The sequence below is a fragment of the Panicum hallii genome, chromosome 9 (genome assembly GCF_002211085.1).
Source record: "Panicum hallii strain FIL2 chromosome 9, PHallii_v3.1, whole genome shotgun sequence".
Classification (NCBI taxonomy): Eukaryota; Viridiplantae; Streptophyta; class Magnoliopsida; order Poales; family Poaceae; genus Panicum; species Panicum hallii.
The window spans coordinates 16,130,097-16,267,515 of record NC_038050.1 but is presented as its reverse complement, the minus strand read 5'-3'; the positions used below and the strand labels follow the sequence as shown (position 1 = coordinate 16,267,515).

General features: G+C 45.7%; 17 protein-coding genes and 2 long non-coding RNA genes across 25 annotated transcripts in view; 13 read left to right on the top strand and 6 right to left on the bottom strand.

Moving 5' to 3' along the window:
• LOC112874244 (cationic amino acid transporter 3, mitochondrial-like) overlaps positions 1–1,055 on the bottom strand; it is a 6,005-nt gene extending 4,950 nt beyond the window's left edge. Inside the window, exon 1 of one of the 2 annotated variants that reach the window (XM_025937466.1) lies at positions 929–1,055. In XM_025937466.1, the coding sequence (XP_025793251.1) occupies positions 929–950 (22 nt within the window). In that variant the 5' untranslated portion in view covers positions 951–1,055. Of the gene's footprint in view, positions 455–928 lie in introns of those variants that run through there. The other variant, XM_025937465.1, reaches the window with a different exon arrangement.
• Positions 850–7,806, bottom strand: LOC112874243 (protein RRP6-like 2). Of its 2 annotated transcripts, none has more exons than XM_025937463.1 (14): positions 6,947–7,806; positions 6,070–6,225; positions 5,013–5,171; positions 4,847–4,930; positions 4,632–4,711; positions 4,484–4,534; positions 4,259–4,370; positions 3,715–3,797; positions 3,586–3,631; positions 3,157–3,244; positions 2,911–3,074; positions 2,531–2,809; positions 2,346–2,459; positions 850–1,746 (listed from the first exon to the last, which is right to left on the bottom strand). In XM_025937463.1, exons 1-14 carry the CDS (start codon positions 7,634–7,636, stop codon positions 1,147–1,149), a joined length of 2,706 nt encoding a protein of 901 aa, XP_025793248.1. In that variant the 5' UTR covers positions 7,637–7,806; the 3' UTR covers positions 850–1,146. The 2 variants fall into 2 exon arrangements, with proteins under 2 accessions (XP_025793248.1, XP_025793249.1); XM_025937464.1 differs by having other exon boundaries at positions 4,259–4,358.
• A 1,362-nt stretch (positions 7,807–9,168) lies between these two features.
• LOC112877929 (universal stress protein YxiE-like) lies at positions 9,169–10,520 on the top strand. The gene is made up of 4 exons (XM_025942306.1): positions 9,169–9,652; positions 9,775–9,884; positions 9,984–10,102; positions 10,191–10,520. Exons 1-4 carry the CDS (start codon positions 9,469–9,471, stop codon positions 10,297–10,299), a joined length of 522 nt encoding a protein of 173 aa, XP_025798091.1. The 5' UTR covers positions 9,169–9,468; the 3' UTR covers positions 10,300–10,520.
• A 4,927-nt stretch (positions 10,521–15,447) lies between these two features.
• On the top strand, positions 15,448–24,662 carry LOC112876308 (soluble starch synthase 2-1, chloroplastic/amyloplastic-like). Of its 2 annotated transcripts, none has more exons than XM_025940390.1 (9): positions 15,448–15,807; positions 16,130–16,354; positions 17,025–17,532; positions 19,565–19,629; positions 20,528–20,605; positions 20,696–20,806; positions 20,934–20,978; positions 21,283–21,456; positions 23,243–24,662. In XM_025940390.1, exons 1-9 carry the CDS (start codon positions 15,631–15,633, stop codon positions 24,197–24,199), a joined length of 2,340 nt encoding a protein of 779 aa, XP_025796175.1. In that variant the 5' UTR covers positions 15,448–15,630; the 3' UTR covers positions 24,200–24,662. The 2 variants fall into 2 exon arrangements, with proteins under 2 accessions (XP_025796175.1, XP_025796174.1); XM_025940389.1 differs by having other exon boundaries at positions 16,953–17,532.
• Positions 24,663–24,670: 8 nt separating this feature from the next.
• LOC112876309 (inactive protein RESTRICTED TEV MOVEMENT 2-like) lies at positions 24,671–26,300 on the top strand. Its single transcript, XM_025940391.1, has 2 exons — positions 24,671–25,382; positions 25,491–26,300. The coding sequence occupies exons 1-2, from the start codon at positions 25,283–25,285 to the stop codon at positions 26,099–26,101; spliced, it is 711 nt and encodes a 236-aa protein (XP_025796176.1). The 5' UTR covers positions 24,671–25,282; the 3' UTR covers positions 26,102–26,300.
• Positions 26,301–28,628: 2,328 nt separating this feature from the next.
• On the top strand, positions 28,629–29,687 carry LOC112877572 (23.2 kDa heat shock protein-like). The gene is made up of 2 exons (XM_025941914.1): positions 28,629–28,763; positions 28,867–29,687. Exons 1-2 carry the CDS (start codon positions 28,661–28,663, stop codon positions 29,334–29,336), a joined length of 573 nt encoding a protein of 190 aa, XP_025797699.1. The 5' UTR covers positions 28,629–28,660; the 3' UTR covers positions 29,337–29,687.
• A 2,964-nt stretch (positions 29,688–32,651) lies between these two features.
• On the top strand, positions 32,652–33,850 carry LOC112876144 (SKP1-like protein 13). Its single transcript, XM_025940193.1, has 2 exons — positions 32,652–33,238; positions 33,344–33,850. Exons 1-2 carry the CDS (start codon positions 32,729–32,731, stop codon positions 33,518–33,520), a joined length of 687 nt encoding a protein of 228 aa, XP_025795978.1. The 5' UTR covers positions 32,652–32,728; the 3' UTR covers positions 33,521–33,850.
• A 122-nt stretch (positions 33,851–33,972) lies between these two features.
• On the bottom strand, positions 33,973–36,722 carry LOC112876143. Its single transcript, XM_025940192.1, has 3 exons — positions 36,368–36,722; positions 35,098–35,565; positions 33,973–35,000 (listed from the first exon to the last, which is right to left on the bottom strand). The coding sequence occupies exons 1-3, from the start codon at positions 36,635–36,637 to the stop codon at positions 34,242–34,244; spliced, it is 1,497 nt and encodes a 498-aa protein (XP_025795977.1). The 5' UTR covers positions 36,638–36,722; the 3' UTR covers positions 33,973–34,241.
• A 15,879-nt stretch (positions 36,723–52,601) lies between these two features.
• Positions 52,602–56,318, top strand: LOC112875764 (F-box protein At4g35930). Its single transcript, XM_025939734.1, has 5 exons — positions 52,602–53,195; positions 54,525–54,943; positions 55,035–55,109; positions 55,605–55,714; positions 55,799–56,318. Exons 2-5 carry the CDS (start codon positions 54,602–54,604, stop codon positions 56,067–56,069), a joined length of 798 nt encoding a protein of 265 aa, XP_025795519.1. The 5' UTR covers positions 52,602–53,195; positions 54,525–54,601; the 3' UTR covers positions 56,070–56,318.
• Positions 56,319–56,649: 331 nt separating this feature from the next.
• On the bottom strand, positions 56,650–58,214 carry LOC112875763 (GDSL esterase/lipase EXL3-like). Its single transcript, XM_025939732.1, has 4 exons — positions 57,916–58,214; positions 57,713–57,843; positions 57,129–57,621; positions 56,650–57,048 (listed from the first exon to the last, which is right to left on the bottom strand). Exons 1-4 carry the CDS (start codon positions 58,193–58,195, stop codon positions 56,864–56,866), a joined length of 1,089 nt encoding a protein of 362 aa, XP_025795517.1. The 5' UTR covers positions 58,196–58,214; the 3' UTR covers positions 56,650–56,863.
• Positions 58,215–64,048: 5,834 nt separating this feature from the next.
• Positions 64,049–77,083, top strand: LOC112877534. The gene is made up of 3 exons (XR_003225510.1): positions 64,049–64,182; positions 76,822–76,874; positions 76,960–77,083. It is a non-coding gene; the product is annotated as an uncharacterized LOC112877534 (long non-coding RNA).
• A 9,080-nt stretch (positions 77,084–86,163) lies between these two features.
• Positions 86,164–88,039, bottom strand: LOC112878303 (flavonoid 3'-monooxygenase CYP75B3-like). Its single transcript, XM_025942751.1, has 2 exons — positions 87,060–88,039; positions 86,164–86,970 (listed from the first exon to the last, which is right to left on the bottom strand). Exons 1-2 carry the CDS (start codon positions 87,975–87,977, stop codon positions 86,326–86,328), a joined length of 1,563 nt encoding a protein of 520 aa, XP_025798536.1. The 5' UTR covers positions 87,978–88,039; the 3' UTR covers positions 86,164–86,325.
• A 1,827-nt stretch (positions 88,040–89,866) lies between these two features.
• On the top strand, positions 89,867–92,300 carry LOC112876066 (UPF0434 protein Mmar10_2939). Its single transcript, XM_025940105.1, has 3 exons — positions 89,867–90,034; positions 90,163–90,217; positions 92,046–92,300. Exons 1-3 carry the CDS (start codon positions 89,925–89,927, stop codon positions 92,148–92,150), a joined length of 270 nt encoding a protein of 89 aa, XP_025795890.1. The 5' UTR covers positions 89,867–89,924; the 3' UTR covers positions 92,151–92,300.
• Positions 92,301–95,401: 3,101 nt separating this feature from the next.
• LOC112872863 (agglutinin isolectin 3-like) lies at positions 95,402–96,078 on the top strand. Its single transcript, XM_025935897.1, is given in 3 exon segments — positions 95,402–95,530; positions 95,532–95,720; positions 95,722–96,078. Coding segments are annotated over 3 exon segments (675 nt in total).
• Positions 96,079–99,700: 3,622 nt separating this feature from the next.
• Positions 99,701–101,626, top strand: LOC112877501 (protein preY, mitochondrial-like). 4 transcript variants are annotated; one of them, XM_025941818.1, is made up of 4 exons: positions 99,723–99,832; positions 99,954–100,008; positions 100,704–100,865; positions 101,601–101,626. In XM_025941818.1, the coding sequence occupies exons 1-3, from the start codon at positions 99,723–99,725 to the stop codon at positions 100,818–100,820; spliced, it is 282 nt and encodes a 93-aa protein (XP_025797603.1). In that variant the 3' UTR covers positions 100,821–100,865; positions 101,601–101,626. The 4 variants fall into 4 exon arrangements, 2 of the variants coding, with proteins under 2 accessions (XP_025797603.1, XP_025797602.1); XR_003225502.1 differs by lacking the exon at positions 101,601–101,626 and adding an exon at positions 100,454–100,514 and having other exon boundaries at positions 99,701–100,008; positions 100,704–100,734; XM_025941817.1 differs by lacking the exon at positions 101,601–101,626 and having other exon boundaries at positions 100,704–101,420.
• An 806-nt stretch (positions 101,627–102,432) lies between these two features.
• Positions 102,433–103,194, top strand: LOC112877725 (E3 ubiquitin-protein ligase RHA2A-like). The gene has a single exon (XM_025942080.1). The coding sequence runs from the start codon at positions 102,597–102,599 to the stop codon at positions 102,993–102,995; it is 399 nt and encodes a 132-aa protein (XP_025797865.1). The 5' UTR covers positions 102,433–102,596; the 3' UTR covers positions 102,996–103,194.
• Positions 103,195–109,979: 6,785 nt separating this feature from the next.
• On the top strand, positions 109,980–110,372 carry LOC112872862 (putative ripening-related protein 6). Its single transcript, XM_025935895.1, has one exon. The coding sequence runs from the start codon at positions 109,980–109,982 to the stop codon at positions 110,370–110,372; it is 393 nt and encodes a 130-aa protein (XP_025791680.1).
• Positions 110,373–111,059: 687 nt separating this feature from the next.
• LOC112872861 (la-related protein 1A-like) lies at positions 111,060–112,858 on the bottom strand. The gene is made up of 6 exons (XM_025935894.1): positions 112,580–112,858; positions 111,910–112,462; positions 111,583–111,829; positions 111,403–111,493; positions 111,215–111,286; positions 111,060–111,128 (listed from the first exon to the last, which is right to left on the bottom strand). Exons 1-6 carry the CDS (start codon positions 112,856–112,858, stop codon positions 111,060–111,062), a joined length of 1,311 nt encoding a protein of 436 aa, XP_025791679.1.
• Positions 112,859–119,135: 6,277 nt separating this feature from the next.
• LOC112876499 lies at positions 119,136–121,727 on the top strand. Its single transcript, XR_003225333.1, has 3 exons — positions 119,136–119,288; positions 120,822–120,952; positions 121,329–121,727. It is a non-coding gene; the product is annotated as an uncharacterized LOC112876499 (long non-coding RNA).
• Positions 121,728–137,419: the final 15,692 nt, after the last annotated feature.

Here is a 137,419-nt window from a genome sequence, read left to right as displayed (position 1 = left end):
GCGAGGCGCTGTCCGCCGCCCCCGTCGGCAGCCTCGGCGCGGCCGGCGGAGCTCGCGGCCGCCGGCTTCCGCCGCACCAGGCACTGCAAGTCCGGCCAGGAGGGGCCTCCCATGCCTTGATCATCCAAGGCCCCAGGAGAACGGGTGCGGCGGGGAGAAGAGCAGATCAAGAACTCGAGGGATTGTCAGGTTGAAGTCCTAATGAGATCGCGCTAGCGTCAAGAGCAAGGTTCTTGACCTGCTCCCCATGTGGAACTACGGGCATTGACTTCCTCGGTTTCACCTCCCCGCGGCCGGCTACTTCTCTCTTTACGGCTAGTTTTCTTTTTCCAATTCCAACGAGAGAAACGAACGGGAGAGGCGGGGAGCTGCACGCCAGCACCCAACACACACGCACCCAGCTTCCTAGCATGCGATTACTTATTTCAGCTACAGACGTGTACCAATATAGCCAGGCACAAATGAATACACACGGAAAATCAAACATGTTTACAAATTTAGACATCTTTGCAGAGGAGTTTAGGATCCAAATACTTACTACTCCCTCCATCTCTCTTGACAGTCCTATTTCATCTGGGTACAATGACCAAGAAGAAGAACTTTGCTTTATCATCTCATTAATTATAACTCCTCAATTTTGATGTTATATATACATGCACCAATTAGAAGTCACTCTGTACGGGAATCGAACAACCATCCAAGATGTCGTCCATCTCTATTATTTCCAAGATGTCAACTCAAATAGGACTATCCAAAGAGAACAATTCAGTTTTGGAAATAGGATTATCAAAAGAAAAGGGAGTATAATTTATAATCCAATTGAAATATGCCATTGCAAAAACACGGCAATAATTCTGCAGGAAACAACGTAATTCCCACTAAAGACACTGGTGAATTCGCATGTTCCAAACATTAAATTCCGCATTACCTAACAATTGTCTCAAAGTCATCCATCAAGTTCAGGTTAGCAACACCAGGACACTACAACGCAGGAGCAGCCTCTTCTCGTGAATGCACAATTTCAAGGACTTGTCTCTACTCTCTACCCACAGAATATTCCCGCATACAACATGTGTTCCCCTTTAGTCGTACTCTTTTACCTATAATCTTGGAACATCACAATTCGTCAGTTATACATCTCAACTATTAGTGATACGTAAAATTTCTATTGCCAGAAGGCGGGAAAACCTGCCGCCTTCGTGGATGCTGGAAATTCCCATCGTTCTCTCCAACGCCTGGTTTGCTTGAAGTTAGCTTCTTATCTCCGGAATCCGTATTTATGGGCCTGGCAACAGCATCGTCTTTTTTCCTCTCAGCTTTAGGCTCGCCAGACACAAGATTCTTTCTAGCTTCAGCGTAGTCAAAAGGCACCAGTGGGAATCTAAATTCAGGTTCTTGAGGTGTCCTCTGATTCTGCTGAACATTTCTCTCTTCGTTGAGTGACCGGAACCGTTGCTCGGTATCAGAGGGAACATCTGAAGGGGACTTGGACATTTCCATGTCTTTGGGTTCCTGATGTTCATCATCATCATTATGACTTTCTGGTGGTTGCAGATCATCTGTTTCAGTGTCCAACTGTATCACGTCTTCCATCTGACAGGCTGGATCACTGTGTTGGATGCTTTCTGGTTCAGAATGCACCTGTTCTTTCAGTGGAAGGCTGCCTGATGGAGGTTTCACACTGCCAGAGAAATTATGGAAAGGAAGTACCACAGAAGACGTTATCTTGTCCACCTTACTCTTACCCTGCAATTGTCATACATACAACACTGAGTCAGGATGGCTCTGTGGCCACTAAGAATTCGTATCAAAAGCTGTTAGGAAAAGTCACCTTCGATTAGAGAACAAGGCAGGATATAAATTTCATAAAGCCAATGTATCACTGATTGTGCAGATGCATGATCATCAGAGAATTGAACATACTAAGCATGTCAAAACTAAACTCTAGCAATGCACTTTAAATACTCCCTCCGATTCATCATAGTTGTCATTCTAGCTTTGTCCCAAGTCAAATCTTTCTATCTTTGACCATTAAGTTCTTAAAAATTGTATACTTTAACATTATAAGATTTATGTTTTTTGATTCACCACGACATATACTTTCATAATATATTTACATGTTAAACTATATGAATTTGTAGGAATTCATTGTCAAAGATAGAAATGTTTAACTTAAGCAAAAGTTAAGCACAACTATTATTATGAAAAGAGGGAGTAATGTTTGAGTAGTATTTCAATGGCAGGCAGTAAACTGATCTTGAAACTGCATCTCCCTATATACAAGACTTCAATATTGAAACAATTCAATTCGACAGTCCAGATAGAGAAAAGATGCAATAAATTACCTGGTCATTTGAAAAACCTTGAAAAGGATTGGGCCTTCTAACAGCAGCTGGTTTTCCAAACAGAGCACCAAAAGCTGTAGTCCTCTTCGATACTTGAACAGTGGCCTTCGCTACCTGGACAATGCAGATGTTTAAATACAAGGCCAGAAATACTGCAGGCGCATATGTAAAATGGTTTTCCTTACTTGCTGCTGGCCATTGCTCAATATTTCCTTATCTGCCTGTCCAGTAAACCCTGATGAAGTCCCCGAGTTCTTATTTTTGGGCATGAAGTCCTCTAAATGCATATTATCGAAAGAAGCTCCGCTTGTAACAGTTCCCCCACAGGGAGAAGCGGTACCAACATTTGTGATCACTGTGGAAACTACAGCAGATTCATCAATGGCATCTTCATTGTAATCAACAGCAACAGCAGGGATCATTTCAGCGTCTTCACTGCTTTTCGTCGCATTTGCCACCGTTAACTGCAGAAAACCGTATGTTCACTTCAGTTGATGTCCAGAAGACTGAACTGACTCTCATAGTGAAGTGGAAGATGAGTTGAAATAAAATCAGTATAACAAACCTCTTCCAGTTTCCCCTGCTTTAGTTGTTCCGCTATACTCTCAAAAGCACCAGAAGCTGATATGGCATCCCTTATAGTGTTAATGACAGTGTTGAGATGGCGCTCAAAATTTTTTGATTTAACAATTCTTTTTAACTTTCCACTTGTCACAGGCATCTCCTTTGCTTTAAATCCAAAAATCAAGGAATGAAGTTAGCCAAGGCATCCAAAGCCATACACCTAAGTAGGATGAGATTAGAAATAAACCTATCTCAAGTAGACTCTTATTTGGTAATATATAGCCAGTGCTCTCATCCTCAGCACGGGCGATGCCATCTCTCCATCGATATAGACTCTGCATGGAAAAATGAAAAGAAATTAAATGAGGAGCAATAGAATTATTTTATTAACTTCTGTTACAAGTAAACTGTTTAAACTGGAATTCCTGCGCTCTGGTTATTATAGAAGAAACTATGGAATTGCTTTAAGAAAAAAACTCAGATTATGACCTTTTTCTTTCAGCTAGCATATCTAAGATCTATAAAAACTAGGCATAGACTCAAACAGTGGGGTATCAATAAGAAATCATCCACCAGGACAGCTAGGAATTCATTTCTAACAAACCGCCATACTGCAAATTATTAAGGAGTCGAAAAACACCAGTATAATGCCCTCAAAGAGGAATTATGTACTTACAGAAAGAACTGACAGCTGCCTTGCATCCAGCTCGATTTCTTTCAACCTGTTATTGAAAGAACTGAGATTATGAAAGGTAGAATAGAATTTTGTTGAATAATGCTGCATTAAAGCACGCATAATACAAACCCATGTATATGTAGATACGATGAATCAGTCAGCTGCTCCTTCTCATATAGTTGCAAGCAAATTTCATTGCTGCGCTTGCAAACCTGCAGTGATGAAAGGAACATCAGTTTAGTTGCTCCAGATAGTATGTTGTATTATCACACATAGTTCAGGAAAGTAAGTGAATTTGTAAGCAATAGGAGTGGAACCAGAGAATATGCATGTGCTCCAGTGTTTCAAATCAGTTAAAAAGATAAAAACAAACATTCAGCTATTCAAATACCTGGATGGCAACCAGGTAAATAAGACATGAATCTTAACTTAACAGACCCTCAATGGAGGGCCTACTACACTTGTCTCAGAAATTATTAAACAGTGAAATTTACATAAGAACAGAAGAAAATTGGAATACCCTACTAATATCAGGAAAGGACTGCAAAGCTGCATGCTCTACTAATATTAATCTAGGGGGGAAGGCCAGGGAAGAGAATACTGAACAGTGTAGTCGAGTTAAATTGAACATTATCTAGGGAAGAAGGGAGAATGCATTAAAGAAAAGATTTACCTCTAAAAGCATATCACTGTCACCTGATGACTCCTTCACTAGTCTCAATCTCATCAGGTCATATATATATAGCAGATAGTGTGTATCTTCTCTAGCATATCTACAGCAACAGCTATGAGATAAACTTGGTGGAAACTATGCTCTGGAGTGGTAAAAAAATAATAAAAAGAAATATTGAAATAAAACATGATGATCAAAGGATAAAGGAGCATAAAGGCACGGTACTTGATCATTTCATCAGGAAGGGGCCTCAACCTCCAATCTGCAGCCTGGTAACTGTTGCAAGAAAATGAATGTCTTAGTCACGCTTTACAGTTCCCATACATGGAACCTGTAAACTAGAAGCATGAAGGAGGTAAACAAAATCACACACTCTTTATTCGCGATCACTCCACAGAAATGGTGCAAAAGATGTTCCAGGCTGTTCCGGTCCATCTGTAAGACCCTTGAAGCCTGTTTTTAAGATAGGGGGAGAAATCAAGCTTCAGTTAACAAAACGTTAAAACAACAAGTACAATAGTAAATGTAAAGAAAAAGAAACAGAAGCGAGACATGAATATGCAGATAATCATGATATGTGCACTATACCTGGCCTGTGTCAAAAAGGTTGCACACATATATGCTGAAGTCTCGTTGAAGCCATATTATATCACGACCTGCGCCATGCATTACCTATTTGTCATAAGAGCAATGAGAAACTACAATTTCAGATATATTATAAAATGCAAACGTACAGAAAGAGAGCATACTATACCTTTCTCTTGGTTGGATCTCTGAAAAATTCTCTTAAGTAATCACCAAGATATTTGCGAAGCTTAAGAGTGTCCACAATAAAGTCCTCTGTTCTAGTTGAAATCTGCATCAAGCATGTCAGACCCTGAAATGACCTATAATGGTTGTGTTCCAAATCAACCTGAAATGGGAGGAGCAAAGGGTCAAAATGCTTCAGTTAACAAATGATGCACAATAAGTCAAAGAAACCATTGTAAAAAAAAAAGTCAAAGAATCAATTTGTACAACAATGCAACACAGAGAAATATGGAGCGCAGATAATTTCCAACCATTAAGTTTAACATAGAGAGTGGAAATCATTTATAGGACACGTGATGCATCAATATATGGAGAAATCTATCCAAAGTATCTTGGGTGATAAGAAGGTAGAACTAACTCAGACAACCAAGGAATCTACTCCCTCCGTCCCAAATTACAATTCGTTTTGGCATTTTTAGATACATAATTTTTGCTATGTATCTAGATATAGCGTACATCTAGATCCATAGCAAAATATATGTATCTAGAAAAGCCAAAGCGAATTGTAATTTAGGACGGAGGTAGTAGCATGGAAACATATATAACAGAAAGTTAACCACTTTGTGAACATTAAAAAAAGTAAGGCCTGAATTTGGCAGCAAATATGACATAACTATACCAGGATCCACCATATTGACCACAAAGGCCTGATGATTAAGGAAAATAGTTTGAATTTGATGGCTGATATGATGGACATATTGAACATAACATAACTCGCACGTTACATTTGCAGTGCCCCATATACTTAATGTACACGATAGCACCAGTAGAGAAATTAATGCTCAATAGCCAGAACTTATAAGTATGTTGACACGATACTAATCTTCAAATTCCTAATCTCAGTTGATATGTGTTACAATCAAAGTAAGAAGACTCCTGAATACTCCTCATAAACAGCACAAACTCAAGCATACTGACAGTATGTACTGAATCCTCCTGAATATCATGTTATCACAGTCACTGATGTATTTGTGGCATCAACAAGAAAGAAGCACACTTACAGCAAATTCAGTTGCACTCTTCAGCTTTGTGGCTAGCACCTCCAAGGTTTTCAGATCTTCAACAAATGTAAAAGGGGTATCATCTAACGCAGGTGGCTTTACAGGCTCACTGTCAGGAACATTTCTGTCAATTAGTTGTTCAATGGGGAGTTTTTCCTGCAAATACAGAATACACATGCAAATCAATTGTTTTTTTACATTTGACAATACAAATGCAGAACATGGACAGCAGCATATTTCCCTAAAGCTGACGCTAAACTTTTACACCATACTGAAGAGGCTTTCTGCTCTTCTTATTTTCTGCATGCATGATGATTTCCTCGTTTCATCCACTGATTTTGCATCCCATTAAGTCTCCAGGAGTGAGTTGAGTGATTTTCCACCAACAATATGTTGTAATTCATTAAGTCCCCATCTATGAATCACCGTTACTTCACTAACCCAGCCGTACCCGTATCCAATACTTTGATGCTTCGATATTCCAATACTTTCTCTATACCACCACCTTGTCATTTTTCAAAGTCATGTATTGCCATACCCGTATCGCGTATCAGTGATACATAGGACCCCATAAAACCAAAGCATAGTCAATTCAGAATAATGTTGCTTTGCTTCTAAATATGCATGTTGTGCCCTTTCGCGTAATCCATCATCAGCTGCATAGAAAACCTGCTGATCCTACATTGCACACGCTGCCAAACAAAAAAACTGGTTCTCTACATCTTTGCTGTGTCTTCAAATTAGCCATACAAATTGCAATTTACAGGCAGTAAGGCGCCGGTAATCATTGTGATTCGGTGGTGAGATTGGAAATTAAGGAAGTAGACCTGCTTTGACGTGAGATTCACAAAAAAAAAATATGTAGAAAAACACTAACCAATGGGTGCACGACACGGGTGCCATCCTCGCTCCGCTCAAGCAAAACATGCTCAAACGGCTTGCTGGAGTTGTCCACCACAATGGTGTACACTTTCTGTGGCCGTGGGATGGTGGGGATGTGGAAGGGCACCTTCGCCTTCGTCCCCGGCGCAGGCGCCTTGTCCTTGGCCACCTTCACGGAGCTGGAGGCCCCGAAGGCCTCAGCTCTTCCAACGCCTTCCTCCCCATCGCCCACCTTCTTCTTCTTCTTCCCGTACACCACTTGGAACCCGTCCCCGGCCTCCAGGGCCGCCCTCCGCCCGGACGCCTCCTCCTTCTCCCTCAGCGCCTTGAACTCGTCCATGGAGGCGCCGAACCGCTCGAGCAGGTCGTCGTTGAGGGCGACGAGCCAGTCGTGCGCGTCGTCGAGGTCGGCGCCCCCCGGGAACGGCTGCTGCCGCTTCGGGAGGAGCGGGGCCCCGCCCAGCACGCCGAGGGAGGCGTCGGCCTTGGCGGCCGCGGCGCCGACGGGGGATTTGAAGGCCGGGAAGTTGTTGTAGAAGTGGAAGTCGCGGGAAGAGGGGAGCGCCCGGGAGCGGGCGGAGAGGCGGGCGGCCGCGGCGGCGAGCGGGCCCGACGACGCCTCCATGGCCGCGGCCGACTTGTTCTGCGGCCACGGCGGCGGCGGCGAGGCCCCGTCCGCTTCCATGGCGAAATTGGGTGGGGAATGAGGTGGTTTAGGGTTTATGAGAAGGCAGCCGCCGCCGGCTTGGACCGCGTGCGGCGTGCGAATCGTGTGTGAGTTGAGCGATCTCTCTCTCTCTCTCTCTCTCTTCCCCTTGCTGCTACCCTATCTGGGTGTTTTCCTTCTGTGTCTGCCCACGCTTTTGGAAGTTTGGATCCTTTTTTCAAGGCGAAGCTTGTGCAAGGTGGAAATGTGGATCACGAACAGTGCGTTCAAATTCAACGGAGTGGTGGGATTAATTGCAATGATTATTTTAGGCTCGGGAGATCTTATTATCAATTACAGCAATAATAACGCATGCCTACTATACTGGTCCGTTATCTAGAAAACAACTATAGTGGTCAAACTCAGGCGCTAGCTACTTTCATCTCTATTTCATCTTGGCAACTTGAATATTTTGAGGGCGAGGGGATTCTTTAAAATCTTGGAAACTTAGAGCATGTTTGGAGCCCTACCTGAGCCACCACCGCCTAACCCTAGACGTGCCACGCAATGTTAGGCGTGTGTTTGGATCCTGTACTAACGTTAGCGCGTCACACAATCTGAGGCGCGCCACAGCTCGCTCGCCACGCAAAAGAACGCCACACCTGCGGCGCTCGATTTGGCCGCCACAACCTTCGCGCCGCAGCTCGGTCTCCTCCCTCCTCCATCCGCGCCGCCCAGGTACTGTCCTCCCGCCGCTGGAGCCGCCCGCCCCCCACCCCCGGTCCGCCGCCTCCTGCTGGCCCCCCAGAGCGCTGCCCCCCAGCGCTCTGGAACAGATCGGCGCCCCCCTCCCCCGGAAGCTCCGCCGCCTCCTGCCCGCGGAAGCTTCCCCGCCGCCGACCCCAGTCCCCCCCCCCCCCGCGGAAGCTCTGCCGCGTGCTCTGCCCGGTCCCTGACGTCGTCGGCCTGCGCGAGCCCCCCGTCGTGCCGGACTTCCTCGCGGGGCTCGAGGCGGCCGGTTGGGTGGCCGAGGTGGAGGGGCTGCTCAAGGGGCTGGACGCCGCGGGATGGAGCTGGGCGCGGCTGAGGGCGCGCTGGCCCGGCGTGGTCGTGGCCGCGCACGGGCCGGTCACCGCCGACGGCGCCAGGAGGCTCGGCATCGAGGTGGACGTCGTGAGCGCCAGGTTCAGCAGTTTCCATGGAGTTGTTGATGCTCTTGTCACAGCGTTTTCTCCCCAGAAGATAGTGTAATTGAATTTACCTTGGCCGCAACATCGACTGGAATTCTGGAAACAGGCACATTTCGTTTGATTGATGAATCATGAAAGTTCATAACTAGCTGAAAGGATCACCTAAGCGTCTTGATCATGCCATGCTTTGTGCCTAACATTAGGCGTGGCAGGACATCAAACAGTTACCATACTTTTCTTCAGCATGCCTAAACTTAGGCGCGGCAGTACACCAAACACATGCCTAAGCATGGCTGCTTAGGCACGCCGCACCTGTGGCGGTTGCCTAACCTTAGACGGTGGCGGCTTAGGCAACTCTCCAAAAAGGCCCATACTGTGTGCATTGATTAGATATTTTACAATTTAAACAGCTGATTCAAGCTTGCCTAGGTGCTCGACCACTTCGGCCCTGCATGGCAGCCACGCGCGCACATGGCCCGCTCCGTTCTCATCCTGACACCCTGCCTGCCACGCACGGCTCCGTCCATCGCGCCAGCCAGCCCAGGCCAGGCGCCCACCGCTCGCACAGGTATATATCACCATGGCGACGGCGACGCCGCTCGGCAAGCTCACGAGCCAGCCGAGCAAAAGCCATCGGGGTGAAAGAGAGAGACAGAGAGGAGGAGCAGGACAGCAGGAGCGATGAAGGTGCTGATGGCGGTGGACGACAGCGACTTCAGCTGGCACGCGCTGGCCTGGGTGCTCGACCACCTCTTCTTCCCGTCCCCGGCCGCCGACCAGCCGGCGGCGGCGGAGCATCGTCCCGAGCTGGTGCTCGTCCACGCCCTGGAGCCGCTCCGGCACGTCATGTACCCCGTCGGGCCAGGTGCTGCCCGCCGCTCTCTAGAACTAGAATAGTCGCTTGCTGGCCAGCCACCGGCACGTGCACGTGCACGTCCGACGTCGTACGTGTAAGCCTTCCTTCCTTACTTGCCACCGCGCGCGCAGGGTCGGCGGTGTACGGCGCGCCGTCGATGATGGAATCGGTGCGGGCGGCGCAGGCGGAGAACGCTCGCAGCCTGCTCGACAGGGCCAACCGGATCTGCCACCAGCGAGGGGTAGAGTAAACTTTTTTTCTTTCTTCTTTATCGTATCAGTACAAGTGCAAAGCGTTGGCGGCCGTGGCTGCATTCTCGGCGTCGTCGTCTGCCCTGCAGGTGAGCGCGGAGGCGGTGGTGGTGGAAGGGGAGCCAAGGGAGGCGCTGTGCCGCGCCGCCGCCGACATGGGCGCCGGCCTGCTCGTCGTCGGCAGCCGCGGCCTCGGCGCCATCAAGAGGTAAACTAACGTGGGCCCGTGGTCAGCAACACGCGGTCCGGATGGTGCGTGCGCGGCTGCTTATTGATCGATCTGTCTCTGCACGCAGGGCGTTCCTGGGGAGCGTGAGCGACTACTGCGCGCACCACGTGAGCTGCCCGATCATGGTCGTCAAGCCACCTCGCGACGACGACAGCGCCCGCCGGACGGCGAGCTGATCGCCGGCCGGAGCAAAGAAAATCTTGATCGCCCACCAGACGACGACGCCCTGTGTTGCTCTTCTTTCATGTCGACGGATGCAGAGATTCTCCATGCTTAGGGTGTCAAGTGTGAACGATGCCGCGCACACCTTGATCCTTGATATGTTGGGAACCATCTTTGGTTCGACGATGTAAAAAATCATGCGCTTGGGTAAGAAATAAATCTGTGTAAATAGTAATTACCACCGCCTTTTTTTTCACCTGTGAACATCAATCAGTAAGCTGCGTAAGGAGTTTGTTTTTAGGACCACTGACAGAGTTGTTCATTTTGCACCCATTATATTGGCACATACTGTATGCTCCAAGGAACGCAGATTGGGCTGTATTTTGTCCCGGACAGAGCGCGGTCTTCCCGGTTCACACGGCTAAACTAGCTTCACTCGAAAACGAGATCCTTGTGCTTCCTGCTCCATCAGGTCTAGGTCCGCATGAACATACTCGCGTCTCAAATTCGTACTGCGATTGCTGAAATCCGAACTAACAGAGGAGTAGAAAAAAATGCAGAAGCATCGAAGATAAAAGGCATATTAGCAGCAGTGTAGTTAGAGAGCCGCATGCAAACGGCCACGTTTTTATTAGAGAAAAGGGATTCCTCCACTCGTTTCATTCCATCAGGAGCAAACGACTCAGAGTCGTTACGGCAGTCATTAGAGCAGCTTATTCGAAGCGGGCCCGCTTAAAGGTTTAACATGTTCAGCTCAGGGAAAAGGCTGTAAAGAAACGAAGGATTCAGCATCCTCCTCCGCGCCAGAAGTTGATAAACTTCCCGCTCCCGACGCCTCCCAGTTTAGAACCCTCGGAGCAGCCACCGACGTAGACACGCTCTAGGTAATTCTCGCAGGTTGCCTTGCTCGGTCCTCCAGCTGCTTCACTAGATCCTCCATAGAACATGCATCCTTGCACGGAATCATCCATCGTCGCATCATCATTATCGCCTTGAGGACGACCATCTTCACGTCCGACCACACCAAGCCCTGAAAATATATATCATTTCTTATATTCCACAAGCTCCAAAGAATGGCAGAGATACAAATGTTAAGAATAGCATGTTTTTCCTACTAATCCACCATCTTGCCACAGATTCAAAGTTAGAACCAATATGTGTAAGTAAAATTTCAAAGCAAACTTCTCAGACTCTAGTCGCCACACATCATTCGAAGAATAGGTGGGAAATTGATTCCTGTTCAGCACAGAATATGCAAGTGGAGTCATCCAACTTTTTTCTTTTGCCCAGATTATCCCTGGTAAGGAGTTTGTTATGGCTGAGAAGCCAGAAAAACACCTGGACTCTCGTGGGAATACATATCCTCTAAAGGACTGGCGAGTAGACAGGCACAATACCCTTAAAATTGATCACTGCATACAAGGACTGCACAGAGTATAAGCCCGAGGTTAGCGTTATAGAGTCAGCAATAGCACAAACTTCATTACCATCCCGTGCCTCTACGATAATTTTACCTTTTTCATTCATAATGGCATAAAGAGGCCAAAACTGAATTGCTACACTAGAATTACCAAACCACCTATTCTCCCAAAATCTAATAGACCTCTCGTCATTCCCAATTTTCTAGGAATACCCCATTTTTGCTGCTTTACTAGCCCACATAACCCCCCTTCCAAAAGGGTGATATGTTAATTTTAGGGCAGCAGAAGAAGTTGGAGTCATTCAACTTATATTTGTGGTTGACCAGGTTCTTCCAAATAGGCTCATGTCCCATGTGGTACCTAGCTATCCAGAAAGCCAACAGACAAAGATTCAGGTTTTGTAGGTCAGGGGTACCTAGACCCTGAACCTCTTTTTTTTTGCCATCATTGGCCAGTTAGCTAAGTGATACTTTTTCTTTCCCTCATGGTCATTCCAAAAGAAGTGAGCCATCTGGGAATTGATAGTTTCAGTGGCCCATTTAGGGAACTTAATAACTGACATAAGGTAGATTGGAATACTAGCCAGACAAGCCTTAAGTAAGGTGAGTTTACCCCCATAGGAGAGTAGCCTCCCTTTCCAGCCAGCAACTCTTTTTATGATCTTATCCACCACATGTTGAATATCTTCTCTTTTCAACTTTGCATAGTGCAAAGGGACTCCTAAGTATTTAAAAGGAAAATTCCGCACCTTGCAGCAGAAGAGCCTAGTAAAGGTGTTGGAATCCTCATCTGGCATCCCCAAGGTCATCATGTCACTTTATTTGTAATTGATCTTCATACCAGATAGATTCTCAAAATAAGCCAGGATCCATTTGAAAAATTTCTAGCTTTGTCCATATTTCTTTCCAAAAAAAGTAGGGTATCATCCACATACTGCAGACTGATAATTCCCCTGATCTGAGAAGATATTGGGTAGCAGGCCAGTAATCAAGTCATGACTAGCAGCTTTCATAAGCATTCTGGATCGGCTACTAAATTGAAGAGAGCGTGTGTGGGGGGGGGGGGGGGGAAGGGTCACCTTGCCTCAGCCCTTTACCAGTCTTGAAAAAGTGGCTGTCTTGATCATTGATGCGAATGCAAAGTGAACCAGTCTTAACCACCCCATTAATCCAGCTGATCCATTTAGGCCCAAAACCTCTGGATATCAGCATCTCTTCTAGAAACTCCCAGCTCACTCTATCATATGCTTTCTCGTAGTCCAGCTTGAGGATAATGCCACTTTCCTTCTTCCTTATAATCTCATGAATCAGTTAATGAGCTGCTACCACACTCTCAAGAATAAACCTCCCTTTAATGAAGGCGGTGGTCTGGTTAGAGGCAATCAATCTATCACAAATATTAATGAGTCTATTGTTCAGAGCTTTAGAGAAGGTCCTAAAGCTACAATTTAAAAGGCTGATTGGCCTGAACTTTTTAAAGTTCCTAGCATCAGGTTCTTTTGGGATCAGAATGACAGTGACATAATTCAGCCTTGCCATTTTCAGATTCTCATCTTCGAAACCTTTAAATATCTTCAGCAGGTCATATTTTATGCACCCCCAGAACTTCTGATAGAAGAGGGAGTGGAGGCCATCAGGGCCAGATGCACCATCGGCATAGGACTCAAAGATAGCTTCTTTGACTTCTTCTTCATTAAAAAGGGCCTTCATCATATTATTCTCCTCCAAGGAAAATTTCTCATTTTCTTCCCAGAAGTCCTCTCTTAGAGAGATATTCAATCTTATCTGATACCTAAAGAGTTTTTTTTTAAAGTCTACTGCCAGATGTAGCATACTATCGGTATCCTCTACCACACCATTAGGTCCCTCAAGGGAGTTAATGATTTTTTTCTTTTCATTTGATTTGCCACTACCTGGAAATAAGCAGTGTTCTTGTCTCCCTCCTTAATATCTCTCTCCCTAGGGCGTTGCTTAGCTTTGATTTCTTCTAGCCTCCACAACACCTCTAGCTTCCTCAAGGAATCTTTCATCTCTTGACTTTCAGTTTCAGATAACTCTCCTTTCTCATACTTTTCATCTAAGTAATCATACTTGTTGATCAAGTAGATTTTTTCCTTTTTAATTTCAGCATTGATATTAATAGCCCAGCCTTTAAGTTTTTTTTCTAACTAGTCTGGTTTTGAACTGCCAGGCATCCAAGGGATCAAGGAGTGAGTAGGGAGTATTCCATGCTTTGAGAACCACATCCTCAATACCCTCCCTCTCTAGCCACATTTGTTTCTTCTTTTTGAAATGAATCCGATAGGCAACATTTTTTCTTAAAAAGATACAAACCCGTATAGTAGATCTACAAAGTCGAATCAGAGGACGGCCACAAAAGTGTTATTTTGCACCTATACCCGACCGTAATGTGACCTAAGTTAAGAGTATATTACACAATAAAAGAATACCCACACACAAAAGCAAGAAACTAATGTAACATGAAAGTTCGCCTTGGAGAGAATGTCGTTTCAACATGTACCGAATTTTCCAATTATCTTTTATTACTTTTGTTTAAAATGTCAATAACCTAGTAATTAGAAATAAACTCAAAACAGAAAAGCTAGAGATTCGTGTTCCTAGACATGGACCTGCAACTCAACCTTTTTATAGATTGAATCCCGAAATAGGTACTCTAAATTTCTATAAAGCTTGCATGAGGCCTCGAAAAAGTTTAAGGCTCTGTTTGGAATGGAGTATTTCCACAGGAAGTACACGAAACAAAAATAGAAAAATATTTTGAAGCATAGCCTTTCGATCATATGATTCTTCAATTCATTTCTTATGGAATACTGTGGCAGACTTATGATTTCAAAGGAAAATAAACATCCAATATGAGCTCTGGGCTTCTCTTCCTTCGTGAAGCCGAGACAGACAACCGCTCCCGGGCGCTTAGACTGTCATTAACAATCCAGGAATAGGGGTGAAAGAGCTAACGTGGTACACAATCTAGTAACGTGACAGAATCTGCGATTGAATATTGGGATTCAAATTATATCCACCTCTGATGGGATTATTTTTAACATTTCATTTCCAAGATTCGAATAAATAATAATGCACAAATCGTGTCCTGCCTGAAAACTATGTAGTGGGATAGGAGTGTACAATCGCAAACAGGTCTAATTATGGTCACTCAAGGACGTGGAGAGAAATTAATAAAATGAGAGGAGGAGATTGTTTTCTTTTTTTTGACTAGAGAGAATAAAAAAGACCGAAGAAGACATTCTCTTCTCTTAAACAAGGGACCATCTCTACAGTCTAGAGTATGGAAGAAAGCTATCTTGTGCTCCGTTTTTTACCGTGTAATTAATAAAAACTCAAGTACCATTGTGTAAATAGGTAATCCGTTTTACACTAGGCAGCTATCTTTTGTACGTGCCCTACGGAATGAGAACAAAATAGCTCCGAATATTCTTTAACTGAAAAAATAACTAGAAAAGCAAAAATTAAAATTTTGCTTGTGTTCTGGAAAAAAAATACTCCAATTTGCGTGGCGAGGATTCAAAGCGAAAAAGGCCCGAAAAGGATGGACGCAAGCCACACGTTCGCTGTGGCCTCCACCTGGGCCTGCCGGCGCCTCCTCTCGCGGCCGCACGTTGCTGCACAGCTTGCACAAAGCGAAACGGAAGAAAAAGACCGCCCAGAAAAGGCAAATAAACGCAGCAGGAACTTGCAACGGCACGAGCTCGCTGGAGCCGAGGTCTCCTCCGGCCCGCTCCCAGAGAGAGAGAGAGAGAGAGAGAGAGAGAGAGAGAGAGACCACCTTCTCTTCCGCGTCCCCCTCCCACCACACGCGCGGACTTCCGAATCAGTAGAGCACCAGGCTGGTGACGAGCAGCCCAGCTCCACTGCTGGAGCGGAGCCCCCAACCTCGCTGCGAGCTCCAATGGCGAGTTCCACTTTCCTCGTCGCCCCCGCGCTGCTGCGCCCCCGCGGCGCCTCTCCACCCGCGGCCTGCGGCTGCTGCTGCTGCCGCAGTTGCTCCGCTCCGCGCGGGGGGCTCGTCCCGCGCCCGTCGGCTCGCGCCCCAAGCCGCCGCCTCAGCCCGCCATCCCCGCACCCGGTGAGCCTCTCTGTCCTGAGTGTCCTCTCCTTCTTCCCTTCTCCGAATCGACCCTCTTGTTCACCTGAAATGCGAGAGGGTCTAGTAATCTGGTCGCTAGAATCAGCGCGCGGGATCACACTCCTAACGGCGCCCACGCGCCGCGGCCCGGGTCACGCCTGTGTCAATCTGTTTCGCTGTGTCGGGGACTCGGGGCGCCTGGCGTGCTCACAATTTCACAAATCCGTGCTGATTTTTTTGGGTCGGTTGATTCGGTGCGTATGTCTCGTGTTCCGCTGCATGCTGCTGATCCGGTGGTTGCTTGTGCCCACTCTGTTTCTAGGTGAGGTTGTGCGTCAGTGCTGGTGCTGGGTGGCCCGTGGTGCTCAGGGGATCGAGCAACCGGGGGTTTGAGAAGGGTTTAAATGTTGCAGCGACGGATGCTGAAGCTTCTGGTCAAGTTGGTGATGACGACGAGGATATGGTCCGTGTCACCAATGAGGCACTTCGCGCCACCATCCGCAAAAGCAAAGAAGTCTTGGCGAGGCACAAGATTATACTGGAGCAGGTATGATTTACTGGAGCAAGTTTACTTGTACATTCCCATATTATTTGAAGTGTATTAATGCAGATTTTGTTGAGATGTGATTTACAGAAGAATGTTAGACATCCGAGTGGGATTCCTTCTGTCCTTGTAGCAACTGCTAGACCTTGCACTTTTCAATTAGAAACAGTGCTTTTGATTTTTTTTCTTCACAGATTACATTGCACCACTTGGGTTTGCGCATAGTCTAGACGTTTTGAGGAAGAATGTGATGGTATTGGGAATGGTGCTCCCTTTATCAATGAGGCTATGCCTTGCTTTTGCTACCTTCCATACGAGCATACGAGCAAATAAGTACTGCTGATGTATAGAGTTCGCCAAGGAAGGTGTCCTTTTGATATATTCTTACGGGAATCGAATAAGTTTTGTCACACTGCAATCAATTGTTTAGTGTCGTCGTAGTTTTTCTGCCATTTTTGCCCGTAATCAGTACCACCTGCTTCTTTTCAGAACTAGTGTTATGTTTTTTGATATGTTTGCTGGGACAATTTGCAATTATTTTAATTAACTATTTTGTTAGCTAGTTTCTTGCATTAAACCTTAATTCTCTGGAATGATGCAGTGTATGCTTATGTTGTATTGTTTATTGATCTATATGATGGTTTGGATGATGATATGTCGGCAACTTATTCAGATATCAGAAAAGAAGAAGCTCATCTCAGTTCTAGCGGAAAGTTCCATTCATAATGAACAAGAGCCACATAGTGGTCAGAGTGATAGTTCCTTTTCAAACCTGAATGCAGTATCAGAGGGTGAAGAGTTTGACTTTGGCCGTCAAACATACCTTGCTAAGCATGCACAACAATCTGAACTTGACACAACTTATGGAGAATCCATCTATGGTCAGAGTGAATACTATGAAAGTGTAGAAGACGAAGATACTGATTTTAATGGATCATTTGGCGAGGACAACTATGGGAATTATTATCAGTATGACAGTTTTCCTAGAGCTGCTCCCAGTGTATATCAACCAGAAGCTGCTAATGGTATGGATCATCATAATGCAGCACAAATAAGTCAAACAAGTGAAAAAGACCAGTCAGTTAATGAGGGAGCGAATGGCAATCCTGCTGCTTTGAGTGGCGTTGATGTTATGAATGTCATATTGGTAGCCGCAGAGTGTGCTCCTTGGTCAAAAACAGGCAAGAACGAAATGATATAACTATATTTCTTATTTTCTTGTAAGGGTATGGTTTAAACTTAGCATGGACCTTATTTGTCCATTCTGTATGCTGGTGCTGTCAGCCTACCAAATGCTGGAAAGAATAGGTGTCTGTGGTGGGTGGATTGGTGTTTGAGTGTGTGTTTGGGTGGTTAAGGGGTTCTGATTGTTTGCATGTATGATTTAATACACATATCATGACACGGGAAGGTAGTGGTAGCTAAGAAAAGGATGCATGCTCACAAGCTGAAAATATATAACATGGCAAGGAACCTTAGCTGCTCAATAGCTTCGCAAAGGCTTGCAATTAAGGAAAATACCAATATCAAGGAATATCCCATTGCACATGCATCAAAACGGCGCAAATGCCCCTTCCTTCTCTAACTTGGGTTAGGCTAGCTGGGGAGATGAATCCATCTATTATCTTCATGGACCTTGAAATCAGTATGAGGGTGAAAACCGTGATTTCACCGAATAGAGTCATTCTCCAAATTTTCACATGTTTGAGGTGTCATTAGGTAGTCTAGTGTGAAATTGTTGTTATCTCTCTAAATACGACAGAATCGGGTGCTATTAGGCTAACTTGCCAATTTTCATACCCAACTGTCATTTCGACTATGTAGTGGCTACTCTGGAATCCCTGTGCAACTGTGCTGCAATATTTGAGATCAATTTCAGTGGATCACAAAGAATATCTAAACGAATCAATTTCAGTGGATCACAAAGAATATCTAAACGAAATTATGCTACCTTTTGCCTGTTTCTGCTATTTTTCTCAGTAAATTTCCTTCATACTTGGCTTATTGTGCTAGATTGAAGAAAAGCATACATGCTACGGCTTACGCATTTGTCTTTCCGCAACCTAATAACACGTGATGCCTGTTGAGTTGTTTTTTCACACATATATTTGTTGCATGTTGAGTTATTGATCCACAACTTGAGGCATGTACAATAACAACTTCTCGGAGCTGACCCTACCGTATATGATTTTAAATATTTTTTAAATTTAGCACCCACTACCCATTTTGTATGCATCTTAGCACTACATGCAGCATGAATTACGAGACTCTGCAAGATACTTATGGTGAAAACCTAGTAAGTTTGATCGCTATGAGTTTAGAAAGGAATTTGCTACCTGCTCTAATTGTTTGGTATAAGCTGTTTTGAAACGTCTACAGTTCCAATTTCTAGTGCATGCCTTTTACCATTGTTTTTAAGGAACATATGCTGCTAAAACAGATAAAAATGTACATCATGAAAAGTATATTCCAATACAAATCTAATTGCGTTACTTTCATGTGGTCGACCTATAATAATTGTACACATATTAGATGTTTCAAAATTGTGCCACGTGGATCCCATCCAACCTATATTCGATTACACTCCCTAGTATTGCCTCCTTGAATTATGGTTTCATCCTTGGCCATATCTAGGTCATGTACTTCCCTGCTTGAGTGTTTAACTTTATGCATGCTTACTACTGCCATCGTTCAAAATCCAGGAGTGAATCACAACCTAAATTGTTTACATCTTTACCTTTTCATGATCAAATCTGGCATTTAGTGTGTCAAAGTGATTGAACTTTGCATGTTCCACTTCAAAATTTTGGCGATCTGTTTAGTTTTAGAAAGGTGTAATTGCTTGACAGAGGTTTGCATAACTTATGTTCTCACTTTTTTGGGGGTCAAGTACACTTGAACAGGCTGATCTTTTAATATTTATCTAGTTGATGTGCTTGGAACTAAAGGTTTTGCTGATGCTTTAATGTAAATATATACAGGTAAAGAACCATCTTTTTTGGCAAAAAAGGGTGTGGGTTTTAGTGACCTTCCCATATGAATTTGCTACTGATTTTAATGATGTATAGATAGGCAACCATTATCCACCAAATTACAGATATCCTGAGTTAGTCATTATTTTTTACCGTGCGCATTATATCTACCCCAGATACACTTATCATTTTAGTACCTTGCTCACTGAGGGCACAGTAACATTTTACTAATTTCCTGCAGGTGGGCTTGGGGATGTTGCGGGAGCTTTGCCCAAGGCTTTGGCTAGGAGAGGTCATCGTGTCATGGTGTGCTTTCTATTCGCTATCTTATCTCAATGTTTTTGGATAGAGATTTAAATAAGCTCTTAATAGTTGGAAGTGCTAAAGGTAAACATGGGAAATAAATGGTTGGCTGTAAATTTCACAAAATCACCAATTCACCCAGTTGGTGGCTGTAAATTCCTAAGGTTACATAGTTCAAATGAATAGAACTAACCATAGAGTTTTGAGATACCATGACATTTGTGGCCACTATAGAACCCTGAGCGAATGGGCAAATCTTGAGTACCCAGTGGTGATACTTATTTGCTCTATCTCCTACTTACATAAAGTGGGTCTCCACAAAAGACTTATTCTAGTAATATGTTCAGAAGAACTTATATGCTGTTGGTCTGAAATATATCAGCTAAATGCACAGCACAGGAGTCTCTACTAATTCTATTAACTTGTTGCTGCATTGCCCCTGTAAAAAGATCCCTTCGTTGTGTCCAACAGTAGAAATAAATGCTTTTGAAAAACCACTGCAATGCCAATAGGAATCATAGTTTCGTTGTGTCCAACAGTAGAAATAAATGCTTTTGAAAAACCACTGCAATGCCAATAGGAATCATAGTAAATTGTCACAAAAAAAGTAATGTAATGTAATGTAAAATCTTGGTTAGGGCCTGGTATGGAAATAACTCATGTAGTGAATTCCAAAGAAAACCTGTGCCCTTATTTTGAGGAATATCGAGCACTTTTCATTTGAAAATACGTGTGCTATAGCTTAAATTCAGAAATGCATGATACAACATTTCTTAGGTAGCATGGGATGATAGGTCTGTTTCTGAGTCTTTTGCGTGCAATATTAACTAAATTTTCAAAAGCCACATGGGGGGGAAGTACTTGAATATTTAATATGTTGTTGCTTCTTATGGTTTTGTAGGTAGTAGTTCCAAAATATGGTGACTATAAGGAACCACAAGAGATAGGAGAGCCAAGGAGGTATCAAGTCGCAGGGCAGGTATTTTCCTCTGTTATCATGTTATATTAGCTTACATATGGTCATATTGATTAGGGTTCCTCTTGAAAAAAAAATGATTTGTTTGGACAGGATATGGAGGTAAAGTATTACCATGCATACGTAGATGGTGTGGATTTTGTTTTCATCGACAATCCTATCTTCCACCACGTTGAGAGTGAAATTTATGGTGGAAACCGAACTGTAAGTATACCACCATTCATTTGCTGATACCTAAAGCTGAGATGAGATTTATACTATCTAGCAGTCAGTTTCTTGCCTTTTTGGGTTGTCTATTCTTAGCACTAAGCAGATTAACATCTATCTTCAGGACATCTTGAAACGAATGATTTTGTTGTGCAAAGCAGCTGTAGAGGTAATATCTCTTGGTTATTACATTTGTAGTTCAAAATTGACATCTAAGATGTCTAATTACACAGTTAACGATCTGCTTCAATTATTTAGTTTATCTTTTCACTAGTCCTTCAGATGCATCCAGATTTTTATGTCTAAAAAAGAATATACCTTACCTTTATGACTTTACCATTTTCCCTGTCTGAGTGCCCCTTTAATACAGATTTTTCCAGCTCAAATATTGCCTACATGGATGGCCTTTATTTAACCTTTTCATTTCTCTATCATTGTCTTCTGTGATATGCTTATAGCAAACATTATTTTAGGTTCAATGGTACGTTCCATGTGGTGGTTTTTGCTATGGTGATGGAAATCTTGTGTTCATTGCAAACGATTGGCATACTGCATTACTGCCTGTTTATCTGAAGGCATACTACCGCGACAATGGTTTTATGACATATGCCCGTTCTGTTCTTGTGATACACAACATAGCACATCAGGTAAAATTGTTTTTCGTTACTATTACTTTTTGTGTCCTATGTACTGGATTTTATCTGTAGCTGTTATCGGAAATATTGCTATTACTATATTTACTGTTAGTAATGCCTTTTTTACCTTTTTTTGTCCCCATTATTGGTGGATCTTGTTGGGTTTCTCTCTAGCCTTCCCCAACTTGTTTAGGACTAAAGGCTTTTTGTTGTAGTAGTTAATGGAAATTATATGCTCCATTCGAGGCAGTCATGCCAGTACCTGCTAGGAAATTTCGGCCCATGTGCCTGCATGCTATCTGCCATCTGCTATGGGCTTAACTGTGCACATGTAACTTCATCTATGCCTCTTAACTGTGCACATGCCCTTTTGACCGCCAAATGTTATCTTAAAAGAGTGCCCAGACAGAAGGAAGATATTTAAAAATTTTACATTTGCCCACATGACAACTATGATGCAAAGCACCCACTTTAGTCAGTTACATGAGCAGAAGTAGTAAAGATATCAAGAGAAAAGGAGTCCACAATCATATTTAAAAAAGAATCCAAGTTATGAACAAGTCTAAATAATTAAGTACCAGGAAAATTATTCTGAAGCAACAAACAACATAAATCTTGTAACAATGTCCCTATCTGCTGCAATTCCTTGTGATGATACCTCAAAACATTTGAGGCTGGCCTCTCTGATTAGAAAGTTTGTCTAGAAACCATCTTTGAACTGGGGCTTTGCTGAGAGGATTTAAAGTGTGGAAGCTTCTTTGATGTTGGTCTGGAACCCAGGGGGAGGCATTGAAGTGGTTGGAAGACAGCAGGTAAGAGGCAACCAATGAAGGTGCCAAGGCAGGTGAGTGGCTGGAGCCAGGAGAGTGGGGATACACCTTGCCTGTATGTGTGTGTAGTGAGGTGGAGAGAGGAGTGAGGAAAGGTGCCTGAATTATGAATTTTGTTACCTAGAGTAGGGTTTATATGTATTGGGCTGGATTCATATGTCAGGGTAATGCATAGGTGAATGGGTGATGGGCATGGGTGGGGGTGGAACATTCCCATGCTTACCTGTCAGGTGAGACTTTGTGGTCATGAATGCACCTGTGAGAATACAAACAAGAACATACGTGTAAATGGGCAAAACTTGATATCCCTAACTTCAAATTCTATACAATGAATCTAGTAAGGTACACAATTACATGCTGCACCTTTATCCTCAAGGGCACATGCCACGAGTGTTTGAGGTAAGTTAACATACTTCTTGCACTTTATATGAAATATTCAAGTGGACTTTATTTCTACATAGGTGAACCATATGACAATTAGAGCCTTCCGATGCTACTCATGAAAATCATGGTAGACATTAGTACGTACATGTGATTAGCATGGTCTCAGATAGGGATTCTAGGAAATAGGTAGTGCTTTGCATACTTGCAGTTTTGCACCAAGAAATAATGGGATATATATACTATAATGCCTGAACAAAATACAGTTACAACCCCAGCAAAACATGCATAACAAAACTTGTAGTTGTAGAGGTCCAGAAAAATAGTACTTCCAACAGGATTGCGAAAGTATTGAGTGGTTCATGTCGTCACTGTTCAGATACTTTTACAAACAGCTTCTATTTTGCTGTCCTCTATATTTACCATAATCCCATATTCAATTCTGGATCAAAGTTGTACATAGTAGTTGCTATACTCTATTACCTGTTTATGTTAGCACTGATGTTATTACCCTGTAAATATTTTTTCAATTGTAATAATTATCTCACTATGCTATCTGTTCAGTTAATTTCAATTTCTCATTCCAGGGTCGTGGCCCAATAGATGACTTCAGTTACCTGGATTTGCCAGGTCATTATATGGATCAGTTCAAACTCTATGACCCATTTGGAGGTGACCATCTGAACATTTTTGCAGCTGGTATTAAAGCTGCTGACCGTTTGCTTACTGTTAGCCATGGGTATGCATGGGAGCTCAAAACACCTGATGGCGGTTGGGGCCTTCATAGCATCATTGGTGAAAATGATTGGAAATTCCAGGGTATTGTAAATGGTGTTGATACAAACGATTGGAATCCCAGGCATGATGTCCACCTACAATCTGATGGGTACACCAACTATTCTCTAGAAACGGTTCAGACAGGTAAAGCACAATGTAAGGAAGCATTGCAGAAAGAGCTTGGCCTCCCAGTTCGAGGTGATGTTCCTGTCATTGCTTTCATAGGGCGGTTAGACCATCAGAAAGGTGTAGACCTGATAGCAGAAGCAATGCCATGGATTGCTGGCCAAGATGTACAGTTAATTATGCTGGGTACTGGAAGACAAGACCTTGAAGATACATTGAGGCGACTCGAGAGCCAGCATTATGACAGGGTTAGGGGCTGGGTCGGTTTTTCTGTCCGGTTGGCTCATCGTATGACTGCAGGGGCTGATATACTGTTAATGCCATCAAGGTTTGAGCCTTGTGGGCTGAACCAGCTATATGCCATGATGTATGGTACTGTCCCAGTGGTTCATGCGGTTGGAGGTCTCCGAGACACAGTCGAGCATTATAATCCCTATGAGGAGGTTGGAGTGGGTTGGACTTTTGAAAAGGCAGAGGCAAACAGAATGATTGATGCACTAGGGCACTGCCTGAACACGTACAGAAATTACAGGAGCAGTTGGGAAGGCATCCAAAGGAGAGGCATGATGCAAGATCTAAGCTGGGATAATGCTGCTAAACTTTATGAGGAAGTTCTTGTTGCTGCCAAGTATCAGTGGTGAAGTGATGACCGCTGAGCTGTCCAAGAAGCTGTTGATAGTTGAACCCATTCGCAGACCAGAAGGGCATTTTTCACTTTGCAGCCACTGAATGGTTCGATTCTATTGGTGCTTCTGGCAGCTGTCTGCATGCCTCATCCTGAATTTTGCATTGCATCAAAGGCAAATTCTGGGTGTACCTCCTGACGAACGCAGCGAAGGAGGCTTTTCCTGGAATGAGGCAAGTGGAGGAGAGAACAGGTTAAGTGGTGCGCACCATGCATTTTTAAGTGGCTTTCAGTTTTTTTCTGTCTACTGGGATGAGCTCAGTGAGATGCTTTCGTACAGGGGAGAAGCAGAGAGCAGAGAAAATATTGCTTCGTTTCTCAGATAGTTTGTTGTATTTCTAATTAGGGCGCTTTTGTTCAGTTCTTCGTTTTTTCGTGCATATCCTGTAGATGATTTAGTCCGCCCCCCCCCCCCCCCCCCCCCCCAAGATTGTCGGGATGCGATGAAAAAAAAAAGTTACGATAATAAAATTAAAGAGCATCGGAAGTTCCTGAATTTGCTACCGGGATCTGAGAGCTTTCCCAACATGATGAGATACGTTCTCCAAAGGACACTGACGCAGTCGGAAGTTGCAGTTACACAGAAAAAAAAATCATGTATCGAGATTTGTCAAAATGATCACAATTTGGAAAGATTTATTTCCAGTTCAGATAATTTTAACAGTCGGACCATAGCATTCCGGTTCGTGGAGACCGCATGCGCCCATCGTGCTGCGGCGTCCCTGTGGACGGTGGGAGATCGACGCAGGGAGGCATACGTGGCCCTGGGGAAGACGTGGTCCAGGGCAAGGGACAAGGTATCGGCGCCATCATATCCCCCCACCGGAATTTACCCAAAATCCACCTGCAAAATTGCCTCTCCGTCAAGCGATCCCTCCTCCCGGTCGGCACTGCTCGTGATCATCCTCCAGGAATGCAGTGTGTATATATATCTGCTCACCAATCTTCCATGCTTTCAACTCAATCAACCGCACCTCGCCTACTCTACTCATCTCGCCGATCCCTTCGTTCGTCGATCGGTGCACTCGGCTGATCCGCCATGGATTCCAACGGCCGCGTGTTCGAGGACTTCGTGCCTCCGCATAGCATGGTCCGGGAGCCGGCGACGCACACGCTCACCGTCGACCTCACCGCCGCAGGCAAGCACGCCCCGCCCGTCGATCTCTCTCACACCACGCACGCATGGAGCTCGATCTTGGTATTAACCTCGCTCGCTCGCTCCTGAGCTGGGCATGTGGCTGCTGCAGGGTACAAGAAGGAGCACATCCGGGTGCAGATGGTGCACAGCCACCGGCGCCTGCTCGTGCGCGGGGAGCGCCCCGTCGCCGGCAACCGCTGGAGCCGCTTCCGCCTCGAGCTCCGCGTCCCCGACGGCTGCAACGCCAAGGCCATCCACGCCAGGTTCGAGAACGGCGTCGTCCGCGTCACCATGCCCGGCATCGCGCCGGAGCCCGTCCAGGTCGAGACCGGCGCCGCCGGCCATCAGCAGGACCCGTCCCCGCAGGCGAAGACGGCGGCCGCTCCCAGCGCCGCCCAAGACCAGAAAGACGCCGCCGCGCAGCAGCAAGACGGTGATCGTGCCGCGCGAGCGGGAGGAGTAGAGGACGAGGGGGGGAAGAAAGACGAGGCGGCGGCGCAGAAGCAAGAAATGAGGCAGCGCCCCGTGAGCTCCCCGAAAGACGGCGGCCATGACCATGACGACGCCGGTGGGGCAGGGGAGGTGACGGCCGCTTCCCCGCCGCGCCAAGGCTTCGGCTTCCTGTATGACCAGAGGAGGAAGATGGCGACCACCGTGCTCGGCGTGGTGCTCGTCCTGATCAGCCTCGGCATCTATGTCAAGTACAGCCTTTGGCCGTGATGAACGGGTCGAGAAATTTGTTGCGTGCTTTATTTAAAAAATAGAAATTTGCTGTGTGCAGTGCACGGTATTTGCTCCTCCCCAGCGGCCTAGTAATATGAGTGTGAAGCCTGGTATATGATTGCTGGGTATGTGTCGATGAATCTGCCAGTCACAAGTGTGGCAGATTGATGTACTGATGTGTGTGAAATGCTGAGTGAACAAAAGAATTTCTTTGGTGTTCCAAGATGAGCTTGGTAAAAAGGTTGAGATCCTCAGGTGTTCCAAGAACAAAAGTTAACAATTTCACTTGATGTTGAATGCTCAATGAACAAAAGTTAACAATTTAACAAAAGATTTGATCGATGCCTAGACACGTCATGCATCCTATTATGAACCATTTTCTTGGATGGGCATCGATGCATGTACAAGTTGTGATGCTAGCATTTTTCAACTAAGCATCAGTAAACACCGTGTTGAAATCGATGCTTCATCACGAGAAAGAAAAATGAAGCCTTGCCTTTTCACTGCATTGCGGGTGCTTAGGCTAATCACAATGGAGATTTTATAGCGAGTTTCATGGCATTAATTACCATGACATATCAGCATTTTTGATGATATGACACTGATTTAATAAGGGAAGAGAAGGAACCAGTTTCATCCTCACGACACTCTGCTAACTCGTTTCTAAGATGTTGGAAATGGAGTGAAACGACCACTGTGACCGTCGTTGTTTCATGGGGAATCCCGTGCCACCCTAGATCAACTAGCATTTAATTACACTGGTTAGCTTTGGAAATAGTGAAATGAAACTCTCCATTAAGGCATAGTGTTTCATTTATCCCCCAAGCTGATGTGGCATTCTTGGAAACAGGGATATAAAACCCCCCATTGTGATTAGCCTAATGAAGAGTTAGCCTTGGAAACTCTTATTTATGAAACCCCCACTAGATCAACTAGCATTTAATTACACTTGTTAGCCTTGAAAACAGTGAAATGAAACTCTCCATTGAGGCACAATGTTTCATTTATCCCCCAAGCTAATGTGACATTCTTGGAAACAAGGATATGAAACCCCCATTGTGATTAGCCTAATGGAGAGTTTTATTTCACTGTTTTCAAGGCTAACCAGTGTAATTAAATGCTAGTTGATCTAGTGTGTCATGGGATCCCCATGAACAACGACGGTCACAGTGGTCGTTTCACGTCATTTCCAACATCTTGGAAACGAGTTAGCAGAGTGTCGTGGGGATGAAACTGGTTCCTTCTCTTCCCTCATTAAATCAGTGCCATGTCATCAAAAATGCTAATATGTCATGGTAATTAATGCTATGAAACTCGCCATGAAACCTCCATTATGATTAGCCTTAGGCTAATCACAATGGGGGGTTCGTATCCCTGTTTCCAAGAATGCTACAACAGCTTAGGGAATGAATGAAACACTATGCCTCAATGGAGAGTTTCATTTCACTATTTTCAAAACTAACCAGCGTAATTAAATGCTAGTTGATCTATTGGTGCATGGGATCCCCATGAAACAACGGCGGTTACAGTGGTCGTTTCACACCATTTCCAACGTCTTGGAAACGAGTTAGCAGAGTTTCATGGGATGAAACTGGTTCCTTCTCTTCTCTCGTTAAATCAGTGCCACATCATCAAAAATGCTAATGTATTATGGTAATTAATGCCATAAAACTCGCTATAAAACCTCCATTGTGATTAGCCTTATAAACACACGTGGTTTGATGGCTGTCATTGCGCATGGCCACCATCATGACCAACATTGCCCCCTCTCCATCTCCCAAGCAGAGTACGGGCATTGGTGAACTTAAGATTAACCGGTGGACCCCACTTCTTACCTTTGTGGTCATGATGTGCCGTTAGAGAGGGCAATGTCACCCATGACCGGAACATGAGTTGCAACCCTGAGTCCTGAGGTAAATATCGACTGAATTCACCAAATTGCGAGGCAACTAACTGCTGTTCAACAAATCTGTATTGGGGTTTTCTATCTAAATTTCTTAGCATATTATCCACTGCTAATTGGTAGTAAGTATGTCCTACTTTCTGAACAAATACATATGTAAGAAATTTTTGGGCTTCATTGGATTTCAGGATATTCCTGTTCATGGTTGGGCCAACATCAGGCCCTCTTTTGATTTTTACCATCATCTTCCTAGAATCTCTTGCCCCCTACCGCAAACTTTCCTTTCTAGGTGATAGAAAACTGAAATTTATTTCACGAAAGACATGAATATGCATCAACGCATCAGCGTCCAGGTGAAGCAAAATCCGAGTGCACTAGACAGAAGCGATGCATGTGAGACCCCCTATGGCTATAACCCAGCAGCAGGCCCCATCGACGAGCATGCTGCCCGGGTCAGCTATCCTTTGCTTTCCTTCATCTTCTTCCCCTGTAGGCTGGGTGATCTAGCTAGGCAGGCGTGCCTTACATCTCACGCCCCAATTTTTTTACCACCCCAATGCGACCCCCGTCTATATAACCTTGCCTCTGTGCACGGTTCGTCCCTCATTCCGGCGACGAGCCAGCACAGCGAGATCGAGCAAGCAGAGGAGGAAATGGAAGTGGCGGCGCGCCGGCCTCGCGTGCTCGCCGAGATCGACCCGCACAGCGAATGGGTGCGCGGGCCCGAGTTCGACACGCTCGTCGTCGACGTCACAGGTGCGAGCGGCAATCGCTGTCGATTGGGTAGTATTTCTTTTTACTAGGAGGGATGTCAGCTGATGGACGGCGGCATCCATGTCGGTCGTGGTCGTCGATGCAGGGTTCGGCAAGGACCACCTGAAGGTGCAGGTGGAGCCGTCGGGGAGCCTCAAGGTCAGCGGCGAGCGCGCCGTCGATGGGGGCGGCCGGCAGTGGTGCCACTTCACCAAGCGGTTCGACCTCCCCGCCGCCTGCGACGCGGCGGAGATCAAGGTCCAGCTCGACAAGGGCATGCTCTACGTCCAGGTGCCGCGCCCCGGTGGCGCTGGTGGGAGCGGCGAGCTCCATCCGGAGGCGGAGATGTACGAGGACCCGCTGCAAGGAGAAGCCGAGATCGGCGGCGGCGACGGCGGCTGGAACATCGACCGCGCCACCACGCGGCGGGAGGAGCAGCACCCGGTGCTGCGGCTCGCCAGGGGCCTCAGCAGGCACCGGCAGGTGGTCCTGAACGTCGTGCTCGCCGTCGTGCTCTTCTGGCTCGTCGCCTTCGCCAAGAACCAGCCCGCCGGCGGCCAAGCCAGGAGCGACTGAGGCGCGGGATCAGGAACCGTGTTTCTGTACAGTGACAACATGGAAGCGAGCAATAAAACACCTCTGCAAATAAGCAAGATCGGGGTGTGGCTCAGTGTGCATCATCAGCATTAGTCAGTACTTGCAGTCAGTCATCACAAAGATGCATGCCGCCCCACAGGAACCAAAAGCAGTGTATGAGATACTGATGTGTGTGCATACATTCAGATCGTTAATTGCTGTTTACGAAAGGAATCCATGGTTTTACTTTAGGCTGCAATCAATCATGCATACACATCCAAAAGCGTGTCTGACCCCTCCTTGTATCTTCTTTTATGATATGGAAATAAGGGGAACTGAAATATGCAGGATCTGAGGCTTTAAGTTCTAGTTGCAGTTGCAAGCTATTGTGAAGTGATGTTCTCTGTTTTATCTGTGCTAACACACGTCTGAAAAAAGAAATAATCATCTAACAATCTTATAGAAGAAAAAAAATGAGACAGAACTGGCTGCCAAAGCTTTACTGAAACATGAAAGAACTCAATCTTCCTTGCCTCCTCAAGACTAAGCTCCTGGCATGTTGGCACCTGGAATTTTTGCACCCTGAGAATCCTATCAAAGGGGCCAAACATCAACACTGATCCATCATTTGCAGATCGATTTAGAATGAAATGCCATGCATTTGTACAGGATGCATTATGCTGTTACAGTGTTAGAGCACCCCGTAGTGTAGCTGAGGCTTGGAACGTCATTTCACTGACGAGGCTTCAATACATTGTCTGCCACAGCGTGCAGCGCCAATGCCGAAAGGGCCTTGGGGCCAGTGTTGAAATAAAAAAAAAAGAACTCGACGCAACCACCTCTTCCGCCACCGCTTCATTCGCGCGAGAAACATTTCCCCGCGTCCTACTTTTCCTTCCCTGAAGAACCCTAAGAGAGAACTCCCAAATCGATCTCCTGACGTCCAAATGTCTCACAAAATCGATCCCCCTCTCGTAGATCTGAGCTTAGCAAGCACGTATGCTCATGGATCCGGAGGGAATCGGATGGAGTCACATCATTTGGGCTTCGGCAGATAGCAACATCACCAGGCATGCCGGTTGCGGGCGGCGGTGTTGGTGAGTGAGTACCGCAAGCAGGGATTTATGGGAACCCCCGTTTAGAAATTCGGCCAGGGGTTAACACGCGGTAGGATTCCGATCATGTGATGATCGGGAGACAAGGTGGTTTAGACAGGTTCGGACCGCTATGAGCATAACACCCTATGTTCAGTGTGGAGGCGGTGGTAGTATTTAGCTGAATTTGAGTTCGGGTCAATTGGACTCGATCCTTTTCCATATTGCCCATCTATTCTATTTATAGCCCTCCCCGTGGGCTCCGGAAAGAGGCTTACCACCTTAAGTGTGAATGCGGCGCCTGATGAGGGGTGCCGGCCTGCAAGTGATGCCCGCCCGCTAGGCAGGGTCCTGTACCGTGGGCTAGGACTATCGTCACACGGGGTTCTCCTCGAGGGACCCCGGGATGCTCCAAGGTCTCTCCCGGACTCTGTGCATCGCACAGGGTTTTTCCTATGCGTTGCCCAGGGCCATAGGCGCTCCTCTTCATCTTTATCCGATGGGACGGGAGGTGTGAGTGGCGGGGGACCACCCTACCGCCTATTGCCAGATGACGCGACGTGATCCGAGAGGGGAGGCTCCCTCTGTCCCGGTCGCCGCACCGTCTGATAGCACGCCTCCCCCATAATAATGTTGTTTTACGGGAAAGACGCGCCGTCCACGGGCCTCGCCCGGTTGTAGTAGAGCGGGTGTACTAAATGCACCGCCAGACGTCCCTTCTCCACGAAGGAACCGCCCCATCCCAGGGAGGCATTTGGCTTCCCACGGTCTCGGATCATCTAGGAGACGCCTCAATTTGGCCCATTACTGTTAATTGGCGAGGATAACCTTTTAGCCCATTTATTCTTAATTTATCCAGGGCTGGGGGACCCCGTTCCTGTGACGCTGACAGGCGGCATCCGTGGTCCGTGCCTCCCTGTTCCTAACCTCCCTCCCACCCCCCCTACCCCCTCATTCTTGAAATGTCATGCAATTGTACTTTGCGTGAACCTTCTCCATGAGTTGATCTTCAGATTGACCATTGGAATATGTGCTACAGATATCATTGTAGACTCCATTGAACTTGTTAATATAAGGGATAGTCTTGTTCCAATGTTCTTTGCATTGTACAGCTGTTCTTTTTTGCCCTTCACGTGGATGTTTATTGTATTCATCTGCAATGTCCTTCCAATACCGACCTGACTTCTTTCCATTGCCTAAAATTGGATCATTTGAAATTTTTAACCATGAAGTTACAAGGCGTAGGTCATCCTCTTGATTCCAAATTATGCGTCATCCTCTCTTTTCAGCCTCATCTTCACTGGCATCACTCCATTTTTCTACGTCAGTAACAGGATTTGGAGGCAATGGCTGTTCCGAAGTTGGAGAAGATGAAGTGATTGGGCTGATCTCATCACCCCATGAACCGCTGCCTCCTTTGTTTGGAATGAAGGCTATCGATCTAGACTATTGGCTGCAAAACCTCCAAGAACTCCCGGCAAATTCTGCTTAATATTGCTAGGAAAAGGGCCTTCATATAGCTTGTTGCTGTGAAAGACAAGCTCTCGTAGCTTGGACCTAGAAATAGATTGATATTGTGTGGGTAATTACCATAGAAGCTTGGATGAATGTTTAGGGGTGGGTAGTTCATAGGAGAATAGCGTGACTAAAAATTTTGGCTCTGCTGCTATCGTGCGTTTGCATCTTGTGGATTTGAACTAAAGATTGAGGAGTTGAGGATATTTACAAGGCTTCCAGAAGAGGATTTATCCATCTCAATGGCTGGTTTTTTAGTAGGGTTGTGGTCAGTAGTGGTACGTGGAGGTGGCAATGAGTGTATATATGCTGTGGTTTTACGGTCAGCCATAGTGACCGTTGACGATTGAATCTAATGACCATGTAATTGGATAATATTATTTTATTGACCGGATAGAGTAGGCATTGCTGATAGTACTTACCTCGGTGCTTGTATTTTGTAATTATGCATTGGTTGCTGCAGCAGGAAAAATGATGCTCTAATAAGAGAGAAAAACTGGGCATCATTTTGGCACCACAGTGCGGGTGCCCTTATACACACCACCGGCTCTACTGGAACCGGTACCGGTACCGGCTCGAACCGCCGGCGAAGCCCACCAGGCCACCACACCCGAAACCCGACCGGCCGAGGCCGAGTCGGGACCGGACCGTACCGAACAGAGGCTCTCGAACCACGCCGCCCATAAACCCCAACGGTTACTCTTCCTCCCCGAAATTCGCCGTGACGGAACACGAAACCCCCAAATCCCCACGCCGAGAAACAGAAACCCGCGCCCCCAATCCATGGCTCCCCCGGCCGCCGCCGCCGACAAGCGCGAGGGCAAGCGCCCCATGCCCCCGGAAGGGGACCCCGCCGCCGCCGCCGCCGCCGGGGAGACGACGGAGCAGGAGGCGCAGGCGGCGGGAGGCGCCGAGGCCGGCGACGACCTCGTCCTGGTGGCGGACTGCGGCGCGGAGGTGCGCCTCACGCGCTCCGCGGCGCGGATGTCGACGACGATCCTCCACATGATGGACGACTGCGCGGAGGGCCGCGTCCCCGTCGCGGGCGTCCACGCCGGCGTCCTCCGCCTGGTGGCGGCGTACTGCGAGCGGCACGCGCCGCACTACGACCCGGAGGCCTCCGCGGCGAGGCTCCGCGACCCGTTCCCGCCGTTCTCCATCGACTTCAGGCCCACCGCCCACGCCATCAGGCCCGTCACCGACCCCGGACCCGACCCGCACGGCCTCGAGGCGTGGGACGAGAAGTTCATCGCCGACCTCCCCGACAACTCCGCCCTCTTCGCCGTCATCCTCGTGAGTAACCGCACCGATCGATGCTTTTTTTTATCTGTCAATTTACAATTTATCTGAATCCTGTGCAATTTACAATGGCTTTGGTTGTGCGGGTTTGCGCTGCAGGCTGCCAACTACCTGGGCATCGAGGACCTGCTCGACCTGGGCTGCACGGCCGTGGCCGACAAGATGAGGGGCAAGGCGCCCGAGGAGGTCCGCGTCGCGTTGGACATCGAGAATGACTACACGCCCGAGCAGGAGGCCGAGGTCAGGAGGGAGAACGCCTGGGCATTCGAGGATTGAACTGCATGTCCTGTTGCTTGCCTTGGTTCCAATGTTCTGGGGGTGGTTACCAGAAGCAAGTTTTGGTGTGAATTGTGCTTCGTGGATGGTTCTTTTGACTGGTTCATATCAGCAGAAACTGGCATGCTTCTTGCACGTTGTCCTCACTTTAAGGTGTTACTAGTAATTGTAAATCCTGCTTAGTTAAATCCTTTATTTCGTGGTAGCTTGCTGGCTGCTTCTTGCACATTGTGGTCAGTTGAATGTTTGGTACGCTGTAGGCCTAGCCTCATGTTCAGCTGACAGTTTAGGGGATCTGTTTACATGAAAAATGTGTATAGCATCATGTGAGCCTGTGACAATGACTGGGTTGAGTTGGCGGCTGAATGGCCATTCAGCCGTTGCTACGGTCCTATCCTGACCGCCGCCCACCTTGATTCTTCAATGTTAAGGATCACACAATATATAGAAAATTAGTGAAAGCTGTAGAAAGCATCATGATTTCTTTGCCATGTAGTAGAACAAGCAAAATCATCCTTGGACAAAAATGACACAAAAGAAATGCAGTTACACGAGCCAGCTGCATACGATCGCTAAATTTCAATATAATTCAAGGCTATCAGTCAAAATGGTTATTAGCTGCAACCATGTTTCAGCAGTTAACAAGTGATAAAACAGGATGAAGAAGACGGAGCAGAAGACAGCTCTCAAACCCAGAAACAACAATGCTGCGAGATGAAGATCACATGAACCATGACGACCGCAGAAGCAGCGCTGGCGCCATCTTCTCACCCATTTTGGCATACACAAGTCCTGGCTGCAGTCTCGCCCCCTTGCCAAGGTTGAAGTTGAGGTACCCTTCCAGGTCCAGTTGCTGCAGGTGATGTTTTCTTCCTTCAGCCGTGCCACCCACCCTCACACCCCACCCAAGTTCGTTCTCCGGGATGTCGGACAATGAGAAACCCCAGCGCACCGATCCACTGTTGGACCTCTCCATCTGAAACCAGGCTTCTGCCTTGAGAGTTTCATAGAGTTCACAGTCCACCATCAGCGCGATCGACTGCGCTAGGTGCTGTGCAGGAGAGGCACCGTGCACCGCAACCGTTGATTCCACGGTGTGTAAATTGGCACCAGCATGACGGTGGAACTTCACACTCAATTCTGTCTGTTCTTCCGTATCAGCTGCTGTGGCTTTTTCTGGTTTCAGGCTGCCTAGTGGAATAGCAAGGATTCCAAGATTGTTGAACCGGGGCGACAACGAGTGGAGCTGCCAAAGCCCTGACAGATTGAGCTTGACATCATTGGCTGGTCTGTAGGACACTTGCCCAAATGTTGTCATGCGGTTAGTCCCTCCACCGCCACTGTCTAGTCCTCCTGAACCAAAGATTAGCTCGGCAAAGGAGGCAGTATATTTGGATCCTTCGATTCTCAAACCAGCAGCACAGTTGTGATGTTCTAAAAATGATGGTGGCCCGTCGAAAGAGGCTTGGGTCCGCAGATTCTGAAAACAATTACATGATTTTGTCAGTTAAGTTACACGGTCATTGTTTGTCCAATGATGAAACCAATGCTTCCAGCAGAAAGTCAGGACACGTTACCTGAATCATGCTTGAACTATGCAAGAAGTTGTTGCATTGGGCTCCAAATGGGACTAGGATCATTGACAGCCATTTGTTGATCCGGGCGTTGTACTGCAGTCTAGTCAGCTCTACAGGCCTCCCGATTTCCTCCCCAAGATGAGCACCTGCTCCGAGCCTGGTTGAGAGCTCTGCAGCAATGGTGTCGTTGCCCCTGGTCTTCGACTCAAAGATGAACCTTGAGCTGAGGCCCGTCCTTTTCCCGGCCTTGTCAAGGGTTGCTTTCGCTTGTTCGAATTCATTACCATCAACAAGAAACAGTGCCCCAACCGCATCAAGTGCTATTTTCACCTGGATAGGGAGATGTAGGAACTCGAACCCCTTGCCACTTTTATATAAGGAAAGGATGTGTTCTATCTGATCGTGTTTCTCCATGAACTTCATGACATCAGAGAATGTTTCACGTTGCAAGCGCTTCATGATATCAGCCTGCGGTCATGAATATTAGTGAGACAATTCTGAATTAATTGTACAGATCACAGAGGAAGGTATGATCAATCAGACTAACTGATGATGTTTTTTGAGTGTTAATTATTCAAGAAACGATCATTTTTCCATTTTTTTAAAAAAAACAATCACTTATACATGGTTCCAATTCTCTCAACAGATGTATTGCAACCGTTGATATATTGTTCATCTGATTTAAAGCCAAATATACATAGGGTCTTAAACAAAGCTATAAAATTATATTGCTTTCTTCAACCATCAAGAGAAAATTGCAAACAAACCAATGTTCAAAGCTAGATATAACTTCAGAATTTGATATTGTCTGTATGGAGAGTGAAAGCATGATGACTATGTAGAGCTAGACATGTAACTTGCAGTTTTTCATTTCTCTCTGGAGCAATAATAGCTTGATAAAATGGTATAAACTCGCCTGCTGTTATGGAAATTTTGTAACAGAAAGTTAGAAACCGTTGCAATAGTGAACAGAGAAGGAGCTATTTTGCTTCTGCAATGCGAAACCATACAGAAACAGTAACACTAACTATGAATAGGTGCAGGAATATGAACCATGTCAAATTGTCAATGCAGATTTCAAGTTCAGCTCCTGATCAGGAATTGGCCACTGGGGACGAAAAAAAAATCATGCGTGTCAAAACGCCAGACATTCGAAGCAATTAGTCGGCAGCATGAAGTCATGAACATCAATGCCAATCACTAATAATCACCCGGACTCGGTTTCACGGATCATGAAATTCTCAAGAAAGAGCGCGGTGGGGGAGCATACAGGGCTGTGATGCTGCGGCTGTTGTTGGTGAAGGTGGTGCTGCTGCAGATGATGGCGCGGGTGGGCGGAGCTGCCCCGGAACACGGCGCGGATGAGCGTCTCGCCGGACCTGACCAGGCCGCGGACGCCGTCGGCGACGGTGGCCCTCGGCCTGGGCCTGGCCTCCGGCGGCGGCGGAGGAGGTGGAGGCGCGGGCTCCGGCGGCGTCAGCAGCAGAGGCGGCGGCTGCGGCGACGCCGGGTTGGATGGCGAGGATGAGGAAGAGGCCATGAAGTACCCGCCGCGAGGCCTCAGTGACAGTTGGGGAGTGCGGCAGGAAGACAAGCGAGAATACAAAAGCTGCTGCTGATTCCGGGGAGAAGCTGGCCGGCGCGGCGGCAGCGCAGGTGGTGTGGTTCCCGCCTTTTCTTCCTTTGCTTCACGGGGGGCGGGGGGGCGTTATTCCCGCATGCCACCTTTCCCTTTTGGTGTCTTTGGCTTTGGCCTTTCGCTTTTGCTTTCTCTGTTCCTGGTTTGCTCCTCCTTATGCTGTACTGTGCTGTGCCCTCTCGGCATTCCATTTCGGCTCGAGGTAGGAGACGAGACGAGATGGGGGTGGGGCGCGGGCGGGCCGTGGAGACCGGAGGGAATGCCGGTTCTTTTCTTTAATTCAGGAGCTGTGCTGTGGGGATCACGACCAGGCGATACCGTGCCTTTGTTTTTTTTCTTTTTTTTCTTCGAAAGACCGTGCCTGCTATCTGAAATTCAGGCGCGCACATTTTTGTTTCGCTTTGATTTGAGGCCGGCCCGGTTTGCAAGGAAGGAAAAGTGCGGTGTGCGGATCTAGTGGTCCAGGCCCAGTTGAGCACGGGCAACAAACCCAAGTACCCATCTGGGCCGCCAAAGATAGAGGAGTGGAGTAGGTAATGACAGAGTTTTTTTAAAAAAAGGATAAAAAATTAGGAAAAGGGGTGCCGGTGGGAAAAATTTTGAAAAATGGGTACCTCCCGCCGGCTGATTGGGCGGGAGGCGTGGGGCCGCCTGCACCCCTTTTCCTAATTTTTTTATTTGCGAATTTTTTTTGCTTTTCATTTGCGAATTTTTTGAAAAATGGGTACCGCCCGATGGGGACGTTCCCCGAGAGGCTCTTCGCGAATTTTTTATTTGCGAAGAGGTCCACCAAAGTTCGTGAGCAAAAATATCACTTGTTTAGAGCTAAGTATGATTCCTTCAAAATGCTAGCTCATGAAAACTGCAATGATATGTATTCTCGCTTGAATATCATTGTCAAGGACATTAATGCACTTGAAATATCCAAAATTGACAGTGCATCCATCAATCGCAAGATTCTCATGCTCCTTCCGAAGCCCAAGTATAACATTATCAATGCTATGCTTCAAAAGGAGGATCTCGCCACAATGGAAGTAGGAGAACTTGTGGGCGAAATTCGCGCTCATGAAATGAGCATTCTTGGTATGACCGAAGAGCCAACATCAAGCAAGTCAATTGCTCTAAAGACCAAGACAAACAAATCCCGCAAGCTCAAGATGGTCAAACAAGACTCAAGCTCAAGCAATGAAGAAGATGATCATCATGAGAGCTCATCCGATGTTGAAGATGATGGAGAACTTGCTCTCATGATGAGAAAGTTCACACGATTGAATGAGAAGATCAATAAGAAGGGCTTCAATTTTGACTCCAAGAAGGGAATGTTCCAGCCAATGGATGTCAAGAACAAGATTTGCTACAATTGTGGCGAAAAAGGACACATCCGTCCAAATTGCCCCAAGCCGGACAAAAGAAGCAAGGACAACAAGAGTAAGCATCGCCATGATTCAAGCGATGATGAAGAAGAGGAGAGGAAGAACAAAAACAAGAGATTTGGGAAGAAGAAGACCCATGACAAGAAAACCAAGCTCTTCCCAAAGAAGAAAGGGCACACCAAGAAAAGTTTCTTGGTGGAGAAACAAGAGTGGGTGACCGATGTCTCATCAAGCGAAGACTCAAGTGATGAAGAAGACATTGTCACCATCGCCCTCACCAATGAAGAACCATCTTTACCTCCGCCTCCTATGTGCCTCATGGCAAAAGATAACACCAAGGTATGTGAGGTAGATAGTGAAGATGATAGTGATGAAGAGTTTGATCCAAATAAATTTACTAACCTCATCAATGAGTATACATCCGTCATCAAGAGGGAAAAGGGCAAAGTTAAAATTCTTGAGAGCACTCATGCCAAGTTAGAGCTTGCCCACTCCGACTTACTTAGTAAGTATAATGACTTGCTCAAAAAGCACAATGAGTCACTTGTACTTGCTAAGCAAGTTGAAGAGAGCCACAAAAAGCTCAAACAAGAGCATAGAGAGTTGGCTCACAAGTATCAAGAACTTGAATTTGCTTATGAAGTAATTGACCCAACTCTTGAGAAAGTTGTTCATGAAAAGGTCAATGCTTCTACTTAATGTGATGACCTACTCATTGATGCATATGCCACTAATGTTGTGGCCAAGCTTGCTTCTTCTAGGGAAAAGGAATTGATGGATCAAGTGGCAAGACTCAGGAGTAGTGTGGAGAAACTCTCAAGGGGAGAATACATCCACAAGGAGATTCTCTTCAACAATGCCCGTGACTATGGTAAGAGAGGTCTTGATTCATTTCCGGAGCCAAACATGGCTACAACTCCTTCTCCGGAGATCAAGACAAGCTTCATCAAGGAAGTTGGCTCATATTGCCAACATTGCCAAGTCACCGGGCACCACACTAGGGAGTGCACTTTACCATCACGTCCTCTTCCTAAATTACCCAAGAATTACTCATCAATATTACGAAATAATCATTTTCTCTTGAGTAAAGTGAAGGGCAAGGTGAAGGCCAAGTTCATTGGCAAAATTGCTAAGGAGTCGTAGAAGAAGCTCCCCAAGCAACTTTGGGTCCCAAGAGCTCTTGTCACATATGTGCAAGGCCCAAAGCTTGTTTGGGTTCCTAAAACTCAAAAATGAATTCTCATGTGTGTAGGTGAACTACAAAGCCGGTGGAAAACATTGGGTACTTGATAGCGGTTGCTCTCAACACATGACCGGCAATGATAGCATGTTCAGCTCACTTGAAGACCCCGGCGATCATGAACATGTCACCTATGGTGATAACTCAAAGGGGAAAGTCTTAGGTTTGGGTAGAATTGCAATTTCAAAAGATTTATCCATCTCAAATGTTTTGTTTGTAGAAGCACTTAGTTTTAATCTCATCTCTATTGCATAATTATGTGACCTTGGACTAACGTGTGCCTTTGACAAGAATGGTGTTGTAGTGACTCATGAAAAAGACAAGTCATTGGTATTCACGGGGTTTAGGCATGGCAATATCTATTTGGTGGATTTCTCTACAAAGCAAACAAGCACCATGACTTGCCTCTTCACCAAGTCGTCTCTTGGGTGGCTTTGGCATAGAAGAATTGCTCATATTGGCATGAGCAACCTTAAGAAAGCCCACAAGAGAGGGATGATCACCGGCATAAAGGACGTTACTTTTGACAAGAACAAGCTATGCAAAGCATGTCAAGCCGGGAAGCAAGTTGCAACTCATCATCCTATCAAGACGATGTTGTCTACCTACAAGCCGCTCGAACTACTACACATGGATCTCTTTGGTCCAACTTCATACAAGAGCATTGGTGGTAACCTCTATTGCCTAGTAATTGTTGATGATTTTTCACGTTACACTTGGGTCATGTTTCTAGGCGATAAGGGTGAAACTCCGGAAATCTTCAAGTCATTTGCAAGAAAAGCTCAAAGGGAATATAATTCCCCAATCGTGAAGATTCGGAGTGACAACGGCACCGAGTTCAAAAATATGAAGATTGAAGAATGGTGCGATGAAGAAGGAGTCAAACATGAGTTTTCCGCCACCTACACGCCTCAACAAAATGGAGTGGTGGAAAGAAAGAACAAGACACTCATCACCCTAGCAAGAGCAATGTTGGATGATTATGTCACGTCCGAGAAGTTTTGGGCGGAAGCAATCAACACGGCGTGTCATGCATCCAACCGAGTGTATCCTCACCGACTCCTCAAGAAAACTCCATATGAGCTCATCACCGGGAGGAAACCAAATATATCACACTTTCGGGTCTTTGGTTGCAAATGCTTCATTTATAAGAAGAAAAGGCTCGGTAAGTTTGAAAGTAGATGTGATGAAGGTTTCTTTCTTGGTTATGCATCAAACTCCAAAGCATATAGAGTATTCAATCAAACCTCCGGGTTAGTTGAAGAACATGTGATGTGGAGTTTGATTAATCTAATGGCTCCCAAGAGGAGGTTGTTGGCTATGAAAATGTAGGGGATGAAGAGATTGAAGAAGCCTTAAAGAAGATGTCCATTGGGGATATCAAGCCGGAGGAGGTGCATGAAGACAATGATCAAGGGGGAGAAACTTCCTCATCTTTGCCAAACACCTCCACGGCACCCCAAGTGAATGAAGATCAAGATAAAGTTGATCCACTACCTCAAGAAAATGTGTCAACGTCAACACCCCAAGTCCAAGAACAAGAAGAGCAAAATGTTCCACCACAAGCACAAGTCACTCATGATCCACCCCAACAAGCATCCACGCAAATACCGCTAGTGAAGCATGGTCGCATCTCCAAGGACCATCCAATGGTCAAATCATTGGTAGTCCTTCCAAAGGAGTAAGAACTCGCTCTAAGTATGCTTCATTTTGTGAAAATTACTCGTTTGTTTCTTGTATTGAACCCACTAGCATAGAGGAAGCACTTGAGGACTCGGATTGGGTGATGGCCATGCAAGAAGAGTTGAACAATTTCACCCGCAATGAAGTATGGGTCCTCGAAGCTCCTCCGAAAGACAAGAACATCATCGGCACAAAGTGGGTCTTTCGAAACAAGCAAGATGAACATGGGGTGGTGGTACGCAACAAAGCAAGACTTGTGGCAAAAGGGTTTTCTCAAGTCGAAGGTTTGGATTTTGGTGAAACTTTTGCTCCGGTCGCAAGACTTGAAGCTATCCGCATTCTTCTTGCTTACTCTTCACATCATAATATTAAGTTATATCAAATGGATGTGAAAAGTGCTTTCTTAAATGGCTTTATTAACGAACTTGTTTATGTTGAGCAACCTCCCAGGTTTGAAGATCCGAGGAATCCTAACTATGTTTATAGGTTGCACAAGGCACTCTATGGACTCAAACAAGCTCCAAGGGCTTGGTATGAGAGGCTTCGTGACTTCCTAATCATGCAAGGTTTCAAGATCGGGAGGGTGGACACCACTTTGTCACAAAAGACGTCAACGGGGATCTTTTCATTTGTCAAATTTATGTTGACGATATTATCTTTGGCTCAACTAATGATTTACTAAGCCATGAGTTTGCTACCATGATGTATAGGGAATTCGAGATGTCCATGATTGGCGAATTGACTTTCTTCCTTGGTTTTCAAGTCAAACAAATGAAGGAAGGGACATTCATCTATCAAGAAAAATATACTAGAGATATCTTGAAGAAGTTCAAGATGGATGAATGTAAGCCAATTAAGACTCCTATGGCTACAAATGGGCATCTCGACTTGGATGTGGACGGTAAACCAGTTGATCAATCTCTCTATCGTTACATGATAGGGTCTTTGCTTTACCTTACCGCATCTAGACCCGATATAATGTTTAGCGTGTGCTTGTGTGCCCATTTTCAAGCTAACCCTAAGGAATCACATCTTTCGGCTGTGAATAGGATCCTTCGGTATCTCAAGCACACCCCTAGCGTAGGCTTGTGGTACCCCAAAAGCGCTAGCTTAGATCTCTTGGGATACTCGGATTCGGATTTTGCCGGAAGCCGTGTCGATCGCAAGAGTACCTCCGGGGGTTGCCACTTGCTTGGGCGTTCTCTAGCTTCTTGGTCGAGTAAGAAGCAAAATTCCGTGGCTTTGTCCACCGCGGAAGCGGAATATATAGCAGCCGGTGCATGTTGTGCCCAAATTCTATATATGAAGCAAACCCTTTTGGACTTTGGTGTGAAACTAGGAAGAATACCACTCCTTTGTGACAATGAAAGTGCCGTAAAAATTGCCAAGAATCCGGTTCAACACTCTCGCACAAAGCACATTGATATTCGCCATCACTTCTTGCGTGATCACGAAGCCAAGGGGGACATTTCCCTTCAAGGTGTGAGATCCGAGGAGCAATTGGCGGATATTTTCACAAAACCTTTAGACGAGAGTACCTTTGTTAGGCTAAGAAATGAGCTAAATGTGTTAGATGCGGCAAACGTCATGTAAGTTGCCATGTCATATAGAAAAATGCATACATATAGGACACTTGTCTAACCATGGTAAGATAGTGATGAGCAAGGATTTAGCTAGAGGTGGTGGTCCACTTGTTTTCCTCTAGGCTTGTAGAAAGGCTCATCATGATGAAGCTTTCCGTGGGATCAAACTTGACAAGTAGATTTTAAATTCTCGCTGTGCATTTCTTGTCATATAGTTGTGCACTTCATGTTTAACTTTCCTTCGCATGTGGTTGTTGTTTGCATTATCATTGCATGCGTAAGGGTCACAAAGGAGATCACTTGATGAAAATAAGACTTGTTTTACGTGCAAGATCTTAATTCATGAGAAGTGAAAAGAGTAAAGTGTTAGGTGCGTTATTGCCTAATGAGCAATGTCATGGTGAGTTTGAAGCTTTCCTCCTTCAATATTCCTATGACATGGGTCATACATTTTAATTTGGTGCTTTGTCTCTCTTGCGACTTATCCTTGATTTTGAAAAGAAAAACTATATAAGTTATTAAGCTATCCTATTTACTTTGAGGGGTAAAGTCGCCTATGCAAGTCCATTAACTTGAGTTTAGTTGAATCTTATAAGTTCATTGGACTTAGCATAGAAAAGTGAGCTGAGAGAGGGTTTTTGGGTTCACCGGTTAAACCGACGTTCAATGGATCTATACCCATCGGTTTAACCGGCGTTACTAAGTGTCAGCCTCAGCTCAGTCATTTCAGACGTTCAACCGGTGTATACAAAGTTTGCAGCATTGGATCAACCGGTGAACATAACATGCTTCCGACTTGAAAATCAACTGTTATTTGCATCGTTCAACCGACGAGTTCACTTTTCAGATCATCGGTTCAACCGGCGTACAGATGCAGTTCTGGCAAAGTTTCTGGTAAACTACACCGACGCAATCAACCGGTGTTCAAAATCTAAGCGTCGGTTCAACCGGCGATAAGAAGTTTCGCGGGGTCCACATGTCATATTTCTCTTGACCGGTCACGACTTCTCACTCGCGCTCGTGTTTTGCTCGTCCCTTTGCCTTCGCTCTCGCTCCCGTCACCGCCGCCGCCGTTCGCCGCCGTCCACCGTCCGCATCATCCGCCGCCGCACACGCACACCTTGCGCGCCGCCGCCGTCACCTGCCGCCCGCGCATTCCCGCGCTCGTTGCGCCGGCGCCCTTGCATTGCCGCCGTCGCGCCGCCGCCCGTACGCTCCCGCTCTCAGCCGCGTCGCCCCAGCCGCCTGCATACTTCCTGCGCCGCTGCCGCCTGTCGCCCGTGCGCACGCGCAGCCCCATCCTCTCCTGCACCCGCGCAAACCCTAAACCCTGCGCCACCGTGCCACTCGTTCATCACCGTTCCACCACCACTGCTGCTCCGCGCATCACCTGCACCGCATTGCGTCGCTTGCGGACCGTACATTGCCCTCGCACCACCGCATCATCGTCTTGTGCCACCCGCGCAAAACCGCCACCGCACCGCTTTCTGTTGTTTGTCGAGATGGGTCGTGACAAGAGAAAGCGTAAGGAGATAGTGGTTGAGGAGCCCGCTGGCAAGCGGACTCGCGCAGCGAGAGAGGCCGAGAGGGCCGAGATGGTGGCTAAGGCCGCCGAGGAGCAGGCATCAGGCCGTGCTCGTCCGTTTGCTATCCGGGACACGCCAGCCAGGGGCAGAGGCAGAGGCAGAGGGATGGGCCGAGTCAGAGGAGCCAGGGCCACCAAAGCCGCAGCAGCAGCAGCAGAGTCAGAGCAGTCACCTTCAGCGGTAGAGTCCGACTCAGATTCAGATACAGTGCAGTCCGAGCAGTCTCAGGGGCAGGACACTCAGTCACCAGTTCTACGACGTTCTGGCCGCACCCGGCAGACGTCCCCCGTAGAGGACACTTCACCAGCGACCGAGCGTCGCACTGGACCGAGGACGCGAGGAGGTCACCAGCCCCAGGAGCCTCGCAGGTCCACAGCAGCAGCAGCAGCAGCTCGTCGAGCCGAGGCCCTAGCGGCCGAGCGCGCAGTGTTCCGCATGGACACTGTCGTGCGTCTGGAGCCAGGTGTGCTGCTCCAGAACTTGACCAAGGCCAATGCGGCAAAGGTCAAGAGGCTCAGGTGGAGCGTACAGGAGGAGTGGTTCCCGGTGACACGAGACAGCAGGGTCGATCGTAGATTCTGGACACTCCTTCAGGCCAGCTTCTACGAGACCTATCAGAGGCGGGGCCACAGGATTTTTCCTCACAGAGTACTAGACTGGGTTTCACTGAGGACAGCTGCAGGGGGTGCCGATGTCAGGGAGCACTTTGATCACTTCAGGGGTCTGCCCAGGTTGCTCTCGATTGAGAGGAACAGATACATTGAAGATTGGGTCAGGGTTTTCTATGCCACAGCTTGGATAGCCCCAGAGCGCAGAGCTGTTCACTTTATGTTTGGAGGGCAGGTATTTGGTTTGTCCAGAGCGACACTTGCTGGAATCCTTGGAGTTGACCTTGTTGACGTCTCTCTGCACGAGATGGTCTACGGTGATGCTGATCCACCTCGCAGGGCCATGATTGGCGGGATTGCACCTTCACACGAGGCGATCTCACAGTGCTTCCGCCAGCCCTTTCCAGCTTCTTACGCCAGGGTACCGAGCCTGTTGACCCCAGAGGCCTACGCAGTTCACATGGCACTCCGGAGGACGTTACTCCCGAGGAGTGGCTACCCAGAGGGGTTCACAGGTCTGCAGCAGCTGCTACTTCTTCACATACTCACTCATGAGCCATTTGACATAGTTGATTTTATCTTGGCTGAGATCGAGGATGTCATCACTGATGGGATGGGGGTCGTGCGTCAGTTTCCATATGCTCACTGGATCAGTTTTATCTGCTCTATGATTGTGCCAGCTGAGTCACCAGTCAGTGCAGTATACCGGCAGGACGAGGTCCCCTGGTTTCCAGTTTACCGACCGACTGCACCCTCAGACAGGAGGAGAGGGAGACAGGCAGATCGTGCTGCCATGGCACGGCTGTCACCTGAGGTTCAGGCCCGTGTTGCCCAGGAGGACGAGGCACTGCTAGCCGCAGAGGCACAGCTTCCCGGAGGAGATGATGAGATTCATTGGTCAGACCTAGAGTCAGACTCCTCCGAGGACGAGGAGTACTTCCCTGCACCTGCTCCAGCGAGTCATGATCACGAGGCAGGAGGTTCCGGAGAGCCAGCTCCAGTGTCAGCTGCTGCAGCTACCACAGTTTCCGAGTCTCAGGTGTCTCAGCCGTCTGAGCTCACCGCACTTTTGCAGCAGCTGGTCACACAGCAGAGGGAGGATCGCCGTGCTCAGGAGGAGGCCAGGAGAGCCCATGAGGCCCAGCTTGCAGAGATTTAGAGGGAGGCCGCCCGAGAGCGAGCTGCTACAGAGAAGCGTTTTGTCGGCCTCATTGACCGAGTATCTCAGAGGACAGACGCTCAGTTTCAGCAGATGCAGCAGGGCATGATGGCGATGTTCGGGATGATTTCACAGCTATATTCTCACACCGGACTCGCCCCTCAGCAGCCAGGACAGTCAGGCCTTCAGAGTGCTGGAGCACCACCACTTGCAGTTACACCAGCTCCAGCCTCTACTGCTCCAGCTTCTTCCACGACCCCGGAGATCATGTTCTCATTGTCAGCATTACTTGGGTCTGCGAGTCGTCCTCTCTTCTCTCCACTGCCTGCGACCTCACTCTTCCAGGAGTCACCCTCAACAGTGCAGTCAGTTGGCCTCCCCGTCGTACCACAGCCACTACCTTCAGGGGGAGGCGGAGAGGTGTCCTTAGTTCAGCAGTCGTCACAGCCGGCAGCATCAGCTCTTACTACTTCAGATGTTGACACATCTTCTGCAGAGCCGGCTACTACTTCCACGGATCCTCTCCCCGACAGTGCTAGCACCAGAGCCTCGACGACAGCTACACCTCCAGTCAGCTCAGCACCTGCCGGCACCTCAGATCAGCAGCTACCTTCAGTCTCCGAGGATCCACCATCCGACGACGACGACGACGATGAACCAGATCGCTTTCTTGCAGTACCTCGTCAGCTGGATCCGTAGATCGCTCCTTTTTGGGCTTTGATGCCAAAGGGGGAGAGGGAGTCAGGGGGAGGGTAGCATTAGAGAGAGCTCGTGATTAGGACCTTGTTGTTTCTTATTGTATTATATATTGTATTATATTTGGTTTTAGTTCATGGATATGTACATTTGTCATTTGAGCATGCTGAGCTTTTGAGACATATCTATGGATTTCGTTTGAGCCATTGAGCTCTTTGGTTCTTTTCTTTCGAGTTTGCTTGTGTTTATTCTTGCCATATCTTTCTCGCTCTCTCGTTATTTATGTCTGTGTTGTCATCAATCACCAAAAAGGGGGAGATTGTAAGCATCTAGGCCCTTAAGGTATGTTTCGGTGATTAATGACAACCATTATTGTGACTAATGAGTTTGTGCAGATTTTTAGATCATTATCGCTCATTTGGTTATATGTCAAAAGAGGCCCCTAATTTTCATTATTCAAAAAGGCGATCTCGGCATTCAACTCAATAATATGTCAAGACTAAGAATCTTTCTAGTCCTAAGTGTCATAAGGTTGAGAAGGATACTTAGGTTAGTATAGGTTTTATAGTTTTGTAGTGATCGCACTATTAAGAGGGGTTTAGGTTTAGTAACTTGAGCATGGACATGGTCATTTGAAAATGGATGCACACAATGGTCACTCAAGTTTCTAGAAGCTCAAATAAGTGGTTCTCAACTTATATCTCAAGAAATATTTGGATTTCATTCAAGACTCAAGTCAGAAAAGGCAAAATCAGAAAAATCCTATTCACCGGTTTAACCGACGCTTCAACTCTTTTATACGTCGGTTAAACAAGGTCAGCAGAGTTTGACAAGTCAATTCACCGGTTCAACCGATGATATTTGAAAAAGGTCGTCGGTGCAGTTGTCCAGAGACTTTGTTTTTCAGTTGATCAGCGGACAGCTACACTCACCGGTTAAACCGACGATATTTGAAATTGAACGTCGGTGCAGTTGTCCAGAGACTTGGTGTTTCAGTTGATCAGTGGATGGCTACACTCACCGGTTAAACCGATGTCACGTCGGTTAATCTTCCCAAACAGTAACGGCTAGTTTTTAGAAGGGGAGTTTACATTCACCGGTTAAACCGACGATGACTATTGGAGCGACGTCGGATTAACCGGCGCTACGCAGTTTTCTGGCAGCTTTTTCTCCAACGGCTCTATTCGTGTGAGCTGGCCATATATACCCCTCCAACGGGTCATTCTACTACTCTTGACACTAGGAAACACCCAAACACACATACTATAGTCAAGAGCCACCTTGAGCTTCAACATTTCATACACTTCATACACTTGTTCATTCAATCATTCAAGAAGTAAGATTAAGGACTTGAGTAGAGAGAAGTTTGTGTGCATCCATTCTTGGTGATTGGTTCTTGCTCAAGTGAAGGCCTTAGCTTGTTACTCTTGGTGATTGGCATCACCTAGGCGATCTTGGTGATCGAGGTGATTCTCGCGGAGCTTGCCAAGGATTGTGGAAGCCCGGAGAAGAGATTTGTACGTGGCTTGATCTCCACCACACCGGGATGGTGAACGGAGACTCTTAGTGAGCACCCTCGTCTTGGTGACTTCGAAGGTGACAATACTCTTTGTGAGTGTCACAACGTGGATTAGGGGTGTGTGCCAACACATCGATACCACGGGAAAAAATCCGGTTGTCCCTTGTCCACTTTACTTATTCAAGCATTATCTTTCATGCAATTCATTCATGTGCTTGATTTAGGAATCACTAGTTAGCTCTACCTTACTAGGCTTTATCTCTTTTTAACTTATCTAGCTTGTGTAGGTCTTTTAGTTATCCGGTTGGTGAATTGGAGCCTTTCTAGTTTTGCATAGGTTAAGGTTGCTTTATCTTGTTTTAGAAATTTAAAAAGGCCCAATTCACCCCCCTCTTGGTCCATCGATCCTTCCATCGTCACGCCGGCATACTGAGTACAATACTAGATTTGCAGCAGGGGTGTGTGGAGACCGGAGAGTCTCCCAAGTGGCGTGATGTTCGCAGTAGGTGGTGCATGAGACATATCGGTGCAAAGTTTTTCAGGCAATTCAAGAACAAGCACCTTATGGATATGTTCAAGAGGCTATGCAAGAAAACGAATCAGCAAAAATTTAACAAGCAGTGGCAGAAACTTGATGAACTGATCGGGAAGAAAAGAGCCGAGGACGCATCAAAAAACATAACTTCACATGATGAAGCAGAGGCTTTGTGCCCTTTGCCAACAGATACTGCACGTACTCGCAGAAGGTCTGGCTCAGTGGTGAAAAACTTTTCTGAATGGATTGAGAATGAACCTAAGGAGAAGTGGGCGTTACTTTATGATACCGATGGTGCAAGGTACGGCATAATGACCACCAATTTCGCCGAGGTTTACAATTGGGTGCTGCGAGGTGTTCGTGGGCTTCCATTGGTTGCAATTGTGGAATTCATCGTCTGGAGGTGTACCGATTACTTTAGGGACCGGTTCACTAAAAATCAGGTATTCATGCGAGATCCTGACAGAAATTTTGGATTCATGGTAACACAATATATGACTAAGAAGGAAGAAAGCGCCCGGTTACACCACGTACAGCAATGTGGAACACAGGAGCTCAAGTTTGAGGTATCTCCTAAAGACAGGGCGCGACATGGCATGAGACGTCAAACTGTTGTAAAGGAGTGCATTCTCAAGTTTGATGGAACTTGTTGTTGCTCATGTATGAGGCCCAAGTTGCTACACTTAACTTGTTCTCATGTAATGGCTGCTTGTGCGGATATTCAACATTCTGTCGATATATATGTTTCCCATTACTTCAAAAAGGAGACAATTGTCAGCACCTGGCAGTATGAGATCTATGGGTTCCGTTTGGTTGGATCGTTCACTGAGACAGCGAATCCTGTTACATATATTCCTGACCATAGATCATCACGGGTTCAGAGAGGGCGCCGTCAGACACGGCGTATTCGTAATGATATGGATTAGTCAGAGCTCCGTCCGAGGATACAGCGCTGCAGTGCATGTAATCAGATTGGACACACGTATAAACGTTGTCCAAACAATGATGCTGGCCCCAGTTCTGCTGAAGCTGGCCCTACAGGTCATGCTACAGATGGAAGACCTCCGGTTGCATCAAGGAGTGGGAGACGTCGCCGATCGAGTGCTAGTACGTCATCAGGCATCATTTAGTTGCAATTTTATTTGAACGTTGTTTGCTCATGTGTAATATTTACCGCGTTGAGATTGTATCACACCTGGATGTGTATTTGTAATATTTGCCGCATTGACTGAAGACAGAATATTTGGATTCTACGTTGCAAAACGTTATCGTTTAACTATCTTCGTACGAGTTTTAGATACCGTAATCTTCTTCGTAAAATTGAATTAAAATTTTATATGCATACATAAGAGTATGGCGAATAAATTTTGTATTTGAAAAAAGTCTGAATTTCAAATAGCTTGTGAAACATAAATTCTACGAAGTATAGAAGTCTGAGTTTGAAATAGCCTGCGGGGGGACCTCAAGCCCGCTGGCCGGGCGGGATGCCTCCCACCCACTGGCCGGGCGGGAGGCCTGCTTCAGGGACCTTTTCACGAATAAAAAACTTTTCTTATTCACGAAGAGGCCCCTGGAAATTTTTTTCGAACCTCCCACCCGATGGGTGGGCGGGAGGCTCCTTTCCGCCCGTTCAGCGGGCGGGAGGCACCCATTTCTTAAAAATTTTCCAACTGGCACCCCTTTTACGAATTTTAATTTTTTTTAATCCCTTTTTTTTAAAAAACTCGGTAATGACATGAATCACCCTACGCACGCACATGTGGTCAACAACTCCATATAATACAGCGTGAACATACTCACGTACCTAACAATGCACACTAGGCACACTTTCTTCCGTTTCAGAGTGTTATTTGCAGCGAGTGCGTGACATTTGTATCGCTACGCACACTCGTTGAAGAAACGAAATACGCTCTTCCAAAGAAAGAGTCGGTTAGTGACAAGTATCGAAGTGCCTTTTTTGGGCAACAAGCATCTAAGTTTGCAGGTTTAGTAACTGTGTCCATCAGTTCTAAAGCACACTCGCCTCGGTACTTTTAACGGAGAGAAACAGTATCTCTTGTTGATAGTTAACGAATAGAGTATTTACCATCATGGATCGACAAGTGCTCAGCTAGAACTAGGTACATCTGCTAGGCGCGCCGTTGAGCTATTAGTGCGCCTAGCATATTGCGCGAGTCTACGACCAATATTGCTATTGTTATGATCTCTGGTTCTCTTGAGCACCTTTAACCTGCCTATCCTAACTTCTCCATCAGCTCCTTGCGATCTTGGATGGTTCCTGCCATTCCGGATAGATGGGTATTTAATGGGCAAAAGCTGTTACCACGGTCGTCGTGACAGTAGAGAAATTGTTAGCGTGTAGGTGTGCGTACAAATATATATATATATATACATCTATTTATCTACACTCGTGTGTAACTACTCTCATCATCAGTATACCACTGTACGTATATCCGCATACTTATTTATCACTTTGAGTATATTTATATACTAATTCTAAAATACTTCAAAAGGATATATAAAAAATTTCAAAAGCATCCCTATTTTTAAATATATTATAATTATATCTTAGTACTAGTATATAAAAATTAGTATGTCCACGTACTATATGTATGGTCATATACCTAACGTATATACTATCATAAATGTTCTAGTATAATCACATACTTCACGTACATACTTCTTGTTGGGTCAGATATGTCCTACGTCAAAAGATACACTTGTGAGAGTAGATACAAGTACGTGTAGAATAGATTTTCCATATATACACACACACACAATTACTCCCTGTTTTTATTTCATCTACAGTGATCAAGAGTTCCTCTATTCTTTTTGATAGTTCTATTTTATCTTGGTATAATGATCAAGAAAAAGGATCTTGTTTATCATCTCATTAGTTACCACTTCTCAGTTTTGATGTTATATTATACATACATCAATCTTTTTACTGGAGAAGTTACTCTGCATATAAATCGAACAGTCATCCATACTATTCCCAACTCAAAAGAGAATAATTCAAATAATTCAATTTTAGAAATAGGACTATCAAAAAAGAATAAAGGGAGTATTATCGAAAGATAGTGGGTAACGTTCCAAGAACGATAGCACATCTCTTGTTAAAAGTGGCTAATCACACGACGTTCTTATAGTAGAATCTGCCTACCCAGGTTTGACTCATCGACTCGGTAAGGGTATTTGCATTTTTCTCAATTTACTTCAGAACGTAAGCGGCGTCTATTATTTCAATGGTAATCCTATTATTTCAATGGTAATCGATGTACCTATCAATAGTGAGGTGCCTGTGGTGATTTCGTCAATCTCGAGAATCTGCCAGCTCAGTCTCCCGATGGCTCGAAGGTGCTCGTAGAGGTAAGATTGCGTGCTCTGCTCGAGCAGTGTGTTTTGAAAAAGAAATATGTGCAGTGTCCAAAGTAGCCGTACGGCTGCCGACGCCACCCGGATGTATTCGCAGCTGGGCCGGCGCAACCACGCGGCCCACGCCGCGGGGGTGCAACCGCAGTCCGCACGCATGGAACCGTCGGCACACCGATCCCCTCGGCACGATGCGGCCTCCGGCCTGCGAATCCGTCCCAAACAAAGCCCCGCGCCGACGGAAACCACCCCAACGACCACCGCGGACGCGCGGGGGGAGAGAGATTCTAGCAGAATCGGATCCCGCCAAGACCCGAGAGCTGGTGGGGCCCGCGGTTTCCGCGCCGCAGACACCTGCACGCGCGGAAACCCGGCGACCTGGCAGCCTGCCTGGCACTCACACCCACCATCTGTGAGAAGGAGGGCCACACGTGGGCCCACCTGGCGCCCTTCTCACGCCCGAAGAAACGCCGTCGAGGCGGGGCCCCCTGGTCAGGGAGGGAAACGGGAGCCAGGCCCAGGCGCCGCCGCCGACCTCGGTTTGGAAGGCGTCCGTCTCGCCATCGGGGATCCCGCCGCGCACGTACGGCCGGGTGGCGGCCCGCGCCCCGAGACCGCCGTCCCCGGCACGGGCTCCGCGCAGCTCCTCCGATCCTCCCGCCGCGCCCGTGCCCACACTCTGCCGGTAGGTGGGCCCCGCGTCCTCTCTCTCTCTCTCATCCGGCCATGACCCACCTCCGAGCTCGTTTTGGCGCCAAGCCCCGTCGAAAATTTTCGGTTTTCCCTCCACGGCTCCACCACCTCTCGCCCCCACTCCCACGCCCCCGCCCTCGTACAAAGCCCGACTCATCTCTCTCCCTCTCTCTCTCTCTCTCTCTCTCTCTGTCGATTCCCGATTTCGCTCCAGCCATTAAAGCAGGGGAGCAATTTGTTGCCGTGGGAGTGCGGTCGCGGGTGCCCGCTGATTCCTCCTGCTCGCCCTCGCCGGCGGTGTGGTGGTGTGTGGGGGGAGCAGCCACCAGCCAGCTCGCGCCGTTCCGCATCTCGGCTCTCCCTTCGCGCGTGATGGGAGCTGTTGGGTCCTGAGCTGCCTGCCCTGTTCCAGGTAAACGCTTCTCCTCCTCCTCCTCCTCTTTCTCCCTCAAAAATACGGCGTCTTTAGCTGCATCCTTGCGCGTTCTCGCGCCACTGACCGAGCCGTGGGGATTAGCGCTACCACTCCTGACCCGTGATTCGTTTGCCGAGCGGACTGGGTGCGGGTGCTCGTGCTGCTTCATGACTCATCTCCTGCTAGATCTGCTGCCACGCGATAAGGGCGGTCGTTTTCGCCGCTTCTGTGGTGCTGTGGAGATGCTGCGGGTGTGAATTTCATGTCTTAAAGTTGGAACCTAATGTTGGCCGCCCGGATCTATGGTAGATTAGGGGTCTACCATTTCTTTCGGCGGCCAAATCGTCTCCCATGAATTTTATCTCCTGTACCTACTTGTAGTGTTCGATACTTGCTGTAGATGCTAATAAATCATAGCAACTGGGTGCCTTTTCAACCAGTTGAGGATTTCTCTTCAAAATCAAGATTTACTACACTAGAGACTCCACATTTAATTGGTGCTACATAAATGATTGTACTAATCGGCAAAGTTCTGTCCTATTTAATACTACTATTTGTCAGGGATAAAACATTTAATCGATCCTACAACACTTATTGTACCACTCATTGGCATTTGGCAAAATTTCAGTACTACTAGTACTTAATACTACTATTAGCCAAATATTTAATCGATGCTACATCAATAACTACCAATTGGTAAAATTTCAGTACCAGCAGTATTGAGTACCGCTATTAGTTGGATTAAATATTTACTGATGCTACAATACAAATCTCACTTTTACAAGCTTTCACTTCTTGTAATAGTCAATCAGCCAGGCTATGTTTTAACATTTGTCTTTGCATGCATATATCTGAGTTCTGTGTGCATGTACTTGAGGCAGTATAAAGTGAAAGGTGCTGATCCTTGGTACATCCTTTATGTTGTGTCTGAGGCTGCCTCTCTCCATAGAATAAGAAATCTCCCGACAAGCTTTAGTTAAAGAAACAACAGGCATCTTATATCCTTTAAATAATCTGACCCTTCATTTGTTGAAATTTTGCTGCACGATGTTGTGTCTAACGATTTGTTATCATGTTCTCTACTGCTGTTTAGCTATTTATTAAAGTTGAAATTGGTAAGTATAATTCAATAGTATCAAACATTGATTCACTCGACCCTGCATTGTAGCATAAAACTTTGTTAAATGATGGATACACATGTTTATACAGATCATCTTTTCAATCTGGGTGTTTTTCAGCAAAGTGATTGATTACTTAAAATGCTCTGTGACGGTGATAATTTTTTTGTTATCCTAATTTCTTTATTTCTCTTCCCTTGTACTCAAGCTGAGAGATGAAACTGGATGATAATCAAAGTTCTGCTACACCTGACACTTCCAATTTAACCGTGAACTGCAATCATCATGGGGTCTGGATCAGTGACTCTGAAGCAAAAGAAACGAGTGAAACATGCAAAGAACAAGTACTTGAAACCTGGTGCCCTGGCTCAGATTCGTTATACTAGGAGTACCAGCAGGGACATAGGGAAGAAAAGGATTCTGTTGAATGTGAAAGATGAGCTGGAGATATCGCCACAGGCTGAGGTTCTCTTAGAAAGCACAAGACCAATTTTATCCCCCGCAAGACTCAATTTTGAGCCGTTTGGTAGCAATAAAGGACAGATATTGCCAAGGACTCCGAGGACTCCTGATGCAGCTGAGTTTGATGGTGATTCAAGACTTGAATCGCTTCCACTTGATTTGCTGGTATGGAACTGAAACGACCACCCTTTGTTGACTTCAGTTTGTATTATATTTGTGGTGAACCTGATTTCCAGTGTTTTTCTTATTTGCAAAGATCAAGATAATGTGTTGCTTGCACCATGACCAACTGAAGGCTGTTTTCCATGTTTCCAAAAGGATTCGAAAAGCAGTAAGTATCATCTTTCAGTTGCTGTATCCTTTATTTGTCAAGTAGGATAAAGTTACCTTTTTCTCATTTCCTAGCTCCCTTACAAGCTGTAGTTACCATGGCATAAGCAGAGTAATTGATGTCAGCTAGGTGTGGAAATTGATAAGTCTTACTTTTTGTTTACTTACCTTGTTCTCTCCTGACTGACAATGATCAATGATGGTATCTTTTATTGCAAGATGCAAAAAAATGTTGCTTGCTCTTCTGTTACAAAATGACATCGTTCTACTTCTCATGACCTACTTGCGTCTTCCATATTTTTTTTCTAATCTTGGAATAATATACTTGTGAATGGATACATTCTTGTCAACTTTATCACTGTTTTTCCATGCCCAACAATCTGTTTGTTTAGTTAATTTGCATGCTCAATATTCTACATGTTTGTTGTGCACACTCAGCTAGTGCTTAACTCCTTAGTTGTATTGCCAAGCTCACTTATAAGGTAATCCAATCTAGGTTGAACTGGCGAGGCAGTACCATTTCAACTATACTACACCAGATCGAAGCAGACAGGAATTACTCCTAAACAAGACTCCTCTTCCAACGGAGCATTGGCCTTTCTTGAGGTTAGCTAGATTTTATTTGATTTACAGATAGTGCTGACTTATTTAACACTCTAATCTCTTCCAAAAACATTACATGTTCTGTAGAATCGATGGCAAGGATGTGCGTGTTTCCACCCCAAGGACCCCACGGGCCCCAAAACATGCTGCTCGCCTTTCACGCCTTAAGCTGGTTGATGTGAAGCCAATCACAGCAGTTCTTTTCCAGGAGTCTTCTACTTCTTTTCCTTCAAAGCGTCTCCGACGCTCAATGCCACCTGGACTGCCAAGACCTGTATCCAAAGCTGCACCCTCGCCTCGAGTTTTACGATACGAGGAGGAGCTTTGTGAAGCTGTGGCACAGAATAAGCTTCTTTGAGGATCCAACAAGTGTATTTCTTTCATCTGTAGTGTATAGTGTCAAGCCCCTTGGTAAGAATTTTGTCTGCCAGCTAGCTCCTAGTTGGCATCTTAGATTATTGTTACGGGTTAGATTTTAGACTAGTGTTAGACTGTCATATACCCTTATGCCATAAGTATCCAGTTTGCTTTACTCCATGGTTTTGTATATAGCACATAATAAAATGGACCCTTTTATGTATTTATTTATACCTAATCCTTTTGCCTGCGAAAGTGGTGTACTGTCCCCATTAATCTCAATCAGGATTCTGCAGGAATTGTTTCTCTATGTTCGCCTTTCGTCTGTTGAAACCAGGTTGGAATGAATCCTTCAAGAGCAGAGGATTTGCGTGAATTCATATGTATTTGTCAAACAGTTTGTGAGCCTGAGTGACACAACCTTGTCAATGGCTGTTGCTTGTTCTGATTTATACATCCTTGAATTTGACTGTCTAGGAGTAGGATTTTGTATGGTTGTAACAGTTTTATTCGGCGTTGCTGATTTTGCTCAGATACATTTTTTGTCACCAGAAGGTTCAAGTTTCTTGTTGCAACAGAAATAAGCAATTGGCTGCTGGCATATTATCACAACACAAACTGGGGACATGATAATGAACTGCTGATTGCTTTAGCTGCAGTTCAGCTACAAGATCAGAACACACTCAATTTCTTTGATCAGGACACCCAAGATTCAGCAAAAGCTTCTCAACTACAAACTGCGGTGTCATAGCACCGAAGTACGAAACCTCCACTGCGGTCATCATGAAATCCGTTTCAGAGCCCGTACCGGTTTATAATCTGCTCCATGAGGAGGTCGTAGCCTCTCTCGGTGAGGTGGTAGGTGTCCCAGAAGAGGAACTTGCTGGGGTCCCTGCAGGGGTGCGCCGTGTAGCGGTTGCACATCATCGTCACCTCGAACACCCCCGTTCCGCAGCACCCCCTGTTCGTCACGTCGAATCCTGGAAGCACGGAGATCGGTTAGGAAATGGCGTCATCGACTCGCATTTTTTTCGATGCGTTTTGGGTCGGTGCGGCTCACCGTAGGCGCCGGGGCGCTGGATCATGTCGAGCAGCGGCGTGTAGAGGTCGATGTACTTGAGCACGGAGCCCGGGAGCTCGGCGCTGCCGTTGAGCCGCTTGATCTCCTTCTCCAGCGCCGCGTTGAGCACGACGGAGGCCTGGTTGTACAGCGGCACGCAGTCCCGTTCGAGCCCGCCGGCGTTGGTCCGCTGCGATGGCACGCACCCGATGGGCGGCGCGCCGGCGACGTTGATCCGCCGCGCGCCCTGCCCGTACAGCTTCTTGATGAAGTCGGAGGCGCACCGCACGACGAACTCGATGTAGGACTCGAGGTCGTAGTCCCGCCGGAACGGCGTCGTGAAGTAGGTGTTGGCCAGGTCGTCGGTGCCTGTGACCACCATGTAGACGCTCGTCGCGACGATCTCGCCGGCACGCCGCGCGCCGGTGATGCGCTTCAGCTTCTCCTTGTACTCCTTGAACAGATCCAGCTGGTTGTCCATGGTGAGCACCGACTGACGACACGCATGCGACAGGGAAATCAGAAATGCGGGACGCGGAGCTGCATGCAGGTCCGGAGTTTCTTGGAACGGAGGGTTGGGTTACCACGAGCTCGGCGGTGAGGGGGTCGAAGCCGCAGCCGCCGGAGGCGAAGCTGACGCCGGTGAGGAGGTCGAAGTCGCTGAGCTGCGTGCCGAGGTACGCCGGCAAGTACTCCTTGATGCCCAGCCGGCTGGCTGCATCAGACGGCGACAAGGTGTTATCAATGACGCCCTGATCGGGATGTCGTGGGCGGCGTGCGTACATACCGAGGATGTCGCTGGGGACCCTGCCGTTGCTGAACCTGCCGGTGGCGTTGTGGCCGGGGAAGTCCTGGCCGTAGGGCGGGAAGTTGCAGCGGATCAGCGTGGTGAGGGCGTTGTTGTTGCCCGGGTCCACGATGGAGTCCCCGAACACGAACAGCGCCGGGGGGCGCGTCTGGTTCGCCGCCGACGTCGGAGCATCGACGGCGCAGCAGAACGGACGCACTAGCACCGCCGTCGCGATCACGAGCAGGAGGGATCGCGACACCGCTCGCTTGCTCGCCATGTCGGTGCTCTCTGCCTGTCTCAACTCTGACGCATGCTGTTCTTGGTGCAGGCTGTGCAAATATAATAGCAGAGAAACCGAAGTTGGAGAGACTTTCTGGTCATGGCTTGTATGATCTCCCCTCCATTTCTTGCGCAGCTTGATTTTGCCGATAACAATTCACAAGTTTTGGCAACTTACACTTTGGTTTTTCTTTGATGCGAGTCTATACGTTACGACCTATATCAGCTTGATGGCTGGAGGGATACAGTGATGGTGTACATGGCAGCAGATCGACTCAGCCGTTAGGTGTTTACGCTAATTCTAGCTTGGTCCACCGTGGCTGATGTTGGTTACCGTTGAACGTGTCGGTGGAACCGTAGCAAGTGAGCAAAGAACGCGCGAATCTTCTTACCAAACTCACCCACCTCCCAGCTTGGAAGAACAGCCGAGTTTTAACTGCTGAATTCAAACAAAGCTACATAAAAGTTCAGATTTCACCCATGATTGATACGCATAAATTTAAGGGGGGAAAATGACTATGGCGCACGACATGCCTTGAGAATTCTCTGTGAATGTAGGCAATTAGCACAGCTTACAGTGACTAGTGACATTTTTTTAGATAAAGGAAAATTCTAGCATTGAACATTCAGAAGTGAATGTCTACAGCCAATCGTTATAAAAATTCTTAGACTCTAAACCTTGAAACTAAGGAATTAATACAACAATAAGAAAGAAAGAGACTAAGAAAGAAAGCTAGAAAGACTAAGCTTCAAACTTTTTCTAAGTCCTTGCTTCAACCTTGTCTTGATCCTTATCAGCAACAAAATTAAAACTCTTCGTATCTATTGTCTTCTTATAAAATTGATGTGAAGATAGTTCTTTCTGCTTGACTGCCAAACACTTCATGAATATATCTTGTCGCGTAGATACCGTACTAAAGCGATCTCTACCACGAACTCCATCACTCTCACATCTCCATCCCTCCACACAGACCATGATCGCCCTCCCACGGACTACATAGTGACGCCCCAGCAGGAGAGCAACACATCAAGATGCCGCCGTCACCTGAACCAACAATTCGGTTCTTCGGTTTTCACCTAGAGCTATCCTTGGAGGTTGAGGTCCTCACAGCAACGCCCTCAAGAAGGAGAATGATGCACCATGGCACCATCATCGCCGGCAACGGTCGAAGACCGAGCAAGACTTTCGCCCGAGAACCTACACAACCTGACGACCACCCACCTCTAGCATCTGCCACCACAATCCCGCGACCCAAACAGCATCGGCTGCGGGCCGCCGCCCCCGCCATGGTGCAGGACGACGGGGTCGGGCAGGGCACCGCCACCATGGCCCACCGAAAGATGAGAGCCTGGGCTAAGCCCCCTCCGTCACCTACCTTGCGTCTCAGGCTGCCGGATCTAGGTGGTGTGGATCCGGATCGGCCCCCAGTCCGCTTGACTGCCACCGCCGCCGTAGCACGTCGGGGGAGGCAGCCGCGCCACCAGCCGCCGGCCTCCTCCGCGGGCAGTCATGGTACCGGCCGCCAGGCCCCGCCACGGGGAGCCACGCAACAGGCTGCCGTGCCCCGCCACGGGGAGCATCCGCCGCTAGCGACGGCCGCGCTGCCACAAAATATGGATGACGATGAGGCCGCACGACGGTACGAGGTTGCTGCCGTTGCCCCCCAACCCGCCATCTTGCCGGCTCCTTGGGAGAGGCCGGATCCGGCCTCACCGGCCATGGATCCAGCGCCGCCACCCCTGGGCCAGGCGCACGCCATCGCCGCTAGCAGACGCGCGGCCGCGGGGCGGCTATGAGAGAGCAGCGACGGGGATGTGCGAAGAGGGGAGCCGCGGCGGGGTGGCTCACCACCGGCAATGATGGGGGCCGCTGCCGTGGATGATGGCACGGGCACGCGCGGTGCGAGGAAGCCTCCAGTGACTATTGACATAATATAATTACACGCAAATGTCGTCGCTATAGGGTTTGGAACGCGATGCCGCGCTACGAAATTCTATAGACAGATTCCTATTGCAACCTTGGGCCCTATCATAGCTAAGGACTACGCTATATTGGTATAGTTAGCACTACTAAATAGTGCAGCGTTTAGCGCCGCCAAGCATAAATTGGATGTTTGTGTGTCCAAATCGAAGCGGAGTCGATGTCCAGCACTTGTCGGCCCAAATCTAGCCTCTCAACGCACACACACACGTGTGTGCGCGTGCGCGGCGTCTATTTATCGCACGCGCCGGCACATGCGTACTGTCGCAGAAGGCACAACCGCAGCACTGCTGGAGCTTTGCCGCTATCTTCGGTCGTCAAGCTGTCAGGTAAGACTGAATGAAAAACTCGTGGCTTGTTAGCTCGCTTGACTCGGCTCATTAGTGGCTCGGCTCGACTCGACTCGTTAGAATTTATTCACGAGTTGAGCTCAGCTTCCAGCTCGTAGAGATAATGAGCCAGCTCGGCCGGGGGAGGTGCTGAGATTCAATCGCCGCAATTCACTGAAAGTGATGAATAGACACCCCCTATGTATCGGCCGGTTGCTATCAAGAACCCTAGCCCTCACCGTTCCCCAACTCCATTGATGAAAGAAACATGGTGGTTCCATTGCAGCGGCTCGTTCGCTGGAGGCTGCGATCGCCGGCCTATCGCGTGGGGCGAATGCATGGTGCGATAGCTTCTTATGCTGAGGCTGAGACCGATGACTAGCAACTAATTCGCTTAGGGGTTGGGGCAAGTGTATTCTGCGGTGGCTGCTTCTCCTAAGAGTAAAATGTATATTATGGGCTTCCAAACTTTCGATGCCGATGTGACATGTTATCATGGTGTGCCATGATGGTGAAAACATGCAAAAAACTGATAGAAAAAATAAGAGTTTCAGTTTTAAATTAATCTGAAGATAAATCATCACCATGACGAAAATTGCGTACAAAACGAACATATCTAAACATGCTCATCAAGTGATTTAAGATATAATATTGCTGCAGCAAGATCAACCCTAACCAGATCATACTAGGATCATAGTAGGTATGAAAGATATAGTTATGGACAGAAAACCGTACGTTTCTTGTCTGACCGGAATAACCGGGTAAAGAAGACGATGGCGACGATCAGCACCTCCGCACGCTTGACGACGCTGAGTCGCGCCCCACTGACCAGGAGGAAGACGAGCTGTGGCGACGAGAACGTAGAGGACAGCGATGTGGAAGCGTTCAAGCAGTCGCGCAGAGCGCTTCCCAAAAACCTTATTTGCTCTCTCCCGGTGTAGGATCGCTGAGGACGAGGTTCCGGAGACCTACTCTCCCGATTGCCGATGCACGCCGACGAACGGGATGAAGTAACGTACGCGGCGGCGCAGCAGGCAGGTTGAGGCGTGTTGTGCGTCTTCTGTATATATATTTTTTTCGCACCCGTGTGTATCTATAGGAAGAAGGAACCGCTAGGGTTTTTGGCGTAAATAAAGTCGGTTATGAGTCCCAAAATTCCGCGCGTGAGATCCGTCACAGATTCGAAGTGGCAAAACAAATCTGCAAAAGAAAGCCGCGGCTCGGCGAGGCGAGGCGAGCGCGTGTTCTTTCTTCTTCCTCTCACCCACACTTGCAAGAGCATGGAGAGCATCCAACTATTTAAGTTGGATTTCCTCCACCTCCAAGTGGGACTAACTTGTTGCCATGCAACTTTACACTAATAGACCTTTAAGATTTTATTGGAATTATTTGAATGTACATGGTGAGTCTTTACACTAATGAACCCAAATATTCCAAAAAAAAATCCATTGTTTCTATCATCTTACCTTACCGTTTCCTCTCCTCTCCTCTCCTTCCATCTCTCTCCTCTCGCATGTGAGAGGCCTACTTTGACTGCAGCAACCTCTCCGGTAGCAAGTTTTCGGCGAGGGGGGCCAGCCTAGCGAGGTCCCTCGAGGCGCGGAGCACTCAAGGCGCTGGCTAACGCAGGAAGAAGCCAGCCGGCTATGGCCATGGCGGCCCGGCGCGCAGCGTTTCGATGCCAACGAGCTGGCGGAGAAAGAGCTGAGAACAACGAGGGGAGTGCGGGGAAGCTCACGATGCTCTTTGTACTTCGGGTGGAGAGAGGTTTTAGATGGCCGTCGACGGTGAGGGGCAGAGTTTGGGCAGCTCCAATGGTAGTCGGTGGTGGCACACCAATTCCCAGCAGGGGAGAGGGCATACTGTGTGGGAAAGGGCCTGCGAAGGAGGGTGCTTGGTGGAGGAATCGGGCAGCCACACTCCTTAGTCCCTACGTCCTCACCCTGTCCTCCACGAGCTCCTCGATGGTGAGGCTGGCGCAGTGGCTCACGCGGAGCTTGAGGATGTCGTCCGTCGGCGATCATGGAATCGTCGTCCTCCCTTGGCCAAGCTTCCTCGCGTGGCTTTGGGCGAGCTCCAGCACTACCCCACCTGGCCTTGCGCGACACTGCTGCGTAGTGGTGAGCCTCAGCTAGCGGGTCAAGCTCTAGCTGCTGCGGTGGAGGGATGTCAAGGTTGAGCCGCGCTCCGATGCCGGTGGGCAGTCCATCCATGGCACCTTGGACTCATCCGCGTGTCTGGCAGAGAAGCACGGTATGGGAGGAGAGGAGATGATGCAGAGGGAAGGATGGTAGAAACAAGGGTTTTTTTAATATGCTGGCCAGTGTGGTGCTATTATGGTATGCTACGCTCACGTGGCACGTTTAGGATCTAAAATAAATCTTTTTATATAGTATGAGATTTAATAGTGTATATTTTTTTTATAAATATATTTTTATTACATTATAAAGAATGAAAATTTTTTAAAACACTTCTTACCTAAATATTTCCCATACCTCTCCTGTAGGATCCATCTGGCAGATCGAAGGAGGACGAAAGTTTTTTAGGAGAAGAAAAAACACATCTTTCTAATATACTTGTGCCATTTTAAGGCTACTTTTTTCACCCGAGTTTTTCTACCTTTCCGCGTACCCACCTCCAATCCCGCCCGTCAATCGCGCGCTTCGCTCCTCGCTAATTCTCGTTAAACATGCGGAGTCGCAGACCTTCCTTCTCTATCTCACACCATCCCCCTCTCCCTATATGCATCTCCTTCCATCCGCGCCGCCCTGCCCAATCTTGTGACCGCTGACGGCGGAGGCAGAGGTAAGTTGTCCTTGCCTGTGGGACGTCGCCGCCGCCCGGGCCAATCCACCTGCGCATCCACCGCATCGACGCCCCCCAAGACACGTCCGTGATACCCAAGCTCCTTCCCGGACGAACCCCGCCGGATCCACCACCTCACTATCCGGAGCTCACACGCCACCTCTGAGGAGCCGAGCTGCAGTGGCTCCTTGCCGTCCCCAACCTTCTAGCCGGCTTCTCATTCCTTGACCTCGATGCTGTGATTGGCATGCACCCGAGCCCGTCATCGAATTTCAGCGCCGTGGAGCCGCTCCTCGCGGTTCTAGGTCCACGCCGGAAGGTAGGTGAGCTGGCCGCTGGTCTAATGTGATCGTTAATATGGCTCCGAGGGTGTTCGTTATAATCTTATCATTTAGAATTATTAAATAAAGTCTAATTATAAAACTAATTGCATAACTGCAGGGCTAATTCGCGAGACGAATCTAATGAGGTATATTAGTCCATGATTAGCGGATGATTACTGTAATATCACTGTGCAAATTATGGATTAATTAGGCTCATTAAATTTGTCTCGCGAATTAGCACCCATTTGTGCAAAAAGTTTTATAAACAGATTTTATTTAATATTTCTAAATAGCAAGATTCTCGTTTGATGTGATGGAGCTAAAGTTTAGCGGGTAGAAATGGTGCGGTAGCTTTTAATTAGCGAGTGCTTTGGTCGACCCAGGTGTGTCAGCAGCGAGCCGGGTTCGTCAAGAATGAGGAGCGGAGGACATGTGGGAGCAGAGCAGTAGCACAAGCTCGGCACCCAAACGATTACTCCCTCTACTCCGAGCTTGACAGTCTGTTCGTCAAGGTTGGCGTGCTTCTTTTGGATAGGATCGTGCATAGGTACATCAGTGCTTTCTACCGTCCTACTGATGTTGGCCTGTGCATATGTTTTTTTTCCTGCATTTTAACTTAACATCGCATACTTGCCTGGGAGACATCACTTATTTTCTCACTTTGTCTTTTAGTGTTAGATAATCTCTCAGCTAATATTTTGCCTTGTATTTCACTACACCAGAAGCCCTAATCTGAGACGCGCCCTAGGCAAAATGCTAGACGAGCAGGGGTCGCGTCCCGTATTACCGCGTCGCAGATTAAAAAGTAATCTGAGACGCGCCTAACACGCGTCTCAGATTACCAAAATGCAAGACGCGCCTCACTTACGGCGCATCTCGCCTTGGCTTCACACAGGCTTCCCTGAGAGCTAAATGCAAGACGCGCTCTAGGCTAGGCGCGTCTCGCATTAGTCAAAGATGAGAGACACGCCTCCCTTACGGCGCGTCTCGCCTTGGATTTAAACAGGCTTTCTTAGGAGCCAAATGCGAGACGTGCTCTAGGCTAGGCGGGTCTCGCATTAGTCACAGATGAGAGACGCGCCTCACTTACGGCGCGTCTCGCCTTGGCTTCACACAGGCGCCCCTGGGAGCCAAATGCGAGACGCGCTCTGGGCTAGGCGGGTCTCGCATTAGAAGCAGATGAGAGACGCGCCTCACTTACGGCACGTCTCGCCTTGGCTTCACACAGGCGCTCCTGGGAGCCAAATGAGAGTCGCGCCCTAAGCGAGGCGCGTCTTGCATGAGTCTACCCCCAACAGGGGCCTTTTTTTCCCCAGCTGCATCCTGAAACTAGCCAGCATTTGGCAGCTGCAATCAAATACCTGCAAAAGATTTCAATTTACAGAATTCACCGCAATCATCGCACGCATCCATACAATTCACACAGTGCGATACACACAAGCAAAGATAGTATTATATAACACATATACAATCAATTAGCCTCGTCCAAAACTCAAAACAAGACTCAACCTAACTCAAAACAACAATGATCGATAAGAACAATAGAATACATGCAAAGCAAGTCTCTCAATCTACCTCAATGTCGCCTGCCGTGGTATGATAAATGGAACTCCCCCTTTGGGTTGATCACCTCCATCGTGAGGAACCCCGCTAGCCTCTCTCGGATACCCTTCACGTTACCGAGCGTCGTATGATTGAAATAATCATCTTCGTCCTTCGAAATATAATTACAAGCAGTTAGAATATAAGATGAAGACAGATATATTTAATTAGAACACGTGAGAATTCTTACCGTGAAATCCGGTTCCGCTGCAACTAGAAGCATGTTGTGGCAAATATAGAACCCACATGAGTTACCCGAGGGTTGCCACGTGCACTACATGTCAAAGATAGATAGAAATTAGCATTTTGCGACACTTAGAACCAAGAAAATATCGTAATAGTAAAGCGATTTAGTTATAGTAGTTACCGTCCACGCGGTGTGATGTGTAAACGCAACTTGACGTTGCTCTTTGTATCCTTCTTCGGCCCTAAGATGCCTGGCAAGAGACCTAAACACAGACATCCGGATGTTAAATTAAAAATGATTGTGAAATGGGCAAATGACAAAAAACTAAAGCAAACAACAAACTTACTCGTCAAGGATTCAGATGACTAGAGAATAATCACGTATTTGAGGCTTTCCTGACTTATCTAATGGAATGCTCGAGTCAAGGTAGAAGACTTGTTTGCTCTTGACATTGATGATGAGTGTAACCTAATGGTTGCCTAGGTTGTACGGCACGACAATGTGCTCCTTGTCAGCATGTACTCGCATGCACTTCACCATGTACTCGATAAGAACAATAAAAGACATGGAAAGCAAGTCTCAATCTAGCTCAATGTCGTCTGCCGTGCTATGATAAATGGAACTCCCCCTTTGGGTTGATCACCTCCATCGTGAGGAACCCCGCTAGCCTCTCTTGGATACCCTTCACGTTACCAAGCGTCGTATGATTGAAATAATCATCTTCGTCCTTCGAAATATAATTACAAGTAGTTAGAATATAAGATGAAGACAGATATACTTAATTAGAACACTTGAGAATTCTTACCGTGAAATCCAGTTTCTCTGCAACTAGAAGCATGTTGTGGCAAACATAGAACCCACATGAGTTACCCGAGGGTTGCCGTGTGCACTACATGTCAAAGATAAATAGAAATTAGTATTTTGCGACACTTAGAACCAAGAAAACATCGTAATAGTAAAGCGATTTAGTTATAGTAGTTACCGTCCACGCGGTGTGAAGTGTAAACGCAACTTGACGTTGCTCTTTGTATCCTTCTTCGGCCCTAAGATGCCTGTCAAGAGACCTAAACACAGACATCCGGATGTTATATTACAAATGCTTCTGAAATGGGCAAATGATAAAATACTAAAGCAAACAACAAACTTACTCGTCAAGGATTGAGATGACTAGAGAATAATCACGTATCTGAGGCGCGCCCGACTCATCTGATGGAATGCTCGAGTCAAGGTAGAAGACTTGTTTGCTCTTGACATTGATGATGAGTGTAACCCAATGGTTGCCTGGATTGTACGGCACCACAATGTGCTCCTTGTCAGCCTGTACTCGCATGCACTTCACCATGTACCTAACCAAGTTGAAATGGAAACAAGCGGTTACATGTCTTAAATGGAAACAAGTGACTACATGTGGCTACAAGTTGAAATGAAAACAAGTTTAACTGTTGCATGTGCGTACCTGACCAAGCTATCTCTATCTAAATTCATTACTGTCACCGTCATCATCTGTGGGTCAATGTACCCACACTTCTTTCCGGTTCGACGCCTTGTCTCTTGTTGCATGTGCCTACACGATCCATATGAACTGAAATAGAAACGACTTAAATTGTTGAACGTATATCAAATGCATTGAAATGGAAACAAGTCTTAATTGACTTACAATGCAAAGCACCGAATGAGAGAAAGATCCAAAGCGTCGAGGTTGAAAAGGTCGAACAAATCGCAGAAGGCAACAATAAAGATGTTACCACTGCCCTCATGCTGCAGAAAGTGCCGCTCTTCGTATGACACAATGATTTCCTGGGCTTCATTGACATTGCGCATGTAGTAGTTGTGCAGGTCCACACAATATTGACCTGCTATCCGAAGCTCAGGGACACTAAGCAAGGACTTTCCAACCCTGTACTTTAGATTCTCAGAAGTGTAAGCCCCTGTAACCGGGTGTTTTATTCGCTCCACCTTTTTCTTACCCTCTGAGATCTCCCGCTTCATCGCCATCGGCCTACTCTGCTTCTTCCTCATAGGATTAGCCTTGCTTGGCTTCTTGGGAGCGGTAGCTGGCTCTGTCGGAACAGGTGGAGTGGGGTAATCTGAGGCTGAGTAGGGACAGGAGGATGCGGATCCGGTAACGCTTCCCATGTATCCGGCAGCTGTGGCCATGGCTCAGAAAACATCGGTGGCACTGCAAGACTCTGTGGCTGAGGTTCAGTGGTCGGTACTGAATTTGCATCTGCTGGATCAATATCAATACCAGCTCTCCGCCACTGAACCCTTCTCGCAACTGCATCCCGCAAAGTGGTCGTCATGTCATCTGGTGGCACATCCAGCTTGATATTCTTAGCAAACTCATGCAGTAAGTCAATCTTGACCACAGCACAATCAGCCCTGACCTGCAACAACAACAACAACAAAGCCTTTAAATCTCAAGCAAGTTATACAAACCAAAAGAAAAAAAATAAAAAGAAATAGGAGAAAAGAAAAGAGAGGCAAAGACCAATGCACTGACCTGGACACCTTCAAGCTGGGACATACCGGGATACACAAGCCCTTTCCCGACCTCCAATCGAGATGAATCTTCGACTAGCTGCACGAGAAGACTACATCGGGTCGGACGAGCCAAGCCATCTATTGTATCCGGCTCCACTGATGTAGGCACTGATGGCCTCTCTGTCCCTCTACTCTGAGAAGCACCCGCTGCAGTAGAAGCGAAGCTGTCCCTTCTCTCTTCACTCATCCTACTCCCCGGCAAATCAGGGAATGACAATCCCTGAGACTCGAAGATGGTCTTCAGCTCTCCAAACATCTCCATCTTCACCTGCTTTTTGATCTCATCTATGTCAACCTTTGATGAGGAGTCTCGAGTCCGCTTCCGGTATCTGCCTTTGTGTTCAGGGAACCTCTCCTTCCAGGTCAACTGACTGGAAACACCACGGACACGACCCCGTTGCTCACGGGTTCCCAAAGCCCTGGTGAGCGCGTCAAACTCCCTCACTCCTTCATTTGAACCTTGGCTGCTCTCCATCAAAGCCCTTTGAGCAACTTCCTCAGCGCTCGTGCTGTAGAAATTGATATTGCCATCCTCCGTGAGCTTTGACCTAGCACGCATAAATGGTGCCAGCCGTCCCTCAAACGATTCATAGGGATTCTCAATGCCCCTCTCTGCCAGCATCTCATCCTCCTGCTCCCACTTGCGTTGCTTTCCAGCATATCCCGCTGAGCCAAGGTGGTGGTCAAGCTCGTTTCGCGCTCGGAGATCCCGAAAATACTCACTTGACTGTTGGAACTCAGGAGTATTCCACTTTTGAACAAGCTCGTCCCAGGCTTCTTTGGTCAACTCCGCATACTTGTCAAAAGGGTTCTCTTTCTTCTTCCAACACTTTAAAAGCCTGCACGACAAAACAATAAATCTGCATAAGTGACAGTAGATAATGAAAAAATGTTAGTAAATGACAATAGTAAGTGACAACACTTTACTTGTTCTTGTAGCTCCTCCAGGCTTTAGAGATGATCTTCATAGCATGCTTCGTAGCCTTATCGTGCAACTCTATCGGATATTCAACATAGGGTTGAATATCGTTTTCGAAGATTCTCTTTTTGTCGTCCCAAGACAAGTCATCGAAATGTTCCAAGGTGAGTGGCACCATTTGCCGGGCAGCGAGGCCACAAACCCGTCCTAATCTCATCAAGATTGACGGGTCTTCGGGTGCTGCCTCAGAATTGACCCGGCCACAACTTTTCACATCTGATGGCCACGTTGTCTGTGACCTTTTCTTTCTACCAGCACCACACGTGCTAGCTCCTGACTGTGACCGTGACGGCCGTCTTGATGATGCTCTGTCATCTGTAGGTTGCTTCACACTATCCTCACCGCCCCTGCAGCTTGCTGCACACTGTCCGGACCACTGGACATCGTGCTACACGAGAAAGAAAAAAAATCAGATACAACCATAGAGTAACCGCTCCGAATCAGATACAACCATAGAGTAACCGCATGAATCCCATACCTAGGCCTAGACATGCTTAATGCTTTAGTGATACATATTCTCGCAAAGTAATCTCCATTTTTTGAAATATATGACTTAATCTTTGGTCATTAACCGCTCTTTTTTTTTAATTTGGCTAGGTTGGTCTCTTTTTGCTCTTGATAATTTGATTTGTTTTTGAATTCTGTGTATCAAAACATATTGTTGCTGCCTCGCTGGTTAAGTTGATTTAACATAAATATGATCTTGTCCTGCAACCACAAGAAGCTACAATGCCTGGAGCAGTTTGCACATTATGTGTGTCCATGGAAGATGTTTCTTGCCTCATACATCCATATACAGGATATGAACACTGACTAATTAGAAAGGGGGAAAGCTCACCTACGGCGGCAGTGGACGACGCTACGGTGGCTTGGGGCGGCGCCGCGGGGCCGGGGATGACGATGCGACGGCTCGGGGAAGGCTCGACGGCGGCGGCACTCGCGGGGATGGGAGCTCGGGCCCGGGGGGCGCCGAGAGCGCGGAGCGGCGCTGCGGGGCCAGGGACGACGGCCGCGAGGGAGTGACGGTGTGGCTCAAGGACGACGGGCGGCGCGAGAGGACGGCGGCGGCGGGGAGCAGAGAACGGGTGTGAAAATTTGGCGATTCGACGACGGGCGGCGCGAGAGGACGGCGGTTTCGATTTGAAAATTTGACCTAAGTCCCAAGAAGGCCGAGGGGCGCGTTCTAAATGCGCGACGTGCTTACCTAAGGCGCGTCGCGCATCTCCATGCGCGACACGCGTTACCTACGGCTCGTCGCGCATTGTGATATGCGCGACGCGCCGTAGGTAACGCGCGTCTCGCCTTTGATGCCCCCGAGCTGGTTGCCTGATCAGGCGCGCGTGGGGAGGGGATTTTGTCCCACCTCGCCAACGCAAGGCGAGTGCGTCCAGCTTATAAGCTTGGGCAGTCCTTGCCGTTTCGAAATTACGATACATGTACCTTTGAGCCGCTATTTCGTCTCTTTGCCCATGCTGGCGGTGTGGGTCTGGGCCCCGAGGGCTCCCTGCGGGTCGAACCCGTTCAATCTGTTCATGGTACCCTGCGGGTTGAGCCCGGTGGCCCCGGACCCCAACCACCCCCGGGAAACTTTTTTTTGTTTTCTCTTTTTAGGCACAAGTGTTTTTTACATCATGGACCCCAGGGTCCCTGGGTTCCGCCCGGACACCCTAGGTTTTGCCCGGACCCCCTTAGAATAGGAAAAATAATTGCAGATATGCCCCTGCCATGGGGAATGCGCGACGCGCGTTACCTACGGCTCGTCGCGCATTGTTATATGAGCGACGCGCCGTAGGTAACGCGAGTCTCGCCTTTCATGCCCCCGTGCTGGTTGCCTGTATTTGTTCAGTTCCAGAACTGAATGGTTCAGTTCTGGAACTGAAAATTCAGTTACAGAACTGAATTCGTATTTCACAAATATTCACACATTATCATATCTCACAAAGGCACAATTAAAGTCACACAATTAGCATATTTCACAAAGGAACAATTAATTCCCATACTTGACAAAGGAACAATTAATATACATTGTGTGCCCAATTATTTTGCTACTTTCCGTTGTTCCCTTGGTTTTTTGAAATTCTTGACTTTTTCTTTATGGTCGTTGCGCAAGTAGGGAGTTTCGTTGGCCAATGGTATTCTTGGCTTGATCATTGAGGTGGCGAAAGGAGGTATCTCATCAAACTGATCAAACTCTTCCTCCTCGACCGCATTCTCAACACCGACGATTCGCCGTTTTCTAGGTATAACCACCTTGAGTCTTTTGTTTGTTGTGTCAGAAACATAGAACACTTGAGCCACATGTTGTGCGAGGATGAAAGGGTCCGTCTTGTATCCATGACGGCTAAGATCAACACTAATGAACCCGTACTTGTCTTTTTGTACACCTCTATTTGCATCAACCCAATTGCAACGGAAAAGAGCAATTTTAAAACCATGAAAGTCAAGCTCCCATATCTCTTGTATTTGACCATAGTACGCGGTTTTGTCCTCTCCGTTAACATCGTAAGCATCAACACGTACACCACTATTCTGATACATGCTTTTCTTATCTTGTCGTTCGGTGTAGAACGTGTATTCATTTATGTCATACCCTTGGTATGTCATAACGGTGAATATAGGACCAAGAGCCAACTTTTTGAGTTGTTCACTTATAGGAATATCTGATCGTGAAATTCGATTCCGGAGCCAACCACAGAATTTGTTCATATGTTCCTTTGCTAACCATGATTCACTGTGTAGAGGATTATCTCTAAGCAACAGCTCCTTGTGCTCATCAAAGTACTCAGACACAATGTCCATTTGTTGCAACACGTGGAAATGAGCCCTATGAAATAAATCTCGATCTGGAATTATAGCCTTCTTCCCGATCGTCCCCGTGCCTGTGAGCCTCCCCTCATGACAAGACTTGGAAACAACGACCGGGTTACTCGGGTCAGCGTAGTTTAGGGCCCACTCAATGGCTTCCTCTGTACAATATCCTTGTACCATGCTGCACTCGGGGAAAGCTCGATTTCTTACTAGTGACTTCAAGATGCCGTTGAATCTCTCGTACGCATACATCTAGTGAAAGAACACAGTACCAAGTAGCTTTATCTCCTTGATAAGATGGCCCGTGAAATGAAGGCTGATATCGAAAAAGGCAGGTGGAAAATACATCTCAAGAATGCACAAAGTTTCATAGTGCTTCTTTTCCAATGACTCAAGATCTTCTTCACTTAGAACCTTTTGACCAATTGCATTAAAGAAAAAGCAAAGGTTCATAATAGCCTCCCGAACATTGACCGGTAGGATATTCCGAATTCCTACGGCAATCATCTGCGTCAGCAATACATGGTAATCATGAGACTTTATGCCGGGAGATAGCTTTAGATCAGGCATTGATACAAGCTTCGAGACGTTGGTTGAGTAGCTAGTTGGAACTTTCACACTTTTCAAGAACTCGCAAAACTCCTTCTTCTCATTCTTTGAAAGGGTGATGCATGATGTGGCCAGCTCCATTCCTTTAACGGAGTCATCATTGAGCCACAACTCTTCTCTAATTTTCATTTTCTTTAGATCAGCTCGTGCATGTGCGTGATCTTTCGTTTTTCCGTCCATGTTAAGCAATGTGCCGAGAAGGCTCTCACAGACATTCTTCTCCACGTGCATCACATCAATAGAATGACGGACGTCTAAGTCCTTCCAATACGGTAGCTCCCAGAAAATCGACTGCTTCTTCCACATGTCATCTTCTTCAACAACGACCTTCTTGCCCTTCTTGCCTTTCTTCGCTCCTTTCCGCTTACCGAGGACAACATGGACATTCTTAACCATTTCATAGACATCATGACCTGAGAAATGCGGTGGAGGACGCCTCTTCTCGGCCTTACCGTTGAAGTGATCACACATGTTCCGGAACGGGTGTTTCATTCCAAGGTAGCGTCTATGTCCCATGTACACTATTTTTTTTGACTTACTCAAGTACTCAGAGTCTGTCTCTCTCAAACAATGTGGGCACCCGCAACCTACTTTCTTGCTCTGTCCGGACAAGTTCCGTGCCGCTGGAGAGTCACTGATAGTCGCGAACAAAATGGCTCGAAGCTGAAAGTACTCACTCTTGTACTCATCCCAGACCTCCACTCCTTTACACCACAGCAACTTCAGATCGTCAACCAAAGGACTGAAATAAGTGTCGATGTCATTCCCAGGTTGATGTGGCCCCGGTATCAAGCCCGACAGCATAATGTACTTCCATTTGTTACACAACCAAGGCGGAAGGTTGTATATCGTCAGAACAATTGGCCAGGTGCTATGTGTGCTATTGTTCATGAATGGGTTCATGCCATCTGTACTCATTGCAATCCTAATATTCCTCGGATCTTCCGCAAATTTAGGATATCGCAAATCTATGTTCCGCCATTGTGTGGCATCAGCAGGATGTCTTATCAACCCGTCCACCTTATGCTTCTCCTTGTGCCATCGCAACAATTCTGACTCCTTTTTGTTTGCAAACCAGCGCACCAATCGTGGAACAATTGGAAAGTACCAAAACACCTTTTTAGGTCCGCCCTTTGTTCTGTTGCAGTCCTCATCATCACCACCATCTTTTCTACGGTTGAATCGATCGAGTCCACAAACAGGGCACTTCTAAAGGTCCTGATAATTCGAGCCACGATAGAGAATGCAATCATTCTTGCATGCATGGATTTTTTCCACCTCCAATCCCAACGGGCAAATAATCTGTTTGGCCTCATAAACGGTCTCAGGGATGGTGTTGCCTTGTGGAAGCATGTCCTTAAGGAGTGCTAACAACTCCTTGAAACTGCCATCACTCCATCCGTGGATTGCTTTCAACTGGAAGAGCTTCACCATTGCAAATAGCCTAGAGTATTTTAATCCACAACCAGGATAGAAAGGTTTCTTAGAGTCTTCGATCATCCTCTTGTACTTTCCGAATTCGCCTCCTTTGAACTCATCGTCGCCGTGTCTCTCAGCATTGCAAACCATCTTCTCTATGTTATCACAGACATGAAAAGTCATATTAGTACGACCTTATTATACTAATTGTAAGCTTTATTATGGGGCCGGGTTTGATTAGTACCCGTTCCATGATGTCGGCATTGCTCAACCCTAATATATCCGCCTCGTCCACATCGTCGTCCTCTTCTTCGACAACGCTATGGACCTCCCTCTCCACATAGGAATCCCTACTCTCTGCTTCATTAAGTCCTTCTTCACCGTGTTTATTCCAACATCGATAATCCTCCATGAATCCACGTTTGATCAAGTGTGATTTCAACACGTGCTCTTGAAGATATCGCTTCTCATTTTTGCAATTTTTGCATGGGCAATAAAGATATTGTATACCATTGTCCACCATATCTTTCTTCGCGTTCTTAATGAAGGCTTGAACACCATCCATAAACTCCTTGCAAAGGCGTGGACCATACATCCAACGCCGATACGACATCTATATAGAATATGAAATCAAAACGTTAGGATTCTCATAGTTTGAGGCCATGCACAACTAGTGTTTAAGTTCAAATATTGTTAGATGGCAAATGACATGATATCATGTGCTAGAAAAAATATTTTAAGATTTTCATCTTTACTTTTCATGCTATATGATTTATCTCGGATTAATTTAGTATTAGATGCTCTTAACGTCTGAAGACAATCATTAAAAAATCTTGGTGTATTTTCGAACATAAGTTATAATGCCCTATTCTAGCCATAAAAGTTTGAATTTAGAACTTAATTATTACATGGTGAACCAAAAGGAAAATTCAAACATTTTCGAAAGTCAATCGAACCAAAATTTTATTCCAAGGCTAAATGGACAAAGAAAGCTAATTAAGGCAGTAGAATGAGTTTTCTAACTCTACTTATAGCACTGCAGTAAAGTACCAAAATATGTACAGTTGTGATGGACGAGAAACACATTAAGTTGGGATGGATGCGGCGGCGGCCTCGCTCAAGTGGCTCAAGTAGGCAGCGACATCTGCCTGGCAGGACGCACACACTGGTTGGGGTGAATTCGTTTGGAAAACGGGAGGGAAACAATCGTATAGTAGTAATAGCTAGACTTGACTTGGGCATAAAAGGCCCCGCTCGGCTCAAGTACGACGATCATTTAGATCTAGAGTTGCGCTAAATTTTATTGGCCCAAAAGAATCGATATCATGTCGGAGGTACCTTGCCACTGCCACCGCGACACACGACAGCAAGAAGAGGCTCGATCGTGCTCCAGCCGCCCGCCACGACACGCTCCCCACGAGATCTCCACCGCCCGCCGCGGCAGATCCACCCAGCCGCACATCTGCCAGCACCACTTTCCCCAGTTCCACCCAGCCGCACCACCAAAGTATCAGACTGCAAGTTCGGACAGCTTGTTCGGACCTCCAGCCCCCAGGCGGGTCTTGTCTGAGGTGGGAACAAATGCAAGATGCGCCGCATTATCTGAGACGCGCCATCCAGTGGCGCGTCTGCCATCCGCATGATCTGAGATGAGCCATCCAGTGGCGAGTCTCCCATTTGTAAAGCGATCTGAGACGCGCCATCCAGTGGCGCGTCTCCCATCCTCATGATCTGAGACGAGCCATCCAGTGGCGTGTCTCCCATTTGTAAAGCGAGACGCGTCCCGGCTATTTAACGAAAGAAATATAGTCGCGAGATGTACTGCTGAACGAGATGAGCACGGCTGAAATCCCCCTCCCCAGCGTCCCGGAGACCGAGGACCTCGCCACCACCAAAATCCCCCTCCCCAGCGTGCCGGAGACCGCGGCGCTCGGCATCACCCTCCTCGGCGCATCCTCCGAGACCGCCGCGCTCCCGGAGTGCACCGCTTCGGAGATCATGGCGGTCGCCACCGGCAGATCTGCGGCGCCTCCTCCAGCGGGTTTCTCCACCACCAGCCGCAGATCTGCGACACGGGGACCACAACGCCCTTCACCACCAACATCTCCCGCGCATAAGGATCGGGTACCCCCCATTGTTGAATGTATTTGTTGGAATCGTCGCATTCTGTCTGAATCTGCATCAGCAAACCCACGAAACCCACGGAGGAAGCTTCTCTTTGTTTGCTTTAGTGGTAGTACTCTATCGATTTCTATTGTCTCACGAAACCCACGAAACACGAGCTGGTCCAGGATGAAATTTCCGAGCTGGTCGAAGCTGTTTAGCTGCTTCGGCGACTGCCTCCCCTGCAGCGACTGTTCAGCCAACGTCACCCTAAACTGCTGTGGCTCGGGGAACAACAACGTTTACAGGGGGCAGGACGATGATTCAGCTCGCGAAGCTGCTAGCGCTCGTAAGCCAGCGCCATTGCCTGATTTAATATCTATGTAATAATTAATATCGATGTAATAATAATTGTTGGATTTAGCTAGACATTGTAACGTATTGTGAGATTATTTGCATTTGAACATTGTAATGTATTGCTGGATTGACTCCATGTAATGTAATGTATTGTACGCTACAGACGCCCCCCCCCCCGCGCCCCCCCGCCCCCCCCTTGGGGGGCCCTGGATCAATGCGAGACGCGCCTTACTAAGGCTCGTCTCGCGTTACTATGCGAGACGCGCCTTACTAAGGCTCGTCTCGTATTACTTTCTGTGGCTTTATAATGAGACAAGCCCTCCCACGGCGCGTCTCGCATTGAGGTGGGAATAAATGCGAGACGTGCCATGTTAAGGCGCATCTCAGATCTCAAAATGATCGGAGACGTGCCCTCCCACGGCGCGTCTCGCATTTGTCTCTTACCCTCCCCCACCCCACGCAGCACCGCGCCCGCATTTTTAGCGCGTCTTTCTTAGTATAATCTGAGACGTGCCCTTAGAGGCTTGTCTCAGATTGCTTGCTCCTATTTGCTGTTTTGGCGTAGTGTTTGTTGTTAGGTGCATCGAGTCGAGCAAGGGTTAGATTATCAAAGGCAGATGTTTCTGTCAAGGTTAGTGATGCATTTATGGGTTGTGTGAACAGTTGTTTGAAATCTCTTTTTCCGGATGTGTCATAATCAATTATGAAATGATCAGATTCAACATCAAGGAGCCGAATAACTGATGATGGTTGATTCGCAGAACTAAAGTCCCGGTTAGCTTTCTAGCATGTTTCTCTGATTCACTATTTTTTACTTTTAGATCCTGCATGTGGATTAATCTCATGCGTTCTGATAACGATCCTTGTCCCTAGGCTGAGGAAACTAGACATGGGCAGGTCATTCTTGTACCCAACTGGTGCCACACTAGGCTTTCATTTATCATAGTGCTTGGAGTATATTATGGAGGATACAATCTTATATTGTCTAATTAGTCTTGTAATTGAGGTATCTTTGGTTGTGTCTGAAATAGCCATGTCACGCACTCACGCTGAGGGACAGTTAAGAACTACTTATGCCTTGCTGCTTGTAATAACAAAAAGTAAGCTTATTACTCCGGAATTGATTTGCAAAATATCTACAGGATTCAGAAGCACTATGATGAGGACATCATTCTCCCCTTCTTGGCTGCAAACCGTCCTCGGTTTGACGTTACGAGTGTTGTTCAGTAATGGAGTCTTTTCAAGTTCTTTCAAATATAATCCTGAAACTTCCAATAAAATACAAGGCAGCAAGATTTGCTCCCCTTCTTGAAAATAGACCTGCAACATGTTATCAATAGCAAAGAAACTCGATATGGTATAAGTAGTTTCAATGCAAGTCATTTGCTGATCGCTTTGAGGCACTCTTAAAGGAGGTTTCAAATCTAAATAAATATACACCCGACGCACCATGTACTCTCCACGAGTGTTATATTTTCCAATTCCATAGAATGAACAATGATCAAAACATGGCGAAATGCAATTCTGAAATAATTTCTTCTCTAAACAATCTAGATTGCAAAGAATATCAAACTCAATGTAACCCAAAGTATTCAAACATGATATGAGTTTCAGCTCTTCGTTCTCATTATTAACGCAACGAACATGAGGAAAAGCAACATGTTCATCATTCAAATCAGAATGCACATGTCCATGTACTAGTTGTGTGGTAGATTTGAGTGAAGTATGATCACACAACTCCTCTTTATCACAAGGATCAACAAACAAATCACCATGTAACAAAGGCAAATCAGCAATGATTTCCACTATTTGATGTTCTCTAGTAGCATGATAAGTGGACAATTACGTTTGATCTTGATGGCACTCACCTCTAGTATCTGAAACACTCCATACATTACCTATATGAGCCTCCTTAGGAAAGGATGGCAGAAGAAGCTTGTCTTCTTGATTATCCATTGATGCACATGGCAGCTCATCTCCCGAGTTGGAGATGGGCCCAATTTCCTGCAAATTGTTAAAACCATACACAGAAATAAAAGGAATCTCCTCTGCTGAAAGCACTTCTTCATTGCAAGTATGCAAGGCTAACAAAATCTCATTTTCAGCAGTGCAAGCTAATTTTAACAATTGAGTCAAGGAAGTGTATGTTTCATGAACAAGAATATCATAGATTTCTTTGTTCAGCCCTCTCAAAAATCTATTTTCAATAGCATCTTCGCATTCTATCAAACCACATTGCAACATGAGAATCTGGAGATCTAAGTAGTATGTTTCAACGGTGTTACTACCTTGTTTCAAACTTTGTAGCTTAGCAAGCAAATGATTAGCATAATATTCAGGAACAAAGTACTCTCTCAAAATAGTTTTCAACGCATTCCATGTTTTAGGTACCTTATCATGTCTACACAAGCGTTTCCAAACAGCCAAAGCATAATCAATAAGAACTCCACCAGCAGCTAGAATTTTTTGCTCTTCTGACAAATCGTGTTTGCGAAATTCTAAATGTACTGCTAGTTCCCATTTAACATATCCTTTAGGATCAAACTTACCATCATATAGCGGCAAGTGTTGAATGACATTCTGAATCTGAAGGTGTAGTTCCGTTAGCTCAAAAATCACCGTATCACCTGCCATGATTAGTGGAAAACAAGAAACACAAAAATAATATGTATCCTCCTGTCAACTAATAGGATGTGTTGGTTGTAAAACTCTCAAACTCAACTTGTATAAAACAAGCTCTTACAAGTTCTTACGAAGCCAAAACAGGACAGGTCGGCAACCAACAAGTCAAGCACCTGGAAAGAAGTGTATCGGTACTGCAGCAACAAAACCTATCAAGCCATAGTCGGATATGTGGAGCTGTAGGTGGGCTAAAAAAACACAAGGAAATACTAGCACCACATTAGTCACAAAAGCAAGCTCAGTAATCGTTCAACGGCGGGAGTGTGCTGGTCCTAACCTAGACCGTGCTAGAGGCGCGAGCCTGGACACAAAGGAAAGTCACAACACACCTTCAGAATCAAAACAGAAACACAAAGAACAGCCCCTTTCTTTTTCCTTTTCTCTTCTTCTTTTTTTTCTTTCGTTTCTTTTTCTTCTTTTGTTTTTTTTTCTTCTCTTTTCTTTTCAGGGGAATAAAATCTTTTGTTTGACAACCAAAACAAAAAGATTACTGCATACAACCTCTACCAACTCAGAATGACAAATCTTGTTTCAGACAACCAGACGCACAAATCTCCAAGTCGATTCTGGAGTGCTGAGATGAAGTTTGTGACCAAGGTCAGATCCGTTGGAAAGAGCATGAGTTGAGCTCTCTAGATTGTCTTAAAACTCCCAAATCGGATACTGAACACAAAAACTATAGCAGTTTTCTTCCCGGGCTGAATTGAAACTCCGAAACAAAATTTGGTGACAAGAACTCGAAACTCTAAAGGACTACAACTAAGACCAGCAACTCGACATAACCGATGCAACCAAAAACTCAACAAGCCCTAACTAAGCAGTACCAGTAAAGGCTCAAAAGGGTCTATAGGATTGCGGTGGGGGAAAAACAATTCTACTATTTTTGGCTTTTTCTGGACTGTAGGAAAATAAAAATAGCAAAGGATTGGAAGTCTCTCACCGAACAATCTTGCTCTGATACCAACTGATGCGAACCCGTTAGAGTTTGTTCCCAATCTTTCGGTGAGAGGGGATGGATAACTCGATTGGTGGATGGAGACGACGTTCACGGCCCGACTACAGCCTTCCAAGGATGCTGCGCCTTAGCAACCGATACACCACCTCCAATGGCTGCTGCGATCTTGTGGAGCGCAACACCCGGCCACTAGGGCACTCGTCCTGCAAGCAATCGAAGAACAAGCAAGAACAAGTAGAACAAGCAACTCAATTGCAAATATGGAGATAAGAACCAATCTAAAATCACAAAGGTGGGATTCTGAATCGAGTAGAACGGATGGTCTAGCCGACACATGCGTCTACAAGCAAGTAGCAATGGCTAAACTTTCAACAAAACAAAACCCAATCTGTTCGTGGTGGCTATGGAGGTATATGAGAGGGTAGAGGATGGCCAGGACGTGGTGGAGGTCATCCCTAAACCCTAGGATGCGCCCCTATTGGGCCCCAATTGATACACGCCCCATCAGGCCAAAATCAGGTGACGCAGCACCGTGGACAGAAAAGGTCTTTATAGTAAATCAACGATTGTGGCCGCCTCGGAGAAGATATGGACATGAGTCCAGATCCATATGAAAGTAGACTTTATAAGCTTTCCGCGAAGTCCAAGAACTCCCCAATTGGAGTCCGTATGAAGTCGTGGCAGCCGTTACAACTTGGTTCTGTCCTCCAGTCCGAATCCAATATGCAAAACGTGTTGGATTTGGACTCTTCCTTTCCTTGCACCAAAAGTGAAGTGGTGGCCTGGTGGAGAACATTGGGAAGACTTGGGCTTGGTCCTCAATCTATTTCTTTGGTCCTCCATGTTTTCCATGTAATTTCCACACACGGCTTTATCCGGTTAAGTAATTCTGAAAACGAGAATGCACAGAAATCATCATGCAGCATTAATTGTTCAAATGTATCAAATTTAATCTTAATATGGAGTTGATTCACCTTTGGACAAGAAGGCACTAATATGGTCGTATCCATGCTAGTGATGTCCTCATCACACTAATCATTGTTTCTCTAGCAGGGATGACTAGGCTGTTGCAACTACACTCTCTTTTCTAGAGAAGGATGGTGTTACAAGGGAGGTACATGTTGATATTTTCTGGATGTGCTACATTATCAGCAATGGTCTGCAAGTTAAGCGTGTGTGAGTTTAAACATATGCTCTGAAGGCATCGTTTTTTTTAATACATGATGCAGGAGAGTTCAATATTAACGTTGAGTGCAACCATGCTACTTTATCTGGACATAGGTAAGTTTTTTTTTTGCTTGCCTAACTTCTCTGTTGTATAATAATAGTACCATAACTGCACTCAGGACATGCAGCTGCCATCATCAGCGGATTATAGGCTGCTTGGAAATATTGATGCAAACACTTAAAAATCAGAATGCATATACTCCTGTTTTCTGAGGAAAATGTGTAGGTTGCTGGAGTGAGATATCTTCCTGAATCTTTGTCAAAATTCTTTATATCCATAATAGGTTAAAACAGACCTATTTTTCGCTGCTACTCTAAAAAAAGAACTACATGCTCCTCTGTGAGAAAAAATGGGGTGAAGTTTGAGCGGTACAAGATTCCTATATATGTTGCCACAACTTTCACGTCTGTCCAAATTATAGAAGGTGGTATTTTAGTTCCAAACTGGAAAAGGATTATAGTTAATGTTTAAAATGTTCATACTTCCAACTAGGTACAAGCACCGGAACAATTTATGTTTTGAGTTCAACGTGCATTCCAACTAGAAATATGAATTCGTGCTAATGAAATTCTACTCAAACATGAAGTATGTCTGACAACATTTTGATTTGTTCACCATGCAGTATGCTTTGGAAGCTCTAACTGATTTGCCTTGTGGAGACACTAGAAAAGGAACTCATTGTTAGGTGCTCTATCTGCAACAACAGTGTTCCATATTTAAAGCTATTTGACATATGTGCTTCTTTGCTTATCTACATTATTTAGTTGGTTAGCCTGTGTGAGTTAAAACTGAATTTGTTCCTCTGCGTTACTTAGTTAGCCTATTTGTGTTAAAATTCAATCTGTTCCTCTGCATTATTCAGTGGACCCTGATCTGATGCATTTGGGCACGGCATTATGTGAAAAACAGAGAATATCTTATTGTGGTTTCCGGAGTCTGATCAGCCTGGAGTCACCGTGAGCATTTATGAATACCTTCTGAAGTAACGACCTAGCTTCTGATTCCTTCCATCTGAAATTTGTTATTTCTTTGACCTATCAGAAATTTATGAGAAGTCTGAGAATGGTATGATGAATTCTTTGAAGACAAGGGTGCATGGGCTGGAGATGGTTTTGGACGAGATCTATTGTTATTTGACCTTTTGTTCGAGAAGGACGTCAAACAGGAGCCTCACTTGGCCATTTAGGTAGTTGTATAGTACAGTGTCATATATGAATAAGCATCTGTGAAAATGATCTCATAAAAGATGTGCCATGAAAATGCTGCACTTCATAAATGAATTCAATTGAAGTATTTGTATTGAATAATATTTTTGTATTGAAGATAGTTGAGTCTTGAGGTTGCAGAAATTCAACATCTATATTTCTGTGGTTATTGGGGCTTGACTTTTGTTTTTGGTATTGAATAACTTAATGCGTGTGATATTAATTGTAGTTAGTTAGTACACCAAGTTATCGAAAGACAGGTCAATATTGCCCTACACCAAGTTAGTTAGTACACTATACTTTTCATCGAAAAAAAGTTAGTCCAGCATCCTTATCCGTCCATTGTCAATAGTACGGAGTACCTACAAAGACAAAAGCTCTCATATCTGGTACCAGTACGTTCTCACAGCCTCACAGTACAGGCCATCTTGACAGCACAAGACACATTAGCTGCTCATAAGCAAAAGCAAAAGCATCAAAGCACGGTTCACAGTTCATAGGCAAAAGAATTAAAGCACGGTCACATCACAACAATTGGTGTCTAGTTCTCAGTTGTCTTTCTCTCGAAGTCACGGATCATTACGGTTCACAGTTTATAGGCAAAAGAATTAAACATGCAGATGCAGCCATCCGCCAGAATTCACGATAGATCTAAATGCATATGTACCGGAATCATGTCAAATTGTCAACTGACAACGTCCCAGCTAGCAAGTCAAATGAAGTGCAGTACAACATTCAGATGCAGGTGTGTACTAAAGTTCAAGCACAGAATAAAAATAAGAATCCACTTCTCAAATGTGCAGCTGCAACCAGATTTCAGTCAATTAACATACTGGCATCAACAATTTTGTTCCCTCGGCTAACAAAAACGGGGTAACAAAAATATGGCAACATCAGCAGGAAATACTAGCTGATTAAACATAGGCAACAAGAGTAACCTTGCTCAATATGATCCAGTAGGTCAAACTCAAATGGGAGGCCTTGCAATCATTAGCTGCTCTGAGTGGGTTCAGGTAATTGGCTAAAACATGCAGTGCTTCGCCAGGGCTATGTTGGCCTCTGTTAATCCAAAATGCAATTTTAGAACCCAAATCGGAGACATCATTGGCATTAAGGTTCAGAGGCTATACCTGACTACTCAGAGAGACACGATTGGCATCAAAATTAAGTGACATCACATCGGCATTACGATTGAGAGGCTACGCCTAACTATGCACCTCTAGAATCCAATCAGAGACATCACGTTGCGCTGAAGATTCAGAATTTCAGAGGCTACACCTGACTATTCAGAGACACGGTCCGAAGAATTTAGACGCTACACCTGACTATGCACCTTTAGAGCCCGAATCCAGTCTCAAAACATGATCCTTTTGCAGGCAATTCCAATAAACTGTTAATAAAAAAATATTATGCTCCAACAATTCACTAATATCTCTCACTTTTCCTAATAATCATTAGTTTCTCCTAATATTTCACCCCAACCCTCCTCAAATAAAGAGAGAATTCCTGCTCTCCCAATATATTAGTTGCATTAGAATGAGATTATTGAGAAATTATAAAAGACATCTCCCTAATAACTCATGATAATGGTATTGAGATATTATAATAATATCTTTTTGGGAGATATTTATTGGGTACCGGTGAAGATACTCTTAGCTCAAGTACACATCAGCTATCTTGCAGGTCGTCTCGCTCGTGCAATGTTACGTAAGATTTTTAATAATGTGGAGGAGAGAGAGAGAGGTGAGAGCAACCATTTGGCAAAGCAACCATCTCATAAGCTAAAATTTAAGATCGTGTGGCGATTCTCCAACTATTGTACAAGTTGTTGTAGCCATACAACTCATAATATTTATTTTTTTCCACAAATTAAGGGATATGGTATTACTACGGCATAAAGATAACATATCGTAGATATTGTTTGTTAAATCGTCTAAAGTTTATATGTCAATGCATGATACTATCTATTAGACGTTATGGATATACTTGCCCTTCCGAAAAAGAGTTTTTAGGATAATATTATGGTGAGATGTTGGGTCTTATCTCTTATGCTTTTATGTATGGACTTTTTGAAATGTACATTCATCAATTGTTGAAATACGTGCTAAATTTTCTTATTTTAGGGCCATTTATAAAAAATACCATTTTAGTTTAGCAATGCTATAGGATCTTGGCGTTTTTAGCAGGCCGCTATAGCCCGCTATTTAGAATATTGATTATACAGTACTACTCTTCGTTGGCCACTACCTTCGGGCCATCCAACGTGGCGTCCTAACAAATCATATCATTATTGGCGGCAGACTAATATGCATTTACTGATACACCTCTACCTTCAGAATCTCACCTCTGGCCATCATCCTCATGTCGTACGCTCTTACTCACTACAGTCGACCACATCACTAACTTCATCCTCACGATACCTAACCAGTGAAATTAGCACAGCTACGACACCCACGCGTATACCCGGTGCATCAGCCGCCTCTGGCCAGCAAAATCCATTGTCAATACGCCATTTGCGCGCGGGGCCCTAGCTTTGTAGAAAAGCATCCAAACCTTGCCCATGGCACCTCCATGTGAAGTTAGGTTTCATGGTGGTATTTTAGGGGGCTTGTCTCTGCACCGAAGCCACACGACCAACTGATCAAGCATGCCGCGAGCTACATGCAGCTGCTACCTGCAACGCGACCTGGGTTCTAATGTTCATGATCGTGATACAGTGAAAGCAGCTACGCTCAATCAAACTTGTTCGAGCATATTTGGGATGATCGTAATTCTAAAGCTGAATTAATTTCTTTGTTTATTTTCAAGCCAGCTACCTATTATCATTAAGGAAAAGTCCGGTTTAGACGTCGAACTATGGTAAAAGTTCGGTTTTCAACCTTCAACTATAAAACCGGATAACAAGGCCTATCCAACTGTTGAAACCGGATAAGTTTGGTCCTTTAGGTGGTTTTGTATTTTTAAAAGAATTTAAAAATTCTAATTAGATCTCAAAAATCAAAACTAATTCATTTTAAATAAAAAAAATGAAACTAGTACCAAAACTTTTCTAAAAATGTAGCCTATCTATTATTTCTCTATTTGAATCTTATTTGTTAAAAAATAATATGTATAATTACAAGCAATCAAATGTTATGAATATGAAAAAATTGGATCAGAAGAACTGACAAGTAGAATACCAATACATAGGTTACAGTTTTAGAAAACCTTTTGATATCCATTTAATTTAAAATAAATTACTTATTAACTTTTTATTTTAAATTTGAATATTTTTAATTTTTATAAAATAAAAAATATCTTTGAAACCACCTAAAGGAGCAAATTTGCCCGATTTCAACAGTTAAATGGCCTTTGGTATCCAGTTTTGTAGTTGAAAGTTGAAAATCAAACTTTTATAAAAATTCGATGGTGTAAACCGAATTTTTATGAGTTGCATAATTATTCTTCATGTTTGGTAGTGTATACAGTACTATGCTGACCTTGATCTTTGTGCCACGTAAAGCACGTGAAAGCTAGCTACTTTTGCTCCAAGCTCATTGTGCCAACGTTGAGCAATCGATCGGCCCGTGGTTTGCCACGCGTAGAGTTGTTGACGCGCTGTGGCAAATCAGCTTGCCAAAATAAACATAAAGTTTTTTTTTCTACCTGCTGCTTAATGATAGGTTCAGTACTAGAGATATCGTGCAAAGGAAAGGCATGACTCTCCTTCGTACAATAGTATTTCTTCATTTTAAATTACAGATACATAGTAAAATTTATATACGTAGATTTGCTAAAACAACCTACAACTTAAAACAGAGGAACAGGGGAAATAGTTAATAATTTAAAACAGGGGAAATAGTTAACAGAGTACCAGGAAAATCACGCAACTAGATACTGTATTTCATTGAACACTCGCAAAGCTTTATACCATACACCAAGATCTGGATATATATAGCTCGCAGATCCACAAGAGTATCCTTTATACTTGATGACCACGCCGTATAAAAGCCGATTTCAAACGCTTCGGTTTTCACTCTACTGCATAGGCAGGCGGCAGCAGCCTGGGCTCCGGCCGGACCATCAGCGGCACAGCGCGCTGCAGGGTGAGCCCGTAGGCCTCTTCCATGTCCAGCTTGTCGGCGGTCATGCCGTCGGCGAGGTGCCAGTCCAGCGCGTGCACCAGCGCGGCCGTCATGAGCGTCACCATCCGCAGGCCCCAGCTGAGCCCCGCGCAGATCCTCCGGCCGGCGCCGAACGGGATGAGCTCGAAGTCGCTCCCTTTGACGTCGACGCCGTCGTGCGAGCCGCCGGGGAGGAAGCGGCCGGGCCTGAACTCGAGCGGCTCGGGCCACGCGTCCGGGTCGCGGGCGATGGCCCACACGTTCACCAGCAGCGTGGCGCCCCGCGGGATGCGGTACCCGTCCACCTCGCACTCCTCGGCGGCGACGCGCGGCAGCGACAGCGGCGTCGACGGGTGCAGCCTGAAGGTCTCCTTGACGATCGCCGCCAGGTAGGTAAGGCGCGGGAGGTCGGACTCGGAGACGAGGCGTCCGCGGCCGACGACGGCGTCGAGCTCCTGCTGCGCCTTGGCGAGGACGTCCGGGTGCCGGATCAGCTCGGCCAGCGCCCACTCCACCGTGCTGGACGTCGTGTCCGTCCCAGCCGTGAACAGGTTCTGCCCACGAAAACGATGAACAAGCAAATCAGTAGCCGGTGGTCCCATCAAGATTCAAGATCGAGAGCGCTCTCGGGATCGAAACTCACGAGGAGAAGCGCTTTGATGTCGGTCTCGTTGATCGTGCCGTCCTCTCCGTCGGCGAGCGGCTGCTGGTCCCGCATCCTGGCCAGGAGGACGCTGAGCAGGTCCTTGCCTTCCTCGGCGGCCTGCCTCTCCCTGATGATCCCGTCCATCATGTCGTCGTAGCGGCGGTGCAGGCGCTTCATCCTGCCCACGACTCCCTGCGGGTCGAGCCAGGCCAGCGCGGGGACGAAGTCCCCGACGTTGAAGACGCCGGCGAGCTGCATGAGCTCGACCACCATGTCCTTGAACTCCCTGGCGCCCTCCCCGCCGTCGACCGCGAAGACCCGGCGCCCCACCGTGGCCCGGGCCAGCGTGTTGGTGGCGCAGACGTTGGCCACCTGCCCCAGCGCCACCGGCGGCGCTCCCCGGCCTCCGTGGCGCGCGAGCTCCCTGACCATGAGCGCGACCTCGCCCTCCCTGACGGCGCGCAGGTCGTCGAGCGCCCTGGCCGAGAAGAGGTGGAGCGCGCAGAGCTTGCGCAGCGCGCGCCATCGCGCGCCGTAGGGCGCGAAGACGAGGTCCTGGTAGTTGTAGGCGACGTGCTCGGCGCCCGAGTTGGGCGGCCGGTTGCTGAAGTTGGCGTCGTGGGCGCGGAGGAAGCGGGCGGCCACGGGCGCCGACGCGGCCACCACAACCTCGGCGCTGCCGAAGCGGAGGCGGAAGAGCGGGCCGTGCTCCCGCGCCAGGTCGCGCATGGTGTGGTGCGGCTTGGCTCCGAGCTGCGGCAGGTTGCCCAGCACCGGCCAGCCCCGCGGCCCCGGCGGCAGCGGGAGGCGCGCCGCCTGCTGCTTCCCGCCGCGGCCGCGGAGCAGGAGGAGGCAGACGGCGACGGCGACGGCCACGGAGCCGAGCAGCAGCGGGAGGGGCAGCTCCATCTCCATGGCCGGTCTGGCCGTCGGGTCGCGCAGGCACGGGCGTGGCGGGTGTGGGGCTGTGGGCTTGGAATGAGGAGCGCGGTTGGTTCAATATAAGCACCCGGGCGCACGTGACGTGCCGCACCGAAACAGGAAGCCGTCGCTGTACCTACCCCTCAACCCCATGTGCTTGGGGCTTGGGAAGGGCGCCTCTTTGTTTTTTTTTCTAGAAACCCAGAATTGCGGCAGCTGACGTGCCAGCGGGCAGCGATCATTTTGGTTGACTTGTAGTGTTCCGGGAGGCTGGGCCGCACGAGGCAGCTAACCCCCCGCTGCGGCATGCGTACCGGCCGCTCGTCCCAGCTACCACTCCCCGGCATCCTGCAGGCTGTTTATTTCTCGGATGGGACCAGGGAGGGACGAAGCTACGTGAGCTCGTTTTTCTTTTGGTTGGCATGACGTTCGAGCTTCTGCGTGTATGCAACTAGCTAGCTAAGGGTCGGAAGGTGTGGAATAGCCAAGAGCTGTGATCGAGAAATGGCCGTGTGTACTGTAAAGGAGGTTTTAACAATCTGCAATTGGGAACGGAAGAAGTAGCTGTTAACCGGAGATGATTCTTATGCAGCACAACTGGTTAACGCCGACGGAGTGTCCTGGAGCACCATATTCAGCTTGTGCCGTCAACCGTTTGCAGTGGTTATTATTCCAAAACTAAATTGCATTCAAATCACATATTTCAAATTTCATTTTTCAAAATAAGTTATGCATATGCATAATTCAAGTACAAATGACTCTGGGTTAGCCCTAATTCATACATACACAAATAGGTTGTACACATGCATGAGTATTCTACCCTTCTACACCTACAGACCTACTTCATATATAAATATTTATCATTTTACATGTATTACTGTTTTTTTAGTTTGGTCTATTACGATATACTCCCTCCATTCTAAATTGTAGTTAGTTTTAGCAAATCTAGATACATATCTTTTATTATGCATCTAGATAAATAGTATATTTGGATAAATAGCAAAAATTATATATCTAGATTTGCCAAAACGATCTATATTTTGGAACGGAGGGAGTATTACACTTCTCTTATGTTACTACGAATCCGTTTATGTTAAATAAAAACGTTAGATGTAGTGATCATGTCGTTGTCATGCAAGTTTGAGCGGAGCATATACGGATCCAATTCGAACAAAGCTAGTGCGAGGCTGAAATCTTAAAATGGGCTGGGCAATGATAGATATTTGGAAGTTGGAACCGCCAATGTTCGAAGTCATGCGCGTGACTGCCTGTCAAGGTGTCATAGAAGGCCCACCGGCGGCTCGAAGGAACTCCGCCGGCATCGCCGTCCGTCGCACCGCCGGGTTAGGGTTCCGAGGTTGTCGGGGTCCTAGGCACCCGGACCTATGGAGGTCCACCCGGGGGCTGCCGGATCGGCGGTGGGTCGGTCGAGACGGCGGCGAGGCGGGGTGGCTGGGAAGGGCTGGTGAGGCTAGTCGGAGTTGGAGAAGAAGGAGCTTGCGCGGTGGCGGCGGAGGGTAGCGGTGGAGGCGCAGGGACGATGCCGGAGCCGGCGGGGGCGGTGGAGGCTGGGGAGCTCGGCCGGTGTTGAGGATAAGGATTGGGGTTAGCGTTGGCGGTGGCAGAGAGCAACAATGGAGGTGTCGGGACAACGCCGGAGCCGACCGGCGGTGGTGGTGGGGGAGCAACGCCGGCCATATACGGCCTACGGCGGTGGAGACGGAGGAGTCTTCTGTGAGGCTTCCCCTACCAGTTGCAACGAGGGAATACTGGGAATAGCGCAACGGGGGAAGAAAAAAAAAGATGGAAGAATGATGCAAAATTCTTGGGCCCAAATTCAGGAGGGCAGATATTTGGGAACGAATTGGGGCCCGTCTCAGCCCGCGACCATTAAGCGGGTGGCTGCCGGACCGAACCAACCACACCAAAAGAAGAAGCGCAATGAGGCGGACGGCGTCGATGCTGTTCAGCCACGCCGGCGCCGGCCACCGGGGCATCCCGCAGGCTCTCGCCGACGTGCTGGTCTGCCCCCTCTCCAAGAAGCCTCTCAGGTAGGCAAGCGGGCCAGAAAAAGGTGGCGGCGGTCTCCTCTTTGGTCCCCGCGCTCCGCTCTGCGCATCTTCTCCCTTGATCCCTCCATGCTTACTGAAGTAACTGCGCGAATCCTTTCGACGAGCAGGTACTGCGAGGCCAGCGGGTGCCTGGTTAGCGAAGCCGTCGGCGTGTCCTTCCCGGTGAGTCCTGTTAGCCGCCCCGTTCCGATCGTCTGCTTTGTGTACGTATGCCGGCAATCTGTTTGTTGTATTGCCTGAGTAAAAGAAAGCGTTCACGAAAGGGGAAAGAATAATGGTTTTCTAGCACTAGCGAGTAGCAAGTTACGCACAATGTGGAAATGTGTGTGATGGCTGGGTGCAAACCAGACCTAGGAATCAGCCGATGATGTTCGAGGCCCTGTATTTTGTCAGCTCAGAGTGGAATTCATTTCATTAGGTTCAGGTCTAGCGTAGCATTTTTAGACCCGACTGGGAATGAAATTTAGTGGTTATATGGATAACCTTTCCAGATGAGCTTATTGTGGTCCTCGGGGTAAACTAGATGGGGAGAGTGGGAAATCAAATGATCAGGGTGCACGCACCAAGTGGCTCATAATGAACTGATCACAATTGGAAAAATGGGGAACAGATAAATGATTTGCATCCATTTTATATTTTTTCGGTAATGCTATATATCAGGCGTCCGATACAGTTTAATTTCTCGGACGCATGCCAGCTCCGCGGTAGCATCAACAGAAATGCTCAGTGTAGGGCGTCTCATGCTTGGTACAAATATCAGATGGGCTCCACGTGAGACTTATCCCACCGAGGCACCCACCATACCAGCATTTCTCTCCCGCATTAGTTTTTATTTAGCCGCTGCTTCTACATTTTCTCCCATCCTCGTCTCGCTTTTTATCCATTCAGGATTCAGCATCTGTCTCATCTGCTTCGCAGACATCGCCATGGAGTCATGGACCGCCCCAAGAGCAGTGAGGTCATGGTGGTCCGTCTCCCTTCCCATCTCCCTCCATCCCTCTATCCTACGCACCCATCCGGCTAGCACCTAGTGACTCCTGAATCCTGATTTCCTGAAGCCTCTCCCCATGCCGCCCGCCCGCTCCTGTCGCCTCCGCTCTCCTCTTTCGCTCCCTCTCCCTCCATCCCTCTTCTCCTGGCGAGTGAGCATCTGGTGCCTTTGCAGCCAATCTGCCTGTCGCATGCACTTGCTGGCGCGGTTCGTGGAGGAAGTCGCTGGCGTCCCCTTCCCGTTTCTTCTTACCTCTCTCCCTCTGAGATTTGTGATGTCTCAATAGTTGATTCTGGTTGTTGCAATGGCTGATTTGAGGTGTTATGGTGAGGATCCAGGATTAGATTCTTGTAGAAATATATTTTCTTAGAATCTTTTTTATTTTGTTGCAGTAGATCATTTGGGATGTTGAGATTGTATCGTTTCCATGTTGCAATGATAAATTGTTCTTTCAACATTCACAGGTCACATGTGCAACTAACAATACCAATATGTGCAACATTAAGATTTTTTTCATCTTTTTGTTGTTTGTTTTTTTTCTCTCCGGATTAGATGGTAATGAGATATCCTTTTCATATTTCTTATGTTGCAACTATATTTTGATGTGTCGTTGAAGAATTTTTCGGAGGTTGCATACGGTATTTCTGTAAGTTGCAACAAATTTTAGCATCTGATGAAAAAATTTAAATGTTGCATGCAACATAATACCTATGTTGCGGTGGGAGTTTTACCAAGGGAGCTGCCATCCGATGCTAGACCCGGACGTCGGACGTCCGGGCCCTAGCAAGTCTGATATTTTTTATGCTTAGACAGAAAATTGAACTGCACAATGGTGGAATCTATGAACATGCTGTTTCTGAACAATTTCAAATCGTGTCTTATTGTGTAAATCATCTATCTTGCACCGATTTTAACTGTATATTAACATTTGGTCCCGGCACTGGTAATTTTGTTGATAATTTTTCCTTCACTCTTATTTTGTGCTCATGCTGACTCTAGATAGAAGATGGGATTCCTTGCCTTGTTCCGAAAGATGGGAAGTTGCTCGAGGACAACTCCGAGAAATCAGAACAAGAGCCCATCCCTAGGGATTCCTCTGGCTGAGTCAGACAATCTAATCATTCTTTACCTAGAGACATCGTTGGTTGTAAACCTGAGATATTGCTCTCTTCCAATTAGTGTTTGCTGTAATAAATGGTTGGCGTTTTTGCCTTGCTCAATGTATTGAAGTTGATTCATGATTGTTGTTGTTCACTTGAAAAGGCTATATTCTTTCATCTTGAATAACATTAATGCATAAAAGTTCGACAATAAGTTGGTTCTTGTTTGGCCATCCGGTTTCAAATTGTCTATTACCTTATCCTAATATTTAAGAGTTAAAAGAAGCTACCATGCTCAAGGGTTAGGAATTACCACATTATAGGAAAAGAAAAAAACTCCACTATTGATGGTTATGATAATCTAACTTATTAAAGTAAGGAGTCAACGTCAAATAAGGATTCACATGCGAGCGGAAACAAAATACATGAACAAAGAGTCCACCTAAAATATAATTAAAAAATATCACAATTTAGGATAAAAATAAATGGAAGAATACATTTAAATACAACTAATAAATATTTAAATTAAGAATAAAATTAGTAAATAATTAATTTGGTTTAAATAAAATTTTGAGAGCAAATAGCTAAATAATGAATCTATTTTAGAATAAAACATGTCTTTGTCCAAAAAACAACTCATTCTAATTTTATCAGTATTCAAACTTTTTTTGAGCTTGATCATATTTATAACGAAAAGTATCAAAATTTATCAAAAAAAATTATTTTAAGAATATACTTTATGTTGAATCTAATAATACTTATTTGGTATTATAAATATTGATAGTTTTCAATATAAACTTGGTGAAAGTTAAAAAAAAAGTTTGAGTTAGAACAAAACTAGAATGACTTGTTTCATGGAACGGAGGGAGTATATATTAGGAAGTCATCCGCTTGGCTCTTCGGGCCTAGAAATTATCATGTTATAATTGTAAAAAAATGAAAAATAATTCTAAACCATTTATTCAATGAGCATATTATAACAATAACGTCACATATACATGCAAGTTAGCAGTAAAAAGTTCCTATGAGTTTAATTACGAATTCCATCATCTCCACTTTGCCATGGCACTATTGGATAGAAGCATGGTTGTACTACCACGTGTGAGCTTTTCGTTCCAAAAATGGTGCTCGAAAATTTTGTAAGAGGTTGGAACTCATGTGAAATATCCTCGAAAATCCTTGGAATCATTCCATTCGAATTTTCTTTGTTCCAAAGGGACGCATAAGAAAAACTCTAGTAGTTTTGAACTCTTACAAAATAAAATTACTCCACCAAAATAAATCCTTAATATTTGTCTAACAGAGGAAAAGCATGGTTCGACTAAACTGAACTGAGCATGTTGTAGCAGCCGACTGCTCGGTGTCAGAACCAAAATCGAAGCGTGCAGACGATTCGAACCATGTGCTGTTCCACGTACAGGATCGGTTGGGCGTTGCACGCAGCGCTAGTGCTCAACCACCACATAATTCTGAATTTTTTATTATTTCATTTGGAGCAGCAGCGAACAATACTTCTGTTCGGCTTAGGTGGATTTTAAAGGTCCAGCGAGGACCGGAGATGCCTTGATATAGCAAAAGTATACTGAATATACTCTCTTGCAATAGGGTCTCTAGCCTTGTGGTTAGAGCATTTAAGTAGCATCCAGCGGATCTAGATTCGACTTTATATGAGAGTGAATTAAATAGGTCTTGAATAAACAAAATAGCAGATCTAGATTCGACTTTCTAAGAGAGTGAATTAAATAGGTCTTGAATAAACAAAATAGGTGGGAGGTTCCCCTACTTTGGTCAAAAATGAATAAACTCTCTCTCTTCCATATTATAGGTCAGTTTGATTTTTTAAATATATAGTTTTATTTTGAGTAAACTGCACACATCATACAATAACTTGTATATAGTTGTATCATTTTAGTCCAACAAGCTGCAAATAATGCAAATGGGAACATGAACTTGTCACATGTGTGTGTATATGGTCATATGTACGCAACCAAGAGATATATTACCACAGTGACAGGTTAGGTAACTGTACTTAGGTCACGAGTATTAATTTTGAGAAAAGAAAAGCAAAAAAATAAATTGTCTAACACAGGTTTCAAGTTGATCAATACTAAGCGGTATCAGTGCGCTAAATAAAATATTCAGTGCAGTGAATCATAAGGGTTGAAACAATATCTTTCTATAGCTTCCTGAAAAATATTTTCTAATTTTGGTCATTGTTTAACATTGAGTATCATGGAATATCATAACATGCTAGCTGATTTCCAGCCGTAAACCCAACTGATTTATGTACTTATATACATATGCAGCATTAGAATACCATAAATTTCAGAAGATTGGTAAGAATCTGTTAACTATTGTGGATGGCAACATAATTTTTTGCCCTCCTTCAAATTAATATTTGTGGCCAAAGTTAAGGTCACCTAGCTAGTTTCCATGGTAAAAATACCCTTGACGTATATGTGACCATACATGCACACATTTGATAAGTTTTTGTATCCATTTGTATATTTTGCAACTTGCTGGACAAAAATGATATAAGCATACAAGTTCTTGTATGGTGGATAGAATTTACTCTTTTATTTTGTAAGTTCCACTAGGTGAGCTTCCCGGGACCTAATGTGCGTCAGCGTCGCTGAACTCAATATTTTCACCACTTGCAGTAAGTAATCAATATTTGTCTAAGGCCTATATGGAAGATTTGTAAATTATATTTCACCTGTTATTATCTTCCACATGTAATTTGTTGTGCACAATAAGCGAACCAGATTTTCATTCCCTTGAAATATATTGTTTGGGTAACTCCTGGAGAAATAATTATCGCCTGCTGAGTTTTTTTCGTTGTAAAATTATTAGCGTTACCGATCATCCAAGCAGATCTTTTTTTGTTTCACCGGTAACTTTTCCTAGCTGGTAATTTTCACCAGTTTTAGATCTAAAACCAGCCTTCCAAACAGGATTTCCAACTGCGCCAGAGAAAAAAAACGCTAGTGTGCAACGGTAAAATATTGAATCGATGCACCAGACAGGAAGTATAATTCAGTACCTAGTAGACATCGATGCGTACATATGCATGTCAGTTTTCTCTCTATATTTTTGTTCCGTGAATGCATGCCATGATCTGTGATTCAGTCGTTGTCGATCATCCCTGTGACGTGCAACTGTGCAAGTCATGCGGCGCAGCTGATTTAAAAGGCCGGGGCGTCCTAGGCCATTGCACACCACCACTCAGCTCAAGTCCAGGAAATCAAGCTGCCAATGCAGCCAATGATGAGGGCAACATTCTTGCTGGCCGCGCTCGCCGTGGCCTATGCCGGCGCCGGCGCGCTCGCCGGCGAGCAGTGCGGGCGGCAGACCGGCGGCATGCTGTGCCCGAGCAACATGTACGTGCTGCAGCCAGGACGGGCGCTGCGGCATCGGCAAGGGGTACTGCGGCGAGGGCTGCCAGAGTGGCGCGTGCTCCCCCAACAGGAAGTGCGGCCACTTAGCCGGCGGCGCGACCTGCGACGCCAACCAGTGCTGCAGCCAGTACGGGTACTGCGGCTTCGGCGTCGAGTTCTGCGGCGAGGGCTGCCAGAGCGGGGGCGTGCCGCGCGAACCGGACCTGCGGCAGCCAGGCCGGCGGTCGGCCCTGCCCCGACAACCTGTGCTGCAGCGTGAACGGGTACTGCGGCCTCGGGCTCGAGTACTGCGGCGACGGCTGCCAGAGCGGCGCCTGCTCCGCCGATTGGCAGTGCGGCGGGCGGGCCGACGACGGCGCGGCGTGCGCCAACAACTACTGCTGCAGCAAGTACGGGTACTGCGGCCTCGGTGACGACTTCTGCGGCGCCGGCTGCCAGAGCGGCGCGTGCTCCTCTGGCGCTGCCGTGCAGGGGCTCGAGCTCGTCGTCAACCAGACCGCTGCTTCCTCAGGCGGTGAAGCCATCGCGCACTAGGCCGGCATATGCCGCGCACGCACGCACCCGTCGAATAAATCCAGTGCCGTGTAGTGACATTAAATCTATTTTGGAGCTCGTGCGTCGATGTACCAGAACGTACTTTGCACTGCTACCAAAAATAATATTTAGGAACGGGTAGAATCGTATTCCTACCCCTGCTTCTCGTAGGGTAGAATCGTATTCCTACCCCTGCTTCTCGTAGCTGTAAATAACTATTTATATTTATATTTATATTTATAGAGATGAGTAACACTTCTGTCTCTAAAAATCAATTTCTAAAGTCGGGTTATACCGTGACCCGTTCGTACAAATCAATTTCTATTTTTTTAAAAAAAATCAAAAATAGAAAAAGAAAAAAGAAAAAAATATTCCAGCCAGCCACCACGACAAGCCCCCTATAGTTAGGTATAATTTTTTTGACGAAATATGCACACTTGCATGATCCGAGGTTTGAATCACATACCTCAAATCTCGCGCCTACCTTTTTCTTCATCACACTACATAATCATTTGTGACTCTATAAGGTATGCTATTCTTTTATATTAACTCTAAAATTGATTTCTAGGGGTAGGTGACGCCACCACCCGCTCCTAGAAATATTTTCCTATTTTATTCCAAAAATTTATTTAAATATTTACATATATCAAAATAAATAAAAAAAGAAACTTCTAAACTATGGTTATTGTGAACTATAGATAAAAAATATACCAAGTATATTTCAGTGTATATAGAGATTAAGATTGTGTAAATCTCAAAGTATGATTTGAGGTGTATGAGATACTATATAGTCATAGCCATATATAGGGTCCAACTATTAACTGATCTTGTGATTCTAAAAGATCTTAAATGAATAATATATAAACTATAAAATTTTAGATATTACCTTTGACAAGGATCTACTCTATATCCGAGGTTGTTCGAAAAAAAAATCAAAACTTCTAGATTTTAAAATTAACGAACTTATAATTTTTTTTGGATCATTAAATGACTATAAATGAAAATATTATCAACTACAAAGATTTATACCACATCAGCCTCTACAATTTTGATATAAAGTATGACTTCATCCGAAATTATATGAATAAGTTATAAATTTTTTTTTATGTAGGGCTATTTGTGGGGCGGATCATGCCATCACCTATCCCTAAAAATACATTTTTAGAGGCGGGTGACGCCATCACCGCTCCTAAATATTTTCACCATTTTCATGGACGGGTGGTTGTGTCACCCGCCTCAAGAAATATCATTTTCTGGGGCGGGTGACGCCGTCACTTATCCCTGAAAATGGTGCCCATTTCAAGGGGCGGGTGACACCATCACCCGCCCCCTAAAAATACTTTTCTAAAGGCGGGTCGGATGCTACAATAACCGCGTTCTATTTGTAGGAGCGGGTTACCTTTTGATCCGTCGTTAGAAAAAACTAGTAGCGTTATGCTGATATTGGTGCAGGCATATGAAAAATATCAGCTACTATGTTTAATTTTATGAATAATAAAGTCCTTTTGTGTTATGAACAAGCAAACTACAATCGATATCTTATGATATCTTATATTACATATTATATTACATAGTACTCGGTTTTCATTGGCATATTAGTGATCAATGTTATCGTAAGCGCTGAACGCTAAATGTTAAACAGTCGACACCTAGCATTTAACTCTTTATTTGAGCTAAATGACTATTTGAACAGGTTAAAGGGGTTAAACGGATAATTAAATAGACTACGTAGCGTTTACACGATGTGTAAATTAAACGGGCTAAATGGCCGTGTAGGTAAAGCTATGATCAAATTAAGTGATCTAAAACACTGTCGGCTTCGGTGAATCCACATGGATTCTAGAGTGGTCTTGGACTCTGGAGTGATTATTTCTTACTTACGGTAAAGTGAAAATTCTATTGTAGAGTCGAGTGTATGTTCCGTACTCCTCTCGCTCCTTACTCCTTACCTTCTCTATAACGGGCGATGTTAAATTACAGGAGCAGACTTTTTTTTAGGGAAAAACAGGAGCGCTATATATCACATAAGGATATTAGGATATGGGGACTAGCGAGCTTTGGGGACACCATGTATAGAAAGCTTGTACACATCGCCCAAGCAAGGCTAATGGTGGGGTGTTTGTTTGACGGATCATCTCATCCTAGGTAAATAAGTTTAAATTTTAGCCTACATAATTTAAGGACCGGACGCTAAAAGATCAGGCTCTAATCTTATATAATTTTAAACTAAAAATATATAAGGTCCAAATTAGATTGTGAAGACAGGATTAGGACCATGATCCGTTACCACCCCTTATATAAACGGTCTATTGTGAATTGATCCCAATTTGGTTTGATAATTACATCCATCGTGTTTACACTAATCATGTGCATTCATGGTACAAGATGGTGGTTGATCAACCTATTCCGTTCCCCGAACTAAATAAAAGTACAAGAAGAGTAAAAGCCCTCACACCAATTAATTTTCTTATTAGGTTAATATATACATAGCAAATACTATGACTCAAAAATCCCAAAACAATCTACATTTTGGAATAGAGGGAGTATCAAATTTCTTGTAAAGTTGAAATGATGTTAGAAAAACTGAGAGAAATACCTCAACTTCAACACCACTAAAATATACTAGCCAACTTTCTTCCTCACACCTTTTGGGTTTTAACTTGCTTGTCCATCTATGCTCCAATGACACCATCTCTAATGAAACCCTGGCTTCACAACTAAGTATGTACGTGTTTTACAGGTTACTCTGGTTTCAAAAACTAAAAGTATTTGAGTGCAACAAATTATAGCTCCGATAACCATGGTGTTACAAAAGCAGTGGTCTTTTTGGAGTTTTAGAAACTCCGCTCATGATCTCTTTTTTCTAAAACATTGATAATTTGTGTAGTCTTCTTATTACATCCTAACTATGGTAGTACTAAAGATGTAGTCTTTTTGGTGTATATGAAACTCTGCTCATGACCTCTTTTTTCTAAAGCATTCACAACTCCTGCAATCTTCTTATTACATCCTACTCCTCTATCCTAGAATATAACTATGTTTATCTTTATCCTAAATCAAGCCTTTTTTATTTTAACTAACAATACCTCTAAAAATATTTATTCCAAATGGAAAAAGTTACATATTATGATAGTTGTTTTCATGATGAATTTATTGACATGATTTTAATATTATTATCAATCTTTATAATTTTTTTGCTATTTACAGTTAAATCTACAAACGTTTGATCCTGAGCTGAGGGAGTAATTTCTAAGGCTAGTCTCAATGCACAATTTTACTGTACAGTAACCGAGAATTTGTAACTGTGCCGGAGAAGTGTTATGGTGATAAAACTCTCCACACATCTCATGAAACTCTTTTCCCTCTCTTCTCTTAGTAATCCTGTCGTATTAGCAAATTTGCTGATGCCTATGAAACTCCTCGTGAACCCTGAGACTGGCTGCCTAACTTGATGGCCGGACCAAGCACAGAAGATGGGCTACTTCTTAATATTTAATGGGCCAATTGAGCTATCTGAACCCAAAAACAGAGCCAACACGAGGAAGCAGCTGAACTGGGCTGCGAGGTGCGAGCCCTGCCCACCGGGCTCAATCAACAACCGTTGTCTTTGCTAAAAGGAAAAAAAAACCGTTGTCCGGAGGCAAATGAGGCGGCCGGCGGCATTGCTGTCGAGCCACGGCGGCGCCGGCGGCCGCAGCATCCCGCAGGCGCTCACCACCGCGCTCGTCTGCCCCCTCTCCAAGAAGCGTCTCAAGTAGGCATGCCGAGACAAAGTGGCTTCCATTCCGTCTCTCTTTTCGCCGCGGCGCCCGTGCACAGAGATTCCCCCGATCCCGTCCTGCACGCTTAGCCGTGTGTCACATGCTGCTGCACAGGTACCGCGAGGCCAGAGGGTCTCTGGTCAGCGACGCCGTCGGCGTGGCTTTCCCGGTGAGTCTCGGTCGCCCCTGCGCTAATCTTGTGCGATATCCATTTGTGCCGGCGACCTGTTTGTTGTATTGACAGAGTGGGAAAAAGTCAAAAGAAAGGAAAAAAATATATGAAATAACTGATCTGTTCTCATGGAACCACGCTCATGAATTGCAGCCCACAGTTTCATACTTACATCAAATGGATGTTTTCGGCCCTGAATATGTCGTTTTTATGTAGATGTTAATAGGATGGGATTCAGGTCATGCATACTTTCAAGAAAGGTTCAGAACGAATTGAGATTGGAATTTATAGTACTTATATATGGATAATCATTTCAGAACCAACTTTTAGTGATAGCATATGGCATATGTGAATGTTGATGTGACTTTTGTGGTTGGGACAAATTAGATGGGTGGGAGAAGGAAATGATCAAAGTGCTCACCAAACGGCTTACTTCCAACAGATCACATTTGGAAAAGGGGAAACTGATACATGATTTGTGTTGGCTTTTGGATGCACAGAAGGTAAAGGCTTGAACATTGGCAGGAATTTTTAAACAGGCCATTTGTTCGAACATTATAGTTGTTTGTCCTTGCATGGAGCATATAGCTGTTTAATTCAGCACCTCTTTTTGTGATCAGGTGCTCGTATCTCTGCTGTGGCTCCATCCATCATTTTCTCTGACTCGTGTTGTGTGCTGATGTTGACTGCAGGTAGGATGGAATCCGTTGTCTTGTACCAAAAGGCGGAAAGTTTCTCAAATGACCACCAAGAGAAATCAGAACGAGATTCAAGCACCAGGAACTCTTCTGGTTGAATTCCTGTTATGACAAGAGTCAACGAACAATTACATGGTAGCAACATAACATCGGACGGTAATGAACCAGAATTATTGCTCTCCTCTGATTGGTGCTTGTTGTAAATCATCATCGCCCTGTTGATGCGGTACTCGCTTTATTTCCGTATGACACTAGAGTGGTTACATCACATGATTGCTGTTGAGAAGGCGGTTTTGTCTTGGACAACAGCAATGAGCATATTGAAATGGTCAAACAGCACCGCTTCCACTTCGTTTTCATTCTTGCTGGAATAACTATATGCAGAGCATGGTATACAAAATAATAGGACTGTGGATCCCAAGCTGCCATGTCCTGAGATTAGCGATTATCTGAACCTGCCAAACATGCTGTTTCTGATCTTATCTTAGCCAGTGTCGACAGGCGCTTCTTTCTTTGGTGTGCGTGTGGGTGTGGGATGGGATGCCCTGGTACCAGCCACTGATATCCAATTGCTAAAAAGGATAAAGGGAACAAGGAAAGGTGCTTCGTCAGGCAAAGAGAAAGCTAGAGATAGGATTACCATCAATCGAATTGCTGGTACCAGAAACCGCAAAAGAAATCCAGCTTCTCTGCCCGGACGTCGTTCCAGAAAGGAATGATGGGACTGAAATTTAGGACAGGAGGGTGTTGCATTGTATGCCGATTCCACATGGAATTTGACAATAAAACGAAGGCCATGTGCAGACTGATGACTGGATGTGGCAATTAACCTGCTGTCTGATCCTCCACATAATAATGGAACTGCAGTCTAAGTACCTCAAATTAAACCAGGTGCAAAGACGGGGCTCGCGATCCACGGGCACAGGGATCCGTGGCGCGTAGGCTATAAGCTGCGGGCAGTCGCCGGCGACGGCTCACCTTCACCACCAGCACTGTGCACAGTGAGGAGGATCGCTAGCTAGCTCTCCGTCCGGCCGCGCCGGCCGGCCGGTTGGTCAGAGTATCTAAACTGAATCACGCAGTCGCGCTCACTCATTTCTTGCCGGCCGGTTCCTTGCAGGTGACTGAAGTTGCGTAGCCACGGGAAAGGCTTGTGTGCTGACGAAGCAACAGCTAGCCTCGCTGCCCACTGCCATGGCTAGGTCAGGTCAGCCGACACACCCGCTTGCCTGCAGCCGGCATGGCCGGACGTACTTGTACTCCATGTACAGTACCGCAAAAATTATTAATTAATTGCTGATCGTTGAGATGCTTGAAGGTGCGAAAAAGCTCTCTCTTTTCCGCATCCAAAGCGTCAACGGATCTCACGGCCAGTTCGGATCGACGGGGAAGTCTGAGGTGTGCCGATCCTGACCGTCCAAACGCACAACTTCAGATAGATTTATTCCGTCGCTGCAGTGGCGCATTGCCAGATCGGATGACGGGAGATTCTTGCAGCCTGACGATCTGATGAGTACCTTCAGTTAGGTCCTCTTCGTACCTCCTGAAAACTCGAGTGGGATGGGATCTGCAGATGCACAGTGCTCGGCCCAGCCCTTTCGCATCGCAGACGCTTTGCGCCCAAGGAAAAGATTAGTTTTACATGATAGTGGGAGGTTAGACGACGCTGGAGTGTTAATTAGGTGCGCCTTCTCTGTCCCCTTTTCCTTCTCGATCGCCCAAATGATTCCACACGATAGATATCATCTTTATAAGCATCGCAGTCCAGCCTCATCAGATCCTGGTCCACCCTCTCACTCCCCCACTGATCACTCGCCGCACTGCATGCGACCCAGCCGGAGCAGATTAAAGCTTCGCGCCGGCGCTGCTGCGCTTGCACAGTAGGCGATGCTAACCGTGACGGTGAGCCAGGTGGTGGCGCTGCTCTCCTCGGCCCTCACCGGCGCCGAGGCCGGCGGCGGCGGGGGCGGCATGGAGGTTGGGAAGAAGGTGGCGGCTGACAGCGAGCGGTGGCGACGCCGCGACGGGCACGACCGCGCGGCGGGGTATTACTGCTGCGTGTGCATATCGGCGTGCCGCGACGGGGAGGAGATCCGGAGCCTGCCGTGCGGCCACGCGTTCCACCGGGACTGCGTCGACCGCTGGCTGGCACGCTGCCGGCGGACATGCCCGCTCTGCCGCCTGCACGTCGGCGGCGGCGCCGTGGGCTTGGCCGACGAGGAGCAGCAGCAGCTCAGCGAGGACCTCGTCATCTGGTTCTCTTCCCTCTTCGTCGCTGGGTTGTAGGACTGGCCGTAGGATCGACAAGCTAGCAATGTGCATTTGGTGTAAGCGTATAAATATACGTGCAAGGAGTATAGGATCCTTCGTAGTTGGCTTCTTTAATTCCTTTGGTGGCTGGCCTCTTCGGTTCTAGCTTTCTTTGTGATAAAAGATTATTCGAAGGACAAAAGTTTCTTCGATCGTGCTAAAATATTATATCAATTCCTGCAAAAGAACTTTTCAAAAAAAAAATCCTGCAAAAGAAAACCCCGTCCGTACACATTATTTGGCACTGGAGGGCATGATTGCTCAAACAAAGAAAAAAAGGTAGAAAAGTCGCTGAATTATTTTGTAATCACAGCAAAAGAAAAAAGAGAGAATAATATAGTAAAAGGTTTTTTAGATAATGAAAGAGAATTATTAGTAAAATAGGCCTTTCATCTTTGACATTGGTCTTTCATCTTTGACATTAGTCTTGACCGGCATTAGGCCCGGAACTAATGGACGCATTAGTTCCGGGTCTTAAAGTTAGGGGACCGGGGGAATATTAATCCCGGTTGGAGTCTCCAACCGGGACTAAAAGTTTTTCTTTAGTTCCGGTTGGTGTTACCAAATGGGACTAAAGAGTCATCATTTAGTCTCGGTTGGTGGTATCAATTGAACTAAAAGGATCTCCACGAGTTAGTTTAAAAATAAGGTATACCAACTAGAGTCACGTATGCTCTGTAGTTAGGATGGTAAGAAAGCTAGCGTGAAGCAAGAGGTCTCAACTTTGAGTTCTAGTTGTGGAGTAATTTTTTTCTTGCATAAACCTTTTAGTCCCAGGTACGAGAACTGGAACTAATAATCCGACTATTTAGTTCCAAATTTATAATCCCGGTTCTATAACCACGACCCTAATCTCCGCGAGAGGCGAGACCGCCTCTCTGCCCATCGGCCGTCGGGCCGTGGATTGCCCCTCATGCTGCTGCCCATCGGCCGTGGATTGCCCCTGCCCCCTGGTGTTGCTGCGGCCTGATCGGCTGATTGGTAATTCTTATTTAATATTTATCTAGTGTCTCAGATATTTAGCTCTAAATTTCCAATTCCAGTGAGGAAGTGACCATTACTTGCTTTTCTGATTAGGTCTTAGATATTGCCCAAGAAACAATTATCAGGTTCTCAGAAAAGGAAAAAGAGAAAATATGATGATCAATTGGTTAAATCGCAAAGGGTGCTTTACATAAGTTTTTTTGTCGGTTAAAGTAACGTTGATGTCAATGAAGTTCAACGGCAGGAATCTGATCATGGGCAGCAGGAACATGATCCTAATTTAAATGCACAAGATGAGGTCAATGAAGATGGTCCAATGGAAGAAGATTTAATTGCAGAAATTGATGCCGTGGAGAAATCTTAGACAACATTGCTCTAGATACGATTCTTAATGATTTTGCATCAAGAAACGCCGGAAGGAGTTTTTTTTTGAAGGACTGAAATATTATTGTTGATGAAGTTATGTGGTTTAGCTATTATTTGAGGTAATCATACTCGTTTTATTTTTCACTATTTAATTTGTATTATAGGCATTGTTAAAAAATTATTTAGTATTATTATCTTCTTTATCATGTTAAAAAATATGTAGTCTAAAGCCCCATAAAGCCTGGTACGTTCGGGGCCACTCAGAATTATAGAGCCGGTGGCCTATTCTGTACTAGTGAATTCGGCTTCACCTTATCGAAAAGAAGGAATCAATCCATTCTTAATACAAGTAACTAGCGAGATGGCCCGCGCAAATAGCGCAGGTATGTAGTTTTTTTGTGCCAACATTTTGGACTTTGCTTCAAAAATAAATATATGCAAATAGTTTTGTTTATTCTTGATGTTGTACTGGTTCTTTCCTAATGGTCCCAATCAAGATATCCCAAATGCTTTTTTCTAATCATCATTTTTCTATGATGATTTTTTAACATGGAGTCAATACAAAAGAGAATACCTTATATGGAAACTATATTTTTTGGTATTTATTGAATACAAAGTGTTGCATATTTAGTTGGAATATAATTCTCTATTTTTGACCATATACATCTTTGATTGAGAGTTTTATTTAAACTTATATATTATCCCTTGACTTTTAGAGAAAGATCTAGGTGAGTGATTTAATGTTTACCACGAAAGGGAATATTTGTAATATAGTTTAGAGTTCAAATTGAAGCCTTAAAAGAGCATATGTATCCTTTTTCAGTTCTTACATCATATCCAAACCTCTTTTCTTTTATTTTTTTTCCTTCAATGTCCGATTGCTGTAACCCATGCATGAATACATTGCTCCCCTTGTCTTCCGAGTGCATCACCTTTTCTCTAGTAGGAACTGTGCACCTGGGTCAACACAAAGTCACTGCTGTGACATATATGGATATAAGGTATAACCTAATCCTTTGTGGTCGTCTCCCTTTCTCCTGCTTCTGCTCCCAAAGTATAGTATTAAGGACGCATCCTTAACAGCGCGCTTGATTCCTCCCGCCAAATACAACTTGCAGCTTGCCACGGACAATCGTGCAAGTCTAACCTTGATTTTACGAATTGCTTTTCTCTAGATCAGATCGTCACTCCTACGTATTTTTAGCTTTTGGTCATTCACTTTTATCACAATGCTACATGGCAGGATAGATTGCTGCTTTCCGTTGTGATCACTGGTGGTGATCGTGATGTCTAGATAGCAGTGACAGTGTAGGGTGATGCTCTACTTGGCAACTGGGTCCGAGGCTATGATACAGCTGATATACAACTGAGAAATAATTGGCATGCCCATAATTTTTGTATGTTGGTTCTTTTTGTACCTTCCAAGTTTTGCGCTCTCTCTTTGCTTTTTGACTTTTTGTAAGGTGCCTAGCTTTTCTAGGTGCCTGTATAACTGTGACTATGTTTGCTCCTTCACTCCCTTCCTTGATAAGGAGCAATGCTTTTCACTCAACACCGATCAAAATTCCCAGAATTCATAGCTGTCCCATGCCTCGTCCAATCAACCAACACCATACCACTTGTCCATCCACAAACAAAAGTGGGATTATTGCCTGGCTTCTCCTATCTAGTTGCCATCACTCTAGGATCGATACTTCTACGCCACCATTGTTGGAATTGTCATGTTTTTACCTTTCGTACCATCGCTCATCACTCATCGGATTTGAGCTGTCGTACGTGCCTGATCATTGTCTTTCGTATCTCCTGCTTCAGTGTTGTTCTCGGTCAGATTTCATAAGCTTCCATGGGGGTCGACCCTTCCGTACAGCATGCGCTTGAGACGCTGGCGCTGATCCCGTCGTCTGCGCTCGGATATGAGAAGTCGCAACGGGATTGCACTTGCATGCAGCCAGGACTCGCACCGATTGATGATAGTGGCGAGCAAAACGATTTCAGGTGACTTCCAAATAACCACATTTGATAGTTTGATATACATGCTCAAACAATAGAGTTGTACTTGTTTTTTCTCGGATTCTAAGTATCACGTATGGATTCTTTTTGTTGGTATTGTTTTGTTTTCCTTCAAGGACACGTGGATGTATGTTTTTCCTTTCTTATTTCACCCTTATATATTTAAGGACACGTGGATGTATTACATTAGTTTCTTATTCTTATTTTTCCTTCCTTCACATGAATTTTTTTCTAATAGCACCAATCAAATTATTTTGATATTTTGCTGTATTTATTAATCGTTTATGACGTGGACTCTTTGGCCTAATCCAGATCATCAGATCTTTATAAAATCCGACGGTATAGATTTTTCTCTTTTTCTGATTAACGTGGTAATTTCTTTTACCACTATTATATTAATATAATAATAGATAGCCAAACACTACTCACACCAAATAGTTGAAAATAACAAAACGCCCAACTCAAACACTAATTCCCAAACTAAAGGACCATCTATGGAAAATAAAGAAATGTAGCCACCATCTCCGGTGCACGACACGTCTGAATCAACTGGTCTTGGGCTTCATGTCGCTACAACTTAGCCTAGAACTGTGGCCAATATTTCCTAAACAGAACGTGCGGAAAAGTTTTAGGTTGACTTTTATAAAAAACAACATTATTTCTCGTGAGCTACGTAGCCCAGCACAAGGTTGCCGTCCCGTCAACAAGATAATGCTGGGCTTTTGTCTCCCTTGATTTTTCCCATTATTTAAACATATTATTCAAATTTATTGGTGACCTAATAGCAAACACTACATAAAGAGCACACCATAGAATTTGGCATAATGAGATTTTAAGAAGCGATTGTTAATAGTTTCCTGGGAACTACAAAAGCTACAGTATTTGTTTGCATTCCAATTCACTCTTAATTAGCTAGGTTGTCTTTTGTGAGAGGATATGTAACCCCTCTTTTTAAATACTACAAGAAAGAAGTTTAGTGGTAAGTTTGTTTTCCACATTTTGTGGGTGACTCTTACCCTACTGTTGACAAGATGTCTATCCATTGAATTAATGGATAGTGAAGAAACCATTCTTATAGTAGGGAAAAATAAATATATCCTTCCCCTCCTATAGATCAACATTCTTAATTCTAGCTACTAAGTTATGCCGTTCAGTTAATCCATTATCTCACTAATGATCTCCTAAATGAGACATTAAGTATTAGATTAAACTTCAGGCACCACACCAAACTGAGGAGCACGAGGGACAACTCGTGCCCCATAAGGGATAACTCGTGCCTTATGCATCAGATCACCGGATCACCTAAGGCAATACAAACTGCATAGAACGTAGGGTACTGCACTCTCGGTGGTTCGAACCAAATTTCTTGTACTTTCGAGTTCTTAATTTCGGCGACACCATACTACAAACTTATGACCTTGGAGGTATCACCCGGTGGGCGTGACGGTAAAACACCGATGCTGCCTCGTGCGCGCTACGCATGGGTCGGACGGCCGAGCAGCTAGGCGCGAGTCGGGCTCGGGAGCGAGGCGACAGCCGAGGAGCGCTGGCATGACGCCGCATGCCATGCTGGGCGAGGAGCCGAGGGGCGCTGGCGCGGGTTTGGTGGGGTGTGCGATACGGACATGATGTCTGGGGTGGGGCTGTGCGGGTGGCTGGGTTGGGCTGTTGAGTATAGAATTTCTCGAGTTATGGGTTAGCTGGCTGGGCCATGTTTTGGCCTCATTCCTAAGCACCAACAGCAGTAGCAGAGAGCAGACCATTATAGCAGTAGGCACAGCTACCACTAGAAGGTAGCAAGCCAGCACAGTGTACTCATGCATAATTTTTTGTGTGCCTACTCTACAATTTTTAAATGCCTCTTATCGCTAGCTCCCTCCTCTATAACGAAGGGTGAAATAACAGCGAGGAGAGAAATGCTCCATCATAGTGATACAGTATGGGTAATGCGCGCGCGCTAAAGGCGTGCTAATTTTCTAGGTTGGTTCCGTTTTCAACCGATTTTTCTTCCCGGTTCCTGCTATGTGGCATAATTTTATCGGTTAAAATCGACTGAATTGGAAATACTCAAAAACAGTTATTGCTGTGTAGTTGCTTCTGAAAAAATACAAAAGAAAAAGAAACATGGGTCCTATAATCATGTTGCTGCCATGGGAGGCATGGCCTCCCTGTTTCTTGGCGTGTGTTCAGCAGCAGATCCACTTGATTGCTGCCCGGTAACACAATAGCGGCCCATTGTGGCCCAATCATCACAGCATCAGCGCACGTTGATCGCTTTTCAAGTTTAGCCTCACTCACCTCGGCCAGCTAAGTGTGGACACAGACGACCATAGGCGCAATGGAAGTTAGCTACAGCCAGGTAACTTTTGGCATGATGATTTAAACGATAATGCACTGCTAGAAAACAGGCCTTCAATACCAGATAGAAATGACCTTAGGCACCGGTTCTTGAACTGGTTCTGCAAAGCCGAGATTAAAAATCTCGACCTCATCACCGGGTAAAAGTCACCGGGTAAAAGAACCAGTATCTAAAACTTCCTTTAAGTACCGGGTGAAGGTACCACCCGGTACCAAAGTATTTTCTTCAAAAAATTATAATTAATCTAGGAAGAGGCCCATGCGAAATACGCGCATGTGTGATGGCCGTATTCGAACCCGCAACCTCTTGTGTCGCGCGTATCTCCCTTACCATCTTACCTACATAGCAATTGCAATTAGGAGTGAGATACTTTCCTTTTGAAGTAACCCGTGTAAGACCCTTAGATATCGGGTGGTGTTAGTAACACCACCCGGTACCTAAGTCTAGACAAAGGTATCGGATGGTGTTACCAATCGGTACTAACATGGGTGGAACTTTGGTGGAACTTTAGTACCGGGTGGTAACACCACCGGGTACCTTTGTCTAGCTATAGTTACCGGGTGGTGTTACCACTCGGTACTAAAAGGTCACTGGACCTTTTGACCTAGCTTAAAAGTACCGGCACGAAGATGACCCGGTACTGATGCTAAATAATTAGTATCGGGTCATTAGGATTAGCTCATCTTCATACTTGTAATTTTGGGATGGATCTTTATTGTGTTTTCTAGTAGTAATATAAAACTAAGAAGTAGATCAAAAGCCTGCAATTGTTCATAGACACAGTCACGATCGATGGCCGCCCTTCTCAGTTTCTCATCCGAATAACCAATGATTGTGTGGCTTCCTTTTGTTTCCATTTACCTGAAGCATGCAATTAGAATAAGTATAACCAGATTTGAACTCTGTCACGGTCGATGGCCGCCCTTCTCAGTTTCTCATCTGCTCGGGTATTACCGGTCTGACATTTAGCGACACCATCAGATCCAAAAGCATCGTTTTTACGAGGCAATTGCCTGCGTGCCTCCGTATCGGGTTCACCGGAAGCGTATCGTACTCATCTAAAAAAATGGGTTCAGTTATTGTTCAGTATCGCAGTCGTTGTACAAGAGCCACAAGTAGATGGCTGCGTACGCGCCTATTTAAACCCCTCGAGGCACACACACCCTGATGCACGGGCCACGGCAAGTCAAGTGCAACGCTACACAGGCTAGTCCGATCCAGCACTAGCTAGGCCGAGAGCAATGGCGAGCCCCAAGCTCGCGGCCCTGGCGGTGCTGCTCGTCCTGCTGCTGCGGGCGTCCGCCGACGAGACCCCGGCGGTGATGACGGTGAACGGGTTCCAGCGCGGCGAGTCCGGCGGCGGGCCGTCGGAGTGCGACGGCAGGTACCACGACGACCGCCTCATGCTGGCGGCGCTGTCCACGGGGTGGTACGCGGGGGGCAGCCGGTGCCTCCGGATGATCCGCGTCACGAGCACGCAGACGGGGCGCTCCGTGCTCGCCCAGGTCGTGGACGAGTGCGACTCCCGCCGCGGCTGCCGGGACAACATCGTCGACACGTCCACGGCCGTCTGGGCGGCGCTCGGGCTCAACACCAACGTCGGCGAGGTCCCCGTCACCTGGTCCGACGCCTGAAACGCGTGATGCGTCGATCGGTTGCCACCCTCGATCGAGAGGCAGAACTGATGGGGCGCAGAATAATAAATGAAACGAGTTGCACGGTGTGCGCGGCAGGATATCCGTAAAGGTCACCTGTTGCTGCTAGAGCCTCCGTTTTTTTAAAAAATGTTGTTGTGTGTGTTAAGTGGCGTGTGTTTGTCACGTTGTGCCAAGAAAACAGGGCTGGAGCTCTACCATTTGCGTGATTTTTGTCCACTTTCGTCCATGCATCTGCTTGCCGTAAAATTTTTTACCTACTTATGTACAGCTAGAACAAGCAGGTTTTACAGAACCAAGCTTCAGAACACCAGAAGATTCCATAGGAGCATATTACTCAAATCAGATACCAGTACACCAAAAAGCCTGTGATGCGGGGTTATAACTCCCCAGTTGTTCGACATGAATTTAACAACACTATCACTCGGAGGAAGATTATGGAACCAATTATAATGAATATACTTAAGAAAAAATAAACTTTGAACCACAAAACAAACATTAAACATCCAAACAATTATCACGGAATATTACATCGAGAGTATAGTTGTCTCTAATAGATAAATTCCAGTTCCCCAATAATAGCGTAAAATATATTATTTTGCCGGTTTTTGTGTAGCGCATAAAAATCTTCATATCATGGTTGAAAATCATTGGTGTATAGTGTATTCACCTCAGTTGCTTTAGGGAAGTGGGTATATATACTTCCCACCCTAGGCGCTTTCGGATTTTCCCATCCTACGTACATAAAACATGGAAGTAGAAAATATTTTAGTATAGCATGTTAACCAAGAATTATAGAAGCATTTAGGGAGAAAATTTACCAATACTTCAACCTCAGTTGAAGGTAGTATAGAGTCCAATATGAATTCCATATCAGTAGTTTTAGAGAAAACCTGAAAAGCACAAATAGAATAAGAAGAGATGAAGAGTTTTCATGAATTTAGCAACAAAATATAGGCACAACCCTTAAGAAAGGCAACCATTGATCAAGTTGAGCATGTAATCTTACTTTCTTAAAGCCAGCAATAAGCGTCAATGGGACCCAACCCTGCTCATCCATTCTTTCCTTTAGAAATGTGTCCTTCTCCAAGTTTTTAGCACTACGAAAAGAGAAAAAAGTCAATGAATTGAATTGACCCAACGACAATTGCAACATCTTATGGATTTTCTATGAGTTTGTAGAAATCACCTGAAATAGTATTCGATCTGTTGGCGGATCTCTTGTCGCATCTGCTTCGGATCCTGCTGTTGTATCTGATTTGGAGGAGCTTGCATAGGTTGTTGCTGTGGAGCATGTTGCTGTTGCGGCGGCTCCATTTGTGAGGGGTCTGCTTCCTGCTCCAAATTTGTATGCATCATGTGGTTCAACGGTGCTGCGTACTGCATGAATGGAGGTAGGGCTTCTGGTATGAATGGTAAGTACCCTGTGACAAATTCTGAAAAAACAAGATAAAATCAAGTCAGATTGCTTAATAGAACCCTATTTGCATAATGATTATTCAAACCTGACACCTACCAGGATATCCATATCCATAGGGCCCATATTCTACCGGCGGCCCATGGTAGTAGGAGTATGGCGGCATAAATATGGGTATGAATGGCGGCGGCAATGGTGGTGGATGCATGTGATGCGGTGCTTCGACATAGTCCGCCGGTGGATCCAATGGCATGTGCCCGTCCTCATGACCCCTCCTGCGCGGTTGCCCGTTGAACCGTCCGCGGTGCTCCTGCCCGTGCCGGCCGCCGCCTCTGGTGCTGCCATTGGCATTGGCGTTGCCTCTGCCGTTGGCGCCGCCGGACGGCCTTCTGCTCCCTCCTCCGTTGAACCCTTCGCCGCCTTGGCCGTGGAGGTGCGGCACGAATCGGCCGCTCTGGTGGTGGTGACCTCGCACACCGGCAGCGCTGCTCCTACGGCTAGACGCGTGCGTCGGCGGCTGCTCCGGTACAGCGGCTCGCCTCTCCATGTTGTTCGGCGCGTCCGTGGGCGACGGTTCAACGGCAGCAGCCGGGACAGCGCGATCGCCATGGCGGCTAGTGTGGGCGCCGCAAATTTGCTTACTGGTTATTCCCTGCTGATATGATCAAAGACACGACAACCATGGAAATATTAAAACTTCATCTTATAATTAATCTTGGAAAGATTAAAGCCACATCTACCTGTATGGACGCACAGAGAACAAACCTACCGGTAACTGTTCATGGAGCGCAGCCTTGGGTGTAGGAGCAACGGCAGCAGTGGAGGAAGAAGCTGCTGGCGCCTTCTTCCCTTTGGCCGCCGCCACACTGCGGGACAGCTCCGGCCAGAGCTCGGCGACGCCCAAGACGGGCATGCAGGCGTCCGCCGCGGGACGCATGTCTCTCCAGGGGGACAGAACGGTTTCGTCGTCCCTCTTCGCTGACGACGCGGCGGCATTTGCACCAGCCTTCGCTAGCGCCGCGTCGTTGTCGTCGGCACCAGAAGCCATCTTGTGAGAGACCGACGAGGTGCGCGCGGCGGTCTTGACGATGTGTTACACCAGAAGCAGCGCCATCACGGAGCTTGGGTTTTATTGAACGAGAGTTGCAGTTGGAGTCGGAATCTGGGTGTCACGGCAAGCCGGCCAGTGTCAGGATCGAAGTCGGAGAAGCCCCGACGTTCCAGCGGATCTCCATGAGCGCCGGCTCCTGCCGTCCTTCTCGTTTATGGGAAGGGATGTTAAAATCTCCTTGTTTGTTGGGGCCCTAGCCTCCACGTATCTGATGGCAGATTTATCTCTCTTCTCTCTATTTACATTATCTCTACTCTCTATCTCTGTTCGTCGCTCGGACCCCGCGCGATTGTCCTGCCACAAAGATTTTGTCACCGTCGGATTACCCGGCTCACCGCTCGAAAAACCCTCGGATCACCCTGACAGTCCTTCCCTACCGCACGCCGCCGTCGCCGCCTACCCTTGCGGTTGATGACCCCTCCGACGCCGTCGCTTCGCGGCATCAGGATCCAACCCCGTCGCCCCTACGCCGCGCCGTCAGCTCATTTTCGTGTCATCCCTGTGTTAAGACCCGTGGACCAACTAGGAGTAGATCGGAGTGCATTCTTGCATTAACTTGAGATAAACGACAGTGTTCTTGAGTTACATTGAGAGAGACAAAGGGAGATAGAGAGACAGACTGTCAGGGTTGGTGCTGGATCCGGCCACGGCGTCGGTGACGGTGCTGAGGAGACGGCGCCGACATGGTGCAGTGGATACAGAAGTGATATTGGCGGTTGAGGCTGCCGGTGTTGGAGGTGCAGAGGTGGTGTCGGTGAAGTGGTCGACGATGGAGGCGCGGTGTAGAAGGCGGCAGCGCTTCCCGTCGCTCACAGCGCTCCCTAGATCGGATTAGAGTTTGTCGGTGGGTTAAGGGCACGGCGAACTTTGGCGTGTGTGCCCCCGCGGTCCCCACCTCCTCTATATAGCGCTGTACGAGGGGGCCCACCAACCATATCTCAGTTGGGCGTTCCCGATTAGGACGCGATCAAGGACTTCGACTCAGTCGTTGGACGGAGTCGGACGAGATCAATCTTAACATTCTCCTTCTTAATCTCATCTTACTTACTTCTTACATTTTTAACTCAACCAATTTTATTACAGATAAGTGTATAGAGCATGCGTCGTCATAGCAGTTAATATCATTAGATTAACAGCCACATAATACCTTTCTGTTTTGAAACAACTTCTCAATTAGGCCCTTACTGTCTAGGGATCATAGACTTTCCCGTAAACCCATGCCGGCTAAGCATTCTTTGAGCACATTGGGTGGTAAGCCTTTTATAAGCGGATCCGCAAGTATTTTCTTTGTTCTTACATGCTCAAGACTAATAGTATGATCCTAGATTTTCTCTTTCATAACGTAAAACTTTAAGTCAATATGTTTGGCAGCACTACTTGACTTGGTGTTGTAAGCATAAAACACTACTGGCTTATTGTCGTAGTACATATTAAGTGGTCTTTGAATGCTGTCTACCACTTTCAACCTGGGTACAAATTTCTTTAACTATTTTACCTGCCCCGTAGCCTCATAACAAGCTACAAACTCAGCATACATCGTCAATGATGCAGTGACGGTTTGCTTGGAGCTTTTCCATAATATTGCTCCTTTTGTGAGGGTGAATACATAACCTATGGATTTTCTATCATCTACATCTCCCGCAAAATTTAAATCTAAGTACCCTTCTATCTCTAGAGAATCAGATCTTCCGTACATCAGCATGAGGCCTTTTGTGCCTTGCACATAGCGTAGAGCTTTCTTTACCGTTCTCCAGTATTCTATTTCTGAATTATCCTAACATCTGCCAAGTATCCTGGTAATAAATACTAAGTCAGGGTGTGTACATACTTGAGCAAACTGTAAGCTTCCGACAACTGAAGTATATGGAACCGCTTTTATTTCATCGATCTCGTACTGGTTCCTGGGACATTGGAATTTTCCAAAACTATCGCTCTTGACTATAGTAGTAGGCGTTGGCTTACTCGCATGCATACTATATTTCTTTAGAATCTTTTCTAAGTATGGCTTCTGCGATAATCCTAATACCCGCTTTCTTCTATCTTGGAAAATTTCTATTCCTAATATGAATGAAGCTTCACCGAAATCTTTCATATCAAAATTTGAGGATAAGAACTTCTTCGTCTCCAATAGCAGATTAACATCACTACTAGCAAGTAAGATGTCATCCACGTACAGGATTACGAAAATAAATTTCTCATTCTTAAACTTTGCATAAACGCAAATTGTCCTCCTCATTCTCTTTAAACTCAAACTTCAAATACCACTATCTAGAAGCTTGTTTCAATCCATAAATGGATTTCTTCATGCGGCATCGCATACGCTCTTTTCTTCCATGACAAAATCTTTAGGTTGTACCATGTAAATATTTTGATACAAATCCCCATCAAGGAACGCTGTCTTTGCATCCATCTGATGTAAGTCTAAATCATAGTGTGCCACCAATACCATTATGATTCTAAAAGAATCCCTACATGAGACTGGAGAAAATATCTCATTATAATCTATTCCTTCTCTTTCCGTGAAGCCCTTCGCCATGAGTCACTTTTTATATCTTTCGACATTCTCTCTAGAGTCACATTTTGTTTTGTAGACCCATTTATAGCCTACTGTCTTAGCTCTTTTAAAAATTTCTTCTAAGTCCCAAACTTGATTGGTACTCATTGATTTCATCTCATCTTGCATGGCTTCAAGCCACTTCAATGAGTAAGTGCTTTTCATGGCTTCTTCAAATGTGGTGGGATCACCTTCCATTTGAATTTTTCGCTAATATAGACTTCATAGTCTTTAGAGATAGCTAATTTTCTAGTTCTTTGACACCTCCTGGGGCCTTTATTAATTGGCACTTCTTCTACCTGGGGCTGTTGTAGCTCTTCCTCGTGTGCGACAATGGGTTCTGTAGGATCCTGAACGATAGGTTTCTCATTTTCATTATTAGATGCCACAGGAGAACTAACAACAGGTGTTGTCATCGCAGTGTCATCTACAGTTGGGGCAGCAACGAGAGGTATCGATAAGAATGGTTACTGAATCATCGGAGTAGGTGCATGCACCCTCTTCTCCTCAAGACTAATTTCTCGTACTACCATGCTCCTCCTGACCATGTCGTCCTCCAAGAAGACAGCGTGTCTCATTTTTACGAACTTCGTATGTCTGTCAGGACAATAGAATCGATAACCTTTTGATTTATTTGGATAGCCAATAAAATAGCAACTGACTGTCTTGAGATCTAGCTTCCCAATATTTGGGTTAAATACTTTTGCCTCGGCTGGACAGCCCTACACATCTAAATAATTTAATGTGGGTTTTCTTCCTGACCATAACTCATACGGTGTTTTTCGCACCGAGGTACTCGATTAAGAATGTGAGCAGTAGTTTTTAGTGCCTCCATCCACAAACTTATCGGTAAAGTGGAGTAGCTTATCATACTTCTTACCATATCCATTAAGGTACGATTGCGTGTTTTAGCTACTCCGTTCTACTGAGACTCGTCTGGTGTAGAGCACTGAGCGACTATACTATTTTCCTGTAAGAACCTTGCAAAGGGTCCAGGAACTTGACCATATGGGATATGTCAACCGTAGTACTCCCCTCACGGTCGGATCTTACTATCTTAATCTTTAAATTGTGCTAATTTTCTACTTCAGCCTTGAATATCTTAAATTTATCCAATGCTTCCAATCGTTCTTTAGTTGGATAAATATAGCCATAACGTGAATAATTATCTGTAAATGTTATGAATAAATGATAAATATTCACAGTCCTTATGGGGAATGGACCATAAATATCTGTGTGTATTATTTTCAAAACCCCTGCACTTAGTTTTGCTCCTTTCTTAATTTGTTTAACATGCTTTCCCTTAATGCAATTATGCAATAGTCTGTATGTGAAAAATCTAGAGGATGCAGAATTTTTTCTTTGAATAATCATTCAATTCTCCCTCTTGAAATATAGCCTAAATGACAATACCATAATTTCGCTGATATTTCATTATCGCATCTTTGCACTTAGTTTGTACATTTATAGTCAAGGAAGACTGGTTCTTTTCTTCGTTGCATACAACATTCACATTCTCATGCATAGGTAACTTATAAAGGTTGTCATGTCAGAAGGCAAGAACAACACACTTATGATTAAACTTAATTAAACATTGTTCTTTGCCAAAATAGCAATCATATCCATCATCAGTTCATGAGACTGAAATCAAATTCCTACTCAAAGAAGGTACATAGAGCACATTGTCAAATGAAGTATGAAGCTATTATTCAATTCTAATAGGAGTTCTCCTATTGCTTCAACTTTAGCTTCAACGCCGTTGGCGACTCTAAGCCTTCTTTCTCATCTTTGAAGGGTTCTCCTCGTACGGAATCCCTGTAAAGAATTAGCAACATGAATAGTTGCACCTGAATCAATCTACCAAGTAGATTTTGCATAACTTAAATAGAAGGATTCATCTACGAACGTAATATGATCCTCACCTTTTCTATTCAGATGCTTCAGGAAGTCCGGACAGTCCTTCTCGTAGTGTCCAATCCTTTTGCACCCATCTGTATTGGTCCCTGCCCATTTCCTCTTCATTGCCCTATCTCGGATGGTGAACATTTTGTGGGGACTTTCCATGTGACTTAGAAGAAGAGCCTCTTTCCCACTTAGGTTTCCCTGGTTGTTTATCATTCTTGTCAAGGTAGCTCCTCTTCTTGTTTTGCTTCACATAGTTGACTGAATCACCATATGAGCCATTAAGTCTCTCTTCTTCTTGCACACACATGGTAATGAGCTTCTCAATATCCCACTTCTCTGGGTGTAAGTTGTAATTAATTTCAAAAGAATCATACTCTTTGGGCAAAGATGCAAAAACCAAGTAAACTACGAACTCAGTTTGGAGCTCCATGTTCATAGGTTTGAGCCTAAATGCCATGTTCTCATCCTCAGTATGTGCTCTCATATCTCTCCACCTTTGTATTTCTCAGTGACTAACCTCTTAATAAGAGTATTTGCATAAGCCTTTGAAGAGCCAGTGAACTGACTCTCCACCTAGACTCTCCACCTTCCTGAGATACTTAATGGTTTTTTGGGATTGCTCCCCTTATTGCCTCCACAATGGAGTTCTTAATCACCATCAAGCACTTGCGGTTCGACTGATCCTATTTTGCCTTATCAAGGTCATACTTCATGATGATTGGTGCATGCTCACATGTCCGAGCGGTCCTCACTGCATCGGTCTTATTTTCTCCCCTCACCAAGTCCACAGGTTTAGTGGGATAGGGTGAGGTTAGTGCTAGATCAATCTCGGACAGTATAAGTGTTATTTCAAGGTTCTCTCTCCATGAGCCATAGTTCCCTCCATTGAGGTGCTCGATGGACGAGATAAATGACATTGGGTTGTAGCCTGAAAACAAAAAATTCAAAAAAGGATTGAGAATATTTAATAATAACACTTGCATGCTTTAATTTAACATTGGTCAAAATTAAAACATACAATCTTTACTGCTACATTAATTCCATATCACCATTGGGCAGAAATAGAACTAATGCATGGAAAAATTTATGAATAAAATTATAATATTGCTATCATCAAATTTGGTCAGAAAAATAACAATATCATAATTAACTTGAAAATTTAACTATTCTTCCAATTAAATTATCCCGTTGATTCTAATTTAATCATTGCAACGGAAATGTAATAAAACTACTTTTTTAGAAGCAATTATGTGGACTCATCTACGCTCTAAAATTTTTGTCACGTTGGTGCAGAAAGATTAGAGATTAAAACTAATCATATTTCAACGAAAAAGCCTCTGAAAAAGAATGAAACAAATTAAAAAAACTATATTGTTCATGGAGCCCGACTGGGGATTCAACCCGTAGCCCATCTCGCGCGCAACGCGCTCCCGCGTCCTAGGCCACAACCTAAGCCTGGGCCGGGATTCCTTTCCCCCGCCTGGACCCCTCCTAGGCTAAAACCTGGTCCGGATGCCCCTGGCCGTCGATCGGGATCGGACCGCCGTCTGGCGTTTGCGCCGGATCAAAACCGGCAACGGCCGGCCGGCTCCTCCTCCAAACCCTAGTTCATTTCTCTTCTCCCCCATTTCTCAGCTCCTGTCCGAGCGGCTGCCGCCCGTGGCAGACCAGAGGAGGATCGCGGCGCCACCACAGGGCCCCTCGCCAGCGCGCGCATTCGCCTCGAGGGTGAGCATGCTGTCATCGAGTGGCCTTGCGTCGGTGCCCTACGCGTCCGCGCATGGAGCGGCGGTGCGGCGGCGAGCCCTGCGGCTTGGGTTCTTCCCGCGATGCGGCGGTGGAGCGCGGGCGAGCCGGCGCCTCGGGGTGGACTTCCCGCGCGGTGGTGGCTGGCGATGATGGGCGCAGGTAGGTTCCGCTGGCCCATTATCTTCTAGGGTTAGGATTTGACTCTTCTTTGATCCGAGATCGAATCCCCTCCTTCTACTTTCTCTGGTTCTACCCCAAACCAATCAACACTCTAAATTGCGCGTCTGATACCATTGTTAAGACCCGTGGACCAACTAGGAGTAGATTAGAGGGTATTCTTGCATTAACTTGAGATAAACAACAGTGTTCTTGAGTTTCATTGAGAGAGACAGACGGAGATATATATACAGAGAGAGAGACCGTCAGTGTTGGTGCTAGATCCGGCCATGGCGTCGGTGACGGTGCTGAGGAGGCGGCGCCGACGTGTGGTGGATACAGAAGTGATGTCGGCGGTCGAGGGCGCCAGAGTCCAGGGCGCAAATGTGGTGTCGGTGAAGTGGTCGACGATGGAGGCGCGGTGCAGAAGGTGGCGGGCTTCCCATCGCTCACAGCGCTCCCTAGATCGGATTAGGGTTTGTCGGTGGGTTTAGGGGGCACGGCGAACTTTGGCGTGCATGCCCCCGCGGCCCCCACCTCCTCTATAAAGCGCTGCGCGATGTGGGTCCACCAACCACATTTCGGTTGGGCGCCCCCGATCAGGGCGCGATCAAGGGCTCCGACTCGGTCGTTTGACCAAGTCGGACGAGATCAATCCTAACACCCTGCACGAAGCCCATGCTGCGCCGAAGCCTACCTTGCGCTAAGCCTTCTGAGTCTGCTACTAGGATCGGCATATGTCTTCCTCGCCTCACTGAACGGTGGCGGGATCGTCAACAACCGTAATTTTGACACCCTCTATTCTTGCTGCTTGAATCGGCCTGCCGACGGCTAATCACCACTTGGAGGATGGGAACGTGGTCGCCCTTGCGGCGCTCGATGCCAGCAGCCCACGTGCAACTTCAGGCAGGTCGCCTCTATCCATTCGTCTCCCCTTAATTAAGTTACCTGCCGATGGATGGGACTGTGTTCATACACTCCCTTGAGAGGATGGAGCATGTCAATTGAGAAAGCACCGTGATCCTAACGAAGCCGTTTCTCGAAGTATGCAAGCACATGCTGCCTTTGCTAGGTAAACTGGATATATGTTTTGCATTCCTGAAATATATTCGATGTGGTTATAGTAATGGTATTCTGATTCATGATTCATTGCGGAGAAATTTGGAACAACAATGTTTACTACTCCCTTTGTTCTAAATTGTAAGTCATTTTGGCAAATCAAGATACATAATTTATTATATACATAGATATATTTTTATATCTAGATACCTACAAAAAATTAGGTATCTAAATTTGCTAAAACGACCTACAATTTGGAATGAAGTAGTCAAGATTGACATAGGAGCCAGTATCACGGTAAGGGAAATTCATTCAACATCAGATGTTTCATATGCATCTAATTGATGTGATAATACAAGCCATGCCAAGGAAAATTTCTTTTGCTTTAACAAATCGTCATAGCAAATTCTGCTACTTTTGATTTATATCTGGTTCCTACTGAAGTTTATAACGCACATTCTTGCTGTTCTTGAACAGAGGATGGAGAAAAAATATGTATCTTTTCCTACAAAGTGGGAGCAGCTGCATGGCATGGTGAAAGTAGAAGTTAGCACAAAGACTGCCAAAAGTTCTAGCAGTTGTACCAATGATCTTCTCTGGCTTACAGGGTAACCCAGCAACACTTGCATATTTTGATGGGGGGTTTTCAGCATTTATCAGGGTTGTAACTGCTTTGTGCATTTGTTTGTCACAGCCATCAACTTCTTGCATTGGTTGCTCTGTTCCATAATTTAGTACAGACCTAAACTGGAAAATGTCACAAGCATCCATAAAATTGTTGCCCTGTTGAATCTTGATATAGGTTTAAAGCTCAGGTTTGTGGTTGTAAACAGCAAATTGGATCCTGGTTAGCAGCAATTTATGTTCTTGGAGGAATTGGTCTATTAGGGTAAATCGGATCCTCTTCTGTTTTATTATACGCTTGCCCCCTTTTAGATATCTGTGGGCGATGATGGCAGGTTTCTAACTTGTGAAGTTCTGCAGATGTCAGTCAACTGGTCCTGCCTTGTGCGATCCCCGGCCGTCCGGCGCCCTTCCATCCTGCCAACTGCGAATGCAATCCGTCCACTAAATCAAGGGAATGGCTACCACTGAATCAAGGGAATGACTACGCATCACTCGAGTGAATTTCTGCTGCCCCTTCGATCGAATTTTGAATCAATCCAATCATGCCACGTAGCAGTGTTGGGAAGAGAAATTGAGTGAAAACTGGATTAGATTTAGTCGATTTTAACAAAGAGAGACCAGTTTACCGTAACGACTACAAATCACTTGAGTGATTTATGTCTCTATCGTGGGTTATGATGCGTTGTCCGTGATGTACACAAAACAGGAAGCCGATAGATGTAGCGGCAACCTGTATATACACTCTCTATGCCGTGACACTAGACGTCATTGGAACAACGTTCTCTAGTTGTGCATCAGTCGAAATAACGCCTGATGGGTCTAGGTTATATGAAATAAGAATACAAACAATTACAATACAACCCACAATAAGAATTATAGCCCATATAAAACGATGGCGACAGGACAAACAACGGACATAACAATAACAATTATGGACACTTAGAAAAATCAAGTGATGACACAACACAAAAAGCAATCAAGTGATGATTAGTAATCCCGCTTATTTAAACCTCTGATGTCGTTGTTGATATTATTGCCGGTTAAAGAGTTCGGATTTTAGATGAATAAACTAGAAAACATGGGCGCGGCAATGCCGCGCCATCTTTAAGATCGCCAGCGAAGTAACAACATGGAGGATGGAAGAGATGGAGTGTTATGTGTTCCAGAGTGGTCTCTTTCATTCCTTCTCCCGATGTGCAGTGTCCCAACATTCTGTCAATGGGAAGGAAAATTTCCCTACAGTGCTCAACCTTTAAAATCACCAAATATGCTTAAACCCCTATATATTTGGGTCTTATGGTTGCATATGAATATTTGGGCATGGAAAGGAGAAAAAGTATGTAGTTCTATTCATCAGATTTCAGTCAGAACAGTTCATATGCTTGCAGTGGTACAAGTGTCTGATTCCTAGTTATGCAGTCCGATGTTAACTGCCTGACACATAGAGAGCATTACAGTATTGCTTCCACATGTGATCTCTCTTATTGGACCATAATTAAATATAATAGCGGGGTAAACTGCTTGGCTGTAAATTAATATTACCTAATGTAATATGTAAAGTAGTATATGCCTTCTTTTTTTTGGCTCTTAGTTCCTCTTCCTCCTTTTAGCTTCGCTTATTCCTTTCTAGGTCTCTCACTGATATATTCTACTGAATCTATTTGATTATCTTCAGTTGCTGTGAGCTTGAATACGCCTCATAGCAGAGGATATACTGAGGATTTTAAAACATCAGTACTCTGAAACTATGTAAGAGTAATACTTGATAAATCATTAGGTAACCACTGGCTACTGAATTAAAATTAAGACACAACCCTTACAAACTTATATCCATAATAAAATCGGAATGTGGTTGTGCATAGATATTTCTATGGATCTCAAGTGAAAATCAGAAATAAGAACCAGAGCTAAATCCCTAAAGATATATTTTTTTCCATTGTAACTAAGTAAGGTTAATTGCCATGGCCCGACCTGATAATAATTGTTTTATCTTTTGAACAGAACAGTGCCCAGTTCGAACCTGATAAATTAAAATTATGAGTAGCATTTCCTAGGAAATAAACAGACTATATTAATATAAACATGGACCTGCATCATCAGTGTTTCCTTTTGCTGAGAATACAGTAAATAGAAAGATTCGTTTCCATTCATAACATTGGTAAACACAGATATGCTCACCCAGAGACAATTATTTGGAGGAACATTAACATAATCAACTACATAACAATTGCCTGCAGCTGGTAGGTGAACGGTGAGATGGCTCACAATAGTGCCCACGTAATCCACTGCCAGGGTTGGTTTCTTGAAAATTATATATAAAAAAACAATTAACAGATATGAAGTGCTGTTTGTGGTGATCAGGCACTTGCAGCTTGAGTTCATCGCTCTCCAGAATTCATCACTGTGGCAAGGTTCCTTGTTGAGCAGTTCCTCTATATCACAATGTCTAATGTCAGATTGAATCCACAAATTAACAGATTAGAGATAATTCATCATCCATGTTAGAAACCTACTGGTGTGTGACGCATTTCATGGAACGTATTTTGCTTGTGACCATAATGCATTTGCAAAATAAATTAAAAAGGGCTGAGCAGGAAAGGATAAATCTGATTATACACTGCTAAATTAACCTCTCTACAAGAGTAGGATGCGCGACGTCCCCTGAAGTGGCTGCGTTACAGCAGACCGCGCTTCCACGGTCCCCGTCGTCAAACGGCTGCAGCGCGTCGCGGAGTGGCCATCCTTGGCAAGTAGGTGGACCGGCGCTTCCTACATAGGCAGTAAAGCTGGTCCGCGAGTGCGAGTAGCGCGATGGAGGCGGCAAGCGCGTTTGCTTAGGAGAACAAGGAGGTGGCAGGCGTCTGCTACTCTGCTGCAGCGTGGTAGGGACTTTGGGCATTTCGTCGAGCAGATAGTGGACGCACGCCGCTTCGGTGGCACACAGGTACTTGCAAGCTCGTGGAGAAGGCCATTGGCTGGACGTCTGCGCGGCTGTGAGATGCCTGGGAGAGGGGAAGCACTGCTGTTCTCTCCTAATGCCACCATGGTTGGCTGCATGCCTCCCCGTCCTGTGGCAGCACAGCCTGATGCTGTGCGCATGCCATGCAGCTGCAGCCAGCAGTTTCCAACCTCAGCGGTAGTGCCAGTGGAGCGCGATCCGACTTCGGGCACAGCCGCATGTAGCCATGGGGGCACTTTCTCGCAGCGGATCGGCGAGGGATGCGGTGGAGGCAGCGGAGCGCGCTAAGGGAACGAGCAGGTTCTTGGCTGTCTTGCGCCACGGTCTCTTCCACTTGCAGCTGTCGTTGGCGGCGGATGGAGCAGATGGAGGTGGGCGCGCGAGGATTGCTGCACGGACGCCGGGGCAGATGAATGGTCGCGCCGCCGGCCGCTCGCGGCGCAAGAAATCGCAAGAGGATGACGCCGCAAGAAGGGTCGAGAAGAAGGTCGAGCGAACGCTCGCACCTGCGTCCAGGTTCTCATCGCTAGATGTGAGATCGGACGGTAGAGAATTTGAGGCGATGTGGCCCAATCATAGCTTGATTTTCTGTCCAGGATTCGTCGGAAGAAGATCAGACGTCAGCCGCACTAAATTTTCACTGTGCCGGTATTGGCGTATTTGCTATACGTTTACATGAGCTGGGATGTGGAAGGATCGATTGGATGGCGACCGCTTTCCAATGCGATGTTTTTGCCGTCGCTGGCTACACATACCGTTGTGGTCTAATGTTGAAAGCATGCTGTACTAGATCGGTGGGCATTTTGTCACTACGTGGTTTGCGGTGCCATATTATGGATTAAGTATGAATGCCAGTTGTATTACAATTGGATGGTGATGCTTAGGTGATTGTCGGTGTTTTACCGCCAAACCTACCGGGAGATATCCCATTGGTAAGTTATAGGTAGAGTGTCGCCGAGATCAGAAACTCGAAGGTGCAAGGAACACGAAACTTTAGATAGGTTCGGACCGCAATGTGTTTAATACCCTACATCCTATATGGTGGTTTGTATTATTTTAGGTGTAGATTGATGTGATTGTCCTTGGAGGGGGTCCCTTTTTGCCCTTATATACTCTGGGAGGATGGGTTATATGAGATACTAGCCTGACACTAGCTTAGAAGTCCTACCCGAGTACTATTTTGGGTAGTTTCCTTCCATACCGATTAGTCCTATTCGGATACTTCTATACCTTTTGAGTAGTCCTATTGCCCCAGGTCTGACAGTGATGGAGCGTTTGGGATGTACTATTCTGTAGTATCGAATGATGACCCGTGAGCTTCTTTATAAAAATACAAATAACTAAGATAATTACTTGACCAATTAATACATTCATAGCAAATTTAAATCTCTATATTTATCTTACATCTATCTTTTCTCCATCTCTACTACTAAATCTCAAAGTAGTGTAGTTATAGCATCCACAGAAGAAGTTGTACCATACTACTTTGGTATCGCTTTCTCCAAACTAAGTGTTAAGGTCGGGAGTACTAATTTCTCAACATATCGGGTAGTCTTTAGATCCACTTGCAACTTATCCAATCTTTTTCCACTCATAACTATCAAAGTAGGTGAGGCCATATTCTAAAGATGTGTAGGCAATATACGATATCTATTGCACTCGTAACTATTTTCTCCTATATAATATCTATTGCTAACAAAATAAATATAAAGATGTGTAGGCAATATACGATTAAATGCACAATATTTGGTTTATGAGATCTGTAAAGCTCCGATGTCTTTGCGGATATTGTAGGTTTGTTGAAGAGTTTGGTTAGGTCATAGTTGAAGATTTCTTTACCTGGTCATTGTATTAAATTTCTAAATGCAAAGTTAACATCTTACAACCATATCAAATCACTACTTCCCAAACTGCATGTCTCCATGAGCGTTGACTCTTGCCGTCCTCCTCCTCGCTCGTTTATGGGATGTCATCTTAAACCTTTTTAATTCATTGTTGATACATTATCGGTGGAAGAGTTTGGGTTACATGTGAAGACCGTAGGTTAGGCACGCTTATTTTTAGCCTCGCTGCTATTGGCTATACGCGGACATGACCTGGGATGTGTAACAATCGATCGTATAGGGTTTGTTTTGTAATGAGATATTGTTGTCATCCTGCTAGGCTTCTAAATGCACCGTTGTGATATGATGATGTTCAAGACATGCACTGAATCTCTGGCCATGTTTTAAATATGTGATTCTCGGCACCATATTAAGTGTTAATTATATGAAGAGCTTTTTTATAAAAACACGAATGACCAATCTAATTAATTGATCGATTAATATATTCATAGAACAGTTGAATCTGTATCTTTATCTCGACCTCTCCAGCTCTACTCCATCTCTACCTATTTCCCCACCGCTCATTGTCGCCAATCCCATAGTTCAGTCGTCTAGCTTCCGCCTATTACCGAAGATCGTGATGAGTTCACATCATCTGTGAACTATGGTGGGATCATTGAGTGTGTGGGCACAATGATTCAACAGCCAACTACAACCACTCACCCATACAGGACCTGTGATTCTGTGATTTGTTTTATGACTTGTTAATGTATTGCCCATACATATCAAATATAATATATTTTCTCAAGTAATTTGTGAAATAAGTTTTTTTATGAACTTGAGAAGTAATGCTTTTGCTAAGTGATTTGTGTCAAATACGCAAATGGTTAGTTCTTTTTTGAGATGGAATTAGTTCTTTTTTGTCAAATTATTGCTGCACTATAATTTGTTACATGTGCTTAACACAACCAACAGCTATTGAGACCCGATAGGCACGGGCGGGGGGCGTGATATTTCTCCCATAGGGTGTTTGGAGGATGGGCGTAACGAGGTGTCGCCGTGTTGAATCGTGTTGAGAATAGGCAATGCATACTTGTTAGAATTTTTTGAAGACTTTGGAGATGGCAACAGGCTAGAGTTGACATGCTTCATAGTAAAGTAAGGAAAACTCTAGGATTAGATATTTTCTTGTAGGATAAAGATGAGAGAAAATTCTACATATCAAGAAGAGTGTAGAAGGTGGACAAATGGCAACACCACATGGAGAATGGCACTATAATTGGGATGTCCTCAACCCCAAACGATACCATAGCATAGAGTGGCATATGAGCCATATGTGAGGAGATGACATGGTTGCCATGTAGTGCAGTGGTGACAAGGTACGGTACCCACATAAAAAGTATAATTGTCCTTGTGTTGTATATCCGATACTAATGTGAATATAGACACTTCACAAGATAAAATACTATTCTAATGACTAAATCATAGCCTTAGTATGGGATAAGATCCACATTTGTATTATACAGTAACACCAGTGCTCAAAAAATAGAAAACTATTTGATCATAGACTAGGGTAGGATAGTGATGTGCAATGAGGTCGAGCTACACTATAAGCTCTCTATAGGTATATTACTCAAATCAGACACACAAAGCCCGTGATGTGGGCTTATAACTCCTAGTTTTTCTACATGAATTTTACAACAATATCACTCAAATGAAGACTATGAAACCAATCATAATGGATAAGCTCTCTATGGGCATATTAATCAAATCAGACATAGAACCCCCGTAATGCGCGTTTATAACTCCTAGTTTTTTTACATGAATTTTACAACAATATCACTCAAATGAAGACTACGAAACCAATCACATATGGATAAGCTTAAGAAGGAATAAACTTGAATCACAAAATAGATATTAAGCATCCAAAAAATCATCACCAAATTACATTGAGAGCCTAGTTGTCTCTAACAGATGAATTACTGTTCCCCAATAATAGCGTAAAATGTTTTTTTGCCGGTTTTTGTATTTGAAAAATCACAACAAGTGCACAAAAGTTTTCATAGTAAATACACCAGGACTGAAAAGTTGACGTATGTCATTGAGGAACTTCTCATTAGCATAAAGTGGTTTCACTTCAGTTGCTTCACATAAAACATGGAAATGGAAGATATTTAAGTATAGGATGTAAACCAAGAAATTAGAAGTACTCAAGGTCATTCGACATCTTTTAGGGCTCTATTAGCTCTTAGGAATTAGCCAAATCTAACAGTTTCCAGGCTAGCCCGTTTGGCTGCCCTCATGAATTGGAAAGGGAAATTCATGGCCTTCCCGAGCTCGGAATGCTAGCCCGTGACAAATTCACGGCAAGATAAACGGAAATCATTTCCATCTTGGGTCATCCGCAATTTCCCTCCTCCCGAGTCATCCCCGAGCGCCTCACTCAAGCTCCATGGTGAATAGGGTTTCCTAGTGCCAGTCTGCCGCCGCCATTGGATCTCCTCTGCCGTGTCGCCCTCTTCTCCACTGGATTTCGTCCCCCACTGGATCGCCTTTTTCACCGCATTGCCTTCTCCTCCATCGAATATCCTCCTCAAGCCTACACCAAGCCGGCTCACTGCAGCTACTCGACTACATCTCTACCCCTATAAATCCACCAGATTTTTCTTTCTTAGGTCCACCCCATTCAATAACCCCACTGAGATGTCATTCCTCCATCCACCCCATTTCATACACCCAATAAAACAACTCCATCAAAATCGAGCGTCCAGATCGATTCTCAGATCTTCTCTCTCTTCCTCACTCAAATCCAACGAGTGCTGTTATCTAGATCATCCCACCGCTTCATCCGCCGGCATATCCCTCGTGCCCACAGGTCCGCACACTCAGTGGCCAGCGCACGCGCCCCCTGCACCCAACTCCTCGACTCCTCGCTCCTCACCCATCCAACCATTTCTCTCCCATCTCTCCCTCCCTCTCCTCTCCTGTCGCCCCCTCTCTCACCCTCCAAATCCGACGGCTGGAGAGGCGAGAGCACGGTAGTCGGTGGCCGGTTCCGGCGGCCGGCGGTGTTGCTCGAACACGGCCGCCGGCACGCGAATCTGCCTCGGGGTGGGCCCGCTGGTGGCATGACAATGAGCATAGGCCCCACGGCGACGGCTGGCGGGGGGCTTGCCTCGCTCGACTCTATGGCGCAGCGCGGCCGATGAGGGGGCTGAAGCCGTGGGCAAGCACGGTAGGACTCACCTCGCTCAACTCGGCTGGCAACTGTGGAGATGGTGTCATGGACGACGACCCCACGCAGAAAAGGGAAGAGTGGAGAGGGGCGGCGACGAATTGTCTCTGCTGCCCGCGGCACCGCTCCTCTTCGCGACGCGCGTCCGTAGGTCCGAGGCCCCATCGTCCCATGCATCCCTGCAACTGCGCGTCCGCATGTCCGCAGCCCCTCCGTCCCCTCTCTACAACTGCGCGTCCGCAGGTCCGCAGCCCCTCCATCCCCTCTCTGCAACTGCGCTATGGCGCTTCTTTGTGCAATTCGCGGCCTGGCATCCCGCCGCGAGCAAGTGCTACTGCGAGGGTCTGCGGCCCAGGCTATGAAAGTTTGGCTTCAACTTCCCTCCGTTCTGCTGTCCTGTTATCGTGTTATATAAAAACTGAATCCCTTTGCTCCTGTATTTCTTGCGTGTGCTCATTTTGCAATTCACAGAAGTAGTTGATTAATTTTGATGCTGGCTGTGAGAAACAAAAGGCTGCTACTGCAGGCGTGATTAGGTCTCCTGTTAGCATGGATTTGTGCCCTTTGAAACTCACTTCAGTGATATGATCCACGCTTCATATTATTTTTTTGAAGGAAAACTTCATATTATTTTCCTTCTTATTGTGAATGTGGGATTGAAAGGCATTGAGGCACACACACAACCTATCTGACAGCTGACCCTGGTAGCTAATTGGTAAGGTAATGTACGTCCATCAGACTCTGTAATTCCACTTTAGGCCAACATATTAGATGGCGTGGTATAATTTTTTGTACAAGAGACTGGAGTGTGGAGACCCATCGAGTGCACGGGTGTGCCCATTGCTCAAAATTACCTGAAGAAGTCTTTTTTACTTAATGCAGACAGTGAGACTCTTCTATATAAATATATTTTGGTTAATCTAAATTCTCTACTTAAAAATCTTGATTTGGGAGACAGCTTGGTATACATTGCATGCATTAACTGACAATATTATCAATGAGTTCAGCCCAATCTGAAATTGTAGTGCCATAGTGGTCATAGATTAGTAAGCTAAATATGCTCTGTGATCTTCTAATTAGCTGTTTGAGTATGTTAAATTTTCTCACATTAGATATGAAGGACCAGCAATATTCATGAACAGAAGGGCAAGAGTCGTCATCACTTACATTGCTATCACTCATACCTTGGCCATAAGGCAAATATGCGATGAGCTTGATGAAGGCAAGAAGGTACGTGGCTTGTGGTGGATTTCTTCATCACTTGAGCTTGTCATATCAAATGCACCCTTTGCAATGCTAGTGAAATCCTTCTTACTTGCCTTTCTTTCCTTCTTCTTTTGCTTACGTCTTGCTTTCTTGAGAGGACAATATTCAATGTAGTGCCCCTTTTCACCACAACCAAGACATTCCTTTTTCTTGTACTTCTTTCTTTGGTTGTAGCTCACTAATTGTTCAATGGTAGTAGAGACACCCTTTGAGTTGACCTTCTTGAGTAGCTTGTTGACTCCTTTCACAAGTTGCTTGATTTCTTCACTATCATCCAAGGAGCTACAACTTGCTTGATCATCATCTTCCTCTTCTTCATCATCACCGCTTTCATCTTCACTTCTTCAAGCTTCAGTTGAGCTTGACTTGAGCTTGATTTTTGCTCTTGAGCTTTCTTGTTTGATGTGGAAGATTCTTATTTATCTTCAATCTTCTTCTTATTTTCTTCTTTGCTTGATGTACCAACATCTTCGCTTGAAGGAGAAGGTCCTTTGTCAATCTTCATAGATAGCTCATGAGCAATGATCTTGCTTAATACTTGAGTTGGCTTCATATTTCTCAAGTTCTCAAAGAAGTGGAAGTATGTGACGATGGAGGAGTGCCGATCCTTGGGAAGTACTTGGATGATCTTTCTTGATATGTCTTCATCACTCAACTTGGTCAAACCTATTTCATTTAGCTCATTGACAATAACATTTAAACGTGAGTACATATCATTAGCTAATTCATTAGGCATCATTTTAAAAGAATTAAAAGCTTCTTTGACCAAGAGAGACTTTAACATCTTTTGTGCCTTTGTGGAGCTCCTCGAGCATGTTCCATATTTTGTTTGCACTTTTAAGATTATGCACTCTATTGAACACATCAATGCTAAGAGATTCTAGAAGATAATTCTGAGCAATAGCATTGAAGTGTATCTCTTTTTCATCAGCCTTGGTGGGGTTGTTTGGTGGGGTAAGAGGTTTCATTCCTTCATTCGTCACTTTCCAAACACATAAACCTTTTGCTTCTAAAAAGCATGACATGCGAACATGCCAATAGGGATAGTTTGTGCCGTCAAAGTGTGGAGGCCTACCAAGATCACTCCTAACCTCTTCAGATGTCATTTTGCTCGATGATGATGAAGCCAAAGGTCCAAAACTGATCCACCGGCTCTTACACCAATTGAAAGGACCGTGACACCCTAAGAGGGGGGTGGGTGAATTAGGTGTTCCAAAAACTAAGGCTCCAAGCACATATAAAAACCTATTCCAAAATCTATCTAGATGTGCACTAGATTTTTCTATGTGTTGCTATCTCTACCGTACAAAAGTTTTGCACCCTAGGTTCCAATCCTATAAGCTACACAAGGCAATTCTAGGAAAGGTAAATGCGGAATGTAAGTGCAAAGTAAGTTCGGAAGTAAAGGGGTAGATAATGGGAACTCCCGACGTGGCGACACTGTGATTGTTACCGAGGTATCGAAAAACAATGCTTTCCACTAGTCCTCGTTGTTGGAGCCCCTCTCAAAGGGAATGCCCGTGCAAGGGCATAAACTCCCCAGTTGAGTAACTCCGTGGATAGCCGATGAGCCTTCCCTACGCCAAGTGGTTCTCTGCCTAGCCTCTCCCGGATGCTCCCCGCTGTCTTCACTAGGTAGGGCTTCGGCAAAACACCGAGGGCCTCTCTCCCTCTCACAACTACTGGTGGCCACTCCACAAACGCGGTTGGAGGGTCTCGCAAGACTTACAAGCTCCGGATTTACATCTCTTGGTGCGTGCAAGCACCGATACAAAGGAGGTGTGCAAACTTCACCTAACTCTAGGCTAATCCCTAAAGCAATGCGCTAATAGGCCTAAACTGGCACTAATCAAGCCCTAAGACTTTTGCTAATTGCCTTAATCTTCTTTTGAGCACTTTGGTGGATTGAGCACTAAGAAATGTGCAGAACACAAGCCAATACCTTCACTGAGCTCAAAACACCCTCCAAATGGCCGGGCAATGGGATATATGTAGCCCAAACCACAGGAACTAGCCGTTGCAACACACAACTGCAATTCTGCGTGTGACCGACTTATTCGATCATGCATAGGTGGTGCCACCGATTGAATCGGTGAGGCACACGTCGACTAGTCGTTGGCCCGCAGACTTGCGGGCCCCTCTGCACATCACTGACTGATTCGGTGATGGCTTCTTGGCTTGACCGAATGATACTGTCAAACCAGAGCCATCTTCCTTCATCCCAGGCTCACCGACTGATTCGGTGAGGTCATTATGGGCATGACCGAATAAATCGGTCATCCCTCAAACACTCTCCATCTTCGCAGCATCACAGACTGATTCGGTGCTCCCTTTGTGAAAGTGCATCTAGGCCCCCTTGTGGGTTTTGGTGGTTGAATGACAACACAATTAAAGAACTAATGAGTTTAATGAGCTTTGGATAGGTATCATTGCAAATAAGCATACCAAAGTTATAATATCTCAAATTGAAGAAAGGGCAAGCAAATTGAAAAGGCAAAAGAGATATAGTTGCAAGGGCTATTATATGGTCTGAATGATGGCTTGCTTATGTGAATAAGTAAAGATTGATAATGCATTGGTATATTGATCAAGAAGGAAGAAATGTGATCAAGAGCTTAACATTTCAGTAAAAGTGAAGATTCTTGGTTGCTTAATCACAAAGTTGGCATGTGGATTAATTTGTTGAACAAATGAAATTCAATGAGTATAATTCTTTGATATTTTGATCAAGAAGGAAGAAATGTGATCAAGAGCTTAATATTTCAATAGAAGTGAAGATTCTTGGTTGCTTGATCACAAAGTTGGTATATGGATCAATTTGTTGAAGAAACAAATTTCAATGAGTATATATTGTGGTGCAAGGCTACATGTGATTTAAGATGGCTGTTGACCGTCCTTAAGTGCGAAATCCGACCGTCAACTATACTCACAAGTAAAGGGAAACCATACCTCTTACTCGTATATTTGTATCACTAATCTATTTCCATAGTTATTTTGCCTATCTAGCCATTTTAGGGATGCAAGTCTGAAATAAGAAGAAAACACGGAGAATATGCAACAAACAATTCACAGAAGATCGTCCGCTGCATCACACTTACAAGGAGAACCCACCTGATAGACCAAATGGGTGCGCCAAGGCACGAATCACCGAGGATCAGAGCTTGGGCCCACCTGCCAGCCAGCCAGAGAAAGGTGCACCTGGAGTCAGCCAAACCCCAGGTTCGGACGAATCCAGACGGGTTCCCGTCTAGGTGCCCTTTAACATGGAGTGGCGTCTACTCTTCTTGATCCGGTTGGCTAAGGTTTCCTCATGAAGGGATGGCGGGGAACCACCCTTGAAGACTATAAAAGGAGGCCTCCACCCCCCTCATATATGCACACCACATCTTGGAGCATCTCTCCCTCTCTCACTTGTGACTTGTAATCCTTAGGCTAGTGACAGCCCTGTCCGTCCGCTACGGCAGCTTTGCTATAGTTAGCGTAGTCCCCCATGTTCAGGTATGGTGTAGGAGTTCTGAAAGATGTAACGGGACCGGATGTACTCCAGTGCGGGTCATTCTGCCTGATATCCCGAGCCGTAGCTCTGAGCCCTAATCATGTATGTTGTGTAACCTTTGCTTGTATGAATAGATGCTATTAGGACCTTGTTGTATGCCTATGCTCCCGCTAACCTTAGGTTTATTCGTTTATTCTTTATCTTGAGATTGGCTCGAGTGTGTGTGTTATATTACCCTTATCATTTATCATGACTTACCCCTGTATGAAATATAGTCTATAGATTATTCATATCATCCTGATTATGTACCTAGTAAACTCTTTTACTCATGCCATCCTACGGAAAAATATAAATAACGATACCCGAATACTCTCTAGGTGAAATGCTACAAAGGTATATCCATGTGCTTGCGGATCCATTCTGTAATCGTAAAGACATACCACCACGGCATTTCTGGCACCGTTGCCCGGGACTAACAATCCTAGCGGATGACGCTAAGAAATGTCAACAATGGCAAGATGGTTAAGGGTTAGTAAGAACATGGCTACGAGGTACTAAGCAACGGAGAAGGGCAAGCAAAGGACTTGGCACCGATGAACCCATGCTAGGGTGAAGAAGCAAGTTAGTGCTACCATATTTATGGACCAATCAAGGCCATGGATAGTCACAAGTTACTAAGCATCAATCATTGTTGAATCATATGGATGTAGGTGTCTTGGGGATGTCAAGTTGATTATTGATCATATACGATGAAGAACCTCAAGGCACTAGCTCAACAAGGATAATGCTAGAGAAAGAGGCAAAGGAAATGTTTGCAAACCCTCAAAGTGTGATATTGAAGAAAATCAGCATGATGAACGTATACAAGCTCAAGAGGTTTATATTGTGTTCATTATTTGTTCTTGAGTATGGGTAATGCCGTACTATCAAGAGGGATGCGATGTTGATAGCTTTTCTTATGTCTTGGTGCTCAAACCTAACCTTTTAAGTGCTAACATGAGAGAAACACTTGCCACAATATATGCACCTAATGGTCATGGACATTGATTTCAGTTGGAATGGATAGTCCTCTGAATAAACTTTCCATAGAGTCCAAGATCATCGAATTCGGAGTCCGGAGTAAAAAGTTATGGTGTTTTCTCTTAGGTCACTTAAGCTGTCCAGGGGACCTGCGGAGATTCCGGAGATTTTTGCGTAGACTCCGAAGGTTTCAAAGATTCCGGAGAATTTTATGGAGATTCTGAAGATTTCTGAGAAAGGGCAATACTAAATTTGTTCGGAGATTTCGGACATTCTTACGGAGTCTCCAGACCTATTTTGAACCTAACAGCTAGTCTTTGGGTCCAGAGTCTCTGGAGATTTTCCGGAGATTCCGGAACTTAACAGCCCAACAGCTAATTTGTGAGGGATGGGTATTTATACCCCTCACCCTCTCCCATTTTTGGTTACTGATTCCTCAAACGAAATAGACATATACACAGCCCTAAGAAGTTCTTCCCACTCTAGATTTGCAAGAGATTTGAGAAGAGAAGTGAGTTGGGGTCGAGAGAGAGATTGGGAAGGAAGATTAAGTGAAAGTGAGCAAATCCATTCTTGAGCACCCGAGTTCATAGCGAGAAATTTCTGTGGCATTTGTTACTCTTGGAGGTCAAGCTCCTAGATGGCTAGGTGTTGTCCAGTGAGCACCCAATCTTGTGGTATACCGCGGGAAATTTGTGAAGGCTTCGATTTTGCCTCCGCAATGGAAGAAATCAAGAAGTGAAGTGGAAAAAGGGTTGAGCGTGACCTGGCTTCTTTGGAAGCACCCAACGGAGACGTAGGAACCCGTGAAGGGATCCGAACTTCGGTAAACAAATCCTTGTGTCACTTGTTCTTGTTTTGTTTATTCACTACTTGTTGCTTGTGCTAGCTTCTTTCTAGGTTCTTCTTGATCTACATTTTGAGAAGGTTTGAGCTGCAAGTATCTAGTGAAATAGTTTAGAATCAACCCAACAGTGTATGGTAATTCGTCGATCTACTTTTGGTTGTGGTTTCCATAGGCGTAGAGTAGTTTGTGCTATTTTTGGAGACTCCGATGATTTCTCCGGAAACTTTGGAAGTTGCGGAGATTCCGGAGAAATCTCCGAAGATTCTATAAGTTACTAATTCCACAGCAAGTTTCCATGTAAAATTTCAGAACCGCCTATTCACCCCGACCCCCCTAGGCGACATCAAAGGTCCTTTCACTTTGGTTTATTGACCGAATGATACTGTTAAACCAGAGCCTCAGCTGTTGTTGATCACCGATTGATTCGGTGCTACTTTTATGCCTGACCGAATTAATCAATCAATTGCGTCAGTCAGGAATTTTGGCTTGTTTTGCTTTATTTCTTCACGATTCTTTTCCGGGTTTCTCTTTTATGATGTATTGGGTTGCTTTAAAGGCCTTCTAGGTTCTTGTACATGTCTTCTTGACCTTTTCATTGTTGTTTATTCTCCAAATCCATCACTTGCATCCATGAGACTAAATCTTGTATACCCGCAAAATTGTTAGTCCATGGGTTAGTGTTGATATGCAATCACCAAAATTTTACTAATGGCCTAACTAGGTCCATTTTCCTTACAATCTCCCCCTTTTTGGTGATCGATGCCAACACAACCAAAGCAAGTGGAAATAAAATTAAAACAACTACTTGTTTGGATGCAATGCAAGAGCAAGAACATATGCTAATTGAAATATGCACAGATACCAATTGAAAATATGGAGATGATCATACCTTGCTCTTACCATTTGAAATACAAATCCCCTTTGTGTGGTCACGATGGACATGCGACTCCCCCTCATTCCAATGCCAGTTTTCTCCCTTTCTTGGACCAAATTCTTGCAATCTCCCTCAACATAGAGATATATACTTGCGATATGCACTTGAGGTTCTTGCTTTCTTGCATGCTCCCCCTTAAGAGTGGCTCCCCCTTAAGGTATACTTGCTTTGTTTGCTATAATTCTCCCCCTTTGGAATCAAACAAGACACAAATTTAGGTGATTATTTGGTGAGGGATCGCCAAATCTGTAACTTGAAGGTGAACGCAAGGACACAAGATACAAATTTAGATAGGTTCGGGCCGCTAGAGTAGCGTAATACCCTACGTCCTGTTTTGGGGTGTTGTATATTGCGCCCTACGCTTAGGTGTTGAGTTGCTTGTTGGCTGCTCTCTGTTGGTTCTCTGCCTATCTAGGTATCCCTGCCCTCCTTTATATATCCCAGAGGATGGGGTTCCTGGTAGGATTACAAGGTAGGAGTCCTAGTAGGATTATAAGGTATTAGTCCTAATAGGATTACAGTAGAATCCTAGTAGGAATCAGACTTCTTTTTCCTCACGGGTAGCTTCTTTGTGGTACCCAGGGGATCTATCCCTGACAAGCTCCCGAGCTCTTCATAGCCGAGTACTGCAGGCATTTCGAGTACTTCTGAAGTAGTCTTTGGCTTCTTCTGAAACTCCATCTTGAAGGTCTTTTTCGAGTACTTCCTTGGTTGCATCGAGGCTATGAGGTGCTCATAACCCGAATAGCTTCAAGTCTTCTTTTGTATGGGGTGCGATGAAAAATCGCACTCCATATGGAGTAGCCCCTGAGCCTTAGGTTGAATCGAAGAATCAAACTGAGGGTCAAATTAGTCTTGAATCTTCTTT

Excerpts from the sequence above, each read along its gene's own strand:
- LOC112874243 (XM_025937463.1), bottom strand. The coding sequence starts at position 7,636 with ATGGAAGCGGACGGGGCCTCGCCGCCGCCGCCGTGGCCGCAGAACAAG. Across the intron at positions 2,460-2,530 it reads TGAGCAATGGCCAGCAGCAA|GTAGCGAAGGCCACTGTTCA; the intron begins GTAAGGAAAACC and ends TGCATTGTCCAG. Across the intron at positions 1,747-2,345 it reads AAGGTTTTTCAAATGACCAG|GGTAAGAGTAAGGTGGACAA; the intron begins GTAATTTATTGC and ends TGACAATTGCAG.
- LOC112877929 (XM_025942306.1), top strand. The coding sequence starts at position 9,469 with ATGAAGGTGCTGATGGCGGTGGACGACAGCGACTTCAGCTGGCACGCG. Across the intron at positions 9,885-9,983 it reads GGATCTGCCACCAGCGAGGG|GTGAGCGCGGAGGCGGTGGT; the intron begins GTAGAGTAAACT and ends TCTGCCCTGCAG. Across the intron at positions 10,103-10,190 it reads GGCCTCGGCGCCATCAAGAG|GGCGTTCCTGGGGAGCGTGA; the intron begins GTAAACTAACGT and ends CTCTGCACGCAG.
- LOC112876308 (XM_025940389.1), top strand. The coding sequence starts at position 15,631 with ATGGCGAGTTCCACTTTCCTCGTCGCCCCCGCGCTGCTGCGCCCCCGC. Across the intron at positions 15,808-16,129 it reads GCCCGCCATCCCCGCACCCG|GTGAGGTTGTGCGTCAGTGC; the intron begins GTGAGCCTCTCT and ends CTCTGTTTCTAG. Across the intron at positions 20,807-20,933 it reads TTTATGGTGGAAACCGAACT|GACATCTTGAAACGAATGAT; the intron begins GTAAGTATACCA and ends ATCTATCTTCAG.
- LOC112876309 (XM_025940391.1), top strand. The coding sequence starts at position 25,283 with ATGGATTCCAACGGCCGCGTGTTCGAGGACTTCGTGCCTCCGCATAGC. Across the intron at positions 25,383-25,490 it reads CGTCGACCTCACCGCCGCAG|GGTACAAGAAGGAGCACATC; the intron begins GCAAGCACGCCC and ends TGGCTGCTGCAG.
- LOC112877572 (XM_025941914.1), top strand. The coding sequence starts at position 28,661 with ATGGAAGTGGCGGCGCGCCGGCCTCGCGTGCTCGCCGAGATCGACCCG. Across the intron at positions 28,764-28,866 it reads GCTCGTCGTCGACGTCACAG|GGTTCGGCAAGGACCACCTG; the intron begins GTGCGAGCGGCA and ends TCGTCGATGCAG.
- LOC112876144 (XM_025940193.1), top strand. The coding sequence starts at position 32,729 with ATGGCTCCCCCGGCCGCCGCCGCCGACAAGCGCGAGGGCAAGCGCCCC. Across the intron at positions 33,239-33,343 it reads CCCTCTTCGCCGTCATCCTC|GCTGCCAACTACCTGGGCAT; the intron begins GTGAGTAACCGC and ends TTTGCGCTGCAG.
- LOC112876143 (XM_025940192.1), bottom strand. The coding sequence starts at position 36,637 with ATGGCCTCTTCCTCATCCTCGCCATCCAACCCGGCGTCGCCGCAGCCG. Across the intron at positions 35,566-36,367 it reads AGCCGCAGCATCACAGCCCT|GCTGATATCATGAAGCGCTT; the intron begins GTATGCTCCCCC and ends TCATGACCGCAG. Across the intron at positions 35,001-35,097 it reads ATAGTTCAAGCATGATTCAG|AATCTGCGGACCCAAGCCTC; the intron begins GTAACGTGTCCT and ends AATTGTTTTCAG.
- LOC112875764 (XM_025939734.1), top strand. The coding sequence starts at position 54,602 with ATGGGGTCTGGATCAGTGACTCTGAAGCAAAAGAAACGAGTGAAACAT. Across the intron at positions 54,944-55,034 it reads CGCTTCCACTTGATTTGCTG|ATCAAGATAATGTGTTGCTT; the intron begins GTATGGAACTGA and ends TTATTTGCAAAG. Across the intron at positions 55,715-55,798 it reads GAGCATTGGCCTTTCTTGAG|AATCGATGGCAAGGATGTGC; the intron begins GTTAGCTAGATT and ends CATGTTCTGTAG.
- LOC112875763 (XM_025939732.1), bottom strand. The coding sequence starts at position 58,195 with ATGGCGAGCAAGCGAGCGGTGTCGCGATCCCTCCTGCTCGTGATCGCG. Across the intron at positions 57,622-57,712 it reads CCCTCACCGCCGAGCTCGTG|TCGGTGCTCACCATGGACAA; the intron begins GTAACCCAACCC and ends GCGTGTCGTCAG. Across the intron at positions 57,049-57,128 it reads CCAGCGCCCCGGCGCCTACG|GATTCGACGTGACGAACAGG; the intron begins GTGAGCCGCACC and ends CCGTGCTTCCAG.
- LOC112878303 (XM_025942751.1), bottom strand. The coding sequence starts at position 87,977 with ATGGAGATGGAGCTGCCCCTCCCGCTGCTGCTCGGCTCCGTGGCCGTC. Across the intron at positions 86,971-87,059 it reads ACATCAAAGCGCTTCTCCTC|AACCTGTTCACGGCTGGGAC; the intron begins GTGAGTTTCGAT and ends TTTCGTGGGCAG.
- LOC112876066 (XM_025940105.1), top strand. The coding sequence starts at position 89,925 with ATGAGGCGGACGGCGTCGATGCTGTTCAGCCACGCCGGCGCCGGCCAC. Across the intron at positions 90,035-90,162 it reads CTCTCCAAGAAGCCTCTCAG|GTACTGCGAGGCCAGCGGGT; the intron begins GTAGGCAAGCGG and ends TTCGACGAGCAG. Across the intron at positions 90,218-92,045 it reads CCGTCGGCGTGTCCTTCCCG|ATAGAAGATGGGATTCCTTG; the intron begins GTGAGTCCTGTT and ends TGCTGACTCTAG.
- LOC112877501 (XM_025941818.1), top strand. The coding sequence starts at position 99,723 with ATGAGGCGGCCGGCGGCATTGCTGTCGAGCCACGGCGGCGCCGGCGGC. Across the intron at positions 99,833-99,953 it reads CTCTCCAAGAAGCGTCTCAA|GTACCGCGAGGCCAGAGGGT; the intron begins GTAGGCATGCCG and ends GCTGCTGCACAG. Across the intron at positions 100,009-100,703 it reads CCGTCGGCGTGGCTTTCCCG|GTAGGATGGAATCCGTTGTC; the intron begins GTGAGTCTCGGT and ends TGTTGACTGCAG.
- LOC112877725 (XM_025942080.1), top strand. The coding sequence starts at position 102,597 with ATGCTAACCGTGACGGTGAGCCAGGTGGTGGCGCTGCTCTCCTCGGCC.
- LOC112872862 (XM_025935895.1), top strand. The coding sequence starts at position 109,980 with ATGGCGAGCCCCAAGCTCGCGGCCCTGGCGGTGCTGCTCGTCCTGCTG.
- LOC112872861 (XM_025935894.1), bottom strand. The coding sequence starts at position 112,858 with ATGGCTTCTGGTGCCGACGACAACGACGCGGCGCTAGCGAAGGCTGGT. Across the intron at positions 112,463-112,579 it reads CGCTCCATGAACAGTTACCG|GGAATAACCAGTAAGCAAAT; the intron begins GTAGGTTTGTTC and ends TCATATCAGCAG. Across the intron at positions 111,129-111,214 it reads CAACTGAGGTTGAAGTATTG|GATGGGAAAATCCGAAAGCG; the intron begins GTAAATTTTCTC and ends TTATGTACGTAG.